General features: G+C 41.1%; 5 protein-coding genes and 2 long non-coding RNA genes across 14 annotated transcripts; 4 read left to right on the plus strand and 3 right to left on the minus strand.

The window, feature by feature from the left end:
* The first annotated feature begins 2,205 nt into the window (after positions 1–2,205).
* On the plus strand, positions 2,206–109,734 carry LOC139355011 (RNA polymerase I-specific transcription initiation factor RRN3-like). 7 transcript variants are annotated; one of them, XM_070999289.1, is made up of 6 exons: positions 2,206–2,655; positions 23,585–24,066; positions 25,119–25,610; positions 25,655–25,848; positions 109,202–109,430; positions 109,488–109,734. In XM_070999289.1, exons 1-6 carry the CDS (start codon positions 2,440–2,442, stop codon positions 109,717–109,719), a joined length of 1,845 nt encoding a protein of 614 aa, XP_070855390.1. In that variant the 5' UTR covers positions 2,206–2,439; the 3' UTR covers positions 109,720–109,734. The 7 variants fall into 7 exon arrangements, with proteins under 7 accessions (XP_070855390.1, XP_070855392.1, XP_070855388.1 ...); XM_070999287.1 differs by lacking the exons at positions 109,202–109,430; positions 109,488–109,734 and adding exons at positions 40,145–40,394; positions 40,452–40,829 and having other exon boundaries at positions 2,214–2,655; XM_070999288.1 differs by lacking the exons at positions 109,202–109,430; positions 109,488–109,734 and adding exons at positions 40,145–40,394; positions 40,452–40,829 and having other exon boundaries at positions 2,217–2,655; positions 25,673–25,848.
* Positions 6,010–8,035, minus strand: LOC139355015 (uncharacterized). Its single transcript, XR_011605792.1, has 2 exons — positions 7,898–8,035; positions 6,010–7,827 (listed from the first exon to the last, which is right to left on the minus strand). It is a non-coding gene; the product is annotated as an uncharacterized lncRNA (long non-coding RNA).
* Positions 8,344–18,060, minus strand: LOC139355012 (octapeptide-repeat protein T2-like). 2 transcript variants are annotated; one of them, XM_070999295.1, is made up of 2 exons: positions 13,043–13,822; positions 8,344–8,531 (listed from the first exon to the last, which is right to left on the minus strand). In XM_070999295.1, the coding sequence occupies exons 1-2, from the start codon at positions 13,769–13,771 to the stop codon at positions 8,439–8,441; spliced, it is 822 nt and encodes a 273-aa protein (XP_070855396.1). In that variant the 5' UTR covers positions 13,772–13,822; the 3' UTR covers positions 8,344–8,438. The 2 variants fall into 2 exon arrangements, with proteins under 2 accessions (XP_070855396.1, XP_070855395.1); XM_070999294.1 differs by adding an exon at positions 17,279–18,060 and having other exon boundaries at positions 8,346–15,842.
* On the plus strand, positions 47,606–48,307 carry LOC139355013 (RNA polymerase I-specific transcription initiation factor RRN3-like). Its single transcript, XM_070999296.1, has 2 exons — positions 47,606–47,872; positions 47,930–48,307. Exons 1-2 carry the CDS (start codon positions 47,664–47,666, stop codon positions 48,159–48,161), a joined length of 441 nt encoding a protein of 146 aa, XP_070855397.1. The 5' UTR covers positions 47,606–47,663; the 3' UTR covers positions 48,162–48,307.
* LOC139355010 (uncharacterized) lies at positions 52,639–59,458 on the plus strand. Its single transcript, XM_070999286.1, has 2 exons — positions 52,639–59,021; positions 59,076–59,458. The coding sequence occupies exon 1, from the start codon at positions 53,096–53,098 to the stop codon at positions 55,676–55,678; it is 2,583 nt and encodes an 860-aa protein (XP_070855387.1). The 5' UTR covers positions 52,639–53,095; the 3' UTR covers positions 55,679–59,021; positions 59,076–59,458.
* Positions 86,780–88,716, minus strand: LOC139355000 (uncharacterized). Its single transcript, XM_070999269.1, has 2 exons — positions 88,157–88,716; positions 86,780–88,058 (listed from the first exon to the last, which is right to left on the minus strand). Exons 1-2 carry the CDS (start codon positions 88,560–88,562, stop codon positions 87,316–87,318), a joined length of 1,149 nt encoding a protein of 382 aa, XP_070855370.1. The 5' UTR covers positions 88,563–88,716; the 3' UTR covers positions 86,780–87,315.
* Positions 102,794–103,482, plus strand: LOC139355001 (uncharacterized). Its single transcript, XR_011605785.1, has 2 exons — positions 102,794–103,043; positions 103,101–103,482. It is a non-coding gene; the product is annotated as an uncharacterized lncRNA (long non-coding RNA).
* Positions 109,735–144,179: the final 34,445 nt, after the last annotated feature.

Consider the following 144,179-nt stretch of genomic DNA (forward strand, 5'->3'; position numbering starts at 1 on the left):
CTGCGGTGGAGCGGGAAAGATGGCGAAGCAACCGTGGGATGAGAAGGAAGCTTTAAACTACTAATTTACATAAATGAAAACATTCGTTGAACATTCCATTTTTATTTAAATTTCTTTGCGTAACAGCAGACTCCATCTTTTTAAATTTCTCCAATTCATTTGTTTTCCGTTTGGCAACAAACCCAGCTGCTTGACAGTAGGACCATGCTACATGTATTGCGGGTGAACTTTAAAAACTTCGGTCACACTACCAAGAATACGATTTTTAGACTAGTGAAACTCTTAGCCGATCTGAGTACTAGGCTTTAGCGGCCAACCTTATTTCCTCCTCCCTATAGAGGCCGGTGCGTCCTCCATCACCGCTTTATCTGCCAAGTAGCTGGTGAAGGTGGAGTCGCGCGAAGACCCACTCGGCATGTTCCTTCCCACTGGGATTCTCTCCTCCAGCACTTCAACTAATCTGCGTATATGCCCTGTTGTGGTATTGCTTCCTGTCGGTGAAGTCCCACAATAATGGGCAACAGCTTGGATTATGTGTCTTTTGTCATCAGCACTGACCTCTTGCAGGTGTTGGGGTTTTCCTCCCATTTTTAGTTTTTAGTTTCCACATCGCCTTTGCACGAACACCGCCAAAGATGAACTTTCTTGTTCCTTGGGCCGCGGCTAACGGCGTTCATCGAAAATTCACTTGGTAAATCTGGTATTTTTCTGATATTTCCTTAGCTCATCTGAGTAACGTGCTGAAAATCAGACCCGACGAAAAGCGTTAGCCGCGTGTTAGCTTCTCGCTTACTCTTTTTATGCTTTTTGTTATTATGTGTTAAATACTTAGTTAATCTAGAAACTCGACTTTTTTAGAATAAAAGTAAGAATATAAATGATACTCTAATTATTTTTAAGAACTTTCATAATTTTAAGAAAGTGAATCCAAATATTGGGTTTGATATACAAAATAGAATTTTAAATTTATATATTTATATTTATATTTATATTATGTATATATTTATGTACCTTATTCAGATATTCAGGCGTTTTAACTAACATTTTTAATGGTAGTTTAGTAATATAAGCATAGTACTCAGATCGGCTAAGAGTTTCACTAGTCGAAAAATCGTATTCTTTGTAGTGTGACCGAAGTTTTCAAAGTTCACCCGCAATGCATGTGTTACGGTCTTACTGTCAAGCAGTTTGGTTTGATATTGAACTTTAAAAAGGAGGAGTCTGCTGGTACACAATTAAATGAAAATAAAAATAAATGGAACGTTCAACGAATGTTTTTATTTATCTAAATTAGTAGTTTAAAGCTTCCTTCTCGTCCCACGGATGCTGCGCCGTCTTTCCCGCTCCACCGCAGTTCAGCTCCGAGTCCCAATAGGCATATTGGACCTTGAGGAAGTGGGAGCCGGATTGGGAACGGGGTTGATCCGCTGATGCTGCAGGAAGTCGCCCAGCATCCTGGCAGTGGCTGGCTAAGGCTTCTCCAACTGTTCCTTAGCGGGCGCTACATTTTCCTCCTCCCTATGGAGGCCAGCGGGTCTTTCAGCTCCGCTCAAGCTGCCAAGTAGCTGGTGGTGGTGGTGTACGGAGTACTAATGGAGAGGTCGTCGGAATTCACTTTCTTTGCGAGGAGACGCCCGGCAGGATGTCCATGTAGAGAGCCAAGTCCCAACGGGCATATTCCTTCCCACTGGTATTCTCTAGTGGATCTCCTCCAGCACTTCAACAATTCTGCAGATTTGCCACTGTTGTTTTGCTTCCTGCCGGTGAAATCCCACAATAAAGGGCAACAGCTTGGATTAGGCGTTCTATTTCATCTGCACTGACCTCCTGCATCATATTTTGGGGTTTTCCTTTCATTTTAATATTTAGTTTCCACATCGCCTTTGCACGAACACCGCCAAAGATTAAATTTCTTATTCTTTGGGTCGCGGCTAACGGCGTTCATCGAAAATTCACTCGCGAAATATGGTATTTTGTCTGGTACTTCCTTAGCACATCTGAGTACCGCGCTCAAAAACAGACCCGACGAAAACCTTTAGCCGCCTGTTTGCCTCTCGCTCACTCCTATGGTTAGCTCGCGGTTTCCGTCGATCTGAGTACTAGGCTATATTCTGAAACATGAAATAGTATATTTTACAATATTTTTGACGGATAAATGGTATTTTTTGATTTGTTCGGCGCGGTCACGCTGATAGTATTTTTGATCGTAATCGGTGCGGTCACGCTGTTTACGTATTTTTATGTCAGTGGGTCGTAGTCACACAACAACGTGTTTTGTTGTAACTAATCTTTAATTTGAAGAGCATGTTCTCTTATTAAATTTAAAAGATCTATAAGTGGCTTATTAAACATTACTGTGTATCTGGGCTTCAAAAACATTTTTAAGTATCTTATCGTTGAGACATACACTTTGGGTACTTTCTATTCGTGCACGTCAACATGTCCTTACACACGAGCATGTCGGTTGTGACCTCCATTTTAAAGCCCTTTTCTAGTGCGGAAGGCTATCGAGCCACATCAGTGACCGCCAATAAAGTTCGATTTTCCAGTCCAAAAGAAAGGGGACTCGCAGAATCTGTACGCGTGGCCCTAGAAGAGGGGAATTTCCACCCGGTTAAGGAATTCACAAACTTTATCCGTCAAGCAGAAATTAATGTATGTGTGTTTATTAAGCGTAATTTGTATACTCTGGCAGAGAGGGTGCTATAATTTCAGTCAAAAGTTTGCAATGCATTGAAGATGTTTCTGACACTATATGGTATATATTGTATTCTTGATCAGCATCATTAGACGAGTGGATCTAGCCATGCCCGTCTGTCTGTATGAACGCAGAGATCTCGGAAACTATAAAAGCTAGAAAGTTGGGGTTAAGCAGCGTAGGTTGGTTTCAGCGGAGGGGGCGCTCACTCGTATGCATACGAACCTCATAACGCTAAAGACTGTTTAGCGCCCATGTTTGTATACCCTTGCAGAGGGTATAATGATTTCAGTCAGTAATATACATCGCAGTGAAGGAGACGGTTCCGACTCCATAAAGTATATATATTATATTCACTAGACGAGTCGATCTAGCCATGTCCGTCTGTCCGTTTCTACGCTAACTAGTCTCTCAGTTTAATAGCTATGCGGATTAAACCTTTCCAAAAGTCTTATTATTCTATTGTAGGTAGTATATAACGAGCCGGATTGGACAACTTAATCCTACAGCTCCCAAAGGAATCATAGAAAAAATATTTTTCTATATGTCAAAAAAAATTATAACACCGATGTTTTATAACATGTTAGGTTGTCAAAAAAGTCCTTCGGTATATGTATTGAATTTTCAATTGTTCATAAAATAGGTTACAATAATGCTATTCAAGTCAAATATGCGCCCTTTTGTTCGATGACGCCTTCCCAACGAAATGCCAACTTCATAATGCCCCTCTTATAGAAGCTCGCTTCCCTATTGGCCAATAAACTCGGAAAGCCAATATTCACAGTACTCTCTTGTGGGCAACTTCAGACTAACAAGCGCGTTCGCCATGGACAGAAACAGGCGGTAATCACTTGGAGTGAGATCCGAAACATACGGTGGATGCAAAAGAACCTCCCAACCGAGCTCCCGTCACTAAAGATGTGTGTGGCCTGCCGTTGTTCTAATGGAAGATAATTTGGCCTCTGTTGATCAAAGATGGCCTCTCCTGCATGCTGCCTTCAAGCGGCCCTGTTTAGGGCAGTACAGGTCCGAATTGAGCGTTTGGCCATAGGGGAACAGGTCATAGTGGATGATTCCCTGCCAATCCCACCAAACACACAGAAGAACTTTGAACTTGGCCACCGTCTGGGCCGCTTTTCGACCACGACCGTTTGCGTCTTACGTTGTCGTAAGTGACCCACTTTTCATCGCCAGTCACCATACGCTTCAAAAACGGGTCGATTTTGATGCGATTCAGAAGCGATTCGTATGCGCCGATACGGTCAAAGATGTTATTTTGCGTCAATTCGTGTGGCACCCATACATCGAGCTTCTTAGTGACTCCAAGCTTCTTCAAATGGTTTATATTTATTTATATTTATTCTTTATTGATAATGTTTCAAAGAAAACTTAATTAAGGTTTACAGAAGTGCTTATTAGGTTTTCTTACGAATTATTCTGGTCGACATGTGTAAGATCGTTGGCCTCTAGTTAGCCTGAATTTAATAACGATCGATGAACTATGCATTTCCTGTTTACTGTGTTATATTGCTTATTTGGATTTTATATTTTCTTAGAACTTATTTTGGTTGGCATGTGCCAGATCGTTATCCTGTGCATTTCCTGTTTGCTGTATTACTTTAATATATTGCATTTAGCATTTAATGAGTTAAGCAATTCTTGTACTTTATTATTAAGAGGTGGTAAAGAAGAAATTGGGTTTTGGACATATGTGGGAAGTGAAGTGGGGTTATACGTAACTCGCGCGCTGCAGCGTCCCGTGCGCGCTCGGGTCCTCGATTTTCCCCAATCGAACTCCAGGTAGCATGATCAGCAGTGTTTCGCGACTGCTCTCGTCGTCGCTCCTCGGAATCCGACCTGACCATTGCGCGCGACCTGACCATTTTCCCCGATCGTTCTGCAGGTAGCATGGTCAGCAGTATTTTGCACCTGCTGTCGTCGTCGCTCTACGGAATTCGACCTGGCGCTTGCGTGCGCTTCAGCGTCCCGTGTGCGCTCGAGTCCTCGATTTTCCTCGTTCGCTCTCCAGGTAGCGCGATTGTCAGTGTACCTCAATCGTTAGCTGGCTCGAATTCTTTCGCTTCTCGTTCTCTGAGAGCGAGCAGCGGAATTTCGCGAGCGAGCTTCTTCTGCTACCTCCAAATTACTTGTACGGGCCAAGGCAATGTGGTGCGCATTACGGGTCCTTATTTGTGACGCATTTTGAGCATATTGGGCTCGGCTTCGTCTAAGCGCAGCTTGGCGGCGGTGCTCTTGAGATAAAGATGATATGCGCGACATTCTCTTTATTTTGCTGTTAAAAAATAACTGTATAAAAGTTAAGGGGTTATAATTTGTCAGAGATTTTCAAAATCTCTTTGGTCGGGATTCTGGTAAATATTTATTGATGTTCCACCTGAATTTCACCAGAAGAGACTTATGTGATACGAATTTACGAATCCTGTTTTACTTTATAGAAATACTTACCAAAGGAAAAAAATATAATAATACTTTATTATTTTGTTACACACTTTTTTCACTTTTCACCTTATACCTTTTGGTGGATTTTTAATAACTTTTCACCTTTTACTTTTTTATGGGCTTATATTCACATTGTACTTTTTGGTGGATTTTCATTCACTTTTCACCTTATACTTTCGGTGTGTTTATATTAATTGAATATAAAAGATACACACAACAATGTATACGTTGTCACTCGGCAACTGGTTTTCACAGACTAATCCGGGGATTAGGATTACGAGTCAATATATAGGTTTGAATCATACCTGAATCATAACCTTCATATAACCCTTTCGATGGCGGACAATGCCTGATTTTAGGGACAATTCGTAGGTAAATTAGGTAAGCCAAGTTGATTACCTAATTTAAGGATTGCGTAATAACTGCATTATTACCTGTAATCTAGCTTCGTGGCAACATTGTTAAGGTTATTTCTGTAATCTAAAATAGGAAAAACGGGTATACCTAGGTATCCTACCTTATAATTTGGACACCTGTATCCATGTTATTCGTGTCCTAACACCACCCCATTCAGCAAAATATTATAGTCGTCAGTTTTTTGTGTAAAATTAATTTCGTAATTCTGAAAAGTTAAAATATTCTATACCCAGAGTAAAGGAAAATACGACCAAAATCAACAAAGCAACATATTTTTTTTAAATAATTATTTCATTATTTCGCTGACCGTTTCTTTGACAGCTATATGTTAGAGTCGTCCGATTTTTATTAAATTTAAATACGAAATTCTTAAAAATACAAAAAATGTTATTCCCAATAGCATAAGATAATAATATGCCAGGAAACACTGAAGCTATAATTTGTTTCATTTTATTTTTAAATTTTAAATTCGAAATTCAGAACTAATTAAAAAATGTTATTTCCAAGCGAAGGAGGTTATATGCTAAAAATAAAAAACACCTTAGATATAATAAAAACAATTTTTTCCGATTATTCCTATGGGAGCTATAAGATACAGTTGTCCGATCAGGCTGCTTCCGACTTATATACTTTCTGCATAAGTAAGAAGACTTTTGGAAAAGTTTCAGATGGACATGGCTAAAAAAATCAATTACAAAAAAATAATATACAAATTATAAATGCAAGGGTATAATAAATATTTCATTATTTCGCTGACCGTTTCTTTGACAGCTATATGTTAAAATCGTCCGATTTGTATTAAATATAATTCGAAATTCTTAAAAATACACAAAATGTTATTTCCAATAGTATAAGATAATATATCAAATAACACCGAAGCTATAATTTGTTTCATATTATTTTCCCACCAATTTTCTGATCGTTCCTATAGCAGCTATATGATGTAGTCGTCCGATTTTAATAAAACTTAATTCGAAATTCAAAACTAATTAAAAAATGTTATTTCCAAGCGAAGGAGGTTATATGCTAAAAATAAAAAACACCTTAGATATAATAAAAACAATTTTTTCCGATTATTCCTATGGGAGCTATAAGATACAGTTGTCCGATCAGGCTGCTTCCGACTTATATACTTTCTGCATAAGTAAGAAGACTTTTGGAAAAGTTTCAGATGGACATGGCTAAAAAAATCAATTACAAAAAAATAATATACAAATTATAAATGCAAGGGTATAATAAATATTTCATTATTTCGCTGACCGTTTCTTTGACAGCTATATGTTAGAGTCGTCCGATTTGTATTAAATATAATTCGAAATTCTTAAAAATACACAAAATGTTATTTCCAATAGTATAAGATAATATATCAAATAACACCGAAGCTATAATTTGTTTCATATTATTTTCCCACCAATTTTCTGATCGTTCCTATAGCAGCTATATGATGTAGTCGTCCGATTTTAATAAAACTTAATTCGAAATTCAAAACTAATTAAAAAAATGTCATTTCCAAGCTTAAGAGGTTTTATGCTAAAAAAAAACACCGAAGCTATAATTTGTTTCATATTATGCCCTATGGCAGCTATATGATATAGTCGTCCGATTTTGATAAAATTAAATTTAAAAAAATTCAGAGTTAATTAAAAATTTTATTTCCAATTTTACGATCGTTCCTTTGGCAGTTATATGATATAGTCGTCCGATTTTGATAAAATTAAATTCGAAATTCAGAATGAATTAAGATTTAAATCATCAAAGCCGAAGAACAATAAACCAAACAAAAAAACAAACTTAACCGCAATTGTATCCGCGGGACACTTGTTAATCCCACGGGGAATCCTCTCCAGTGACCGCGTCGAATAGGTCGCGTATTATCGTTAAGTCTGGGTTCCACTCAAGAGAGCTCTTTTAGGTAGGGACCGAAAGAAAGAAAACAGACGGATAGACGGATAGAATCGTCTACAGAAATCCCTGTGTGGGACTGTTGCACCCGGCGGGCGGGTTGATGGGTTTCCTTACAGAAAGCTAAAGAAGTTCTGTTAATAATCTAAGTGAATAAATTGTAATAGTATGAATATGGAGTAGAACTATCTTTCAGAGGGGAGGGAACATGTAGACAGTCCCAAGGTATCCTACGGTGACCGGTCGAAGGGGCAGTCGGAGACATCTACGGCTGCTACGGTTGGGTGGGAGCGCAGAGGCTTTGGGTTTGCCCCCAAAAGCCCACAATATATCCGATGGTGTCCTGTGACCTAGAAGGGAACAAGTGGGGGAGTTAGTTTTGTGATAATCACATGTTTTGTTAGTCTTATAGTTACTCACATTTCGTCGATTTTTTGGCCCAGCAGTAAGACAGCTGTTGCAGCGTGAAGTGTTGTAAAGTACAAACATATGTTTCTTTATTGTTGCGCGTGTGTGGGCAGGGTTAGAGTACCCACACCCCAAGTGCTCAAGAGCTAGCCGGCGCTGCCCACTCGCGGACACACGTAGTCCTATTTTGGGACGTAACACTTTTAAAACGAGAAAGGAAGTTAACTTCGGCAAGCCGAAGTTTGAATACCCTTGCAGTTATAGGAAAAAAATCAATGTTAGTAACACTATGTTACATCTTAAGGACTGTTGCTAGCTTCAGTGATATTAAAACAATTTCACGTACTCAGCCCCCACACCACGTCAAGGTCACAATCCACGAGGGGGAAAATATTATCATTTATATATATATATACAATTTTGAAAACTACGCTGATAGATAGAAATAAATAAAATAATAATACCATAAAAATACATATATACAATATGCTATATACAATTTATTATTTTTTCTAACCTATTACAATTTTTACAATTTATATATTTAATTATATTACCTACTACAAGCTATACTTAAAAAAAATTCCATTGTGGTGGCTATATGGTGTCTCATAAGTAATGGCAAGAGCTTGTGGAATTCGAGAATCTGAAAATATCCAATCAATTTGTGTTATTTGTTTTGTTGTGGGAGAATGATTGATTGAAAAGAGGTTATAGGCATTCAAGTGTTCCTCCAGAATATCAGTCCCTGTGGATCTGCAAATATTAAAATCTCCTAATATTACTACTTTAGTACTATCCATTCTACGCACTTTTTCCACATCAGCTTTAATTTCATTTCGAAATCTTGCAATAGGAAATCCGGGACTCCTATAAAGAATTATAAATGACGTGTCAAGATATTTAAATGCAATCGATTGATACGTTGCCCTTGTGTTTGTGGACTTCTTTGTCTCAAACAGAAAGAATGCATTTTGCGAAATGTTTTGTTTAGCATAAATAAATATTCCGTTCTTCCCAATACCATTCAAACGATTGCAATCTATTCTTCTTATAATGTCGAAATCCCTTAAAGTGTACTCCTCTTGTGGAAGAGTCCAGGTTTCAACAAAACATAAAAAGTTGGCAGAACAAATAATATTGTCGTTGGCAACATCTTCGCGATGAGCGCGAAGAGATTCCACGTTGTGGTAATATAAAGAGATATCCTCATTTTCATTGACCAAAAATTCATAATGCGTAGTCAAAGCCTTTTCCCCTCTTAAACGTTCAAGTTCTACTTGGACATTTGTAGCTCCAAATCTAGTTGGAGGGACAAAGTCTCCTAAAAGAAAAAGGCCCAATGCGCTAGTTGCTCTGCTGCAACCTACGTACAACGAAGCTCGCTTAATGCCTCTTTTAAGATGAACTGCGACTTTGCTGTAGGTTGCTCCTTGGCTCTTATGGATGGTAATAGCCTCAGCAGGAACAACTGGAAATTGTTTTCGATCAATAGAAGAATGTCCCGAATTTCCGCATTGGAATACTCGGGCTGTTTTATAAATTGGAGTCCAGTCTGGGTGATCATTTCCTCGAACTTTTGGCCTAGCTATAGTACCGACAGTGGCATCTGTAAACTTAATCCACAGTCCAGTAACTAATAATGAGCCGTTAACCATACAGTTGTCAATTCGCATTAATTGACCAGTTGCCCCATTTACAAGTCCATCATTTGTGTATAGTACCGACAGTGGCATCTGTAAACTTAATCCACAGTCCAGTAACTAATAATGAGCCGTTAACCATACAGTTGTCAATTCGCATTAATTGACCAGTTGCCCCATTTACAAGTCCATCATTTGTGTCAATATTGACGGTAACCATATATTTTGCAGTAGTCTTCAGGTGTAAAATATATGGTAGACCCTGAGTTTCAGAGATCTTCATGTTTTGGGCATGCCTAAGAGTTGATTCTCGACTTCTTTCAGACATATTAGTTGACTTAACCGTATCTACTGCAGTCTACACAAATTCTTCAGTTCTAATTTGGGCAAGTTTTAGGGAGTTGTAATGGTTTACGTCAGCATTAGAACAGAATAAGTGAATTGCATCGTCAGGAACATCGGTTACTGGAAGAACTCTTGTCCTGAAAAGCTCAATATCTGCATTTGTCATGTTGGCTTCAGACATATTATTCAAAGCCAAAGCAAAAGCGTGGTCGTCACGTTGCCGCATTATTTCCGTTAGCGCGAAAAACTTAAAGTTATTCCAAAGGTTAGCTCCTGCCAGAATATTATAGGGATTAGATGTATTTTCTGCGAATATCCAACGATCTCCAACTGGGCTAAGCTGCTTCAGATCTCCAAACACTATTATAGACTTGCCCCCAAAACTTACATATTGACTTCTAAAAATTTGACAAAGTCAAGTCAAAGTCAAAGCATTTTTGATCCGACCATCGAGATCTCATCTATAATAATTAATTGGATATCAATCAACTTACAATGCATTGTCCCCCAATCCCAAAAGCTGCTTTTCCAGTAGGAGCACAAAGTAAAACCTTTGCGGAATCTGTTGCCCCAGGAAGATTATTTGCTCGCCAAGTTATAGACTGAAATATTGTAGAAATCAATCTGCTTTTTCCCACTCCGGCCCCTCCACCAACATATTCATAAAATGTTTTTTTGTCTGCAACATTATACATTACGTGGGCGTAATACTGGCGTTGCTTAAAGTTGAGAGACCGGGTAAGCGAGCAAAAATTATCGTCAGATACTATCGGAGGAAGTCTTATAAGAGGAAGTTCGCCATTTGAATCATTTTCATCTTGGAGTACATTTACGTTTTGGCCGACGTCGGGGACTGCCAAAGCTCTGAACTCTTCATCAAGGTATTGAGAGGCTGGCCCTTCGGGAAGGGGGCCGTTTTCTTCTCTATCCACATTTTGCAGATCTTGAAGAACTCTTTCTAACTCCATGTCGTCAAACACATCATACTACTCTTTATTGCGTTTAATAATTTCAAAATTATTTCTAAATGTGCTTTCATTGTCGTTTGCAATGAGTTCCGTCTCTTCACTTCTCCATGGGAAAAAGAGCATAACGTGCTCTCTAAAATAATCTGATGGAGAAGAGCTTAAACTGAAGCGAACCCACCTAAGAATTAGGGCATGATTACGTCTTTTTAACCAACCAGTCCGTTATTTTCTTCATCTGCATCAAAGTCGATTGATTCGTCATATTCTTCGTTTGACTGTTCTGACCGTGCATTTAGCTTGGAGAATTTGAACTAAGCCGCAAATTCCGCAAGTCATAACGATTCTAGCTGTTCATGTCTTTGCACGTATCGATCAAGTAAATTTCGCTCAAAAATATCTGTTGAGTTTGCGGGAAGCTGTTCTAATTCTCTGTTAGATCGGACTATCCGGACCCTTTTATCTGGATGGCAAGTGTTAATAAAAACATTCCCTTCACTAGCCTCAGACAAGTACAAACCTAAAATGTTGTATGCAGCTTCTTGGGCAGATATTTCTGTAGCGTTAATAAACTTGCTCCCTAAATGCTGAAAGTTTCTTTTGACGGAAACACTTCCATGGCTTATTTCTGTCATTGCTTCTCGAAGCAGTTGCGACACGCCACGGTTGGATTTATTTATGTAGTTAATTATATAACTACAACAGGCGTAAGCAAAATTATTAAACATGGCCGATTCTTCTTCGGAAACTGACTTTAGGAGCTCTTTAACTTTTTTAAATATTTCTTTATATTCTTCAACGTTGGATTCGTTTTCTTCAAATGGATACAAAACCAGAGTTTCAGGCATTGGTGGGTATGACATATTAAAACGACAGAATTGTTGTCCTCGCAGTTCCCTTAAACATGAAGCGCTGTGCTTATGGTGCTGGTAGTAATGAAACGATCAATAAAGCGGGTGACCTCTTCGGCGTTATCGGGTCCTTCTAGCTTTGGGGCACCAGAAAACCAATACATGCCATGAGAGTGCGGCGATCCTCTGTGCTGGAATTCGATCATCCATTAATAATGGACGAGTCTTAACCCACCAAATATCTCGAAGCTTTTAAATAATTTCATTAATTGCAGGAACCTGTAGTCGAAGTACAGGGAGCACGTTACTGGGTCCGATCGAATTAATCTAGCTTTTTCTGCTGCCTCTTCCTCAGTAATGTCTCTGCTATCCAATAAAAGAGATAGAATAACTAAGAGTTCGTTCCATTTAGATTCAGCAGCAGAGAGAGCATTTCATAAAATTTGTACATACATACATACAAAGTCCTTTGGGCACTACTGCGCAACGACGGTCGTAAAAGCGAATTTGCGATCTTGCTTTTTTTGCATAGGTCGAATTCCCCTTAAATATTTCGCCGCAAGAAATAGTTGGGAAGGAAAGTTCTTCTGCGTCGTCGTCAAGGGTTAAATTTGTTGGAATGCGGCCTTCTCCGGGAGCCATAGCAATACGCTGAAGTCCAATATCATCGTTTTCTAATAGGGTTTCATGACCTCCGGGATTTAAATCACCTTCTTGCGCGTCATTTGATTGAGAATGAGAATGTTAACGAAGAAGCTCTTCTACGACTTCTCGGTCAGATTCATCTGCGATGAAAGGTATCTCTTCTTCGGCTCCCATTTGATTGAGCCAATCACCGTCAAAGGAAATGTTGTGCTTTCTGTAGAGCTCAGTGTTAACCAAGTATCGCACAGCTTGAATAACCCGACCGGGTCGAATAGTTTCCGTCATGAAATTATGGGAATATTCTAACCTTCTTTTTAAATGAACCTGGATTACATGGGTCGAATCAAAGGTGCGTGGGAGTACGCTTACAGTATCAGGTACTGAAATTGGAACATTGACTACAGCGCTTCTTATTCCGCATTGCCTTTCATATCCAAGGGATATAATGCGCATGAAGGGAATTCGAGGAGAAATAAGGCGCTCCTCAAGACATGTCAAGTTTTTAAGGCATTCAGGTATCTCTGGAAAGTCGAAGCCATTAGAGAGACAAAGGGATGGTATCCTACCTTTGGAAACGCCTTGACGACATGTACTGCAAAATTGATATTTGCCGGACGGACTCGGAAACTTTCTGCTTAAATAAAAGGCATTGTCTAGACTAAAATTGGGGTATTTAGAAGAAATAGTACGTATGTTCAAACCACTAACCTGAGATGGAAACCACGTTCCTCCGCAGCACGTACAAAACTTAGTTGGTCCGTCCTTAATGTTACGAAGATATTGTTCCCTTGCAGTAGCTCGACTCCTCCGTCGCTGGCGTTCCCGTTGATCCTCTCGTTCATCCTCTGAAAGTTGTGCTCTTGCAGCAATATTGCGCTGTGACTGTCTGGAAGATTCCGCCTGTCGATTTTGTGAACTCGACCTGTATGTGAGAAGTCGCTCGTCAGCCATTTCCTGAATTTGTTGCTCCCGAAATCTTTGCTGAAGTCTTGTGTTCCGATGATGCACTGTGTTGGTCCTTTTGCTCCTGTGTCCAGTGATATGGTTGTTCCTGGTGATCCTATGAGCTGCTGCGTCCCGTAAACGCTCGAGTCCTCTATTTTCCTCACTCGATCTCCAGGTAGCATGATCAGCAGTGTTTCGCGACTGCTCTCGTCGTCGCTCCTCGGAATCCGACCTGACCATTGCGCGCGCTACAGCGTCCCGTGCGCGCTCGGGTCCTCGATTTTCTTCAATCGATCTCCAGGTAGCATGATCAGCAGTGTTTTGCACCTGCTGTCGTCGTCGCTCTTCGGAATTCGACCTGGCGCTTGCGTGCGCTGCAGCGTCCCGTGTGCGCTCGCGTCCTCGATTTTCCTCGATCGATCTCCAGGTAGCATAGTCAGCAGTGTTTCGCGACTGCTCTCGCCGTCGCTCCTCGGAATCCGACCTGACCATTGCGCGCGCTACAGCGTCCCGTGCGCGCTCGGGTCCTCGATTTTCCCCAATCTATCTCCAGGTAGCATGATCAGCAGTGTTTCGCGACTGCTCTCGTCGTCGCTCCTCGGAATCCGACCTGACCATTGCGCGAATTTTGTTTAAGGAGTCGCGAAGTTTTAAAAAAAATAAATTATTTGTAAGTAAAACATGTCAAGCGGGTTTGGTGGGCAAAAATCAACTGAATATTCTTTATTGATAATGTTTTAAAGAAAACTTAATTTAGGTTTACAGAAGTGCTTATTAGGTTTTCTTACGAATTATTCTGGTCGACATGTGTAAGATCGTTGGCCTCTAGTTAGCCTGAATTTAATAACGATCGATGAACTATGCATTTCCTGTTTACTGTGTTATATTGCTTATTTGGATTTTATATTTTCTTAGAACTTATTTTGGTTGGCATGTGCCAGATCGTTAACCTGTGCATTTCCTTTTTGCTGTATTACTTTAATATATTGTTTATTTAGCATTTACTGAGTTAAGCAATTCTTGTACTTTATTATTAAGATTACCACCCAATTAGAAGAAATTGGGTTTTGGACATATGTGGGAAGTGAAGTGGGGTTATACGTAACTTCTCCCCCTTTTAGATAAGAATTCTCCTGAATTCTATTGTTATTGAGCTGAATTTTAATTTTCTTGTGTTTTAAAACAATGTAAGCAATTAATACAATTATTGACAAAAGTATGGTTGCATTAAAAAAATAATTTATGTCTTTATGTGTTTTTAATTTTCTTATGTTCGACCAGTTATTCTTATTATTTTCCAATATTTTCTCAAAAGTGATTTGTTTAGTAAAATTTTGAGTTTGATTTGATTTCTCATATAAAATTCTTTTCTTATCTAATTCGTATGAATTTGTAAAATAATTATTTTCTATACCTATTGTACAATTTGTAAAGTGTATTAGAATATTTTTTTTTCATTTTAATTTCATTGCTATTACAATTTTGATATAATGTTTCATTTTTAGCATTCTTAATTACTACGGTTTCTTCGTCTAGTTCTAATATTTGCATTTCATTTCTTTGTATCAGTTTGCAATTTTTCTTAAATACACAATGTTTACTTTTTCGCATTTCTTTTAATTTTTTATTTGTTTTATAGGTGTATGTTGAATTTTTATAGTTAAATATCAGTTCTGATTCCTGACCTTTTTAAAGTTTTCTTCATTAGGCATCGGTATTATCTGTTGTATTTTTACTGTTATAAAGTTTTTTGGTATTTCTATTGCGAATACTAAAAGATTATTTCTGAACATAGCCGTAGCTAACTTTATATGGTTTAGTTTGTTGAAATCGATATTGTATTTTTTTATTTCGTGATCTGTTAATATGCTGGGATGTAATATATTGTATCTAGCAGAAGCAACGTTATCCTGCAAATGTTCAATCTTATTTTTTATTAACTGAATTTTTATCTGTTGGTCGTAATATAAGTTCTCCTGGTATCTGTTATTTTCGAATTTGCTAATTGCATTCAATTGCATTCAATTGTCTCTCTATTGCCTCTCTATCTGATTTAACTATTTGTTCAATGTATTTTATTGTATCATTGAAATACGTATTTATGTAAATTTGCTTGTTTAATGCTTCATCTGTTTCCTGCATGTTTTCTTTAAATGTAGAGATATGATTCTCAACTTCTTTCCTGTCTTCATCGTCCATTGTTCCAAACAACCATTTTGCTGAACTACCTACTACATTAATTAATCCTCTTCTTTCGCGATTGTGGTTTCCATATAGGGTATACAATTTGTTTTTTGTTTCAGTTAGTTCCGATTGTAATATGTGTTTGTTGTCATTGTTTGTCATTTCTATGTTTTTTCCTATTTCGTTCAAAATATTGTCAACATCTTTTAAGTTTATTATATGTACTACTATATCTGTTGTGATAATTATATCTTGATTTTACATCTCTCGCATACCCGTCCTGATCAGGTATTTCTTGAATCGTTAGTGTTCCCGCTGTTGTTGTTATTGCCATTGTCATTAGTATTGTCGTCAGCAACATAGTCGTCGTTAGTATTTTCTGTAAATTTATAAGGGCGTTTAATATTTATTGGGTCAATATTACCGAGATTTGCTTTTTTGAATTTCTGAGCTTCTTTGTGTCTGACTGCCTTGTAGTTCTTTATAAAACCCTCTTCTCGTTTTTCTTCATAATGCTCCCTGTTGCCGTTGTGCTTTTCTAACATTTTTTGTTTAGCGCTATCTATATTTTCTTTTATTTTTGTCAATTCTATCTTATTGTTGTGGGCTTCGCTGGGGGTACATTTGATTGTGGAGTGATATCTTTCATTGTAATTTCTCACTGCTCTCTGCATAATTTGTTTTACTGACATATTCGACGCTTCCGTTTTATATGTTATTCTAAACTTTTCTGCTAGTGAATTGTGTAGTCTTTCTACATCTGAATTGCCAGTGTGACTATTCGGTTTTGTTAAGTGTAATTCTATCCCTTCTTGTCTTAGTAGTTCTTTAATCCTGAATGAATCAAATTCGTTATCAGCTATTATTTTACCTGGTTTGCCTATTTTCGTAAAATGTTCCTCCAATTGTTCTACTATAGTGATATGATTTCTATCATTTAATGGGTATACTGCTGCGAACTTTGAAAATTTATCTATGGTCGTTAAAAAATGTGTATTTTTTATTACATATGTATCCAAGTGTATTATCTGATTTTTATCTGATGGGGTTTCCGTTTTACTGAATTTATTTTTAATAGGATTTCTATCATATTTTATTTCTTTGCAAAAATCGCATTGATTTATAACCATTTGCACCAACTCTAACAATTTTGGAAAGTAAATCTTGTTTTTCAATTGGTTATATGTTTCCTGAATTCCTGAGTGCATACTTTCTCTTACATGATAAAACGAAATTTGTCTTACTGCTTCTGTTTCATGTTCAATATCTTGAGCTCTGAGTGTGCATTTTATGAATTCTAATTGTTTGTTGTCTGAAAACATTTCTATTAGTTTTCTTGTACTATGTTATACTCTTGATACGATAATTCTGAATAGATTCCGACTTTTCCTTTGTGTATATATTTCCTGAAAATATCTCCCATTGTTGGAAAGTCATGTTTTGCTATAAATATTATTGATTTTCCATGTCTTGTTTTATACTCGTCTGTTTTACTGTCTGTAATAATTATTTGTGTTTTATATTTGTTAACTATTTCCTCTTTTATATAAAAATGATTGTGTAAATTTTCTTCGGCTGAGTGTACTGTTGATGTTGAGAGATTATCTTCAATGTTTGCTATCATGTTTATGTCTGAAATATTATCTTTGTATTCATTGTCTCTTTCGTTTTCGGTTTTGTTCGTGAGGTCGCTGTCTTCCAGTCTGCTAAGAAAATCTGCCACTCTGTTCTATTTTCCTTTCAAGTAATCTATCTCAAATTGATATTCTCCTAATTTTAATAACCATCTCTGGTGTCTGGGTGAAATATCTTTACCTTTATGTTTTGAGTGTAAGAATTTTATTGGCTGGTGGTCAGTTAATATTTTGAATTTATTCCCGTAAAGGTATGGTCTGAAATAATTGACGCTCCATAGTATTGCTAGGAATTCTTTGTCTGTTGCTGAGTAATTTTTTTCATGATTGTTTAGCGTTCTTGATGCAAAGCAGATTGGATGACCGTCTTGAGATAGGACAGATCCAATTGCATAATTTGATGCATCTGTAGTTAATGTACATTTTTTTTCAAAATTGGGATATCTTAAAATTGGGTGAGAACTGATTAAATGTTTTAATTTTTCAAATGCTTCGACATAGGTGGGGTCTTTTAGATTTATTTTAACATTTTTTTCAAATACTTGGGGTTATTGGCTGTGCTACTTTAGCATAATCTTTTATAAATTTTCTGTAATAACCTGTTATACCTAAGAAGCTTTTTATTTGCTTCTCTGTTCGTGGTAACAGTAATTTTTCTATGATTGCGATCTTATTTGGATTTGGCTTAATGCCCTCTTTTGTAAGGATATGTCCTAGAAATTCAGTTTCCTTTTTCATGAAGTTGTCAATCTGTATTTATACCCGTTACTCGTAGAGTAAAAGGGTATACTAGATTCGTCGGAAAGTATGTAACAGGCAGAAGGAAGCGTTTCCGACCCCATAAAGTATATATATTCTTGATCAGGATCACTAGCCGATCTAGCCATGTCCGTCTGTCCGTCTGTCTGTCCGGATGAACGCTGAGATCTCGGAAACTATGAGAGCTAGGCTATTGAGATTTGGCGTACAGATTCCTGAGCTTCTTACGCAGCGCAAGTTTGTTTCGGTAGACTGCCACGCCCACTCTAACGCCCACAAACCGCCCAAAACTGTAACTCCTACAGTTTTGATGCTAGATAGAAAATTTTAACTGAAATGTATTGTTCTCATCAATACCTATCGATTGACCTAAAAAAAAGTTTGCCACGCCCACTTAAACGCCCACAAACCGCGAAAACCTGTGACGCCCACAATTTGCGTGCTAGATAACAAATTTTAACTGAAATGTGTTGGTGTCGTCAATACCTATCGATTGATTCAAAAACAAATTTGCCACGCCCACTTAAACGCCCACAAACCGCGAAAACCTGTGATGCCCACAATTTGCATGCTAGATAACAAATTTTAACTGAAATGTGTTGGTGTCGTCAATACCTATCGATTGATCCAAAAACAAATTTGCCACGCCCACTCTAACGCCCATAACGCTTAAATCTGTCTACCACCGGTAGGTGGCGCATTTTAATCTCGCTTTGCTGCTTGCATATCGCCATTTCCCTTTGAGTAACGGGTATCTGATAGTCGAGGTACTCGACTATAGCGTTCTTCCTTGTTTTAAATTTTTCTTTTCTAATATTTGGAATATTTCGTTAATAGCTTGAATATGTTCTTTTAATGAGGTGCTGAAAATAAGTATATCGTCTAGATACACGACGCATTTTTTATTAATGTGATCCCTAAGTATTTCATTCATAAGTCTTTGGAATGTGGCAGGGGCATTTTTCAACCCAAATGGCATTCTTATAAACTCATATAGTCCATGTGGCGTTACGAATGCCCTTTTTTTTCTGTCTGATTCTCGGACTAAGATCTGATGGTAGCCTTTGGCTAAATCTATTGTAGTGAAGTATTGAGCTCTTCCTAGTTTATCCAAAATAGAATTAATGTTCGGAATCGGAAATTTGTCGTCTATGGTTATTTCATTTAACTTCCTGTAGTCTATTACTATCCTAAACTTTTTATTTCCTGAGTTGTCGATCTTCTTCGGGATTACTAAAAGTGGGCTAGAGTATCTTGAATTACTCTTTCTAATTATACCCTGTTCTTCCATTTCTTTTATTTGTTTCCTAACTTCTTCCTCGTGTTGTGGTGGGTATCTATAAAGTTTTGAGTTTAACTGTTCCTCTGTATTGGTCCGTATTTCGTGTTCAATTTCTGTCGTACTAGTTAGTTGGTCTCCCTCCTTAAAAAAAAGTTTGCTAAATCGTTGTACAATGACTTTAATTTCTCTGACTTCTTCTTCATTTAAGTGGTCGAGTTTCAAATTCTCTAAGTTTTTACTGCTACTTTCTAATACGGAAACTTCTTCGTATTGATATGGATTGTTTATAATTACGTTTTCTTTTTGATTTAAAATTAAAACCTTCCTCTCAATATTTATAAATGCATTCAAAAAATTTAGGAGGTCTATCCCTATGATAAAATTGTATTTTCTTCCCTTAAGCGGGGCTAATTTCCATCGTACTCTTGCGTTATTTGGTAAGCTAAATTCTTTTGGGGCTGTGGTATGAATTTCGTACGCTATTACGTCTTTGCTGTTAATTGTAGTGTATGGTGTGGGCGTATTTAGTCTCATTTTTCTGTAACCGTTAATCTGGTCGCTAACTAAACTCAAGGTGGCTCCTGTGTCTATTAAGGCCACGTATTTTTGATTGTCTATGTTAAGTTCTATTAGTGGTAACCCATCCGAGGCGGCTTCGTAAAAAAAACCGTATTATTGAATTATGCCTGTGGATAGTTTTCCATTTGATTATTATCGTGTTTACTGTTCGAGTTATGGTCACTGTTGTAGTTGTCATTTTCGTATCTGCTTTGGTCGGTATTGTGTTTTGGTGTTGGTTGGCTTCTATGTTATCTACTTCCATAGGTACCACATTCGCTGGCCTATTTTGCCTAGACTAATGTGATCCTGCTTGTTGATTCCACTGATTATTTTGATATCGTCTACTTTGTCCGGAGTTATTGCCTCTAAAATTCTGAAGGGTATTGTTCTGTCTAACTTGTCCTGAATTGTTGCTCTGATAATTTCGATGTACATTTTGCATTGTATTGTTTTGCTGATTATATTGTTGATTGGTATTCTTATTTTGATGTGCATTTTGCATTGTATTGTTTTGCTGATTATATTGTTGATTGGTATTCTGGTTGTTGTTCCTGTAATGGTTTTGATTAGGTCTACCTTTCCTATACTGATACCTAATGCAACTATTCTCATATCTGCGTTGCATCATTATCTTTAATATAGTGCTTAAATCTCTGACTTCGTAGATCTTGTCTAGTAAAGTGCCTTGTGTCATTTCTTTGGCTGTGTTAACTAATAAACTTTCGACATTACTTAAATCTATAAAATTATCATTCATATGATACACAATTAATTCATCATTTTTATATTTTATATTTTGAATTTCTACTGCAAGCTCGCTCACCGAATTTACTCTCAGGTCACATATCCTCTTGTAAATTTGGTCTGTACCTTAACTTCAAGGTGGCTCTTATCAGGTCCCAGTTGTCCGGCTCCGGGATATTTATTACTGCATCCTTTGCTTGACCCTGAATTGTCCTGTAGAATATTGTCCTTGTGGCTTCTCTCTTGAGTTGTGGGTCCTCTACCGTCTGTAACAGGTACTCCACGCTACTGAAGAAGGAGTTGATGGAGATTTCCCCGGTTCCCGTAAAGGTTGCCAAACGATTGATGTTTTTGAACAACCGCTCTTGTTGGGCTGGGTTGTTTCCATTTCCTTGGAGCTGTACATACGCTTGTTGCAGTTGCTCCAGCTGTCTTTCCCTTATGACCAATTGTTCCAAAAGATCCGCTTGGGGCATCTGGCCGTTATCGTGAGCCATCCTGCTATTGTCGTATGAAGCGATCCTTCGCTGCCTTCTTATATCCAGGTTGAGTTGATTTCCTTCTTAACGCTGTCTAAGTCGATTTTAGTTCGATCTCTACAGGCATTAATCCACTGATTTTTAGTTGGATTTAATGCTGTTGCGCTGCTTGGTCTGGTTTTGCTTTGATCAATGCACTTTTCTATGCACTGCACCACGTTCACTTAGCGGACTGATTTTTAGTTCGCTTCTGTTCGCTGACTTTTTTTTTTTTTATTTATCACAAAAAATTTTTGTTATATTTTTTTTCTTTACGTTAAGTTCGATTTCTTTAATTAAAAAGGATCCTACCGGCTGCGCCAATTTTGTTTAAGGAGTTGCGAAGTTTTAAAAAAAATAAATTATTTGTAAGTAAAACACGTCAAGCGGGTTTGGTGGGCAAAAATCAACTGAATATTCTTTATTGATAATGTTTTAAAGAAAACTTGATTTAGGTTTACAGAAGTGCTTTTTAGGTTTTCTTACGAATTATTCTGGTCGACATGTGTAAGATCGTTGGCCTCTAGTTAGCCTGAATTTAATAACGATCGATGAACTATGCATTTCCTGTTTACTGTGTTATATTGCTTATTTGGATTTTATATTTTCTTAGAACTTATTTTGATTGGCATGTGCCAGATCGTTAACCTGTGCATTTCCTGTTTGCTGTATTACTTTAATATATTGTTTATTTAGCATTTAATGAGTTAAGCAATTCTTGTACTTTATTATTAAGAGGTGGTAAAGAAGAAATTGGGTTTTGGACATATGTGGGAAGTGAAGTGGGGTTATACGTAACTTGCGCAGCTCTTGGACGATGCTACGGCTGCTACTATGCCGGTCTCTCTCGACCAATTCAGCGATTTTATCGCAATATTCGACGACACCTCTACGACCACCTCTACAACAGAATGAAAACGAAAATGAACGGTGGAAATGGAAACTGTATCGGGTCCATAAGCTGCACAAATTTTATTTGCGGCTTGAGGTGCATTTTTGGCTTCATAGTAGTAATACTGTAAAATATGCCGTATTTTCTCTTTATTTTGATCCATGTTTGCGACGCTATAACTCACGATCGACTAAAAGAGCTTTCCAAAAAGGTATCGCATGACCCGATGCGACGAATAAAACTAGAACTACGCGTTTGCAGCGACAACTAGTGAAAATACCGCAAGACTTTTTTGACAACCTAATATTAAATTCTACTCTTGGGAATAACATTTTTTTAATATAGCAGAATAAAATTTTAAGAAAATCGAACTACTTTATCATTTAGTTGCCATAGGAACAATCGGGTAGTTCGGTATATGTCTATATACGGTAGTAAATTGTAGTACGATTTTATTTATTTACAAATTGGAAAGCTCTACATACAATGCTGAACGCGTTTTCTTGTTAATAATTTCATAAATTATTGCGATTTGTCAATACCTTTCCCCATCACTAGACAGGACGATATAGCAATTCCCGTGTGACTTTTATTACCGTTTGCGTGTTAATTTTAGAAAGTGGCGTTTTGAAACTTTCGCAATGATATAAAATATGTACACGCAGAACTAGTTTGAAATCCGCCCGACGTGTATATAGCTCCTATATAGCTGTATAGCTCCGGTTGGGACGGCTTAAACATGTAAAATTTCTGAGTTTTTTATCGGAATATTGGGCAGTGTAAGAGCTATTGACATGAAACTTTGGAAATCATATTTTTTATACATACCTTGCTTTACCAAGAAAGTGGACGGAATTGAGCAGCTTAAAAGCTAGCAATATGAAACTATGCAAATCGCATATATTTATATACAGTGGCATACGTTTAACATTGACGCAGGTATTCCTAAAATTCTTAAATGAATACTTTTTTACAAATATAAACTCCAATGTTTTTCTTGAAAAATTTTATTTTGTAGCTTAAAAATCCTAGACTAAAATATTAATTTTCCTTATTACCCAGAAAAAATTGCAGGGAGCCTATTGAATGGATTCCATGGTCAGCTTCCTGACATCAATTGGAAAAAAAATTATACAAAAATAGATATTTCCGGAAATGTACCCAAAAAGAGATTTATATTGATTGATTGAAGCAGCCCAAGAACGAATAGTGGAAACTATACCGTATACCCCAGGGGTTTCATACCTAGTACTCATAAAAGAACAAAATTTTTAATTTTAAATAAGCTGTGATGTAAAAAAAAAACTGTATTTTCTGTTTAGCGTTTAAAACAGTATTTAATATAAGTAATAGGTAAATGCTATTTTAGAAAATCTTTCATTTTATACTTTGGTCATTCAAATATTTCTTTTAAATCCACCGCTTTAAAGTTTAAAGTATGCACTGCATCATTTAAGCTACAGTCACTGTATACCCAGATCAGGACAAAAAGTTTCTTCGATCGGGCGACTATGTCCTATAGCTACAAAGTGAGCCACAGCCTAAAATAGCTACAAAATCTATTTTTTCAAGATATTTCCTATCAACTGTTTTATATTTTATAGTTATCTTATTTTAATCAAATTTTAATTCATACAATCTGCTAGCGTAAAAAAGCTTCGGCTTGCCGAAGTTAGCTTCCGTTCTCGGTTTTAATTTTATTTTAACTAATTAATACTTTTCTTTTTTAAGGATGACGAATTTTTGTTGATTGTAAAGGATGCTAAAAGAGTTGTACACAGCTTGACTCCCGATTTTGTTCATGTTATCGAGTGTTTGCTGTCCCTCAACTGGAAGAACAGAAGTTTCGAAATAATCGAAGCTTATACCGAATTTTATATAGATATAATGGTTACCCACAATATATATTTACCTATAGGAATATCTAAATTAATTGTACACTGGATTCCTGACGATTTGGATGAGTCCGACTGGGTCAATGGATGTCCTTCGGAACGTACGAGACTTGTATTGAAACCCATTCATGAAGTACTGAATCGCATTTTAACAGCAGTTCCAATGGCATTTGATTTAGTCATTGATGCCATATCCGCTAAGTTTCCGTATTTTAAAAAACCAGCCCATGTGACCTCTGGTTATCTATTTAACGTGCTCTGGATAATCGAGTACAAGCCGATATTTGAGGAACTAATTTTGCAGCTGGTTGTGCAAAAGTAAATACTTTACTTTAGTGATTATTCAACCAACTAAACTCGTAAGGGTGTATACAGTACTCAAGCAAAAATATGTAGCAGGTAGAAGGAAAGTGCCACAGAAATCGATCAGGGTTGAATTCGGGCGAAAAAAATTCTTACACACAAAACTATAAATTAGAACTGGAACCGAGCGCACCTGGTTTCTGCCACATGTACTTAAGTCCAAATGCTCGTCAACCGGAATATCCAAAATGTATCTTGGCAAGCAAGCAGGCCAATGTGAAGCCGTTACAGCCACTGGAAACACGACTATAGCTTATTAGAGTATATAATATATTGTAATTGTCGGAAAGTAGGTGTAGAGGTAGAAGGAACGGCGGTAGAATGTCTGCTTTTCCGTCCGTATGAACGCTGAGTAATATAAAAGCTTAAAATGAAGCTATGATTAAGCATGCAGACTGTAGGTGCTGTCAAGCAGCGCAAGTTTTTTTCTCTGGAGTGCCTCGTACACTGAAGCCCATAACGCTAATGTCTACCTAGCGCTCACATTTAAGATGTTGCTTTGGCCTTATTTGAAATTGTTTTTATTAATCAATTCCCATCCACATTCCAATAATCAAAACAATATTAATATTATTTAAAAAGTTTTGAATTACCAAGTAAGACTACCATCCGCTAGGTGCCGCTGCAAAATATATTCAATTTAATTTTATTTTAAAACTGGACAACAAACAAAACACTTGCTTGTTTAAAAGTTGGTTATTTGAAAAACGGGTGACTGATAGTCGAATCCTTCGATTATAGGGAACTATCTTATTTTCTTTAACCATAACGATTTATAGCAGAGTTCGCAAGCAGAATCATTTTTTTGAGCCCACTGCTGCTTTCGTGTTGGCAGACCAAGTGCATAGCGGCCTCTGCCTTTGCTTCGTATATCGAGGGTTTTCCGAGCCGTTTCTGGTGGCACGTTGTGATTTAGAGACAGGGATATAGAATGAGTTAAGAATTGCTCACCCCTTTTGAAGACAGCACTTCTGATATACTTGGCGTTTTCTTTTTATGTTACTTAGACTTTTAGTATTAGATGTTAACGCTCCACGCGATGAAATTGGCTCAGAAATAGATGATGAGGATGACAAAATGAAGGCAGATCCCTTGCTTCAAATAGACGATTTATCCGCCGACACCTTGGCTGGGACTGGAAGAACTCTTAAGCATCCTATCGGCAAAACCTTGGATATAGGCCTTCTCATGCTTTATAGGTTTTTTGAAGGCAAATGTCGCATTCACCAAAATAGTAACGACCAACAGCGCTGGACTGCAAATCGTTTATTTAAAATGTTACTTCATATATTCGACGAAGTTCTGTTACCCAGCCACAACACCCATCATGTGCAATTCGTCTTATTTTATGTAACTAGTATTCGGTTGGCGTATTCGGAGGCTTTTCTTGATTTGCTTTGGAAAAAGGTTCAAAATCCCAATATATCGGTCATTATTCGCCATGCTGCGGTAGGATACATGGCTAGCTTTTTATCTCGCGCCAGATTTTTGCCACTTAGGTAAGAGAATTTGTAAGATTTATCTAATCTATATAAGATTTCAGTTTGTTACTTATTTTTAGAATGGTTATATTCTATTTAAAAGAGTTGAGCAAGTGGGCTCATAACTACATAGACGACTCGGGTGAATATAACCAGACTTGCTCTTTGAAGGCTCACTTGGTTTTTTACTCTATCTGCCAAGCCGTGTTCTACTTGATTGCGTTTCGCGCCAGAGATTTGACTGCTAGTTCAAAAGGTATGCTATAAAATTATTTATCATAATACATAAAAGGCCTTGATGGTGCCGAATAAACCTGCGTGCAAGTAGACTGTGTAGACAGTACAGCCGTCCGATTTTGAAAAAAAATTAAACTTTTATATAAGAAATACAAAAATATTAAATTTTTCGGTCCGAAAGTCATAGCAGCTATGGCCGATTCCTCCCTGCACCTTAAGTTTTAAACTTTTGGCAACTGAACAATAAATAAATTAAATTTTTCGTTATTAAAACAAAAAAAGGTCAAATGTTCAAACTGCAGGGTACAGTTCCACATAGTCAAATGATTACTCCTGTATAAAAAAAAATTTTTGAACTTAAAAATTGTAGAGGTTTATAAAAAAGGAAAACTGAGATTTGTTTGTACTTTTACAGCGCTTTTGAAATCATGATGATGAATATATAAAAAAATACATATAAAAATTGGGTTCCATTGCGTTGATAATAACCTTTTTGAGCGGACTACAATCAAAATTTTTCAAACATGTACTCACTTTAGCACCATATTTTAAATCTTGATTTGTTTAATATGTCCAAGTACGATAATCGATCGGCTTAACATATTTTATGGTGGTCTTTCATTTGATCGGGTAGCACATCCCGAAGTCTGCTATCTCCCCCCAGATTAAAGTTGCGACTGTATTGGTGTTTATAGCAAGGTCATAGAAAAAGGCTCGGACCTATCATTTTCAATGTACATGGGCATTCAATTCTGTTGCCAGGTCTCAACAAGTAGTGGCTACAAGACCGCGGTCACGAGTAAATCCATAAGCAATGTTGACACTATCTCCAATAAAACCCAAGAATTTGGAGTCTTGTGACTCTGTCCTCTGTTAACTCCTAAAAGGAAGCAATAACTAAACAAAGTTTTACCTTTACATGCATGTTATCAAGAATGTTTTCAGCTGACGCAGACAAAAAAAAGGAATATAAAAGATACAACTTATTTATAATTAATTTGTACAACGATTATACTATACTATACTATAACACTGCGTATCGTTTTATTAGAAATTCGGTTACACAACATTTTGAAACCTACAGCGAAATATGTGTTTCGCCCGCCGTTGTTTTCACCTACTTCTTACTTTGACGTTTTAAAAAATGCTTAATAGTAAAAATAAGTCGACGTTGATATATTTTTTGAATACAGACATTACGTTGCGATCTGTGTTCAGAGAAGAAACACCCCGTGCGCATGTCCACGCTTCCTACAAATGACGGTAGACGATCGCCTAGCCTATTCATAGGAAACAGTTGAGCTTTAACTGCGTTGCAAGCAACCATCAATTCTGGGATTGCACAAGCGCTAAACTGTTTCACTTGCCAAGATCGGCATCTTACGTTGTTTCATTGGATCCTACTATTACGCCGATTTTATCCGACGCTCCAAGGCTGGGATCCACCTCAATTCCACACCCAATTTCGTCCTAATAAGGGCAAGTTTCCAGACCACATGATCCTTCCAAGTTATTCGCTCTGTACCACGTACAAAAATTCCGTTGCGATCTGTGTTCAGAGAAGAAACACCCCGTGCGCATGTCCACGCTTCCTACAAATGACGGTAGACGATCGCCTAGCCTATTCATAGGAAACAGTTGAGCTTTAACTGCGTTGCAAGCAACCATCAATTCCGGGATTGCACAAGCGCTAAACTGTTTCACTTGCCAAGATCGGCATCTTACGTTGTTTCATTGGATCCTACTATTACGCCGATTTTATCCGACGCTCCAAGGCTGGGATCCACCTCAATTCCACACCCAATTTCGTCCTAATAAGGGCAAGTTTCCAGACCACATGATCCTTCCAAGTTATTCGCTCTGTACCACGTACAAAAATTCCCTCCTACGAATAATCCATCCGAATATTCGGTCCCAAATCCCGCCTAGGATGGCAGACGTACTCGAGGTATTAAGTTTTACCAATGCCGAATCTGCCAAAAGATCCATCCTCTACAGAGGTTCCACCACTTTCTGCGGCTTAGCGCCCAAGAACGGCTTCAGGAAGTACATATCTATAAGTACAGCTCCAATTGCTTGGCTCACAATTATTCCAAAGATTCCTGCCGCAGTTAACACAATCTGAAAGTAGATAGATGTACCTTTCCTTGTTGGAATCGGCCTCCAATTAACGGAATTATTAACTAAAAAATTTACAATAATGTACATTTCCTAGCCTCTTTCTTAAATAGCTAGTTTTCTTTTAAGTTTTAATACCTTAAAAAAAAATTTAACAAATTTTTTAAAAAAAAAGTGTACTGCAATTTCTGCCGCCTAATATGTATCTTCCGCAAACAACAAAATTTATAAATCGAGTGCATGCACATTTTAGTGAAAAGATATATTTTTATGTAGATTAGTGTAATAAGGAAACTCAATAGAGTGCGGAAGTGGTGAAGATATGTTCACACCAAAAATTGACTGCTTACGAAGTTCCACTAGCGCTACCTAGGATTCACGTTATGTGGCGTGTTAGTGAAATCTCGAAAACAGCCGATAGGAATGAACGATAGGTGGCGCTTTTTTGTTAGTCGAGGCCGTCGACGGGTCCATGTGTATTAAAAAGGCATGTTAAGTAGTTGCAGTTGTTTATCTACTGCTGCTAAGTAAAATATATTGTCACAGAGGCTGCAATCGTTATTAAGTCTAGAATAGTTAATATTTCTAAAGTCTCAGGATATATGATTTTATGTAAGTGCAAGCAAGGCAGACAATTCTGGTAATAAAAAATCTCTTTGTTATTTAACGCTTGGACCGAAAGGTCAATGATGAAAACTGTATCTAAAAAGTGTAACTTTGCTTATTCACTCGAGTTGCAGTAAAAATGGGATAGGGAATGGGCCAATTCAGTGCTATAAACGAATAAAAACAAATGTATTATTTTAGCGTCCGTTGCGACCAAAAATTAACGCTGCTACTTATAAATAAAGACAGAACTATATGATAGCGTTCAGAAACAAAACGCTGAGGTTTTTTAAAGAAATTCTGCCGAAGATGATAAAACCATTCACAAGCTTCTTTCAGCACCAAAATATTTTAAAGTCGTATTAAAGTGTCTGATTTTAACGCAAAACACACTTCATTTGCCGATCACTTTATACCTATTTTAAAGTTAATTTTTAAAGCTTCAAACATTAGTTAAGTTATTTGAGTTATAAAGTTTAAAGTTAACGTTCAAAGGCTAAAGGAACCATGCCATCTTATCCAAACAAATCCCATTAAATGTCATATATAATTGTCTCCTTCTAAGCCTCTAATGAATGAGCCGAGCAATGACGTGGAATAATCTCCTTTTGCGGGCTCAAGTTCAAAGATGTATCTTAAAAAGATGAGGTCGTGTTTAGAAAAAGTTGGAATAGAAATCTAGTCATTGAGCCGCTTAACAAAACCAAAGTGAAAACAGGATCGTAAAACACCAACTTGACTGCCACAAAATGACAAAGGGACGAAAATGTTAATTTAGAAAAGTTTGGGAATAACAATTTAGGTTTCATGGGACAAGAAGACAATTGTTAAAGTAAACTGGGACAATCATCTTCACCGGCCACTATAAATTTATACAAGGAAGAACGCTATAGTCGAGTACCTCGACTATCAGGTAACCGTTACTCAGCTAAAGGGACCAAAGGGAAACGGAGATATGCAAGCAGCAAAGCGAGATCGAAATGCGCCACCTACCCGCGATCTCAATATATGGTTATGTGGGCGGTAGACCGATTTAGGCGTTATGGCCGTTAGAGTGGGCGTAGCAAACAAACAATCGATAGGTATTGACGAGACATTTCAATTAACATTTTTTTCTAGCATGAAAATTGTGGGCGCCACGGGCTTAGGCGGTTTGTGGACGTTAGAGTGAGCGTGGAAAACTTTTTTTTTGATCAATCGATAGATATTAACAAGACATACATTTCAGTTAACATTTTGTATCTAGCATAAAAATTGTGGGAACCATAGATTTTGTGGGCGTGGCATCTTCGCGTTGCAAACTTGTACTGCGTACAAGGATACGGAATCTAAATCTAAAATCCCAATTCCCTATCTTCTATAGTTTCTGAGATATTCGCGTTCATATTTACGATTTTTTGAAGCTTGTGAGCGTTAAAGTGGGCGTGGCAAATTGGGGTTAATCGATAGGTGTTGATAAGGACAATACATTTCAGTTAAAATTTTTATTCTAGCAACAAAACTTTAGGAGCCACATTTTTGGGCGGCTTGTGGGCGTTAGAGTGGGCATGGCACATTGCTGAAACAAACTTGCGCTGCGTAAGAGGCTCAGGAATCTGCATGCCAAATCTCAATAGCCTAGCTCTTATAGTTTCCGAGATCTCAGCGTTCATCCGGACGGACGGACAGACAGACAGACTGACATGGCTAGATCGACTCGGCTAGTGATCCTGATCAAAAATATATTACTTGCCGACGAATCTAGTATACCCTTTTACTCTACGAGTAACGGGTATAATTATAATCATTAGTTTTAATAGTTTAATAAAAACATTGATCATGTAATTTAAAAATAAGATTTTGTCTTTTAAAACTTCAAGGGAAAATAAATTTCTTTTTCATTAATCCCTAAAATTAATATTTTAAACAAACTAGTTCTTGAAATTATTAAATTAGCATTATATTCTTTAATTATTAATACTTCTATTATTTTTTTAAATATCCACCCATTAGCTTTAGGTTTAACTTTATTAATTCAAACAATTTTTGTTTGTTTAATTTCAGGTTTAATAACTACAAGTTTTTGATACTCATATATTTTATTTTTAATTTTTTTTAGGAGGTATACTTGTATTATTTATTTATGTAACATCATTAGCTTCAAATGAAATATTTAATTTATCTATTAAACTTACTTTATTTTCTGTGTTAATTTTATTTATTATATTAATTTTATCTTTTATTACTGACAAAACGACTATCCCATTATTTTTAATAAAAAACGAAATAGAATCTATTATTAAACTAAGTTCATATTTTACAGAAAATTCTTTATCATTAAATGAATTATATCATTTTCCTTCTAATTTTATTACAATTTTAGTAATAAATTACTTATTGATCACTTTTATTGTAATAGTAAAAATTACTAAATTATTTAAAGGACCTATTCGAATAATATCATAATTAATGAATAAGCCTTTACAAACTTTTCACCCTTTATTTAAAATTGCTAATAATGCTTTAGTAGACTTACCAGCTCCAATTAATATTTCAAGATGATGAAATTTTGGTTCTTTACTTGGATTGTGTTTAATTATTCAAATTTTAGATTTATTTTATTTTAGATTTTTATAGAGTTATTCACCTTTGTCGAGATGTTAATTATGGTTGATTATTACGAACTTTTCACGCTAACGGTGCATCATTTTTTATACCCGTTACTCGTAGAGTAAAAGGGTGTACTAGATTCGTCGGAAAGTATGTAACAGGCAGAAGGAAGCGTTTCCGACCCCATAAAGTATATATATTCTTGATCAGGATCACTAGCCGAGTCGATCTAGCTATGCCCGTCTGTCTGTCTGTCAGCTAATGGGACCAAAGGGAAATGGAGATATGCCAGCAGCAAAGCGAGATTAAAATGCGTCACATACTGGCGGTAGACAGACTTAAGCGTTATGGGCTTTAGAGTGGGCGTGGCAATTTTTTTTTTTGGATCAATCGATAGGTATTGACGAGACCAATACATTTCAGTTAAAATTTTTTATCTAGCATGAAAATTGTGGGCGTCACAGGCTTGGGCGGTTTGTGGGCGTTAAACTTTTTTTTGGGTCAATCGAACTGGCAAACTTTTTTTTGGGTCAATCGATAGGTACTGATGAGAACAATACATTTCAGTCAAAATTTTTATTCTAGCAACAAAACTGTAAGAGCCACAGTTTTGGGCGGTTTGTGGGCGTTAGAGTGGGCGTGGCACTTTGCTGAAACAAACTTGCGTTGCGTAAGAAGCTCAGAAATATGCACGAACTATAAAGGAATCACCAAATTGTCTGCAATTCATAAAACATTTGCACGCCATATTACCTCTTAGTTGCAACATTTGTGCTCCTCTTTAATATCGCCGTGTCAACATGGTTTTGTTAAGCGTAGATCGACCACCACTAACCTGCTCGAATTGACATCTTTTGTAACAGATGGATTTAACAAAAAATGGCAGACAGACGTTATATATAAAGATTTTAGTAAAGCCATTGACTCTGTAAACCACTCTCTTCTTTTATTCAAATTAGATCAGCTCGGGTCTACGAATAATCTGTTAACTTGGATTTCAAGTTGTTTGAATGGTAGATCTCAGAAAGTTTTATTCAAAAACGCTGTTTCCAAGATGATCAACGCGACATCTGGAGTGCCTCAGGGCAGTCATTTAGGTCCTTTGCTGTTTACTCTGTTTATAAATGATCTTCCCTCTATCGTAACTCACTCTCGTGTATTAATGTATGCTGATGATGTTAAGCTTTGTTTATCATATAATAATATTGGGTTATTCTCTTCAGAACATGTCCCTGGACCGAATATACCCAGTAAACGATTTAGGTGTTCTCCTAGATCCTAAACTTAAGTTTGACTCCCACATAACCTCTACTGTAAATAAAGCTATGAGTGTTCTTGGGTTTATAAAGCGTTAATCTAAAAAATTTGATGACCTATACACTACCAAATTATTATTTACCTCCCTTGTCCGTCCTAATTTCCTCTTCCGTTCGGAGTCCTCTGTATCAAGTGCACATTGACCGTATAGAGTCCGTACAGAAACAATTTCTTCTTTTTGCCTTACGTGGTTTGAACTGGGATCAAAACGTCAGGTTGCCTTCTTACTCGAGTAGATTGCTATTAATTAATTTGCCTATTCTAGTAAACCGTAGAACTATCCTTGGTACTATTTTTATGAACAATCTTGTCAGAGGCGATATTGATTCTGTAGGTTTGGTAAGCCACCTAACTTTCAATGTTCCTGTTAGACTAATGCGAAACTACTATCCTATCAACTTGCCACGATGTCCATGTAATTTTAGTCCTGTCTTTATTTGTTCTATGTACCTTCCTCGCGAACCGTATTCGCCCGAAATAAAAATGGGACCGCGCGTAACAAGCACGTGCTTGGTGTCGTTTGGGCCACTTGTTTGTACTGCTCTTAGTGCATTCAACGTTCAACAATATACAATATATAACCAGGGCCTAAAAGGATGTGTGACTGTATTCCAGAGATTTGCATAGATCCGTTTTCTTCAGAGTCGATTTATCACGCTTGAGAATTTTAGCGTGACCATAAAATTGGGATTTCCACTGCCCGGTATCCCTCAGTCGGATAGCTGTCGATTTGGCTCTTTCCATGCCTGCTAAGTTCAGACTTCGAAGGGCTCTACTAATACACAAAGCCGCCATTCGCTGTTCTTTGTTTAGGGGAGTCAATAGGCATTGTTTGTGTAGAGCGGTACACAACAGAGCCACTTCGTATAATGGGATTGGCTTGACTACCGCTGTGTATATCCAGTTGACTATTCTAGGGGACATGTCCCATCTTACCCCAATGGCTTTTTTACAGGAGTAAAGTGCAATTGTCGCTTTCTTGTTTCTCTCTTGGTTATTTAAGCCCCATTTGAGGCGCTTATCTAATACTAATCCCAATTATCTGGCGTGATCGCTAAAAGAGAGATTACAATTGTTTAGAATAAGTAGGTTGAGTTGTGGAATTTTGTACCTATTTGTAAAAAGATCAAGTTCCGCTTTTGAGGGACTTACCCCAAGTCGGTTCTCTATCGTTCATTCTGATAGTATTTTTAGTTTAGCGGTCATAAGATCGCAAAGTGTTTGTGGATATTTTCCATTAAAGATGATGGCGACGTCGTCTGCGTATGCCACTACCTTACAACCTCCTCCTTCCAGTACCCGCAGTAGTTTATTTACTGCGATATTCCACAGGAGGGGTGATAGTACACCTCCTTGCGGGGTGCCTCTGTTCACTAGTCTAGTCTGGGTTGAGGTCCCTAGTGTGGCTGTGACCATTCTGCTTATCAGCACCATTGGCGGCTCAATCCCTAGCTCTGTGAGAGATTCTGTTATAGTAATGGGAAGCACGTTATTGAAGGCTCCCTCTATGTCCAGGAAGGCGATCAGTGTGTATTCCTTGATGCTGAGTGACTTCTCGATGCTGCTTACCACCAAGTGTAGCGCCGATTCGGTTGACTTACCCTTGCGTGTTGTGCCTCTGATATTTGTGTCGGGTCGATAGTGGCCCTTATGTGTAGGCTTATCATTCTTTCAAGGCTCTTAAGCAGGAATGATGTTAGGCTTATTGGACTAAAATCCTTTGCTGTGGTGTGAGTGGCCTTCCCTGCCTTGGGAGTCCCTCCCTGCTATGCTTTTGGTAGTTCTCCTACCGCCAGGATGGAGCGGAAGATTTTTTTCAACCAGTGTATTGCTAATTGTCCTGCTTGTTGGATGTGTGCCGGTCTTATCCCGTCCGGTCCCGGCGGTTTGTATGGTTCAAAACTCTGAATGGACCATTACATGTTGTGGTCTGATAGGCGGACATCTAATTTGATTCCTTTTCTGGCGGGTGACCTGTTTGTTGGCTTCCTGAAAAGTGAGCGTCTAGGAGCAGGTCCAAGGACTCTACTGGAGTCTGACCATGATCCATTTGCCTTCTATAGACTGCCCAAAGGCGCGGCTGTCTTAGAGAGTATTTTCCTGAGCCTTGCGGCATCAGTCGGGGGGTTTTTTCCTTCCCCTTGGTTTCCCTGTGGGGCATGCAACTTTGAAGGCAGTGTTTCATGCTTCTGTGAATTTATTTACTGTTCTGTCCAGCTCCTGTGGTGCTTTCTGATAGTTCCATGGGGAGGATATTCGTCAGAACTTCTATATACGTGTGCCAGTCGTCGTCTAGGGTTAGCGAAGCTGACCGGCAAGGGCGAATCAAGGGACAATACGGTTTCTATGAATCTATGGTCCGAAATGGAGTGCTCGTCAGAGACTGCCCAGTTTTTGACTGCGTTTACAAGTGAATCTGATACCAACATTAAATCTATGATCGTTTGGCAGGTTTTGGTTAAAGGTACGGACATTGCTCCTGTTGCATTAAAATAGGATCGAATTTAGAATAAAATCAAATAAAGACTCACCTCTATCGTTATTTTTTGGGCAACCCCACTGGGTGTGTATTATTAATCCTTTCTTGAGCTTTTCGCATTCCTCTGCCAGTCCTCTGACCAGCGCATCTGGGGGGTTTTCCTTTTCAAGTAGGCCAATAGGACCCGTATAAAGCCACTTTGCAGCTTCAGGCTTACTGCGGTGTTGTCTCCGTTGCTGTAATTGCGAAACAGAAATATACTAAGATGCCTTCTGGCTAATATTCAGGTTCGAATTTTACCTTCTTTGTGGTCAAGCATAAGCTTGTATTCCTTTGTTACTAGTCCAGCAACCTTGCCTCCTACTACCCAAGATTCCTGTACCATGACCAGTTCGGCTCCACCTTTGGTCAGGGGAAGCAATAGTGCAGCAGACGCTACTTTACTGTGGTGTATGTTGATTTGCAGAAGTCTTATTGACATCTACAGCTGCAACCTCCACCGCAGTGACATCGGCCTCCTCTGTATCACTCAGGTCCACGTCCTCGATTGCCGGTCCAAGCGCTCGCATCTCTGCTCAGCGAGGAATCGGCCCACCAGGTGCCTCCAACTCCTCAGCAAGCACCTGTTCGGCTGGGCTGCCGGCATAGCTTACAGCGGCGTTGGAGTCGCCCTTGTATATATTGATGTGTATGGCACTAAAACCGAAGTTCAGCACTCCTCGAGCAGCCTCGATTGGAGCAACCGACTCCTTATTTACGACCAACACCGCCTGGTTAACATTCCCTTCATGCTCCTCCACTTTGACGACTTTCCAGTCCTTCATGGGAGGTGCGGGTTGCGTTCCTGCAGCATGTAGAGCGCCTTAATCGCCGCTGGGAGCCAAATCCAAGATCGGGGGCCTACAATGTTCGGCCCTTCGTAGACCTCGCCGAGCTTGCTCGTCGCCTGCTTTTATAGGTCAGCAGACCGCTGACTATCACAGGCCACCACTTTGACACTGCCCTGGTACCAGCCCGCTTCCATGCAGCAGGGCGATGAACCTGTCATTTCTCGGAAATGAGGGAAAGCTGGGACCCCACTGCCTTCCACTTATTTCTGGGTATCCTGCCCGTAGTTAGGAAGCACCTTCCTTGCCCATTCTACCTTTTTCAGCCATTCAGGCGAAGGGGTGGCAATGTTGCTCCTAGCATGAGAGCGCAGAGTCTGGGCGTCAGTCCGCCTTTCCGCGTATGTGTATTTATTTGCGCCAGCGGGTGGCCCGATCGCCTTGGCTATCCTTACCACTGTTTTAGGCGCAGAAGCGCCCGTCGCGGAGCCATTTGCGCCTTGCTCTCTGCCACCCGACATCCCTAGTTCGGGATGCGGCCCTTTCAGGACCGTGCTTGCGTAAATAAAAAAGTCTTCAAAAATGTGAACTTTTGCACTTTGTGGGCGTGACAAACTTTCGTTTCACATAAAATATGTGCTAGAGCCTTGCACGAGCCATTGTTTGAAACAAAAAGTAGAAGCGTTATTCTTAGAAAGGTGCTGAAATAATTCGTAGGAAGAAAAATGCATGAAATCAAACAAAATGTATTGGTGGTTCATAAAACCACCAATCCACCTCAAACTTATGAGTCCTGCTATCGATATATTTAAGTCTATCACGGGATCGATTCGCCCATCGCAAAAGAATAAGCATGTGTAAAATTGTCAGCACGACAACACAATTTTATAAATTGTTTCCATTTGACTCTATAATTGGTTCTTGGCTAAAAAAAAGTGAAAAGTCAGAGTTTATATGGAAATAAAGTCAATTCTCAATTCTATTTGGTTTTATTGTACATTTTTCCCATGGAGTGGCAACAAAATGCATTAAATAAGTTCTTATATTTTACTCCATTTGTCCTGTAGCTCTAATGAATGAGCAAAGGCATATTGGTCCAAGTATTAAATTATAATTATCAAAAAAATTTTTAAAGACCAAAAAATAAAATTGCGGACCCCTTTCCCGAAAAAAGCTGTCGAGCGTGTGAGAATGCCTTTTCCGTCGACGCACTGCTGGTTGAAAATTAAAAAATTTTTTTTTTTTTTATTATGATAAACAAAAAAGAAAATTGATTTGATATTTTGTGAAACTCAATTCGCTTTCCATTCATTTCTCCCACCATTGCAATGCATTGTATTCTTTTTTTTATCGAAATTGTGTATAGAAGTTCTTCCTCAATGACATGTTCGTACGCGTCTTGTAAAAAATGTGGAATAAATACGATTTTGGCGGTTTGTTGGCGTTGAGCGCGGCAACATTTTTCAGACAATACACTCAAAGAAAATCGCCCAAAAATACAATTTTAATTAAATGGCGTTTTTTCTTAATGCACAGGTTTGCAACCTAGAAAGTCGCAATACATTTGTTGGCACAGGCAGCTAGCCTTGAGTTTTAGAAATTACATTTCTAATAATTATAATTGCCAGTCTGAGTTTTTCTGGTTGTTCAGGGATTATGCGATAGTTCTTGTTGGAACTCTCATTTGTCAACTTATTTTTCCATCAGCGTTGTGAAACAAAGATTTTTCTCAGATGAAAGATGACCAAATTGGTTTTTAGCGATTTTTCAAAGATTGTTTTAAGCTTTTTTTTACAGCTTAAGATTTAGTGGGTACATTTTTTGACTGTAATTTTTTCAAATCTTTTTTAGATTTGCTCTTCCTTCAGTCCCTTCAACTATCTCGCCTCGCTATGTTAGCGCTAGGTGTTTTCGGCTTACCTTAATAGTCATTTTAAAGAAAAGTCTACTTTACATCTAAGGCCAACAGTGCAAAGAAATGGGTACTTTCAAATTTGAGATTACAATCGAAAAAATTAATTATACCCGTTACTCGTAGAGTAAAAGGGTATACTAGATTCGTCGGAAAGTATGTAACAGGCAGAAAGAAGCGTTTCCGACCCCATAAAGTATATATATTCTTGATCAGGATCACTAGCCGAGTCGATCTAGCCATGTCCGTCTGTCCGGATGAACGCTGAGATCTCGGAAACTATGGGAGCTAGGCTATTGAGATTTGGCGCGCAGATTCCTGAGCTTCCTACGCAGCGCAAGTTTGTTTCAGTAGACTGCCACGCCCACTCTAACGCCCACAAACCGCCCAAAACTGTGGCTCCTACAGTTTTGATGCTAGATAGAAAATTTTAACTGAAATGTAATGTTCTCATCAATACCTATCGATTGACCCAAAAAAAAGTTTGCCACGCCCACTTTAACGCCCACAAACCGCAAAACCCTGTGACGCCCACAATTTTCATGTTAGATAAAAAATTTTAACTGAAATGTATTGGTCTCGTCAATACCTATCGATTGATCCAAAAAAAAAATTTGCCACGCCCACTCTAACGCCCATAACGGTTAAATCTGTATACCGCCGGTAGGTGGCGCATTTTAATCTCGCTTTGCTGCTTGCATATCTCCATTTAGCTGAGTAACGGGTATCTGATAGTCGAGGTACTCGACTATAGCGTTCTCCCTTGTTTTTTAATAGTATCGGAAACCGGTTTTTATAATGAGAAATGAACTCGGTTTTTATCTCAACTTAAAAAATAGTTTTTTAAAAAACATTCGTGTTAGACCGCTCACTTTAACTCTCGATTAAAAGAACAACACGATTTCAATGTTTGTATAAACACTTAGTGCAGACCATCATCCTTTAAATTCATTGGCACTTCACTCCACTTTAAATGCTTTAAAATTCTCACTTTTTGAAATTTTAAAGTTTTAGCCTTACGTCGATTTTTGAGAGCCTGAGAATGAATCTTTTAACAGCTGATACAACAGCTGCTTCTCTTAAAATTTCTTAAGCATAACATTGAATATTGGTTAAAGTATTCCAAAAAACACACTTTTGTTTTAACAACTATTAAAAAATGGCCTGACCAGAAAATTTCCCGATAACGCAAAGGAACAACCTATATGGGAATGTAAACTTTGGCTTGCCGAAGCTAGCTTCCTTTCTTGTTTTGTTTAGTATTTTTAAATGGTCTTAGCTCATATAAAAACTACAGATAGATTAAAATACTGTTTTTTATTTTCGTTCCCGTTTTCAGTGCCCTTTTATTATGCCCGTTACTCGTAGAGTAAAAGGGTATACTAGATTCGTTGGAAAGTATGTAACAGGTAGAAGGAAGCGAATCCGACCCCATAAAGTATAGATTTTCTTGATCAACATCACTGGCCGAGTCGATCTAGCCATGTCCGTTTGTCCGTAAAATGTTGGGACTTGGCGTATAGGTTCTTTCTTCGCAGCGCAAGTTTGTTTCAGCGCGGAGCCACGCTCACTGAATAGCCCATAACGCTAAAACCCGAGAGATTTTGTTATTATTAATGTGAGGAGTTGAATAACTCCCCACAAATCTTAGCAACAGCAGCAACAGATGGCCGGAAGCATCGCCACGTCGAGACGTTCGGGATTGGGACACCAGGAATCTCCGAATTGAGACACAAGTGGCTGTGGAAGGCACCACACGGCTAAGTCAAGACCACACACGCTGGCGAATTGCACGGCGGGCCTGTCAGAGTCAAGCGAAAGACGCACTGCTGGTTGAAAATTAAAAAAAATGTTTTTTTATTATGATAAACAAAAAAGAAAATTGATTTGTTATTTTGTGAAACTCAATTCGCATTCCATTCATTTCTCCCACCATTGCAATGCATTGTATTCTTTTTTTTTTATCGAAATTGTGTATAGAAGAAGTTCTTTCTCAATGACATGTTCGTACGCGTCTTGTAAAAAATGTGGAATATAAACGATTTTGGCGGTTTGTTGGCGTTGAGCGCGGCAACATTTTTCAGACAATACACTCAAGAAAATCGCTCAAAAATACAATTTTAATTAAATGGCGTTTTTTCTTAATGCACAGGTTTGCAACCTAGAAAGTCGTTATACATTTGTTGGCACAGGCAGCTAGCCTTGAGTTTTAGAAATTACATTTCTAATAATTATAATTGCCAGTCTGAGTTTTTCTGGTTGTTCAGGGATTATGCGATAGTTCTTGTTGGAACTCTCATTTGTCAACTTATTTTTCCATCAGTGTTGTGAAACAAAGATTTTTCTCAGATGAAAGATGACCAAATTGGTTTTTAGTGATTTTTCAAAGATTGTTTTAAGCTTTTTTTTACAGCTTAAGATTTAGTGGGTAAATTTTTTGACTGTAATTTTTTCAAATCTTTTTTAGATTTGCTCTTCCTTCAGTCCCTTCAACTATCTCGCCTCGCTATGTGTCATTTAAATCCTCTGCGATATTGTCTAGCCCCAGTGGCTACAGCATTTGCTGGTGTTACGAGAACTTACCAGCTTGCCTACTGCCATACTGTTTTGGAGCGCAACGCTCGGCGAAAACTAGCCACAGTATACGGCCACGACAAATGTATGCCCGAGGAGACGCTGGAATCGTTTTTCCCATTTGATCCTTATTTGCTAAAGCTGTGAGTATCCATGAAATATTACCATGTCTAAATATAATGGATCTTTTGTATTTTAAGATCAAACAAGTATATTAAGAACAATTACATGGTTTACCAGTGCAATGATAAGGATGACTATATGGATGGCTCTACCAACGAGCCCCTTTCTAGAAAACGTGTTGACTCTGAAATAATAGAGGAAGACGATTTTATTATAGCCGACAAAAGGCAAAAGCACTTGGAACTTCCTAAATGCCAAGAGTCTGACGAACAATTTCATTTCGGATCTTTCCCCGGACTTAACTTATAAGTCATACTTATTAATGAACCGCCATTCATTATATACAAAATTTCGATTTACCATATACAATATAAATTAAATTTTTTATATCAAAAAAATGTAATTCTAATCTTGATTGTGAAAATATAAGAAACGTTTGCAAATTATTCGAAAAACTTAACTTAGTTTCTGTTTTGATAACAGTAGATTACAGCCCGAATGCCCCAAGAAGAATGATGGTAGTTCCTGGTTGAGTTGGACACCAAGATCGCAAAAAAGAAGACCTACAATTTTTAAATGGATTAATTTTTTTTAAAGACATTTTTTTTATCTTGAGATGCGCCTGACCAATTAAGATAATGTATGTTTAAGCTTACAACTATAATGTCACCCTTTAATTTTCCCGAGTAAATGAATAGCATACATTGAGTATATTGTGAGCTACAACTCGGCAAAGTCGTTGTGTTTAATCACGACGGATCTTACAATTTATCATAAAACATTCATAGAAGTGATCAGATCAACTTGGCTGCTTTCAGAGATAATTGCATACAACTTTGAAAGTACCGTTTTAATATGATATGAAAACAATATTACAAATTTGAAATAAATCAGAAGAATATATCTTAAAGTTGTTATAGAAACCAAAAATGCTTAGAGTTTACTTCACATTTCTATCATTTTTTTTAGCGATGTTTATACCCGTTACTCGTAGAGTAAAAGGGTATACTAGATTCGTCGGAAAGTATGTAACAGGCAGAAGGAAGCGTTTCCGACCCCATAAAGTATATATATTCTTGATCAGGATCACTAGCCGAGTCCATCTAGCCATGTCTGTCTGTCCGTCTGTCCGTCTGTCCGTCTGACCGTCTGTCCGTCTGTCTGTCCGGATGAACGCTGAGATCTCGGAAACTATGAGAGTTAGGCTATTGAGATTTGGCGTACAGATTCCTGAGCTTCTTACGCAGCGCAAGTTTGTTTCAGTAGACTGCCACGCCCACTCTAACGCCCACAAGCCGCCCAAAACCGAAACTCCTACAGTTTTGATGCTAGATAGAAAATTTTAACTGAAATGTATTGTTCTCATCAATACCTATCGATTGACCTAAAAAAAAGTTTGCCACGCCCACTTAAACGCCCACAAACCGCGAAAACCTGTGACGCCCACAATTTGGATACTAGATGAAAAATTTTAACTGAAATGTATTGGTGTCGTCACTACCTATCGATTGATCCAAAAATAAATTTGCCACGCCCACTCTAACGCTCATAACGCTTAATTCTGTCTACCGCCGGTAGGTGGCGCATTTTAATTTCGCTTTGCTGCTTGCATATCTCCATTTCCCTTTGAGTAACGGGTATCTGATAGTCGAGGTACTCGACTATAGCGTTCTTCCTTGTTTTCTTTTACAACAGCTAAAGTTCGGTTAAATTGGTCAATGTTAGCGGCTTACCTTAATAGTCATTTTAAATAAAAGTCTACTTTACATCTAAGGTCAACAGTGCAAAGAAATGGGTACTTTCAAATGTGAGATTACAATCGAAAAAATTAATTTTTTAATAGTATCGGAAACCGGTTTTTATAATGAGAAATGAACTCGCTTTCTATCTCAACTTAAAAAATAGTTTTTGTAGTTTGTAGTTTGTATATGGGAATGTAAACTTTGGCTTGCCGAAGTTAGCTTCCTTTCTTGTTTTTTTTAGTATTTTTAAATGGTCTTAGCTCATATAAAAACTACAGATAGATTAAAATACTGTTTTTTATTTTCGTTCCCGTTTTCAGTGCCCTTTTATTATGCCCGTTACTCGTAGAGTAAAAGGGTATACTAGATTCGTTGGAAAGTATGTAACAGGTAGAAGGAAGCGAATCCGACCCCATAAAGTATAGATTTTCTTGATCAACATCACTGGCCGAGTCGATCTAGCTATGTCCGTTTGTCCGTAAAATGTTGGGACTTGGCGTATAGGTTCTTTCTTCGCAGCGCAAGTTTGTTTCAGCGCGGAGCCACGCTCACTGAATAGCCCATAACGCTAAAACCCGAGAGATTTTGTTATTATTAATGTGAGGAGTTGAATAGCTCCCCACAAATCTTAGCAACAGCAGCAACAGATGGTCGGAAGCATCGCCACGTCGAGACGTTCGGGATTGGGACACCAGGAATCTCCGAATTGAGACACAAGTGGCTGAGGTCCGGAAGGCACCACACGGCTAAGTCAAGACCACACACGCTGACGAATTGCCCGGCGGGCCTGTCAGAGTCAAGCGAAAGAAAAAGAGTAAAAGGATATACTAGATTCGTCGGAAAGTATGTAACAGGCAGAAGGAAGCGTCCTCTGCTCAGCGAGGAATCGGCCCACCAGGTGCCTCCAACTCCTCAGCAAGCACCTGTTCGGCTGGGTTCCCAGCAAAGCTTACAGCGGCGTTGGAGTCGCCCTTGTATATATTGATGTGTATGGCACTAAAACCGAAGTTCAGCACTCTTCGAGCAGCCTCGATTGGAGCAACCGACTTCTTATTTACGACCAACACCGCCTGGTTAACATTCCCTTCATGCTCCTCCACTTTGACGACTTTCCAGTCCTTCATGGGAGGTGCGGGTTGCGTTCCTGCAGCATGTAGAGCGCCTTAATCGCCGCTGGGAGCCAAATCCAAGATCGGGGGCCTACAATGTTCGGCCCTTCGTAGACCTCGCCGAGCTTGCTCGTCGCCTGCTTTTATAAGTCAGCAGACCGCTGACTATCACAGGCCACCACTTTGACACTGCCCTGGTACCAGCCCGCTTCCATGCAGCAGGGCGATGAACCTGTCATTTCTCGGAAATGAGGGAAAGCTGGGACTCCACTGCCTTCCACTTATTTCTGGGTATCCTGCCCGTAGTTAGGAAGCACCTTCCTTGCCCATTCTACCTTTTTCAGCCATTCAGGCGAAGGGGTGGCAATGTTGCTCCTAGCATGAGAGCGCAGAGTCTGGGCGTCAGTCCGCCTTTCCGCGTATGTGTATTTATTTGCGCCAGCGGGTGGCCCGATCGCCTTGGCTATCCTTACCACTGTTTTAGGCGCAGAAGCGCCCGTCGCTGAGCCATTTGCGCCTTGCTCTCTGCCACCCGACATCCCTAGTTCGGGATGCGGCCCTTTCAGGACCGTGCTTGCGTAAATAAAAAAGTCTTCAAAAATGTGAACTTTTGCACTTTGTGGGCGTGACAAACTTTCGTTTCACATAAAATATGTGCTAGAGCCTTGCACGAGCCATTGTTTGAAACAAAAAGTAGAAGCGTTATTCTTAGAAAGGTGCTGAAATAATTCGTAGGAAGAAAAATGCATGAAATCAAACAAAATGTATTGGTGGTTCATAAAACCACCAATCCACCTCAAACTTATGAGTCCTGCTATCGATATATTTAAGTCTATCACGGGATCGATTCGCCCATCGCAAAAGAATAAGCATGTGTAAAATTGTCAGCACGACAACACAATTTTATAAATTGTTTCCATTTGACTCTATAATTGGTTCTTGGCTAAAAAAAAGTGAAAAGTCAGAGTTTATATGGAAATAAAGTCAATTCTCAATTCTATTTGGTTTTATTGTACATTTTTCCCATGGAGTGGCAACAAAATGCATTAAATAAGTTCTTATATTTTACTCCATTTGTCCTGTAGCTCTAATGAATGAGCAAAGGCATATTGGTCCAAGTATTAAATTATAATTATCAAAAAAATTTTTAAAGACCAAAAAATAAAATTGCGGACCCCTTTCCCGAAAAAAGCTGTCGAGCGTGTGAGAATGCCTTTTCCGTCGACGCACTGCTGGTTGAAAATTAAAAAATTTTTTTTTTTTTTATTATGATAAACAAAAAAGAAAATTGATTTGATATTTTGTGAAACTCAATTCGCTTTCCATTCATTTCTCCCACCATTGCAATGCATTGTATTCTTTTTTTTATCGAAATTGTGTATAGAAGTTCTTCCTCAATGACATGTTCGTACGCGTCTTGTAAAAAATGTGGAATAAATACGATTTTGGCGGTTTGTTGGCGTTGAGCGCGGCAACATTTTTCAGACAATACACTCAAAGAAAATCGCCCAAAAATACAATTTTAATTAAATGGCGTTTTTTCTTAATGCACAGGTTTGCAACCTAGAAAGTCGCAATACATTTGTTGGCACAGGCAGCTAGCCTTGAGTTTTAGAAATTACATTTCTAATAATTATAATTGCCAGTCTGAGTTTTTCTGGTTGTTCAGGGATTATGCGATAGTTCTTGTTGGAACTCTCATTTGTCAACTTATTTTTCCATCAGCGTTGTGAAACAAAGATTTTTCTCAGATGAAAGATGACCAAATTGGTTTTTAGCGATTTTTCAAAGATTGTTTTAAGCTTTTTTTTACAGCTTAAGATTTAGTGGGTACATTTTTTGACTGTAATTTTTTCAAATCTTTTTTAGATTTGCTCTTCCTTCAGTCCCTTCAACTATCTCGCCTCGCTATGTTAGCGCTAGGTGTTTTCGGCTTACCTTAATAGTCATTTTAAAGAAAAGTCTACTTTACATCTAAGGCCAACAGTGCAAAGAAATGGGTACTTTCAAATTTGAGATTACAATCGAAAAAATTAATTATACCCGTTACTCGTAGAGTAAAAGGGTATACTAGATTCGTCGGAAAGTATGTAACAGGCAGAAAGAAGCGTTTCCGACCCCATAAAGTATATATATTCTTGATCAGGATCACTAGCCGAGTCGATCTAGCCATGTCCGTCTGTCCGGATGAACGCTGAGATCTCGGAAACTATGGGAGCTAGGCTATTGAGATTTGGCGCGCAGATTCCTGAGCTTCCTACGCAGCGCAAGTTTGTTTCAGTAGACTGCCACGCCCACTCTAACGCCCACAAACCGCCCAAAACTGTGGCTCCTACAGTTTTGATGCTAGATAGAAAATTTTAACTGAAATGTAATGTTCTCATCAATACCTATCGATTGACCCAAAAAAAAGTTTGCCACGCCCACTTTAACGCCCACAAACCGCAAAACCCTGTGACGCCCACAATTTTCATGTTAGATAAAAAATTTTAACTGAAATGTATTGGTCTCGTCAATACCTATCGATTGATCCAAAAAAAAAATTTGCCACGCCCACTCTAACGCCCATAACGGTTAAATCTGTATACCGCCGGTAGGTGGCGCATTTTAATCTCGCTTTGCTGCTTGCATATCTCCATTTAGCTGAGTAACGGGTATCTGATAGTCGAGGTACTCGACTATAGCGTTCTCCCTTGTTTTTTAATAGTATCGGAAACCGGTTTTTATAATGAGAAATGAACTCGGTTTTTATCTCAACTTAAAAAATAGTTTTTTAAAAAACATTCGTGTTAGACCGCTCACTTTAACTCTCGATTAAAAGAACAACACGATTTCAATGTTTGTATAAACACTTAGTGCAGACCATCATCCTTTAAATTCATTGGCACTTCACTCCACTTTAAATGCTTTAAAATTCTCACTTTTTGAAATTTTAAAGTTTTAGCCTTACGTCGATTTTTGAGAGCCTGAGAATGAATCTTTTAACAGCTGATACAACAGCTGCTTCTCTTAAAATTTCTTAAGCATAACATTGAATATTGGTTAAAGTATTCCAAAAAACACACTTTTGTTTTAACAACTATTAAAAAATGGCCTGACCAGAAAATTTCCCGATAACGCAAAGGAACAACCTATATGGGAATGTAAACTTTGGCTTGCCGAAGCTAGCTTCCTTTCTTGTTTTGTTTAGTATTTTTAAATGGTCTTAGCTCATATAAAAACTACAGATAGATTAAAATACTGTTTTTTATTTTCGTTCCCGTTTTCAGTGCCCTTTTATTATGCCCGTTACTCGTAGAGTAAAAGGGTATACTAGATTCGTTGGAAAGTATGTAACAGGTAGAAGGAAGCGAATCCGACCCCATAAAGTATAGATTTTCTTGATCAACATCACTGGCCGAGTCGATCTAGCCATGTCCGTTTGTCCGTAAAATGTTGGGACTTGGCGTATAGGTTCTTTCTTCGCAGCGCAAGTTTGTTTCAGCGCGGAGCCACGCTCACTGAATAGCCCATAACGCTAAAACCCGAGAGATTTTGTTATTATTAATGTGAGGAGTTGAATAACTCCCCACAAATCTTAGCAACAGCAGCAACAGATGGCCGGAAGCATCGCCACGTCGAGACGTTCGGGATTGGGACACCAGGAATCTCCGAATTGAGACACAAGTGGCTGTGGAAGGCACCACACGGCTAAGTCAAGACCACACACGCTGGCGAATTGCACGGCGGGCCTGTCAGAGTCAAGCGAAAGACGCACTGCTGGTTGAAAATTAAAAAAAATGTTTTTTTATTATGATAAACAAAAAAGAAAATTGATTTGTTATTTTGTGAAACTCAATTCGCATTCCATTCATTTCTCCCACCATTGCAATGCATTGTATTCTTTTTTTTTTATCGAAATTGTGTATAGAAGAAGTTCTTTCTCAATGACATGTTCGTACGCGTCTTGTAAAAAATGTGGAATATAAACGATTTTGGCGGTTTGTTGGCGTTGAGCGCGGCAACATTTTTCAGACAATACACTCAAGAAAATCGCTCAAAAATACAATTTTAATTAAATGGCGTTTTTTCTTAATGCACAGGTTTGCAACCTAGAAAGTCGTTATACATTTGTTGGCACAGGCAGCTAGCCTTGAGTTTTAGAAATTACATTTCTAATAATTATAATTGCCAGTCTGAGTTTTTCTGGTTGTTCAGGGATTATGCGATAGTTCTTGTTGGAACTCTCATTTGTCAACTTATTTTTCCATCAGTGTTGTGAAACAAAGATTTTTCTCAGATGAAAGATGACCAAATTGGTTTTTAGTGATTTTTCAAAGATTGTTTTAAGCTTTTTTTTACAGCTTAAGATTTAGTGGGTAAATTTTTTGACTGTAATTTTTTCAAATCTTTTTTAGATTTGCTCTTCCTTCAGTCCCTTCAACTATCTCGCCTCGCTATGTGTCATTTAAATCCTCTGCGATATTGTCTAGCCCCAGTGGCTACAGCATTTGCTGGTGTTACGAGAACTTACCAGCTTGCCTACTGCCATACTGTTTTGGAGCGCAACGCTCGGCGAAAACTAGCCACAGTATACGGCCACGACAAATGTATGCCCGAGGAGACGCTGGAATCGTTTTTCCCATTTGATCCTTATTTGCTAAAGCTGTGAGTATCCATGAAATATTACCATGTCTAAATATAATGGATCTTTTGTATTTTAAGATCAAACAAGTATATTAAGAACAATTACATGGTTTACCAGTGCAATGATAAGGATGACTATATGGATGGCTCTACCAACGAGCCCCTTTCTAGAAAACGTGTTGACTCTGAAATAATAGAGGAAGACGATTTTATTATAGCCGACAAAAGGCAAAAGCACTTGGAACTTCCTAAATGCCAAGAGTCTGACGAACAATTTCATTTCGGATCTTTCCCCGGACTTAACTTATAAGTCATACTTATTAATGAACCGCCATTCATTATATACAAAATTTCGATTTACCATATACAATATAAATTAAATTTTTTATATCAAAAAAATGTAATTCTAATCTTGATTGTGAAAATATAAGAAACGTTTGCAAATTATTCGAAAAACTTAACTTAGTTTCTGTTTTGATAACAGTAGATTACAGCCCGAATGCCCCAAGAAGAATGATGGTAGTTCCTGGTTGAGTTGGACACCAAGATCGCAAAAAAGAAGACCTACAATTTTTAAATGGATTAATTTTTTTTAAAGACATTTTTTTTATCTTGAGATGCGCCTGACCAATTAAGATAATGTATGTTTAAGCTTACAACTATAATGTCACCCTTTAATTTTCCCGAGTAAATGAATAGCATACATTGAGTATATTGTGAGCTACAACTCGGCAAAGTCGTTGTGTTTAATCACGACGGATCTTACAATTTATCATAAAACATTCATAGAAGTGATCAGATCAACTTGGCTGCTTTCAGAGATAATTGCATACAACTTTGAAAGTACCGTTTTAATATGATATGAAAACAATATTACAAATTTGAAATAAATCAGAAGAATATATCTTAAAGTTGTTATAGAAACCAAAAATGCTTAGAGTTTACTTCACATTTCTATCATTTTTTTTAGCGATGTTTATACCCGTTACTCGTAGAGTAAAAGGGTATACTAGATTCGTCGGAAAGTATGTAACAGGCAGAAGGAAGCGTTTCCGACCCCATAAAGTATATATATTCTTGATCAGGATCACTAGCCGAGTCCATCTAGCCATGTCTGTCTGTCCGTCTGTCCGTCTGTCCGTCTGACCGTCTGTCCGTCTGTCTGTCCGGATGAACGCTGAGATCTCGGAAACTATGAGAGTTAGGCTATTGAGATTTGGCGTACAGATTCCTGAGCTTCTTACGCAGCGCAAGTTTGTTTCAGTAGACTGCCACGCCCACTCTAACGCCCACAAGCCGCCCAAAACCGAAACTCCTACAGTTTTGATGCTAGATAGAAAATTTTAACTGAAATGTATTGTTCTCATCAATACCTATCGATTGACCTAAAAAAAAGTTTGCCACGCCCACTTAAACGCCCACAAACCGCGAAAACCTGTGACGCCCACAATTTGGATGCTAGATGAAAAATTTTAACTGAAATGTATTGGTGTCGTCACTACCTATCGATTGATCCAAAAATAAATTTGCCACGCCCACTCTAACGCTCATAACGCTTAATTCTGTCTACCGCCGGTAGGTGGCGCATTTTAATTTCGCTTTGCTGCTTGCATATCTCCATTTCCCTTTGAGTAACGGGTATCTGATAGTCGAGGTACTCGACTATAGCGTTCTTCCTTGTTTTCTTTTACAACAGCTAAAGTTCGGTTAAATTGGTCAATGTTAGCGGCTTACCTTAATAGTCATTTTAAATAAAAGTCTACTTTACATCTAAGGTCAACAGTGCAAAGAAATGGGTACTTTCAAATGTGAGATTACAATCGAAAAAATTAATTTTTTAATAGTATCGGAAACCGGTTTTTATAATGAGAAATGAACTCGCTTTCTATCTCAACTTAAAAAATAGTTTTTGTAGTTTGTAGTTTGTATATGGGAATGTAAACTTTGGCTTGCCGAAGTTAGCTTCCTTTCTTGTTTTTTTTAGTATTTTTAAATGGTCTTAGCTCATATAAAAACTACAGATAGATTAAAATACTGTTTTTTATTTTCGTTCCCGTTTTCAGTGCCCTTTTATTATGCCCGTTACTCGTAGAGTAAAAGGGTATACTAGATTCGTTGGAAAGTATGTAACAGGTAGAAGGAAGCGAATCCGACCCCATAAAGTATAGATTTTCTTGATCAACATCACTGGCCGAGTCGATCTAGCTATGTCCGTTTGTCCGTAAAATGTTGGGACTTGGCGTATAGGTTCTTTCTTCGCAGCGCAAGTTTGTTTCAGCGCGGAGCCACGCTCACTGAATAGCCCATAACGCTAAAACCCGAGAGATTTTGTTATTATTAATGTGAGGAGTTGAATAGCTCCCCACAAATCTTAGCAACAGCAGCAACAGATGGTCGGAAGCATCGCCACGTCGAGACGTTCGGGATTGGGACACCAGGAATCTCCGAATTGAGACACAAGTGGCTGAGGTCCGGAAGGCACCACACGGCTAAGTCAAGACCACACACGCTGACGAATTGCCCGGCGGGCCTGTCAGAGTCAAGCGAAAGAAAAAGAGTAAAAGGATATACTAGATTCGTCGGAAAGTATGTAACAGGCAGAAGGAAGCGTCCTCTGCTCAGCGAGGAATCGGCCCACCAGGTGCCTCCAACTCCTCAGCAAGCACCTGTTCGGCTGGGTTCCCAGCAAAGCTTACAGCGGCGTTGGAGTCGCCCTTGTATATATTGATGTGTATGGCACTAAAACCGAAGTTCAGCACTCTTCGAGCAGCCTCGATTGGAGCAACCGACTTCTTATTTACGACCAACACCGCCTGGTTAACATTCCCTTCATGCTCCTCCACTTTGACGACTTTCCAGTCCTTCATGGGAGGTGCGGGTTGCGTTCCTGCAGCATGTAGAGCGCCTTAATCGCCGCTGGGAGCCAAATCCAAGATCGGGGGCCTACAATGTTCGGCCCTTCGTAGACCTCGCCGAGCTTGCTCGTCGCCTGCTTTTATAAGTCAGCAGACCGCTGACTATCACAGGCCACCACTTTGACACTGCCCTGGTACCAGCCCGCTTCCATGCAGCAGGGCGATGAACCTGTCATTTCTCGGAAATGAGGGAAAGCTGGGACTCCACTGCCTTCCACTTATTTCTGGGTATCCTGCCCGTAGTTAGGAAGCACCTTCCTTGCCCATTCTACCTTTTTCAGCCATTCAGGCGAAGGGGTGGCAATGTTGCTCCTAGCATGAGAGCGCAGAGTCTGGGCGTCAGTCCGCCTTTCCGCGTATGTGTATTTATTTGCGCCAGCGGGTGGCCCGATCGCCTTGGCTATCCTTACCACTGTTTTAGGCGCAGAAGCGCCCGTCGCTGAGCCATTTGCGCCTTGCTCTCTGCCACCCGACATCCCTAGTTCGGGATGCGGCCCTTTCAGGACCGTGCTTGCGTAAATAAAAAAGTCTTCAAAAATGTGAACTTTTGCACTTTGTGGGCGTGACAAACTTTCGTTTCACATAAAATATGTGCTAGAGCCTTGCACGAGCCATTGTTTGAAACAAAAAGTAGAAGCGTTATTCTTAGAAAGGTGCTGAAATAATTCGTAGGACGAAAAATGCATGAAATCAAACAAAATGTATTGGTGGTTCATAAAACCACCAATCCACCTCAAACTTATGAGTCCTGCTATCGATATATTTAAGTCTATCACGGGATCGATTCGCCCATCGCAAAAGAATAAGCATGTGTAAAATTGTCGGCACGACAACACAATTTTATAAATTGTTTCCATTTGACTCTATAATTGGTTCTTGGCTAAAAAAAAGTGAAAAGTCAGAGTTTATATGGAAATAAAGTCAATTCTCAATTCTATTTGGTGTTATTGTACATTTTTCCCCATGGAGTGGCAACAAAATGCATTAAATAAGTTTGTTCGTACCCAAAGGTACTCAACATGACCACACCCAACAAATCAAGCAGTAGCCAAGTTGGGAACAGTACCAGGCGCTCAGTACCACCCACTGCATATGAGAATGGCTGATCAGCATATTATATGTCTCACTAACTCACCGTCTCACCGACTCAACGGCACACTGACCGGCCAATGCAGTCAGCACATTTTGCAGTGTCTGCCGAGCTAACCACACAAACTGCTACCATAATCAAAACTCCCTGACCTACCTACCTACTTTAGAATATAGCGCACTTCACTAATCATTCCACTAAACTTCCGTGTTCCAAGTAGTATATAAGCAGGTATCAAATGAAGAATAAATCAGTTATCAACACACCTCTTAACTCCGAGGTTCTACTTCCTACATCTGGGAATAGGGCTCGTAATACACTATCTCAACTAGCAGCTAACCACGTTAGCTCACCCTCAGCGCAGCTCCAGCATCGCCTGTGGTCCGGCATCGCAGTAACCATCGTTACCATTGCCGCGACGCGATCGTCCTGCCATCAAAACGTCCCCGTGCCAGCGACAAGTGCTCATTACCCCCTTGTCCCACGGTGTGACCCGGAAGTGTCTACTTCGGTTAGGCACAAACATTGGTGACCCCGACGTGATCCTTTAACAACAAACGATCACACTCAAGCAACCCCCTTCCCACTAAAGGACTCACAGCTTTATCCAGCTTCACAGGATACGCTTCTTCTTCCAGCGTCACAGGAACTTCAGCTTAATCCAGCTTCACAGGATACGCTTCGTCTTCCAGCGTCACAGGAACTTCAGCTTAATCCAGCTTCACAGGATTCGCTTCTTCTTCCAGCGTCACAGGAACTTCAGCTTCATCCAGCTTCACAGGACTCGCTTCTTCTTCCAGCGTCACAGGAACTTCAGCTTAATCCAGCTTCACAGGATACGCTTCGTCTTCCAGCGTCACAGGAACTTCAGCTTAATCCAGCTTCACAGGATTCGCTTCATCTTCCAGCGTCACAGGAACTTCAGCTTCATCCAGATTCACAGGACTCGCTTCTTCTTCCAGCGTCACAGGAACTTCAGCTTCATCCAGCTTCACAGGATTCGCTTCTTCTTCCAGCGTCACAGGAACTTCAGCTTAATCCAGCTTCACAGGATACGCTTCTTCTTCCAGCGTCACAGGAACTTCAGCTTAGTCCAGCTTCACAGGATACGCTTCTTCTTCCAGCGTCACAGGAACTTCAGCTTCATCCAGCTTCACAGGATACGCTTCTTCTTCCAGCGTCACAGGAACTTCAGCTTCATCCAGCTTCACAAGATTCTTTGTTTCCAAGACACACAATATGTCTACTTCATTCATTGAGGAAACAAGTCACACAAGAATCGATTTACACAATCGATTACTAGACACCCGAAACGAGCTGCAAGGGAAAATCCAACAGCTCATTAAGAATTATGGCAAGGATTCTGCCGACCGACGCCACCGAGACGGCTATTATTCCGGTAAGCTAAATCAGTTAAACGATCTCTGGCAGCAGTTTTGCGACCTAGATGAAGAAGTCCAGCAAGCGGCATTACCCACTGGAAGTGAGTACTCTTCACGATTACTAGCACTTAAGGAGCTGGTCGAAAAATATCAGAATATCTTTCTGGACAACATGCCGACTGGAAGCGGGCTTCCGAAGGCCCCGAGACGAACGTCGGCCAACATCAAGATCACAACAAGAGATCAAGTCAAAGGAGATTCCGCAACTGACACGGTGATCCGACAGTTGCAGAGAAGATGCAACGAATTGGAGTCATCATTAACATTAGCATCGAACGCCCCAACCGTCACCCCAGCCCTACAAAGGCACCTGGATCTCCATTGGGCGTTGCTGAGGCAAGCCCACGACGAATTGGACAGCACACCTGGAGCCGCAGCCCTGGCAGAAGCAGAGCTAGCTCAGTTCCACACATTATACGAGGAATACGAAATGAACCTGCTTCGAGAAAACGACTCGCCAGTGAGCCTAAACTTGGCACTACCGCCAATTAGCATTCCGGAGTTCAACGGCGAGTATCTAGACTGGCCACGGTTCCATGATCTCTTTGTGGAATTAGTACATAATAAATCATATTCGGCCAGTCAAAAACTACATATTCTACAGAGTTCGCTTCGTGGTGAAGCGAGAAACGTCTTGACAGACACAGCCTTCTCACAGGGTGGCTATGACGACACCTGGTTGCGTTTAAAGGCCAGGTACCAGAACGGAAAAATACTAGTATTCACCGCCGTTGCAAAAATTATTGACCATACGCCTATAGACGGTTCCTCGCGCCAACTAAGGGCCTTACATGACACTATAAAAAACTCAATGAGTACTCTTCAAAACCTCGATATCAGCACAAAATCCTGGGATCCAATCCTGTGTTTTCTTATCAGAAGAAAACTAGACCAGCAGTCTCTAGCTGCTCTAGAAAATTCAGCAGATGCACCAACGGAAATTCCAACGTTATGGAGTGTACTGACGTTTATTGAGCGGCGCGCTTGCATGCTGGAGACGATAAGCGCTCAACCTACAGCAACACTACGACATCAGTCAGTTCACAACGAAGAGAGCTGTAAGATTTGTCACCTAGGACCACATAATCTTAGAGCATGTAGCCGTTTCCAGGAAATGGACCCCAAAACACGGCGCCAAGCCATTATTCAAATAGGAGCATGCACAAATTGTTTGTCTACAGCTCATATGGTTGAAAACTGTGGATCACCGACCCATTGTCGAGTCTGCCAGCAACGGCATCATTCACTGTTACACAAAGGACCAACTAGCAATCCAGTGGCCGGGGCAGTAACCATTGCAGGCTACGACGACGGAGGAGGATATACTCTGCTCGCGACCGCCAAGGTCTCATTACAAGGGCCAAACGGTCAATTACAAACATGTCGCGCTGTAATAGATGGTGGATCACAGGTGAATCTTATCTCAAGGAGAATGGCAGATCTGCTATCTCTTAAGGAAAGGTCATCGATTGAAATATCTGGAATCGGAGGAAAGATATCAACAGCAATTAGATCAACACTGAAGCTCTCATCATGTACATCAGGGTTTGAAAAACTATTAGAGGTATTTATTATGCCCACAGTCATTACAGACCAACCGTCAGTACCGATTACAACCGATCTTAATATTCCCGAGGGACTGCCATTAGCAGATCCTGACTTTCGGCAACCTGGACCCATTGACCTAACCTTAGGGGCTGAGGTGTATTCTCGAGTAATAACCGGTGAACTTCTTGAACTAGGACCTAATAAACCTTTGGCACAAGGCACTAGGCTTGGTTATGTAATCACAGGTTATCTCAATAAAGAAACCTCATCTGATACGGAAATCAACACTAATCTGGTAGAAGGCAGAGGTGATTTTGCAGGACCGAACGCTGCTTATGAGCCAACAAAAGATAAAAATCCGATGAATATAGAACCGACTTCTCATCAATCTAAAACCTACAAGAAGGCTGACTTTGGTTCAACATGTCCAAACCTAACCAAGAAATATCTTAGTTTTATTGCAGAATGTCCACATACCATAGACGTGCCAAATGATCAAGTTCTACGAGAGCACAATTTCAGTCCCCACGGTAATGTCAATTTTATCGCAAAGGGGAGTGTTAAGCAGCATCAAGAAGATGTGAAGGACCTGAATCACAAACCGCAGTTGAAGGAAAGATCCACCTTGGTCAATGATTTGTTAGGTTCTTCCGATACAATTCGGTCAAGGGCTGACCGACATCACGACCTAATTGAGGGTACCCCTCAATGGGGGGGAGAATGTTCGTACCCAAAGGTACTCAACATGACCACACCCAACAAATCAAGCAGTAGCCAAGTTGGGAACAGTACCAGGCGCTCAGTAGCACCCACTGCATATGAGAATGGCTGATCAGCATATTATATGTCTCACTAACTCACCGTCTCACCGACTCAACGGCACACTGACCGGCCAATGCAGTCAGCACATTTTGCAGTGTCTGCCGAGCTAACCACACAAACTGCTACCATAATCAAAACTCCCTGACCTACCTACCTACTTTAGAATATAGCGCACTTCACTAATCATTCCACTAAACTTCCGTGTTCCAAGTAGTATATAAGCAGGTATCAAATGAAGAATAAATCAGTTATCAACACACCTCTTAACTCCGCGGTTCTACTTCCTACATCTGGGAATAGGGCTCGTAATACACTATCTCAACTAGCAGCTAACCACGTTAGCTCAACCTCAGCGCAGCTCAGCATCGCCTGTGGTCCGGCATCACAGTAACCATCGTTACCATTGCCGCGACGCGATCGTCCTGCCATCAAAGCGTCCCCGTGCCAGCGACAAGTGCTCATTACCCCCTTGTCCCGCGGTGTGACCCGGAAGTGTCTACTTCGGTTAGGCACAAACAAAGTTCTTATATTTTACTCCATTTGTCCTGTAGCTCTAATGAATGAGCAAAGGCATATTGGTCCAAGTATTAAATTATAATTATCAAAAAAATTTTTAAAGACCAAAAAATAAAATTGCGGAACCTTTCCCGAAAAAAGCACTGCTGGTTGAAAATTAAAAAATTTTTTTTTTTTATTATGATAAACAAAAAAGAAAATTGATTTGATATTTTGTGAAACTCAATTCGCTTTCCATTCATTTCTCCCACCATTGCATTGTATTCTTTTTTTTTATCGAAATTGTGTATAGAAGTTCTTCCTCAATGACATGTTCGTACGCGTCTTGTAAAAAATGTGGAATAAATACGATTTTGGCGGTTTGTTGGCGTTGAGCGCGGCAACATTTTTCAGACAATACACTCAAAGAAAATCGCCCAAAAATACAATTTTAATTAAATGGCGTTTTTTCTTAATGCACAGGTTTGCAACCTAGAAAGTCGCAATACATTTGTTGGCACAGGCAGCTAGCCTTGAGTTTTAGAAATTACATTTCTAATAATTATAATTGCCAGTCTGAGTTTTTCTGGTTGTTCAGGGATTATGCGATAGTTCTTGTTGGAACTCTCATTTGTCAACTTATTTTTCCATCAGCGTTGTGAAACAAAGATTTTTCTCAGATGAAAGATGACCAAATTGGTTTTTAGTGATTTTTCAAAGATTGTTTTAAGCTTTTTTTTACAGCTTAAGATTTAGTGGGTAAATTTTTTGACTGTAATTTTTTCAAATCTTTTTTAGATTTGCTCTTCCTTCAGTCCCTTCAACTATCTCGCCTCGCTATGTTAGCGCTAGGTGTTTTCGGCTTACCCTAATAGTCATTTTAAATAAAAGTCTACTTTACATCTAAGGCCAACAGTGCAAAGAAATGGGTACTTTCAAATTTGATATTACAATCGAAAAAATTAATTTTTTAATAGTATCGGAAACCGGTTTTTATAATGAGAAATGAACTCGGTTTTTATCTCAACTTAAAAAATAGTTTTTTAAAAAACATTCGTGTTAGACCGCTCACTTTAACTCTCGATTAAAAGAACAACACGATTTCAATGTTTGTATAAACACTTAGTGCACACCATCATCCTTTAAATTCAATGGCACTTCACTCCACTTTAAATGCTTTAAAATTCTCACTTTTTGAAATTTTAAAGTTTTAGCCTTACGTCGATTTTTGAGAGCCTGAGAATGAATCTTTTAACAGCTGATACAACAGCTGCTTCTCTCAAAATTTCTTAAGCATAACATTGAATATTGGTTAAAGTATTCCAAAAAACACACTTTTGTTTTAACAACTATTAAAAAATGGCCTGACCAGAAAATTTCCCGATAACGCAAAGGAACAACCTATATGGGAATGTAAACTTTGGCTTGCCGAAGCTAGCTTCCTTTCTTGTTTTTTTTAGTATTTTTAAATGGTCTTAGCTCATATAAAAACTACAGATAGATTAAAATACTGTTTTTTATTTTCGTTCCCGTTTTCAGTGCCCTTTTATTATGCCCGTTACTCGTAGAGTAAAAGGGTATACTAGATTCGTTGGAAAGTATGTATCAGGTAGAAGGAAGCGAATCCGACCCCATAAAGTATAGATTTTCTTGATCAACATCACTGGCCGAGTCGATCTAGCCAAGTTTGTTTCAGCGCGGAGCCACGCTCACTGAATAGCCCATAACGCTAAAACCCGAGAGATTTTGTTATTATTAATGTGAGGAGTTGAATAACTCCCCACAAATCTTAGCAACAGCAGCAACAGATGGCCGGAAGCATCGCCACGTCGAGACGTTCGGGATTGGGACACCAGGAATCTCCGAACTGAGACACAAGTGGCTGTGGAAGGCACCACACGGCTAAGTCAAGACCACACACGCTGGCGAATTGCACGGCGGGCCTGTCAGAGTCAAGCGAAAGACGCACTGCTGGTTGAAAATTAAAAAAATTGTTTTTTTATTATGATAAACAAAAAAGAAAATTGATTTGTTATTTTGTGAAACTCAATTCGCATTCCATTCATTTCTCCCACCATTGCAATGCATTGTATTCTTTTTTTTTATCGAAATTGTGTATAGAAGAAGTTCTTTCTCAATGACATGTTCGTACGCGTCTTGTAAAAAATGTGCAATATAAACGATTTTGGCGGTTTGTTGGCGTTGAGCGCGGCAACATTTTTCAGACAATACACTCAAGAAAATCGCCCAAAAATACAATTTTAATTAAATGGCGTTTTTTCTTAATGCACAGGTTTGCAACCTAGAAAGTCGTTATACATTTGTTGCCACAGGCAGCTAGCCTTGAGTTTTAGAAATTACATTTCTAATAATTATAATTGCCAGTCTGAGTTTTTCTGGTTGTTCAGGGATTATGCGATAGTTCTTGTTGGAACTCTCATTTGTCAACTTATTTTTCCATCAGTGTTGTGAAACAAAGATTTTTCTCAGATGAAAGATGACCAAATTGGTTTTTAGTGGTTTTTCAAAGATTGTTTGAAGCTTTTTTTTACAGCTTAAGATTTAGTGGGTAAATTTTTTGACTGTAATTTTTTCAAATCTTTTTTAGATTTGCTCTTCCTTCAGTCCCTTCAACTATCTCGCCTCGCTATGTGTCATTTAAATCCTCTGCGATATTGTCTAGCCCCAGTGGCTACAGCATTTGCTGGTGTTACGAGAACTTACCAGCTTGCCTACTGCCATACTGTTTTGGAGCGCAACGCTCGGCGAAAACTAGCCACAGTATACGGCCACGACAAATGTATGCCCGAGGAGACGCTGGAATCGTTTTTCCCATTTGATCCTTATTTGCTAAAGCTGTGAGTATCCATGAAATATTACGTCTAAATATAATGGACCTTTTGTATTTTAAGATCAAACAAGTATATTAAGAACAATTACATGGTTTACCAGTGCAATGATAAGGATGACTATATGGATGGCTCTACCAACGAGCCCCTTTCTAGAAAACGTGTTGACTCTGAAATAATAGAGGAAGACGATTTTATTATAGCCGACAAAAGGCAAAAGCACTTGGAACTTCCTAAATGCCAAGAGTCTGACGAACAATTTCATTTCGGATCTTTCCCCGGACTTAACTTATAAGTCATACTTATTAATGAACCGCCATTCATTATATACAAAATTTCGATTTACCATATACAATATCAATTAAATTTTGTATATCAAAACAATGTAATTCTAATCTTGATTGTGAAAATATAAGAAACGTTTGCAAATTAATCGAAAAACTTAACTTAGTTTCTGTTTTGATAACAGTAGATTACAGCCCGAATGCCCCAAGAAGAATAATGGTAGTTCCTGGTTGAGTTGGACACCAAGATCGCAAAAAAAAGACCTACAATTTTTAAATAGATTAATTTTTTTTAAAGACTTTTTTATAATATCTTGAGATGCGCCTAACCAATTAAGATAATGTATGTTTAAGCTTACAACTATAATGTCACCCTTTAATTTTCCCGAGTAAATGAGTAGCATACATTGAGTATATTGTGAGCTACAACTCGGCAAAGTCGTTGTGTTTAATCACGACGCATATGATATAAAAAAATCCTGTGGATCTTACAATTTATCATAAAACTTTCATAGAAGTGATCAGATCAACTTGGCTGCTTTCAGAGATAATTGCATACAACTTTGAAAGTACCGATTTAATATGATATGAAAACAATATTACAAATTTGAAATAAATCAGAAGAATATATCTTAAAGTTGTTATAGAAACCAAAAATTTTTAGAGTTTACTTCACATTTCTATCATTTTTTAGCGATGTTTTTCTTTTACAACAGCTAAAGTTCGGTTAAATTGGTCAATGTTAGCGCTAGGTGTTTTCGGCTTACCTTAATATTCATTTTAAATAAAAGTCTACTTTACATCTTAGGCCAACAGTGCAAAGAAAGGGGTACTTTCAAATTTGAGATTACAATCGAAAAAATTAATTTTTTAATAGTATAGGAAACCGGTTTTTATAATGAGAAATGAACTCGCTTTTTGTCTCAACTTAAAAAATAGTTGTTTAAAAAACATTCGTGTTAGACCGCTCACTTTAACTCTCGATTAAAAGAACAACAAGATTTCAATGTTTGTATAAACACTTAGTGCACACCACCATCCTTTAAATTCATTAACACTTCACTCCACTTTAAATGCTTTAAAATTCTCACTTTTTGAAATTTTAAAGTTTTAGCCTTACGTCGATTTTTGAGAGCCTGAGAATGAATCTTTTAACAGCTGATACAACAGCTGCTTCTCTCAAAATTTCTTAAGCATAACATTGAATATTGGTTAAAGTATTCCAAAAAACACACTATTGTTTTAACAACTATTAAAAAATGGCCTGACCAGAAAATTTCCCGATAACGCAAAGGAACAACCTATATGGGAATGTAAACTTTGGCTTGCCGAAGCTAGCTTCCTTTCTTGTTTTTTTAGTATTTTTAAATGGTCTTAGCGCATATAAAAACTACAGATAGATTAAAATACTGTTTTTTATTTTCGTTCCCGTTTTCAGTGCCCTTTTATTATGCCCGTTACTCGTAGAGTAAAAGGGTATACTAGATTCGTTGGAAAGTATGTAACAGGTAGAAGGAAGCGAATCCGACCCCATAAAGTATAGATTTTCTTGATCAACATCACTGGCCGAGTCGATCTAGCCATGTCCGTTTGTCCGTTAAATGTTGGGACTTGGCGTATAGGTTCTTTCTTCGCAGCGCAAGTTTGTTTCAGCGCGGAGCCACGCTCACTGAATAGCCCATAACGCTAAAACCCGAGAGATTTTGTTATTATTAATGTGAGGAGTTGAATAACCAAGAGTTTGACAAACAATTTCATTTCGGATCTTTCCCCGGACTTAACTTATAAGTCATACTTATTAATGAACCGCCAATCATTATATACAAAATTTCGATTTACCATATACAATATAAATTAAATTTTGTATATCAAAACAATGTAATTCTAATCTTGATTGTGAAAATATAAGAAACGTTTGCAAATTAATCGAAAAACTTAACTTAGTTTCTGTTTTGATAGCAGTAGATTACAGCCCGAATGCCCCAAGAAGAATGATGGTAGTTCCTGGTTGAGTTGGACACCAAGATCGCAAAAAAGAAGACCTACAATTTTTAAATGGATTAATTTTTTTTAAAGACATTTTTTTATAATATCTTGAGATGCGCCTGACCAATTAAGCTTACAACTATAATGTCACCCTTTAATTTTCCCGAGTAAATGAGTAGCATACATTGAGTATATTGTGAGCTACAACTCGGCAAAGTCGTTGTGTTTAATCACAACGCATATGATATAAAAAAATCCTGCGGATCTTACAATTTATCATAAAACTTTCATAGAAGTGATCAGATCAACTTGGCTGCTTTCAGAGATAATTGCATATAACTTTGAAAGTACCGTTTTTATATGATATGAAAACAATATTACAAATTTGAAATAAATCAGAAGAATATATCTTAAAGTTGTTATAGAAACCAAAAATGTTTAGAGTTCACTTCACATTTCTATCATTTTTTAGCGATGTTTTTCTTTTACAACTGTAGCGTGTAACGGTTGCATGAAATCAGGAATCTGCAGTTGCGGGGCACGCTATTAGGGTCCGGCACTCGCTCGTCGGCTTTGGGGGTGGAGGTCTTGCGCCTACAGATTCGCGTACTGACTATACATTATTATCACTAAGATCAGAAATAAGCGTGCTAGCGACAAGAGAGAATAGTAAACTGAAACCGGAAGAGAACGATAAATAAATTCAGGAATAAGTATTATAGTGACAGAAAAGTTTTGGAGAAAGTTAGCTATGCAAATCCACGGATGGTATTGTGGTCGCGTATGGCCCTCCCAACCTATGATCACCACCTTAAAGCATGGCTTCGGTGACCCCTTTGATACCCTACGATCGAGAAATCATCAGCTTAGTTCAGTTCAATGTTATTTATAGATCCATGGTTTTATATCTGTTCGAAAAGGTAATTCATTTTCCGTAGATAGCAATACAAGTCATATTTAATATTTCTAAAAAGAACATAGGGTATTAAAAAAAAAAAAGTCATAGGAATATAATATTCATGATATTACAATGTATTTAACTAAATATAAATTTAAGCTTAATGAAATAGTTTTCGATAGAACTAGCTTGCCTGTAATATTTTTCTCTCTAGAAACTTCTTCGAGGGACTTTCTAAATTTATCAATTCATGTACTCAGGCAATTAGAGACTTTAAGATTTAATAACAGGCGATCGTAATTTATATTCAACTTCTTTTGAAAATCGCAAATTAATGCAATTAACTCAAGGTATTTTAATTAATTAATTGTTTTTAGATCGGGGTTTAAACACGTTTCGTTCAATTTACGGATCGGCGAGAAATGTGAATAAAAATATATATATATGTGATTAGTTAGTGTGACTCACGGCATTTCCTCCAACGTTGAAGATCGATCTCCAGACGGGATGGGTTGGCTGTAATCTAAAGGGTAGCGATTTTTCTCGCCATGTAGAATTTAAAGGGCAAATAAACATTTCTCTCATTTCTCTTAGACGCGCGAACGATTTAAACTAAACTTGTAACCCGTACCTAATTCATCGTACTTCCTTGAATACTTTACAATAACAAATTTCTCATTTAAATCTATAAAATAAATCTAGCTCTTCTTCAATTAAATTAATGCTTCTCGGCGTGCATTATCTCTTTTGAACCGATCGACTTGTTAATTTCATTTACTTTGTTAATATAACTATCGCTTTACATAGCGTTGCCACTTGAGGCTTTACGAAAAATTATTGCTTGCTTTATGGTTTACATATCTTTGATTTCATTGATTTTCTTTCACATTAATTCTTAAATTCGGTTTCTCAAAGCGTGTTGGTTATAAAACAGGGTTAGGACTGATCCATTACGAAAGGCAGTTTTTATCTTCATTAAGGTTAAACACGGTTGGCTAGTGCGCCATGCTAGGTTAAGGCCGTTCACACACGCGGCGCCTTTACAAAATAAACGGGTATAAGTCCCTAAAGCTGCGGCAGCGATAGTCCACTCGGGAACCCCCCAGACGGATACGCGCACCCCTTAAACTCGGCTGGTGTACGGATGCGCGGCATGATGGGCGTCGGGGCAGGTTATGTAATTGAATTAAATTGCCATCGGGTCCTCTTTATATAAACTGCTCTTCTTGGCCGGCACTACATGACCCGTAGATAGGTAGATAGTAGATAGGGGTACTTCAGGGCACTAATCTCTCCAAATCATTCCTCGCGGGCCAACCTGACGATTGGGCATTTAAATTAACTTCAGATAGGGCGAAATATGGGTCTCAAAAAAAAATCATCCCTGACGATTGTGCCCGCGATTTGATTTTGGCCTTCGTGAGGTAAATCTTCCGGCAAATTGGCCGAATCAGTAAGATGCGCCTTTGGCGGCCACTTGAGGCAGCACTGACTGGGGTTTCCACCCGGAAGTTTAGAAATACCTGTAGTGAAATTTTGTTGGAGGTTGAATACGCCCCAATTTCTAAACAAATGCACTTGCACTTACTATAAGCTTTATTCGCTGGCTAGCTTTTATAGCTGGCAGCCGCACTGAGTGCTAAACACCACTTAGAGTACTGGATGCCACTGAAAAATACTGGATGCCACTCAGAAAATATATATTTCGGGCTTTTAGCCTTTTAATTGATAAAATTAAATTTTGAGCTGTTCGCACGTCCGTTTCTCTTGCTGGTTAAAACGAGAAGAAGCTGACCGGAATCGGCTGGATACCAGCGAGGCTCTTGGCGGAAATATATATCATATGACGACCGACAGGTGTCAAAACTAGAACTTTCCAAGACAACCCTGGCTCAGCTGTTCAAAACTATCGAAGTATCGAATAGCCGTCACAAGTGGCCACACTAGGTCAAGCTTTGGTTTAAGCGGGTCCTATGTAGTAGGCTTTTAGGCTGAACCTAGGTTCGCCAGTCGCTACGGGCGCCGTTACAATAACGAGGAGGCATGGTCATCAGGGACTGATGACTAATCAGGATGACCGAATGTAACAGAGAGTAGGCAAGCAGTTCTAATAAAGGCACACTGGATAACAGCAGCAGAAGGCGAACAGCAGAGTAACAGCACCAGAAGTCGTACAGCAGAGTAACAGCAGAAGGAGCAGAAGAAGTACAAGTAGCAGCCGAGCAGAAGAGTAAGCAAGAGAGAATTGAAGCAGCCGAACGTGTGTGAAAAGTCAGCAGAAAGCAGCAGCATTTATCCAGCAGTTTAATAAAAGCCAATTGTTCTATTCATTACCTGTGCACCGCGAAATAATATTAATAAACAATATCCAATAATATCTTACATATATATACGAATTTATTCCTATACCTGAACATATTTTTACAAAATTGTATCATGAATTATTCTTTTTGCTTATATTACTATTACACTCTATATTACTATTATAAATCTGATTTACTATATTTTCTTTGATAATATTAAGATCTTTTGAGTTTTGTCATTAAAAATGGAAACCTAAAAGAAACGTGTTGCTGAACTGATCTGATGTTTCCACGGTCGTAGGGAAAAAGGGGTCACCAGAGCCATGCACTAGCGGAAGGTGACCTAGGTAGGGTGGGCGGCGGGCGCAATTACACCAGCGGCCACGCAAATAGTTACATCCCTTTTTCTTTGAACTTTGCTTTACATTCTATTTTTATACCCGTTATTCGTAGAGTAAGAGGGTATACTAGATTCGTCGGAAAGTATGTAACAGGCAGAAGGAAGCGTTTCCGACCCCACAAAGTATATATATTCTTGATCAGGATCACTAGCCGAGTCGATCTAGCTATGTCCGTCTGTCCGGATGAACGCTGAGATCTTGGAAACTATGGGAGCTCGGCTATTGAGATTTGGCGTGCAGATTCCTGAGCTTCTTACGACGCGCAAGTTTGTTTCAGCAGAGTGCCACGCCCACTCTAACGCCCACAAACCGCCCAAAACTGTGGCTCCTACAGTTTTGATGCTAGAATAAACATTTTAACTGAAATGTATTGTTCTCATCAATACCTATCGATTGACCCAAAAAGTTTGACACGCCCACTTTAACGCCCACAAACCGCGAAAACCTGTGACGCCCACAAGTTTTATGCTAGATAAATGACTAATGGATAAGGTGGTACCAGCCCGTCTCCGAAATGAGGTCTTTATTTATCTTGACGATTTATTAGCAGTTTCTTCCACATTTGAACGGCACCTCGAAGTACTTTGAGAATTGACCTAGCAAATAAAACGTGCAGGCTTGACTCTAAATATTGGTAAAAGTAATTTCTGTATGCTGCGCGTTCGATATTTAGGGCACATCATAGGCGACGGTGGAATCCGGACGGATCCCGGGTACCCAAAAGTCTACGAAGCTTGAGAAGTTTTATGGGCTTGTGTGGATGGTATCGAAAGTTTGGCCAAATCTTGCTTCACTCGCTACCCCTTTGACCGATTTAATGACCACGAAACGGAAGTTTAGTCTAACTGACGAAGCTATAAAAGGGATCGAGGAGCTGAAGCAACGTCTAAGCGAAGCGCAATACACTGCGATGCGAGTAAATCGGTGGTGGGCGCTGTGCTTGTACAAATATCCGAAGAAGGATATGAACGTCCGATTGCTTTCATCTCCAAGAAGCTAAACAAGGCCCAACGCAACTATACTGTGACCGGTGCACGATGGGCGTTGGCTTGGCAAGGGTATAATTTCAAGATTGAGCATCGCAAAGGATCACTTAACGTTGTTCCCGATTCGATGTCTCGCGTCTACGAAGACGTAATAGCCGCAGTAGATTTACGGAAAGCACTCCTGGTGGACATGGATTCTGAAGAGTTTAAGAAAGCAGAATACGTGGATCTAATCACGCTAATCAAGCTAACTTTCCTGACCTCAAAGCAGACAATGGCTATGTGTATCGGAAATCTGAGCACTCTACATGGGAACAAATCCACGATGAGTACGCGTGGAAACTCTGGATACCGAAGGAACTGGTGCCTGAAATCCTTAAGAGAGCACACGATGGTTCTATGTCTTGCCACGGTGGCATACATTGACATTGACCATTGAAAGAGTGAGGCGTTATTATTTTTGGCCTGGCCTGGTGCCAGATGTAAAGGCATACATTAACGATTACGAAGTGTGCAAAACGACAAAAGCGCCGAAATATGATATGATTACATCCGGTTCTACGTATTCACTTTTAAGGAGGGGGGTCTTTGTAGTGGCGACTGAATAGGCCGTTTTAGTTTATCCTAGAAGTATGCTCCTCTTCAGTATCTGTAAGTCGAGCTTTGGTGCAATGTTATCGGGGTAATACCAATGAGAATGGTATTTCATCGAAGGTCAGCCGGCGCAGGGAGCCTTTGGAAAGCTCGACTCAGCTGTGGAATATTTTCGCCGATGGCCCCAGTTACGCCACGCTATCTTAGATTCGGTCTTTTCAAATCAAGCCGTCATTGACTGCAGTTGCACTTACTTTCTCATTAAGTTAATTTGGTAACATACCACGTGTATCTCAAGCGGAAAATACAGAAAAGCTCCGGAGATAGGGCCATAAACCCGATCGTGAATAAATTGCTCGCTCTCCCCAATTAAAAATTTATAGTGGCCATAAAAATTTCGCAGAGCTGCAGAGGAGCAGCCGCATCGGAGAAGCATTCGCCAGAGGAGCACCCTGCCCGCAGTCGCATCGGAGAAGCATCCGCCAGAGGAGCACCCTGGCCGCAGAGCGCACCCCGGAGGAGTAGCCGCTTTGACCGCATCGGTGAAGCATTCGCCAGAGGTGCATCCAGCACCCAGTAGAAGTCCTGCCGAAGGAGCAGCCGCAGTGGAAAAGCATCCGCCAGAGGAACTCCCTGCCGAAGAGCGCACACCGGAGTAGCCCCGCCGTAGAAGAAGCCCTGCCGGAGGAGCAGCCACATCGGAGAAGCACACGCCGGAGAAGTGCCCAGGAGAGGATCGCCGAGGGGATGCAATGGTCGCTTAGCCGTCAGAGGAGCCGGTTAGATTTCCCGGTTTTCGTCGTCATTGCTGGAGCTGTGACCAGGCCACTTGGGCTTAACCCATTGGTGCCACGGACGTTCGACTAGCCCTAGATAACTAGGGAATCGTTGGAGCGACCGCCGACAGTTAACAAATTGTTCAGGATAGGAAAATTCGAAGTCCTACATTTTTTTTGTGAGAGAGAGAAATTCGCGATTTAGAATGCCGGGATAATAATCAGAAAAGTTTTCTACCAATCGTTTGTATTCGTCAAGAAAAGTGAAAGTATTTGAACCCATAGGTCGGTATGAATCGCCTAAGATCGAGCTTTCGCCGATGGAAATCTGAGTGAGTTGACTTTGTTTTAATTTACATTCGCATTCGAGTGGTATCCGAATCTATAATTGAAAATTTTGTTTAGTCTTTGGCGAGATTTAATAGACACCAATTACAAAAAAAACAAGGAAGAACGCTATAGTCGAGTACCTCGACTTTCAGATACCCGTTACTCAGCTAAGGGGACCAAAGGGAAATGGAGATATGCAAGCAGCAAAGCGAGATTAAAATGCGCCACCTACCGGCGGTAGACAGATTTAAGCGTTATGGGCGTTAGATTGGGCCGGCAAATTTTTTTTGACTCAATCGGTAGGTTTTGATAAGAACTATACATTTCAGTTAACATTTTTGTTCTAGCATCAAAACTGTAGAAGCCACAGTTTTTGGCGGTTTGTGGGCGTTAGAGTGGGCGTGGCACTCTGCTTCTTGCGCTGCGTAAGAAGCTCAGGAATCTGCTCGCCAAATCTCAATAGCCTAGCTTTTATAGTTTCCGAGACCTGAGCGTTCATCCGGACAGACGGACATGGCTAGATCGACTCGGCTAGTGATCCTGATCAAGTATATATATACTTAATGAGGTCGGAAACGCTTCCTTCTGCCTGTTACATACTTTCCGACGAATCTAGTATACCCTCTTACGGGAGAAGAGAAAAACAATAATAGTTATAACATATTTTACTAGAAATTTCAATATTAAATTCTATACCTTGAGAAGAAGTTAACTCGGGTCATTTAAACCAAACTAATTAAACCTCAATTCTTAAGCCCCTAGGAGAAAATTGTTGGAAGAAATAATACATAGGAAAAAACCGATAAATACGCTCACCAACATTATATATGTAACAGAGAGTAGGCAAGCAGTTCTAATAAAGGCGCACTGGATAACAGCAGCAGAAGGCGAACAGCAGAGTAACAGCACCAGAAGTCGTACAGGAGAGTAACAGTAGAAGGAGCAGAAGAAGTACAAGTAGCAGCCGAGCAGAAAAGTAAGCAAGAGAGAATTGATGCAGCCGAACGTGTGTGAAAAGTCAGCAGAAAGCAGCAGCATTTATCCAGCAGTTTAGTAAAAGCCAATTGTTCTATTCATTACCTGTGCACCGCGAAATAATATTAATAAACAATATCCAATAATGTCTTACATTTGGGGGCTCAACCAGTTGCGAACTGCCAGTGAAAAGTGAGAAAATGCTCAAGCCGTATGTCTCAGAAACAGTTAGCCGACAGATTGGTGCCGCATAACTCAAAAGCCGCCAGCAAAGGAAACGAGACAACAACCGGGAAAAAAGAAGATCAGAAAAAGAAAACCGTATTTTTAAGCAGGCTACCGGTAAAGGTATTGCGCAACAGAATTATTATGACAAATGAAAAGGAACCACCAGATGAAAAAATGGAAACATACGATGGCCCAAGTGGATCAGGGACAGGTGGAAACAATCGCCGAAACGACACAAACGTCTTAGAAGAAAACACACAGACGCTCCAAGATCTGGTTAAACTTCTAACGTTAAAAATTAGCGCCGATGAAATTGACAAAAAAAATGATGCGAAGCTGGTAGTGGAAAATTTTGCGAAAATAATTCCTGAGTTCAGTGGAGAAAATATGTCAGTGCAGCAGTGGTTTAATAACTTCGAATTAAACGCGGAAGCATATGGGCTTAACGACAAACAGAAAAACGTACAAGCTCATGCCAAAATGACATGTACAGCCGCTCTTTTCCTGGAGTCTACAGAAGTGTACGAGTACAGCCAGCTGCGTCACCAACTTAGAACGGAATTCGAGTGCGATCGTTTATGCAGTGCCCAAATTCACAATCAGCTGTCTGTGCGAGTGAAAGCAAGCAATGAAAGCTTTCACGAGTACATGCTGCAGATGAAACGCATCGCTGCTCGTGGGACATTGGACACGGAGTCGGTAATTCGGTATATTGTCGACGGATTGAGGCTTAAAACGGATTACAAGTACACCCTGTATGGATGCAGTTCTTACAAGCAGTTAAAAGAGAAATACGAAATCTACGAACGAACGCGTCAGATCGATGAGAATCTGATGGTAAAGAAGAGCCAATCACAGCCGCCCGCAAGGAAGCCCGAGCACGACAGCTATGTGAGGAAACAGCACTGCTACAATTGTGGATCCCAAGAACATCTACAGGGATTGCCGAGCTGCATTAAAGTGCTTCCGCTGCAATCAGAGTGGTCACATGTCGAAAGATTGCCCTGGTACGGCTGCCGTAAACGTAGCATACGAGGAAAAACGCCTTAACGCCTCTCAAAATCAACGATGTACAAGTCAAGGGGCTCATAGACACAGGTGCAGATGGTACCCTATTAAAAATGTCCGTGTTTGAGAAAATGGGTAGCGCCTTCTTGCAGCCAAGCTGTGCAACTTTAAGAGGACTTGGAAACACCATCACACGCTCCGCTGGTCAGTTTATGGCAGAAGTGGAGATCGACGGAATGTGTCTGGCACACAAGCTTCTTGTGGTAGCCAATCATGCTATCGGATGCGATTTGCTGGTGGGATATGACTTTATATCCAAATTCACAATGAGGTCGACGCCGGAAGGGTATCAGTTTTCTCCTCTGAATGAGGAGGAAACTGTGAACACGAATCAGTTAAGCATCTACAATGTGGTTGAAGCAAATACTGATATAGATGTCCCCTTACAGTACAGAGATACCGTCCAATCGATGATTGAAAAATTTTCCGAAAAAAAGCAGACTGCTGTGTGCCCGATCACGCTGACAATTTTACCGGATGAGAACATAACGCCGTTTCAACATGCTCCAAGCAGAGTGGCTATAAACGAAGCTGATGTAGCTAAGCAGCAGATTGATATATGGGTGAACGCTGGAATAATACGGCGCTCATCCTCAAATTTCGCCAGCCGCACAGTCATCGTCAAGAAAAAAGATGGGAGCAACAGGGTCTGCGTGGACTATCGCCAGTTGAACAAGATGTGCTTGAAAAACTGGAAAATGCAAAAATGTTCACCATAATGGACTTGAAAAATGGTTTCTTCCACGTTCCAGTCGAAGAAAGCAGCAAGAAATATACAGCGTTCATAACGAAGGAGGGCATCTTTGAATTCAATCGATCGCCTTAAGTCATGTCATAAGTCACTTCATAAGTCATGTATTTCAAAACCTCATAAATGAAAACATTCTGGATCTCTACATGGACGACATTGTTATACACGCCGAAACTGCCGACGAATGCCTGGGAAAGCTACAGAAGGTTTTAGATGCAGCAAAGTGGAAGAAATGCCGATTCCTGCAGTCCTTAATAACATTTTTGGGACATCAAGTTGGAGGAGGAGAAATTAAGCCTGGACCGGAGAAAACCAAAGCCATCAGAAAGTTTCCAATGCCGCAAAACATCAAGGCGGTGCAGTCGTTTTTGGGATTAACTGGGTTTTTCCGTAAGTTTATAAAAAACTATTCACTGATCGCAAAACCATTAACGAATTTGCTGCGAAACGACGTTAAATTTAAAATGGGTCTGGACGAGCAGCAGGCGGTCGCCATTTTAAAGGAAGCATTGGTGAGCGAGCCGGTGCTAAGACTCTACCGCAGAGATGCAAAAACCGAGATACACACCGACGCGTCAAAGGATGGGTTCGCAGCTACGCTATTACAGTGCCATGAAGGACAATTGCATCCGGTCTTATTCTGGAGCAAGAAAACCTCGGAGTCTGAAGCACGACAGCACAGCTATATACAAGAAGCCAAAGCTATTTTTCTCGCATGCAAAAAATTCCGTCAGTACATACTCGGTACCAACTTCAAGCTTGTAACTGATTGCGCCGCTTTTAAGCAAACGTTAAGCAAGAAGGACGTTCCGCGCGAGGTAGCCCAATGGGTACTGTACCTGCAGGACTACAGTTTTGAGGTCGAACACAGACCAGGAGAGCGGCTGAAGCACGTGGATTGCCTGAGTCGATACCCAATTGATGTCATGATAGTATCCTCGGAACTCACAGCAAGAATCAAGAAAGCCTAGCAGGAGGATACGATGATCAAAGCAGTCTCCGAAATCCTGAAAATTAAACCATATGACAACTTTAAATTAAAGGCTGGTCTGGTGTACAAGGTTGTGCAGGGAACGGATCTGTTAGCAATACCGAAATCGCTAGAGAGAGAGATAATAACAGAGGCACACAACGCAGGCCACTTTGCCGTACAAGAACAATGCATGCCATACAGCAGAGTTATTGGATCCCACATCTAGAAGGGAAGGTACTGAAGATCATAGGAAACTGTATGAAATGTATAATCTACAACAAAAAGCTCGGCAAAAAAGAAGGATTTTTGCATCAAATCGACAAAGGATCAGAGCCGCTTCATACTATACACGTAGACCATCTGGGACCAATGGATGCTACTTCAAAGCATTACAAGAACATCTACGCGATGGTTGACAGCTTTAGCAAGTTCGTATGGATGTATCCCACAAAAACAACAGGTGCAGACGAAGTCCTCAAGAAGTTACAGGAATGGTCGGACATCTTTGGTAATCCGGCTCGTATAGTAAGCGATCGCGGAGCAGCATTTACGTCGTCTAGCTTTGAGGAATTTGTGAAGGAAGAAAACATCAAACACGTTTGGGGCACCACAGGAGTTCCAAGAGGCAATGGACAAATAGAACGTGTAAACCGATCCATCCTGAGCATTATTTCAAAGTTGTCGTCAGAGGAACCTGGAAGGTGGTATAAGTTTGTACCTCGAGTTCAGATGGCTATCAATGGCACAGTTCATGAATCTACAAAGCGTTCTCCATTTGAGCTGCTGATCGGGATAAAAATGCGTTGTAGACCAGACAGCGATATACTTCAGCTAATAGAAAAGGAGATGGTTGATAACTTTGATGACGAAAGAGAGAAGATGCGACAAGAAGCAAAAGATAATATTCAGCAGGCCCAGAAAAAATATAAGGAACAATTTGATAAAAAACGAAAATGCGAGTACGGATAGAAAGTTGGAGATCTCGTCGCCATCCGTAGAACTCAATTCGTAGCTGGGAGAAAGATGGCTAGCGAATTCTAAGGTCCATACGAAATAACAGAAGTGAAACGAGGTGAACGCTATAATGTACGAAAAGTAGCAGACGCCGAGGGACCCACGAGCAATGACAACATGAAACTATGGAGCTTTGCTTCAAATAATGTAGCGTGTAACGGTTGCATGAAATCGGGAATCTGCAGTTGCGGGGCACGCTATTAGGGTCCGGCACTCGCTCGTCGGCTTTGGGGGTGGAGGTCTTGCGCCTACAGATTCGCGTACTGACTACACATTATTATCACTAAGATCAGAAATAAGCGTACTAGCGACAAGAGAGAATAGTAAACTGAAACCGGAAGAGAACGATAAATAAATTCAGGAATAAGTATTATAGTGACAGAAAAGTTTTGGAGAAAGTTAACTATGCGAATCCACGGATGGTATTGTGGTCGCGTATGGCCCTCCCAACCTATGATCACCACCTTAAAGCATGGCTTCGGTGACCCCTTCGATACCCTACGATCGAGAAATCATCGGCTTAGTTCAGTTCAATGTTATTTATAGATCCATGGTTTTATTTCTGTTCGAAAAGGTAATTAATTTTCCGTAGATAGAAATACAAGTCATATTTAATATTTATAAAAAGAACATAGGGTATTTGAAAAAATAAGGCATAGGAAGATTATATTTATGATATAACAATGTATTTTACTAAATATAAATTTTAGCTTAAAGAAATAGTTTTCCGATAGTTCTAGGTATTCTGTATTATTTTTTTTTTAGTAAAGAAATACTTCTTCAAGGGACTTTCTAAATTTATCAATTCATGTATTCAGGCAATTAGAGACTTTAAGATTTAATAATAGGCGATCGTAATTTATATTCAACTTCTTTTGAAAATCGCAAATTAATTCATAGAGAATGCAAATAACTCAAGGTATTTTAATTAATTAATTGTTTTTAGATCGGAGTTTATGTTCAAATTAGTTTCGTTCACTTTACGGATCGGCGAGAAATGTGAATAAAGTAGTATATATAAGTGATTAGTTAGAGTGACTCACGGCATTTCCTCCAACGTTGAAGATCGATCTCCGGACGGGATAAGTTGGCTGTAATCTAAAGGGTAGCGATGTTTCTCGCCATGTAGAATTTAAAGGGCAAATAAACATTTCTCTCATTTCTCTTAGACGCGCGAACGATTTAAACTAAACTTGTAACCCGTATCTAATTCATCGTGCTTCCTTGAAAGCTTTACAATAACAAATTTTCCATTTAAAACTAAATAAAAAAAATCTAGCTCTTCTTAAATTAAATTAATGCTTCTCGGCGTGCATTGTCTCTTTTAACCCGAGTGACTGGGTAATTTCTTTAAATTTGTTAAACATAGCTATCGCTTTACATGCCGTTGCCACTTGAGGCTTTACGAAAAATTATTGTTTGCTTTATGGTTTGCATATCTTTGATTTCATTGATTTTCTTTTCACATTAATTCTTAAATTCGGTTTCTCAAAGCGCGTTGGTTATATAATAGGGTTAGGACTGATCCAATACGAAAGAGAGTTTTATTTCCATTAAGGTTAAACACGGTTGGCTAGGGTGCCACGCTAGGTTAAGGCCGTTCACACACGCGGCGCTTTTGCAACATAAACGGGTATAAATCCCTAAATCTGCGGCAGCGATATTCCACTCGGGAACCACCAAGACGGATACGCGCACCCCTCAAAACTCGGCTGGTGTACGGATGCGCGGCATGATGGGCATCGGGACAGGTTATATAATTGAATTAAATTGCCATCGGGTCCTCCTTATATAAACTGCTCTGGCCGGCACTACATGACCCGTAGATAGGTAGACAATCTCTCCAAATCATTCCTCGCGGGCCAACCTGACGATTAGGCATTTAAATTAATTACAGATATGCCAAAATATGGGTCCCAAAAAAAACATACCTGACGATTGGGTCCCGAGATTTGATTTTGGCCTTCTTAAGGTGGTAAATCCTCCAGTAAATTGGCCGAATCAACAAAATGCGCCTTTGGCGGCAACTTGTGGCAGCACTGGCTGGGTTTTCCACCCGGAATTTTAAAAAATACCTGTAGTGTACATTTGTTGGAGGTTAAAACGCCCCAATTTCTAAACAAATGCACTTGCACTTACTTTAAGCTTTATTCGCTGGCTAGCTTTTATAGCTGGCAGCCACACTGAGTGCTAAACACCACTTTGAATACTGGATGCCACTCAAAAATATATATCTTTCGGACTTTTAGTCTATTAATTGAAAAATGAAACTTTGAGCTGTGGGCACGTCCGTGTCAAAACTAGAACTTTTCAAGACCACCCTGGCTCAGCTGTTCAAAACTATAGAAATATCGAATAGCCGACACAGGTGGCCACACTAGGTCAAGCTTTGGTTTAAGCGGACCCTGTATAGTAGGCTTTCAGGCTGAACCTAGGTTCGCCAGTTGCTACAGGCGCCGTTACAAAAACCCCCCCGCTAGAGTCAGGCTAGGGTATTTGGCTCTAGATACCCTAGACAGATTACCGCCTGGAGTCGCATAGCTGGCGAATATCTTTCGCGTGATAGTTACCCAAGAGTCGACCTTGCAAGTCCTCTAGTTCGTAAAAAGATCTTCCCAATTTTCTTCGAACTCGGGCTTTTACAAATGATGGACCAAACTTGGCGTTATAGCCGGTCTGAAAACAACTTTGCTTGAAATTGCGTCGAAATACCTCTTGCCCTTCAGCGTTGGAGACATCTCTCAAGCGCAAATTATAACGCTTTTCGTTCCGATCGTGAGCTTTCTGCATTTGCTTAGTCGCTTCCTCTCGGATTATTTCAAATGAATCTTGCCTATTAAACATCAAGGAGAGATCATCTAGCATGTTCAGTCTCCTTAGCAAGGAATAAGTAGAACCGGAAGTTACCATATGCTGGCCGAAAGCCATATAGTACGGCGTTGTACCGATACTGGCATGGATCGAGGATCTCAAGGCACAACATATCCTATTCAAATACTCATCCCAATCTTTCTGATCTGGACGAAGGTAAGCTCGAATCGCTGAAATAACAGAACGATTGACTCGCTCAGAGGCGTTAGCTTGAGGCGAATGAACAGCCGTCAGCACGTGTGAAATCTCATACGTCTTCATTAGTTTCTGAAACGCTTCAGAACGGAATTGTGATCCGTTGTCTGATACGACAGTTTCCGGGACACCGAAAGTCATGAAGAGCTCGCCTTCGAGGTACTTAATAACAACACTAGCATTAATCTTCTTTACAGGTTTTAGAAATACAAATTTAGAGAAATGATCTAGGACTATGAAAATCCCGATATTCCCGCTTCTCGAACGTGGGTAAGGTCCGAGAAAATCGATGAAAATTCGTTGAAAAAGTCGCACAGTTTCTGGCGCTTTTCCTAGCGGTGGTCTGAGAACATGATTCGGTGGTTTAGTCGACTTACATGTCTCACAGGCATTAACGTATGCTTTCACGTCAGGCACGAGGCGAGGCCAAAAATAATACCTCCTAACGCGCTCGACAGTCTTATGTATCCCGCCGTGGGAAGCCAATGGACTGTTATGTGCTTGGAAAAGAACTTCGGGGATCAGCTCTGATGGTAACCAAAGCTTCCATGCGTATTCATCGTGTACTTGTTCTCCAGTTAAATGTTCTGATTTTCTATACAAATACCCCTCCTCTGTTTTAAGATCAGGGAAATTATCTTTCTTCTCTTCAACCTTAGCTACTAGATCTTTGTAAGCAGGAGATTTAAAGTGGTTTGAATTCAAATCGACCAACAAACCTTCCCGCAAATCTATCGCCGCGACTTCGTCCTCGTTAACGCGGGTCAAGGAATCAGGTACCACGTTCATAGTACCCTTACGATGCTCAATTTTAAATCGATATCTTTGCAAGGCTATCGCCCATCGAGCTAAACGAGAACTGAGATCATGGTTAGACATAAGCCATTTAAGCGAGGCGTGGTCAGTTATAATCGTGAAATCATGTCCTTCCACGTAAGCTCTAAAGTTCTTCAAGGCTACTATTGCCGCCAGACACTCCTGCTCGGTCACGGTATAATTTCTTTGAGCTCGATTTAGTTTTTTCGAGACAAATGCTATAGGACGTTCGTCTCCTTCCTGAGATACCTGTACTAACACAGCACCGACACCAGACTTGCTAGCATCGCAATGGATAGCAAATGGTTTAGAAAAGTCCGGGCTACATAACACCGGAGCTTGGCTAAGACGAGTCTTCAAGATTTCAAAGGCTTTTAGTGCTTCTGGAGTTAGACTGAACTTTCGTTTGGTTGTCATTAAATCAGTTAAAGGAGAAGCGAGTGATGCAAAATTCGGAACGAATTTGCGGTACCAGCCACATAAGCCCATAAAACTCCTCAAACCTCGCAGAGTTTTCGGGACGGGAAACTCGGTGATTGCTTTCACCTTTTCAGGATCTGTACGAATTCCGCCATCACCAATGATATGGCCCAGGTAACGTACACGTCGCATGCAGAAATGACTTTTGCCAATATTGATTGTCAATCCTGTACGCTTGATGTGAACGGCGATCTCCCTAAGTACGTTAAGATGATTCTCAAAATTTGACGATACTACCAGGAGGTCATCCAAGTATATGAATACCTCGTTCCTGAGATGCGGTGGGACGACTTTGTCCATCAAGCGAGACATTGTGCTGGTGGCATTACAAAGCCCAAAAGGCATTACTTTAAATTGGTAGAGTGGCCTACTGGGGACTGTAAATGCAGTCTTGTCTCGGGATTGAACTTCCAACGGCACTTGTCAATATGCATCTTTCAAGTCAAGACTAGTAATATACTCGGCTCTTGGCAACCGACTTAATATGCCGCTGATTTGCGGAAGTGGATATGCGTCTTTCTCGGTGAAACTATTGACCTTTCGGCAATCTAAACAAATCCTCACTTTGCCAGGTTTAGTAACCATGACGATGGGAGAGGACCAAGCGCTTTCCGACTCTTCAATAACCCCTAATTGCAACATTCTGTCTCTTCTGCGTACATACTCTTCTCAACGGCAGGTGAGACAGGAAAATGACGCTGTTTAACTGGCTTAGCACTGCCCACATCAATTGTATGTGTAATCAAACTAGTCTGACCAAGACCTTCCTGAGCGAATGAAGGAAACGAATTGATAACATGAACTAATCTTAGCTTTTCTGCTTCGGACAAGTCGTGTTGATCTGCCTCGACGTCGCTGCTAACTTTGCTAGACTTTTTAGATTCTAGCGCCGGATATATGCAGATTTTTGGGAAGAAGATCATACAGCCTCCAAAAATCTATGCCCAAGTATAGATCTTGCTTTAGTGATGGTACAATATAAATGTTTAAAATCTTTTGAATGTTTCCATATTCTATGTTAACTTTCATCTTGCCTACTATTCGTTGTGGGCTTCCATCTGCCGTGGTAGCACTAACGTTTAACGACCTGTAAGCACTATTATTCTTCATGAGTTCGCTGGCTAAATCACCCCCAAAGCAACTTATAGATGCCCCGGAGTCAAGTAAACCGTACACGGTACGATCTAATAAACGAACCGGCGAAAACGGTCGAAGATCTCTTGTTTCTGTCGGAACAGAACAATTCTAATATTTTGCCAAAAGCATTTTATTCTTTTAGAACTCCGAGATTTAAATCTTTCCAAGAGAGGGTTAAGACAAAATTTTGGATTTGGAATGTCAGGTAAATTTTTAACTTTACAATGCAGTAAAGAGCTGGCATTGCTTTCCGGAACGTCAGGGATAATTTGTGGTGCAACGAACGGTACATCCACATTTAATCGGTCATCGTTGACTGGTTGCGAAAGGCACTCGAAGTTTTCGGTTTGTACGGCAACTTCGAAGTGCCGGACTTGGAGTTTTTTGCACACTTTGCACAATTTAATTTGTAAGTGTTATCTGCTCCACAGCCGTAACGAAAAAGTCTGTTATCGGCTAAAAAATCCTGGTAAATGTGGCCATCTTTGCGACAATTCCAGCATTTTAAGGTAAACGCGTCTACTTCTAACTCGTTTTCCGACTCCGAACCTTTCTGAGATTCAGATTCTAGAATCAGTTCTGATATTTCGCGTCTAAATGGGCTACTTTTACTATAACCGTGAGCGCGTTTGACGTCGTCGAGAAAAGCTTCGCGTCGACGACAGGTTTCTCTTAACTCTGAGACTGTTGAAATATCGACATTCAATAACTCATGTCGTATTTCAGGCCTCAGATTATTCTTAAGAACTCGGACAAGTTTTCTCGAGCTCCATGGTATCTCTAGTTGATCGACTAAAATGTTTACGCTATTGTAAAAGCTATCGAAGGTTTCACTAGGCTTCTGCTTCCTGTTGCGGATCAATTCCTCGATATCAATATCATCCCTTTTCTGACGAAATTGTAATCGTAAAGCAGAACATAACCTATCACAGCGGACTTCAGTCACCGATTTATGGTAACGCCAATAAAATTCGTTGGCCTTGCCCTATAAAGGACTGAAAAAGTTCCATCTAACGTTTGATGCGTCAGCGCCTCAACTCTATAAATGAAGTTATCTACTGAAACACCTGATCCCGAAAATTTAATTTTCCATCCGTTTAAAATATGAACGACCTTGTCGGGTCTAGTTAGGAGGTCGGAAAAGTCATTTCGGTGAGAACCAGGATAACCTATGTTAGGCAGGACCCGATGTCTGTTTTGAATTTGCTCGACAACAGCTGGCTCGTTATTTTCCTCGTCTACTGGAGGAGGAGTTGCTGATCTTTCCTCGCCACTTATAGCGGAATTTGGCGGAGTTCTGATCAGTCTCTGTACACTTTCTTCTACTGAATTCTGGATTAAATCGGTCATTTTCTCTGAAGGAAGAGAAAACAGCCTTCGCTCCATGGACACCATTGTGACCGTGTTTATTGCGGTTGCTTGATCAGTAACGCTATTGTTGTTGCTCTGAGCGCTTCCAGATGGACCCGGGGTATTATCGCTAATTCCTTGTTGGCGACCTTTAGATTGAAACCGAGTTTGTAAACACTTTTCGACCACTGGCCTGCAAGAAACTTTGCATACTGGACACAAGTCGCTTTTCTTGAAATGCGCATCAATGCACCTCTTATGAAACTCGTGACGGCATATGGTTTCGAAAAGTTCGGAAGATGATTTAATTTCGGACTTGCATATCGGACAGACAGGCTTGGTGGCTTCCTGAGAGCCTTTTCCTGGGGATCGAAATAATTAAATTTAAAAAAATCACAAAAACCAAAGAGAATTCAAGGTAGTAGATATAAAACTAATATCTTCTCGATATATAAACCAAAAAAATTAGTAAAAGTGAACTTTTGCTTGATGTTTCCCGTATCGTAGGATAACTAAATTATTATTTTTTTTAACTGCTAAACTTTCTCGGGAAAATAATAAGAGACAGATTAATCGGACTTCTCGTTTTCTCTATAAAACTAAATCCATGTAGGGAGACGGTTAGATTTTTTAAAGTGCATTGCGGACAGAGTATAGTTCGAGAACTAATACTGTTGTATTCCTGCTTCACTAATAAAAAAAAATGTAATCGCTCTTAGGCTAAACGAAATTAAAATTTCTGCAGGTCTTTCGTGGATAGTGTACCACTTGAAGTTGTACCTATTTTCCAAAACGCTTGAGCCTATAGAAACCTTTTAATTTGCAAAGTGTGGTTAAGGTAATGATGTAGCAAATCAGAAAGGGTCAGAAGATCTATCGTAGTTGGATACTTTCTGCATTTTCCTCGGACTGAGTTTTCTAAACACCACTAACTAAGTAAAGAAAAATCCTAACTCTGATTATTAATTTTGACCAGAAAGAAAACTAATGTTCTTTGTCTTTGTTTTCCAAAAGATTTAAAGATCAAAGAAAGGTATTTTGTAGAAGTGAATAAAATAAAAGTTGAAATTAAAGAAGTATAGAAAAGAATTCGAATTTAATTACCGGTGAGTCTTAATGAGTGATTACTCTACTCACTAAGGCCCCACACGTTGAGAGCCAGAGATTTAATAGTAGGCGATCGTTATTTATTCAACTTCTTTTGAAAATCGCAAATTAATTCATAGAGAATGCAAATAACTCAAGGTATTTTAATTAATTAATTGTTTTTAGATCGGGGTTTATGTTCAAATTAGTTTCGTTCACTTTACGGATCGGCGAGAAATGTGAATAAAGTAGTATATATAAGTGATTAGTTAGAGTGACTCACGGCATTTCCTCCAACGTTGAAGATCGATCTCCGGACGGGATGGGTTGGCTGTAATCTAAAGGGTAGCGATGTTTCTCGCCATGTAGAATTTCAAGGGCAAATAAACATTTCTCTCATTTCTCTTAGACGCGCGAACGATTTAAACTAAACTTGTAACCCGTATCTAATTCATCGTGCTTCCTTGAAAGCTTTACAATAACAAATTTTCCATTTAAAACTAAATAAAAAAAATCTAGCTCTTCTTAAATTAAATTAATGCTTCTCGGCGTGCATTGTCTCTTTTAACCCGAGTGACTGGGTAATTTCTTTAAATTTGTTAAACATAGCTATCGCTTTACATGCCGTTGCCACTTGAGGCTTTACGAAAAATTATTGTTTGCTTTATGGTTTGCATATCTTTGATTTCATTGATTTTCTTTTCACATTAATTCTTAAATTCGGTTTCTCAAAGCGCGTTGGTTATATAATAGGGTTAGGACTGATCCAATACGAAAGAGAGTTTTATTTCCATTAAGGTTAAACACGGTTGGCTAGGGTGCCACGCTAGGTTAAGGCCGTTCACACACGCGGCGCTTTTGCAACATAAACGGGTATAAATCCCTAAATCTGCGGCAGCGATATTCCACTCGGGAACCACCAAGACGGATACGCGCACCCCTCAAAACTCGGCTGGTGTACGGATGCGCGGCATGATGGGCATCGGGACAGGTTATATAATTGAATTAAATTGCCATCGGGTCCTCCTTATATAAACTGCTCTGGCCGGCACTACATGACCCGTAGATAGGTAGACAATCTCTCCAAATCATTCCTCGCGGGCCAACCTGACGATTAGGCATTTAAATTAATTACAGATATGCCAAAATATGGGTCCCAAAAAAAACATACCTGACGATTGGGTCCCGAGATTTGATTTTGGCCTTCTTAAGGTGGTAAATCCTCCAGTAAATTGGCCGAATCAACAAAATGCGCCTTTGGCGGCAACTTGTGGCAGCACTGGCTGGGTTTTCCACCCGGAATTTTAAAAAATACCTGTAGTGTACATTTGTTGGAGGTTAAAACGCCCCAATTTCTAAACAAATGCACTTGCACTTACTTTAAGCTTTATTCGCTGGCTAGCTTTTATAGCTGGCAGCCACACTGAGTGCTAAACACCACTTAGAATACTGGATGCCACTCAAAAATATATATCTTTCGGACTTTTAGTCTATTAATTGAAAAATGAAACTTTGAGCTGTGGGCACGTCCGTTTCTCTTGCTGGTTAAAATAAGAAGAACTTAACCGGAATCGGCTGGATACCAGCGAGGCTCTTGTCGGAAATATATATAATATGACGACCGACAGGTGTCAAAACTAGAACTTTTCAAGACCACCCTGGCTCAGCTGTTCAAAACTATAGAAATATCGAATAGCCGACACAGGTGGCCACACTAGGTCAAGCTTTGGTTTAAGCGGACCCTGTACAGTAGGCTTTCAGGCTGAACCTAGGTTCGCCAGTTGCTACAGGCGCCGTTACACAACAGCTAAAGTTCGGTTAAATTGGTCAATGTTAGCGCTAGGTGTTTTCTGCTTACCTTAATAGTCATTTTAAATAAAAGTCTACTTCACATCTTAGGCCAACAGTGCAAAGAAAGGGGTACTTTCAAATTTGAGATTACAATCGAAAAAATTAATTTTTTAATAGTATCGGAAACCGGTTTTTATAATGAGAAATGAACTCGCTTTTTATCTCAACTTAAAAAATAGTTTTTTAAAAAACATTTGTGCTAGACCGCTCACTTTAACTCTCGATTAAAAGAACAACACCATTTCAATGTTTGTATAAACACTTAGTGCACACCACCATCCTTTAAGTTCATTAGCACTTCACTCCACTTTAAATGCTTTAAAATTCTCACTTTTTGAAATTTTAAAGTTTTAGCCTTACGTCGATTTTTGAGAGCCTGAGAATGAATCTTTTAACAGCTGATACAACAGCTGCTTCTCTTAAAATTTCTTAAGCATAACATTGAATATTGGTTAAAGTATTCCAAAAAACACACTTTTGTTTTAACAACTATTAAAAAATGGCCTGACCAGAAAATTTCCCGATAACGCAAAGGAACAACCTATATGGGAATGTAAACTTTGGCTTGCCGAAGTTAGCTTCCTTTCTTGTTTTTTTTAGTATTTTTAAATGGTCTTAGCTCATATAAAAACTACAGATAGATTAAAATACTGTTTTTTATTTTCGTTCCCGTTTTCAGTGCCCTTTTATTATGCCCGTTACTCGTAGAGTAAAAGGGTATACTAGATTCGTTGGAAAGTATGTAACAGGTAGAAGGAAGCGAATCCGACCCCATAAAGTATAGATTTTCTTGATCAACATCACTGGCCGAGTCGATCTAGCCATGTCCGTTTGTCCGTAAAATGTTGGGACTTGGCGTATAGGTTCTTTCTTCGCAGCGCAAGTTTGTTTCAGCGCGGAGCCACGCTCACTGAATAGCCCATAACGCTAAAACCCGAGAGATTTTGTTATTATTAATGTGAGGAGTTGAATAACTCCCCACAAATCTTAGCAACAGCAGCAACAGATGGCCGGAAGCATCGCCACGTCGAGACGTTCGGGATTGGGACACCAGGAATCTCCGAATTGAGACACAAGTGGCTGAGGTCCGGAAGGCACCACACGGCTAAGTCAAGACCACACACGCTGGCGAATTGCCCGGCGGGTCTGTCAGAGTCAAGCGAAAGAAAAAGAGTAAAAGGATATACTAGATTCGTCGGAAAGTATGTAACAGGCAGAAGGAAGCGTTTCCGACCCCATAAAGTATATATATTCTTGATCAGGATCACTAGCCGAGTCGATCTAGCCATGCCCGGCTGTCCGTCTGTCTGTCTGTCAGCTAATGGGACCAAAGGGAAATGGAGATATGCCAGCAGCAAAGCGAGATTAAAATGCGTCACATATCGGCGGTAGACAGATTTAAGCGTTATGGGCGTTAGAGTGGGCGTGGGAAATTTTTTTTGGGGTCAATCGATAGGTATTGACGAGACTAATACATTTCAATTAACATTATTTTCTAGCATGTTGGCGCCACGGGCTTAGGCGGTTTGTGGACGTTAGAGTGAGCGTGGAAAACTTTTTTTTTTGATCATTCGCTAGGTATTAACAAGACTAATACATTTCACTTAAAATTTTGTATCTAGCATAAAAATTGTGGGCTACATAGACTTGGGCGGTTTGTGGGCGTTAAAGTGGGCGTGGCATCTTCGCGTTGCAAACTTGTACTGCGTACAAGGATACGGAATCTGAATCTAAAATCCCAATTCCTTATCTTCTATAGTTTCTGAGATATTCGCGTTCATATTTACGATTTTTTGAAGCTTGTGGGCGTTAAAGTGGGCGTGGCAAATTGGGGTTAATCGATAGGTATTGATGAGGACAATACATTTCAGTTAAAATTTTTATTCTAGCAACAAAACTGTAGGAGCCACATTTTTGGGCGGTTTGTGGGCGTTAGAGTGGGCATGGCACATTGCTGAAACAAACTTGCGCTGCGTAAGAAGCTCAGGAATCTGCATGCCAAATCTCAATAGCCTAGCTCTTATAGTTGGTGCAATTGGAGTCAAGTGGGAGCGACGTTATCGATAGTTTAGGTCGATAGGGCGATAGCTGCAGCAGCGGGATGAGTCTGGCGGGCGATCTGGCCATTTGAAGATTAATCCCGGTTCGCTCTGGGATTACTTCAAATGGCCCATGTATCCAATGACCCAATGTCGAGAGAGGCCATGTAATATGGCGGGGGGGCGATGATCAGCAGATATCGTGATAGTCGCGGCCATACTGTCCAGCAATCAAGGCAGATGCAGCTAGGAGTGCTAGTATAAATTTTCTTTGTGCCTTAAATTAAATAGTGAGTTATGTGGAAGTTCTACAGTAGTTCGGTATTTAATATTTATCATTTATAAAGGCCCGGGGTCCCAACACAAAGGGCCCCGGAAGAATTTATTTGGACTCTACTAACATCGCCATACCTACCAGCCCGACTTGGCTGCCCAGCAACCGGTGTCCGTTCGACCCGTGCCAGCGACCAGCCAGGAAAGCCTTCCACAATCGACGCCGACGACGTCAACATTTCCCGGTGAGTCCGTTCCGGCGTACCGCGTCCTCCTCCTCTCGGGAACTTCCAGCGGTCGCATTGCGGCGCTGAGAAGTATCTCCATTTTGTCTGGCAGCCGAATCTCGGACTGCCCGTGCACCACTCACCGGAGAGCGCCATTTTCCCGTGTGGAGATCCGTATCGCTGCTGGCCTCCGGCGGAAAGTCATCAGCCCGGGCTCCCATCGCCTCCAGGCCCGGCCCGACGGTGGCTCAAATTTACGAGAAATTATATACACGTGTACCTCGATTGTATATATTGATATCTACTTACCTGTTAGTGAGTTTATCCGGAGTTAGACCCGAGAGCCTTATTTGTCCTCGTTGTTTGCCTAAAATTAAAAAGGTCGCGAGCATTAGTTAAATGGTATAGTTTACAGTGCAGTTACGTACCTTTTTGGCCTGTCCCTTCTTTTCCCCTGGAGCTCCTCAGGATTAGGTGACCATACACACGCGCATCGCGCATGTTCCTTTGAGGGCCGCGTTTCCATGCGAGCTCTACCAATACATGGCTGGTAGAGCATAGTTTCCGCGGCGCCTGTCCCCTTTTCCAGCAAAACGAATCCTCTGCTTTGACCGCGTAAATATCCGAGACGGCGGCCAGGTTTCGGTCTTAAGGGCTGAGGAAGGATAAACCTGTCAAGAGAAGCATGTATATAAACGATTGTACTTACGATATTTATTAAACCTTTGTAATACCCACTGTGTGAGTAAGCTTTCCCAGTGGGGGGGATGCAACCGTAGCCGTAGTCGCGAGGAGGGGGCTCCTGCCGCTAATGGGTGGTGCCCTGCAGCATCTTGAGGGCATCCATGGTTGGGTGGGAGCGCTTGGCTAGGACATCGATAGCCACCAATGTAATCCATTTTTCCGTCAATATTTGTAGGTTTTTGCTTTGTTTACGTTTTTGTCCTTAGTGATGACCAATAGATTAGTAAAGTGAGACCGCGAAGTTATCGATACTTATGTTGCGAGCTGTGGCATTAGGGATACTCTGCCCTGAGGAACGACTGAGCTAGCGGCACTGCCACCGAAAAAAGCAGTTCGTAACATATTGGCGCCCAATTTAAACAAAATAAATTGTCGAGGCGACGACGTCTCGCCCATTTATGACCCTGACGCCCCCGCCATCACGACCTATGGCTTGCAACATAGATTGCAATTGCTAGGGCGTGGTGACGGGGAAGTCAGCTGTGTAGGGAAGTTGGAAGTAGAACGGGAGGCACGTCGACAGTGCCGACGATTTGCTCCTGGTCACAGGTTTACCAGTGAACCGGTGATGGCATCTTGGGGCAAACCAAGATTTGCATCACGCGATGCACTGAAGAGAATCTGTGATAATTTCTGTGATAGAGTAGTTTTAAAGCTTGTATTTTGTTATTTATTTATTTGAAATGTTTTTTTGTTAGGATGTTGGGTTCCTGGGTTTTTCTCCCCGTCCTCGATTTCTAATTTTATGTCGGCTGTAAACTTAATTGCGTAATCGTGACCCGTAGCAACCCTACGCGCTGCACGGTTGCCTCGACTTAAAATAGAAAAAAAGGGCGGGAAAGAAAAGCCAACAGGAGCCAAACCAGCCGATGTCCTTAACTGGCAGCTATCACCTCAAGTGATAGCTAGTCCAGTTGACGAACGGCTAGGCGGAGACGGGAAAATAGGATTTTTGAAGAAGCCCAAGACAGTTAGGTCGGAAGCCCACCGGCGAGGGTCAGTTCCATCTCCCCAAGTCAAGAGTAGTAGGAAGAAAAAAATATTTAAAAAATTTAGGAGATTTTGAAAGGTGTTGGAAAGTGAGGAAGATTTGTTTATTGTTATTTATTTTTGCTAATAGATATTTTCGTATTTATTTTGATATTTATTATATTATTTATTATTGTATTTATTTGTTGTCTTATTTATTTATTTATTTATCACATTTATTATCGTATTAGTAGCTATTAAGTATTTATTCAAAATTTCTTGGGAAGTATGTCCGAGGGTAAGGACGTCAGGGATAGGCACGGCCACCAGCTTAGGTCGATGGGTCCTCCTGGCGACGACAAGGACGATGTCTGGTCCACGGATGTAGAGGGTGCTGCTGGGTTGCCGCGGATATCGCTGGCTGGGGGCTTACCCAGAACGCCGGTAGGCGGTAGTGCGGGATCAACCGGATCTGAAGCACCATCGGTCGCCCAGGGTCCTGGATTTCAAGGCAATCGTCGAGACGCAGGATCGACTTCTGGTTCCGGAGCAGACGGCACCACAAAAGCTGAACACGGAACGGGATACGTCGGCGGAGTCGGCGATGAACGCAGCTCTGGCACAGGCTGCCCAAACCTATCGCGCATCACAGGAGTTAGGAGTGAGCCAGGCGTTGCGGGAAGAAATAAAGAACGGATTCATCGACATGATGAAGTTGTTGAACGACGTCCTGAGGCCAGCCGAGAGCAAACCGCAGCCGCTTCAGGAGGGCGCGAGTCGCCAAGTGTCGATGGTGCCCACCCCGTCGTATCCAGAAGGCGGCGCAAATGGCCCAGCGGGGATTCAGCAGCGGCAGGATACAGGAGGATGCTACCGAAGGCCGTCGGAATTGCCGCCCAGGCAGCGACCTCGACTGCCGGTAAATGACTCGCCAGGGATCGACAGCAGCCTGAGCCAGGAACCGGAGTATCATCCGGCAGGCAGGAGCGATCGCCACGCACGGCCATGGCGCATCGAGGACCGAAGGACGGCGGATTTTCGGGACGAGCCGCGGTTATACGCCAACGCGGGAGCCGGCACCGGAAACCGCTACATCCGAGTAGACTGCTGGAACCTCTCATTCGGCGGCGAGGACGATGGCCATTCCGTGGACGACTTCGTGTTCCGTCTGGAGTTCCTGCAGGGGCAGCATCAATATCCGTGGAGTGAAGTTCTGCGCAACTTCCACGTTCTCTTATCGGGCAGAGCGAAGTAGTGGTACTGGGTACATGTACGCCAGTCCAGAGTGGACACTTGGGACCAGCTGCGCAGGGCTCTGATGGATCGGTTCCGTGGCCACCAGACGGAACACGAAAGGATGCACGAGCTTCTTCAACGTGAGCAACAGCCGGGAGAGAGCGCGGATGACTACATCCATGCGATGCAGCAACTCGCCTCACGCCTAAAAAAACCAATGCCAGAGCGGCAGTTGGTGAAGGTGATCAAAAAGGGATTGAGGGACGGTATCGCTAGATATGTTTACGCGATGGACGTACTCACGGTAGACGAACTTCGGGAAGAGTGCGTCGAAGTGGAGAGGAGTTTCGGTCGTCGAGGGCGTGCTGCTTATCTCCAGCAGAACAAGGTACGGGTCAGCGAGGCCGACGAAGGACGAAGTCGACGAGCAGCGACACCTGGAGGTGGTCGAGCTACGCGGGCGAGTCCGAAATCCATTTAGGCCAGGTTGCTGGAATTGCGGGGCTGCGGAGCACGGATTCCAAGATTGCGAAGCCACGGAGTGGAGGAGATTTTGTTTCCGGTGCGGCAAGCTGGGCGTGATATCTCCAAAATGTCCCGATTGCGCGGAAAACGGTCGGCTGGGCAGCCCGAAAGCGGGAGGGACTCGCCCAGGTTGGAATCCCGCGAAGTAGTTCCGAAGAAAGAAGAAGAAGATAAGAAAGTACATAGTCCATCTAATAGTAATAAGTATTTATTAAGATACCTACCGGAGGATAAGAGGCTTCGCCGTTATATGGAGGCACGGAACCGGATCTTTGCGGAGCATCAGCTGAGCGGCATGCGTCTAGTCTCACGGAGAGTCCAGAAGGCAAGGGAGCGCTTCAGGATGAGGAGATCCAGACGACGAGAGGTGGTTGCGGCCGTTAAACGCATAGATGCCGCCGATCCTAGACCCTTCGCCGACGTGGAGACCTTGGGCAAGCAGCTCACCGGCTTGTTGGATACAGGCGCCAGCGTAAGTGTGCTGGGCAAAGGCTGTCGAGAGCTCGTGGAAGCGCTGGGAGTTACCGTCCAACCGTATTTTTCGGTAGTCCGTACGGCTTCTGGCGAAGATCGATCCATCATAGGACGCTTGGAGCTGCCTGTGAGGTACAAAGGCGTGAGTAAGCCGGTCACGTTCTACCTGTGCCCATACCTGGAACAAACGGCGTACTTCGGAGTCGACTTCTGGCGAGCCTTCGGACTAGCTCCAGCCGTCGTGGGGAAGCCGGCGACGAGAGGCGTCAAGGCAGCGGAGGAAATCCATGCCAGCCAGATGGAGCATTATGCCGACCAGGAAGATGAGGACGAGGTAAGGGAGGAACCCGAATCCTGGAGCCTTTCTGCGGAGGAAAAACTGGCGTTAGGCAAGGTCAAGGAGGAGTTCCTTACCTTTGAGAGGGACGGCCTCGGAGTCACCAGCATGGAGAGGCATTCCATCGAGCTGATGGAAGGAGCTCGGGTCTTTAAGGATCGTCCGTATCCGATGTCTCCGGCGAAGCAGAAGGTGGTCGAAGACGAAATCGACAAGATGTTGGAGCTGGGTGTCATCGAGGAGAGCAAAAGCCCGTGGAGCAGTCGCACAGCAGTGGCGTCGAAGCCAGGGAAAGACCGGTTCTGCCTGGATGCCCGGAAGTTGAACGCCTTGACTATCAAGGATGCATACCCTCTGCCCAGTATAGAAGGAATCCTCTCCAGAATAGATCAGACGCATTACATCTCCAGCGTTGACCTGAAGTTTGCGTTTTGGCAGATCGAACTGGATGAGAAAAGCAAGGAGTACACTGCGTTCACGGTTCCAGGCAGGCCGTTGTACCAGTTCCAAATGATGCCGTTCGGGCTGTGCAACGCGGCACAACGCTTGGTACGGCTCATGGATCGGGTGATACCAGCGGAGCTCAGATCCAACGTCTTCGTCTACTTGGACGACCTGCTAGTCCTGGCTCCAGATTTTCAGACGCACCTGAAATACTTGCGTCGGGTAGCCCACAGTCTCAAATCAGCCGGATTGACCATAGGGTTAAAGAAGTCGAAGTTTTGCTTCAAATCTTTGACTTACCTAGGGTTTATAGTCGGAGGTGGACTGCTGCGGATAGATCCTGGACGTGTTACGGCAATCCAGAAGATGCCTTACCCGAAATCCATGAAGGAAGTACGTGCCTTCCTCGGCACAGCGGGATGGTATCGACGGTTCGTCAAGAACTTCGCTACGCTAGCCGCACCACTCTCCGAGTCCTTGAAGAAGGCTGGAAACACAAAGTTTTCCTTAAGTCCCAGCGCTACCCAGGCAGTGGATGACCTGAAGTTGGCCTTGACGAGCGCGCCGGTCCTGGTTCATGCGGATTTCAAGAAGCATTTCTTCATCCAGTGCGACGCATCCCACGTTGGCGTCGGCGCGGTATTGTTTCAGCGGAACCAGGACGGAGACGAGCAGCCCATCGCGTTCTTCTCGGCCAAGATGAACAAACACCAGGTTAACTACTCGGTCATGGAAAAGGAATGTCTGACGGCCATCCTAGCTATTCGAAAGTTCAGACCGTATGTGGAAGGGATGCCCTTCACATGCATTACCGATCACGCCAGCCTTAAGTGGTTGATGACCATGAAGGATCTATCCGGACGACTCGCAAGGTGGTCTCTCCAGCTGCAGGGCTACGATTTCAGCATTGAACATCGTAAAGGCAGCGAGAACGTAGTCGCCGACACTCTGTCCCGCATCATAGAGGAAGTCCGGATAGATCCAACGGAGTTACTGGGATTCGAGACGACCGAATTTGCTGCGGAGGATTATACGGAGTTAGTGCAAGACGTGGAGTCCAACAGGGAGCACTTACCGGACCTCAATGTGGACGGCGGACTAATCTTCAAGCGCATGAAGAATCCGAAAATGGACGAGGAACTGGAGGGATCCGAATGGAAGCTGTGGATCCCGCAAAGCCTGACGCACAGCTTGGTAGAGCGTGCTCATTCGGACCCCAAGGCTGGGCATGGTGGGATGACGAAGACCTTGGAGATCCTGCGACGCCAGTTCTATTGGCCGGGGATGACCATCCAGGTACGGGAATACTTCCGGGGTTGCGAGGTGTGCAAGGAATCCAAAACGCCTAACTTCCGGGTGCAGGTCGGAATCGGAAGAAGGGTAGAGACGGAGAGGCCATTCCAGAAACTGTACATCGACTTCCTGGGCAAGTATCCGAGGTCCAAGAGTGGACACGCCTGGATATTTATCGTGGTGGACCACTTCTCGAAGTACACCTTCTTAAAGGCGATGAAGGAGGCGACGGCGTCGAACGTTGTAAATTTCCTGGTAAACGAGGTATTTTACAAGTTCGGGGTGCCTGAGACGATACATTCGGACAACGGCAAACAGTTCGTATACAAGGCGTTTGAGGAGATGATCGATGGCTTCGGTGTACAGCACATGAGGACTCCCGTATACTCACCACAGAGCAATGCCGCGGAGAGGGTAAACCGAAACGTCTTGGCCGCAATTCGCAGCTTCTTGGACGAAGATCACCGGGAATGGGATGCACATTTGCCGGAGATTGAGGTGGCCATCCGAAACACTGTCCACTCAGCCACAGGGGAAGCGCCGTTCTTCACTGTATTCGGCCATCACATGTTCCTCAACGGTTCCAGCTACAAACTAGCCAGGCGACTCAGGTCTCTGGTCGACCATGAAATGGCCGGAATGCAGACCAAGGACAAGCTTCGGGTTATCCACGCCAAGGTGCAGAAGCAACTGGAGGGTGCATACCAGACGAGCCGGCAGCGCTACGATAAGCGAGCCCGAACTCTGCTCGCCAAGCCAGGCCAAGAAGTCTTCCGCCGCAACTTCGTGCTGAGTGATTTCAGCAAACCTTTTAACTCCAAGTTTGCTCGCAAGTTCCTTAAAGCCAGGGTGGTCAAATCCGTCGGCAGCAATGCATACTTGCTGGAGGATCTCCAAGGCCGCAGTCTGGGAGTGTATCACGCCAAAGACATCCGGTTGTGACCTGAAAGGACAAAACAAAGTATACGAGCATCGCGATAACATCTGCAATACCCATCGTATCTCCAAAGCTACCAATTATTTCATCGTTCTGCTGAAACTCCGGGCAGTGCCCCTCGAAATCTTTGGTTGATGCTGCAATTGGAGTCGAGTGGGAGCGACGTTATCGATAGTTTAGGTCGATAGGGCGATAGCTGCAGCAGCGGGATGAGTCTGGCGGCGATCTGGCCATTTGAAGATTAATCCCGGTTCGCTCTGGGATTACTTCAAATGGCCCATGTATCCAATGACCCAATGTCGAGAGAGGCCATGTAATATGGCGGGGGGCGATGATCAGCAGATATCGTGATAGTCGCGGCCATACTGTCCAGCAATCAAGGCAGATGCAGCTAGGAGTGCTAGTATAAATTTTCTTTGTGCCTTAAATTAAATAGTGAGTTATGTGGAAGTTCTATAGTAGTTCGGTATTTAATATTTATCATTTATAAAGGCAACCGGGGTCCCAATACAAAGGGCCCCGGAAGAATTTATTTGGACTCTACTGACATCGCCATACTTCGCCATACCTACCAGCCCGACTTGGCTGCCCAGCAACCGGTGTCCGTTCGACCCGTGCCAGCGACCAGCCAGGAAAGCCTTCCACAATCGACGCCGACGACGTCAACATTTCCCGGTGAGTCCGTTCCGGCGTACCGCGTCCTCCTCCTCTCGGGAACTTCTAGCGGTCGCATTGCGGCGCTGAGAAGTATCTCCATTTTGTCTGGCAGCCCAATCTCGGACTGCCCGTGCACCACTCACCGGAGAGCGCCGTTTTCCCGTGTGGAGATCCGTATCGCTGCTGGCCTCCGGCGGAAAGTCATCAGCCCGGGCTACCATCGCCTCCAGGCCCGGCCCGACGGTGGCTGAAATTTACGAGAAATTATATACACGTGTACCTCGATTGTATATATTGATATCTACTTACCTGTTTGTGAGTTTATCCGGATTTAGACCCGAGAGCCTTATTTGTCCTCGTTGTTTGCCTAAAATTAAAAAGGTCGCGAGCATTAGTTAAATGGTATAGTTTACAGTGCAGTTACGTACCTTTTTGGCCTGTCCCTTCTTTTCCCCTGGAGCTCCTCAGGATTAGGTGACCATACACAAGCGCATCGCGCATGTTCCTTTGAGGGCCGCGTTTCCATGCGAGCTCTACCAATACATGGCTGGTGGCGCGGCGCCTGTACCCTTTTCCAGCAAAACGAATCCTCTGCTTTGAAATATCCGAGACAGCGGCCACGTTTCGGTCTTAAATCTGTCAAGAGAAGCATGTATATAAACGATTGTACTTACGATATTTATTAAACCTTTGTAATACCCACTATGTGTGAGTAAGCTTTCCCAGTGGGGGGGATGGAACCGTAGCCGTAGTCGCGAGGAGGGGGCTCCTGCCGACTGCGAATGGGTGGTGCCCTGCAGCATCTTGAGGGCATCCATGGTTGGCTGGGAGCGCTTGGCTAGGACATCGATAGCCACCAATGTAATCCATTTTTCCGTTTTGTCCTTAGTGATGACCAATAGATTAGTAAAGTGAGACCGCGAAGTTATCGATACTTATGTTGCGAGCTGTGGCATTAGGGGTACTCTGCCCTGAGGAACGACTGAGCTAGCGGCACTGCCACCGAAAAAAGCAGTTCGTAACATAGTTTCCGAGATCTCAGCGTTCATCCGGACGGACGGACAGACAGACAGACACATGGCTAGATCGACTCGGCTAGTGATCCTGATCAAAAATATATTACTTGCCGACGAATCTAGTATACCCTTTTATTCTACGAGTAACGGGTATAATTATAATCATTAGTGTTTGTGCCTAACCGAAGTAGACACTTCCGGGTCACACCGCGGGACAATTGGGTAATGAGCACTTGTCGCTGGCACGGGGACGCTTTGCTGGCAGGACGATCGCGTCGCGGCAATGGTAACGAAGGTTACTGCGATGCCGGCCCACAGGCGATGCGGAACTGCGCTGAGGTTGAGCTAACGTAAGTTAGCTGCTTGTGGAGATAGTGTATTACGAGCCCTATTCCCAGAGGTAGGAAGTAGAACCGCGGAGTTATGAGATGTGTTGATAACTGATTTATTCTTCATTTGGTACATGTTTATATACTATTGGGTGGGCAAGAAAGTCATGTCGTTTTTTTTAGTAATCGTTTTTAATCTAATTTATTTACGACTAATCGAGCACCAGGGTCACACTTTTTAGTATCGTTTTAAAGCTTATTGTCTTAGGTACTATCGACGAAAATTTGGTAATTATTCGATAACATTTGTGGAAGCTATAGCAAATTAAACATGGAGGACCAAAGTGAGCATTTTCGGCATATTTTGCTTTTTTACTTCCGAAAAGGAAAAAAAGCGGTCGAAGCTCGCGAAAAATTGTGCGAAGTGTATGGTAAAGATGCCATGAGTGATCGCCAATGTCAGCGCTGGTTTGCCAAATTCAGGCTTGGAGATTTTGGAGTTAAAGACGCCCCACGTTCTGGTCGACCATCGGCCGTTTTTGACGAACAAATTCAGGCTTTGCTGGATGAAAACCGGCGCTATTCAACGCGGGAGATGTCAGAGAAGCTCAGTGTGTCGCATACAACGGTTGAAAACCATTTGAAGAAACTTGGCTACGTAAGCAAGCTCGATGTTTGGGTTCCGCATAACTTAAAGGAAATTCACCTAACTAAGCGTATCAACATCTGCTATTCTCTGCTGGAACGGATTAAAAACGATCCTTTTTTGAAGCGGATCATTACTGGCGACGAAAAGTGGGTTGTTTACAATAATGTCCAACGAAAAAGATCATGGAGCAAGAAAGATGAGCCAGCCCAAGCCACATCAAAGGCCGATATCCATCAGAGGAAAGTTATGCTGTCTGTTTGGTGGAATTGGAAGGGTGTAGTGCACTTTGAGCTGCTGGGACGGAATGAAACCATCAATTCAGATGTGTACTGTCGCCAGCTATCCAATTTGGCGGAAAAAATTAAAGAAAAGGAGCCGGCACTAGCTAATCGCAAGGGTATAGTCTTTCACCATGACAACGCTAGGCCCCACACATCTTTGGTCACTCGGCAAAAATTAACGGAGCTGAATTGGGAAGTGCTACTACATCCACCTTATAGTCCGGACTTAGCACCTTCACATTACCATTTGTTTCGCTCTCTTCAAAACTCTTTGAATGGTAAAAACTTTGATTCAGATGAGGCTGTCGAAAACCACTTGTCTCGATTCTTTGCTGGAAAAGACCAAAAGTTCTTCGAGCGCGGAATTATGCAGCTGCCCGAGAGATGGTCATTAGTGGTCGAACAAAACGGCCAATACATAATTGATTAATTATAAGTCCTGATATAAATAAATCATCTTTGAAAATATTGAAAAAAAACGACATGACTTTCTTGCCAACCCAATACTTGGAAGACGAAAGTTTAGTGTAATGATTAGTGAAGTGCGCTATATTCTAAAGTAGGTAGGTAGGTCAGGGAGTTTTGATTATGGCAGCAGTTTGTGTAATTGGCTTGGCAGACACTGCAAAATGTGCTGACTGCATTGGCCGGTCAGTGTGCCGTTGAGTCGGTGAGACGGTGAGTTAGTGAGACATATAATATGCTGATCAGCAATTCTCATATGCAGTGGGTGCTACTGAGCGCCTGGTACTGTTCCCAACTTGGCTACTGCTTGATTTGTTGGGTGTGGTCATGTTGAGTACTTTTGGGTACAAACAATTAGTTTTAATAGTTTAATAGAAACATTGGTCATGTAAATTAAAAATAAGATTTTTTCTTTTAAAACTTCAAGAGAAAAGAAATTTCTTTTTCATTAATCCCTAAAATTAATATTTTAAACAAACTAGTTCTTGAAATTATTAAATTGGCATTATATTCTTTAATTATTACTACTTCTATTATTTTTTTTAATATCCACCCATTAGCTTTAGGTTTAACTTTATTAATTCAAACAATTTTTGTTTGTTTAATTTCAGGTTTAATAACTAAAAGTTTTTGATACTCATATATTTTATTTTTAATTTTTTTAGCTTCAAATGAAATATTTAATTTATCTATTAAACTTACTTTATTTTCTGTGTTAATTTTATTTATTATCTTAATTTTATCTTTTATTACTGACAAAACGACTATAAAGCCTTTACAAACTTCCCACCCTTTATTTAAAATTGCTAATAACGCTTTAGTAGACTTACCAGCTCCAATTAATATTTCAAGATGATGAAATTTTGGTTTTTTTCTTGGAGTATGTTTAATTATTCAAATGTTAACTGGTTTATTTTTAGATATACACTACACAGCCGATGTTAATTTAGCTTTTTATAGAGTTAATCACATTTGTCGAGATGTTAATTATGGTTGATTATTACGAACTTTACACGCTAACGGTGCATCATTTTTTATACCCGTTACTCGTAGATTAAAAGGGTATACTAGATTCGTGGGAAAGTATGTAACAGGCAGAAGGAAGCGTTTCCGGCCCCATAAGGTATATATATTCTTAATCAGGATCACTAGCCGAGTCGATCTAGCTATGCCCGTCTGTCCGTCTGTCTGTCAGCTAATGGGACCAAAGGGAAATGGAGATAAGCCAGCAGCAAAGCGAGATTAAAATGCGTCACATACCGGCGGTAGAATTTTTTTTGGATCAATCGATAGGTATTGACGAGACCAATACATTTCAGTTAAAATTTTTTATCTAGCATGAAAATTGTGGGCGTCACAGGCTTGGGCGGTTTGTGGGCGTTAAAGTTGCCGTGGCAAACTTTTTTTTGGGTCAATCGATAGGTACTGATGAGAACAATACATTTCAGTCAAAATTTTTATTCTAGCAACAAAACTGTAAGAGCCACAGTTTTGGGCGGTTTGTGGGCGTTAGAGTGGGCGTGGCACTTTGCTGAAACAAACTTGCGTTGCGTAAGAAGCTCAGAAATCTGCACGAACTATAAAGGAATCACCAAATTGTCTGCAATTCATAAAACATTTGCACGCCATATTACCTCTCAGTTGCAACATTTGTGCTCCTCTTTAATATCGCCGTGTCAACATGGTTTTGTTAAGCGTAGATCGACCACCACTAACCTGCTCGAATTGACATCTTTTGTAACAGATGGATTTAACAAAAAATGGCAGACAGACGTTATATATAAAGATTTTAGTAAAGCCATTGACTCTGTAAACCACTCTCTTTTTTTATTCAAATTAGATCAGCTCGGGTCTACGAATAATCTGTTAACTTGGATTTCAAGTTGTTTGAATGGTAGATCTCAGAAAGTTTTATTCAAAAACGCTGTTTCCAAGATGATCAACGCGACATCTGGAGTGCCTCAGGGCAGTCATTTAGGTCCTTTGCTGTTTACTCTGTTTATAAATGATCTTCCCTCTATCGTAACTCACTCTCGTGTATTAATGTATGCTGATGATGTTAAGCTTTGTTTATCATATAATAATATTGGGTTACTCTCTTCAGAACATGTCCCTGGACCGAATGTACCCAGTAAACGATTTAGGTGTTCTCCTAGATCCTAAACTTAAGTTTGACTCCCACATAACCTCTACTGTAAATAAAGCTATGAGTGTTCTTGGGTTTATAAGGCGTTGGTCTAAAGAATTTGATGACCTATACACTACCAAATTATTATTTACCTCCCTTGTCCGTCCTAATTTCCTCTTCCGTTTGGAGTCCTCAGTATCAAGTGCACATTGAGAGTCCGTACAGAAACAATTTCTTCTTTTTGCCTTACGTGGTTTAAATTGGGATCAAAACGTCAGGTTGCCTTCTTACTCGAGTAGATTGCTATTAATTAATTTGCCTATTCTAGTAAACCGTAGAACTATGCTTGGTACTATTTTTATGAACAATCTTGTCAGAGGCGATATTGATTCTGTAGATTTGGTAAGCCGCCTAACTTTCAATGTTCCTGTTAGACTAATGCGAAACTACTATCCTATCAACTTGCCAATTCTTTCTAATAATTATTACAAACTATATCATTTAATTTGTTCCTCAACTTTTATCCCTGTATTAAAAACTGCACTCTTAGCTTTGCTTTAGTCTTGTCGATCTATGTTTTGTCCTGTCTTTATTTGTTCTATGTACCTTCCTCGCGAACCGTATTCGCCCGAAATAAAAATGGGACCGCGCGTAACAAGCACGTGCTTGGTGTCGTTTGGGCCACTTGTTTGTACTGCTCTTAGTGCATCAACGTTCAACAATATACAATATATAACCAGGGCCTAAAAGGATGTGTGACTATATTCCAGAGATTTGCATAGATCCGTTTTCTTCAGAGTCGATTTATCACGCTTGAGAATTTTAGCGTGACCATAAAATTGGGATATCCACTGCCCGGTATCCCTCAGTCGAATAGCTGTCGATTTGGCTCTTTCCATGCCTGCTAAGTTCAGACTAGGGAGGTTAAAGATCGCATTCAGCGCTTCATTCGGGGTAGTTCGAAGGGCTCGACTAATACACAAAGCCGCCATTCGCTGTTCTTTGTTTAGGGGAGTCAATAGGCATTGTTTGTGTATAATGGGATTGGCTTGACTACCGCTGTGTATATCCAGTTGACTATTCTAGGGGACATGTCCCATCTTACCCCAATGGCTTTTTTACAGGAGTAAAGTGCAATTGTCGCTTTCTTGTTTCTCTCTTGGTTATTTAAGCCCCATTTGAGGCGCTTATCTAATACTAATCCCAATTATCTGGCGTGATCGCTAAAAGAGAGATTACAATTGTTTAGAATAAGTAGGTTGAGTTGTGGAATTTTGTACCTATTTGTAAAAAGAACAAGTTCCGTTTTTGAGGGACTTACCCCAAGTCCGTTCTCTATCGTTCATTCTGATAGTATTTTTAGTTTAGCGGTCATAAGATCGCAAAGTGTTTGTGGATATTTTCCATTAAAGATGATGGCGACGTCATCTGCGTATGCCACTACCTTACAACCTCCTCCTTCCAGAACCCGCAGTAGTTTATTTACTGCGATATTCCACAGGAGGGGTGATAGTACACCTCCTTGCGGGGTGCCTCTGTTCACTAGTCTAGTCTGGGTTGAGGTCCCTAGTGTGGCTGTGACCATTCTGCTTATCAGCAGTTTATGGGTCAACCCCACCATTGGCGGCTCAATCCCTAGCTCTGTGAGAGATTCTGTTATAGTAATGGGAAGCACGTTATTGAAGGCTCCCTCTATGTCCAGGAAGGCGATCAGTGTGTATTCCTTGATGCTGAGTGACTTCTCGATGCTGCTTACCACCAAGTGTAGCGCCGATTCGGTTGACTTACCCTTGCGTGTTGTGCCTCTGATATTTGTGTCGGGTCGATAGTGGCCCTTATGTGTAGGCTTATCATTCTTTCAAGGCTCTTAAGCAGGAATGATGTTAGGCTTATTGGACTAAAATCCTTTGCTGTGGTGTGAGTGGCCTTCCCTGCCTTGGGAATGAAAACCACCTTCGTTTCTTGCTATGCTTTTGGTAGTTCTCCTACCGCCAGGATGGAGCGGAAGATTTTTTTCAACCAGTGTATTGCTAATTGTCCTGCTTGTTGGATGTGTGCCGGTCTTATCCCGTCCGGTCCCGGCGGTTCAAAACTCGGACATCTAATTTGATTCCTTTTCTGGCGTGTGACCTGTTTGTTGGCTTCCTGAAAAGTGAGCGTCTAGGAGCAGGTCCAAGGACTCTACTGGAGTCTGACCATGATCCATTTGCCTTCTATAGACTGCCCAAATGCGCGGCTGTCTTAGAGAGTATTTTCCTGAGCCTTGCGGCATCAGTCGGGGGGTTTTTTCCTTCCCCTTGGTTTCCCTGTGGGGCATGCAACTTTGAAGGCAGTGTTTCATGCTTCTGTGAATTTATTTACTGTTCTGTCCAGCTCCTGTGGTGCTTTCTGATAGTTCCATGGGGAGGATATTCGTCAGAACTTCTTTATACGTGTGCCAGTCGTCGTCTAGCGTTAGCGAAGCTGACAGGCAAGGGCGAATCAAGGGACAATACGGTTTCTATGAATCTATGGTCCGAAATGGAGTGCTCGTCAGAGACTGCCCAGTTTTTGACTGCGTTTACAAGTGAATCTGATACCAACGTTAGATCTATGATCGTTTGGCAGGTTTTAGTTAAAGGTACGACATTGCTCCTGTTGCATTAAAATAGGATCGAATTTAGAATAAAATCAAATAAAGACTCACCTCTATCGTTATTTTTTGGGAAACCCCACTGGGTGTGATGGCCGTTGGCGTCATAGCCTATTATTAATCCTTTCTTGAGCTTTTCGCATTCCTCTGCCAGTCCTCTGACCAGCGCATCTGGGGGATTTTCCTTTTCAAATAGGCCAATAGGACCCGTATAAAGCCACTTTGCAGCTTCAGGCTTACTGCGGTGTTGTCTCCGCTGCTGTAATTGTGAAACAGAAATATACTAAGATGCCTTCTGGCTAATATTCAGGTTCGAATTTGACCTTCTTTGTGGTCAAGCATAAGCTTGTATTCCTTTGTTACTAGTCCAGCAACCTTGCCTCCTACTACCCAAGATTCCTGTACCATGACCAGTTCGGCTCCACCTTTGGTGAGGGAAAGCAATAGTGCAGCAGACGCTACTTTACTGTGGTGTAGGTTGATTTGCAGAAGTCTTATTGACATCTACAGCTGCAACCTCCACCGCAGTGACATCGGCCTCCTCTGTATCACTCAGGTCCACGTCCTCGATTGCCGGTCCAAGCGCTCGCATCTCTGCTCAGCGAGGAATCGGCCCACCAGGTGCCTCCAACTCCTCAGCAAGCACCTGTTCGGCTGGGCTGCCGGCAGAGCTTACAGCGGCGTTGGAGTCGCCCTTGTATATATTGATGTGTATGGCACTAAAACCGAAGTTCAGCACTCCTCGAGCAGCCTCGATTGGAGCAACCGACTCCTTATTTACGACCAACACCGCCTGGTTAACATTCCCTTCATGCTCCTCCACTTTGACGACTTTCCAGTCTTTCATGAGAGGTGCGGGTTGCGTTCCTGCAGCATGTAGAGCGCCTTAATCGCCACTGGGAGCCAAATCCAAGATCGGGGCCCTACAATGTTCGGCCCTTCGTAGACCTCGCCGAGCTTGCTCGTCGCCTGCTTTTATAGGTCAGCAGACCGCTGACTATCACAGTCCACCACTTTGACACTGCCCTGGTACCAGCCCGCTTCCATACAGCAGGGCGATGAACCTGTCATTTCTCGGAAATGAGGGAAAGCTGGGACTCCACTGCCTTCCACTTATTTCTGGGTATCCTGCCCGTAGTTAGGAAGCACCTTCCTTGCCCATTCTACCTTTTTCAGCCATTCAGGCGAAGGGGTGGCAATGTTGCTCCTAGCATGAGAGCGCAGAGTCTGGGCGTCAGTCCGCCTTTCCGCGTATGTGTATTTATTTGCGCGGGTGGCCAGCGGGTGGCCCGATCGCCTTGGCTATCCTTACCACTGTTTTAGGCGCAGAAGCGCCCGTCGCTGAGCCATTTGCGCCTTGCTCTCTGCCACCCGACATCCCTAGTTCGGGATGCGGCCCTTTCAGGACCGTGCTTGCGTAAATAAAAAATTCTTCAAAAATGTGAACTTTTGCACTTTGTGGGCGTGACAAACTTTCGTTTCACATAAAATATGTGCTAGAGCCTTGCACGAGCCATTGTTTGAAACAAAAAGTAGAAGCGTTATTCTTAGAAAGGTGCTGCAATAATTCGTAGGAAGAAAAATGCATGAAATCAAACAAAATGTATTGGTGGTTCATAAAACCACCAATCCACCTCAAACTTATGAGTCCTGCTATCGATATATTTAAGTCTATCACGGTATCGATTCGCCCATCGCAAAAGAATAAGCATGTGTAAAATTGTCGGCACGACAACACAATTTTATAAATTGTTTCCATTTGTTTCTATAATTGGTTCTTGGCTAAAAAAAAGTGTAAAGTCAGAGTTTATATGGAAATAAAGTTATCTCAATTCTATTTGGTGATGTTGTACATTTTTCCCCATGGAGTGGCAAAAAAATGCATTAAATAAGTTCTTATATTTTACTCCATTTGTCCTGTAGCTCTAATGAATGAGCAAAGTTGGTCCAAGTATTAAATTATAATTATCAAAAAAAATTTTAAATACCAAAATATACATTACATCAATATTTTAAGTATGTTGCTTGAAGGTAAAATTGCGGACCCCTTTCCCGAAAAAAGCTGTCGAGCGTGTGAGAACGCCTTTTCCGTCGACGCACTGCTGGCTGAAACTTAAAAAATTGTTTTTTTATTATGATAAACAAAAAAGAAATTTGATTTGTTATTTTGTGAAACTCAATTCGCATTCCATTCATTTCTCCCACCATTGCAATGCATGGTATTCTTTTTTTTATCGAAACTGTGTATAGAAGAAGTTCTTCCTCAATGACGTGTTCGTTCGCGTCTTGTAAAAAATGTGGAATATAAACGATTTTGGCGGTTTGTTGGCGTTGAGCGCTGCAACATTTTTCAGACAATACACTCAAAGAAAATCGCCCATAAATTTGCTTTGATTTCGATTTTTCCTGAATTAAAAAATACAATTTTAATTAAATTGCGTTTTTTTTTAATGCACAGGTTTGCAACCTAGAAAACCGCAATGCATTTGGTGGCACAGGCAGCTAGCCTTGAGTTTTAGAAATTACATTTCTAATAATTATAATTGCCAGTCTGAGTTTTTCTGGTTGTTCAGGGATTATGCGATAGTTCTTGTTGGAACTCTCATTTGTCAACTTATTTTTCCATCAGTGTTGTGAAACAAAGATTTTTCTCAGATGAAAGATGACCAAATTGGTTTTTAGTGATTTTTCAAAGATTGTTTTAAGCTTTTTTTTACAGCTTAAGATTTAGTGGGTAAATTTTTTGACTGTAATTTTTTCAAATCTTTTTTAGATTTGCTCTTCCTTCAGTCCCTTCAACTATCTCGCCTCGCTATGTGTCATTTAAATCCTCTGCGATATTGTCTAGCCCCAGTGGCTACAGCATTTGCTGGTGTTACGAGAACTTACCAGCTTGCCTACTGCCATACTGTTTTGGAGCGCAACGCTCGGCGAAAACTAGCCACAGTATACGGCCACGACAAATGTATGCCCGAGGAGACGCTGGAATCGTTTTTCCCATTTGATCCTTATTTGCTAAAGCTGTGAGTATCCATCAAATATTACCATGTCTAAATATAATCGACCTTTTGTATTTTAAGATCAAACAAGTATATTAAGAACAATTACATGGTTTACCAGTGCAATAATAAGGATGACTACATGGATGGCTCTACCAACGAGCCCCTTTCTAGAAAACGTGGTGACTCTGAAATAATAGAGGAAGACGATTTTATTGTAGCCGACAAAAGGCAAAAGCATTTGGAACTTTCTAAATGCCAAGAGTTTGACAAACAATTTCATTTCGGATCTTTCCCCGGACTTAACTTATAAGTCATACTTATTAATGAACCGCCATTCATTATATAAAAATTTCGATTTACCATATACAATATAAATTAAATTTTTTATATCAAAAAAATGTAATTCTAATCTTGATTGTGAAAATATAAGAAACGTTTGCAAATTAATCGAAAAACTTAACTTAGTTTCTGTTTTGATAACAGTAGATTACAGCCCGAATGCCGCAAGAAGAATGATGGTAGTTCCTGGTTGAGTTGGACACCAAGATCGCAAAAAAGAAGACCTACACTTTTTAAATGGATTAATTTTTTTTAAAGACATTTTTTTATAATATCTTGAGATGCGCCTGACCAATTAAGATAATGTATGTTTAAGCTTACAACTATAATGTCACCCTTTAATTTTCCCGAGTAAATGAGTAGCGTACATTGAGTATATTGTGAGCTACAACTCGGCAAAGTCGTTGTGTTTAATCACAACGCATATGATATAAAAAAATCCTGCGGATCTTACAATTTATCATAAAGCTTTCATAGAAGTGATCAGATCAACTTGGCTTTTTTCAGAGATAATTGCATACAACTTTAAAAGTACCGTTTTATTATGATATTAAAACAATATTACAAATTTGGAATAAATCAGAAGAATATATCTTAAAGTTGTCATAGAAACCAAAAATGTTTAGAGTTTACTTCACATTTCTATCATTTTTTTAGCGATGTTTTTCTTTTACAACAGCTAAAGTTCGGTTAAATTGGTCAATGTTAGCGCTAGGTGTTTTCGGCTTACCTTAACAGTCATTTTAAATTAAAGTCTACTTCACATCTTAGGCCAACAGTGCAAAGAAAGGGGTACTTTCAAATTTGAGATTACAATCGAAAAAATTAATTTTCTAATAGAATCGGAAACCGGTTTTTATAATGAGAAATTAACTCGCTTTTTATCTCAACTTAAAAAATGGTTTTTCAAAAAGCACTCGTGTTAGACCGCTCACTTTAACTCTCGATTACAAGAACAACAACACCACCATCCTTTAAATTCATTCGTACTTCACTCCACTTTAAATGCTTGAAAATTTTCACTTTTTGAAATTTAAAAGTTTTAGCCTTACGTCGATTTTTGAGAGCCTGAGAATGAATCTTCTCAAGCATAACATTGAATATTGGTTAAAGTATTCCAAAAAACACACTTTTGCTTTAACGACTATTGAAAAATGTCCTGACCAGAAAATTTCCCGATAACGCAAAGAAACAACCTATATGGGAATGTAAACTTTGGCTTGCCGAAGATAGCTTCCTTTCTTGTTATAGCCTTGCAGAGGGTATATTGATTTCAGTCAGAAGTTTGCAACGCAGTGAAGGAGACGTTTCCGACCCCATAAAGTATATATATTCTTGATCAGCATCACTAGACGAGTCGATCTAGCCATGTCCGTCTGTCCGTCTGTCCGTCCGTTTCTACGCAAACTAGTCTCTCAGTTTTAAAGCTATCGGGCTGAAACTTTCCCAAAAGTCTTATATCTTTTGCAGGTAGTATATAAGTCGGAACCAGCCGGATCGGACAACTATATCTTATAGCTCCCATAGGAATAATCGGACAACAAAATTAAAAAAATTATATCTTTGGTGTTTTTTTAGCATATAACCTCCTAAGCTTGGAAATAACATTTTTTAATTAGTTTTGAATTTTGAATTAAATTTTATCGAAATCGGACGACTATATCATATAGCTGCCATAGGAACGATCGGAAAATTGGTGGGAAAATAATATGAAACAAATTATAGCTTCGGTGTTTTTCAACATATAACCTCCACCGCTTGGAAATAACATTTTTTAATTAGTTCTGAGTTTCGAATTTATTATTATTTTCATATAGCTGCCATAGGAACGATCGGAAAATTGGTAGGAAAATAACATGAAACAAATTATAGCTTCGGTGTTTTTTAACATATTATGTTATACTATTGGGAATATCATTTTTTGTGTTTTTAAACTTAATAATTATAGCTGTAAGGGTAATAAGCTTCGGCTTGCCGAAGCTAACTTTTTTTCTTGTTTTTTTAGTATTTTTAAATGGTCTTAGCTCATATTAAAACTACAGATAGATTAAAATACTGTTTTTTATTTTCGTTCCCGTTTTCAGTGCCCATTTATTATGCCCGTTACTCGTAGAGTAAAAGGGTATTCTAGATTCGTTGTAAAGTATGTAACAGGTAACCAACCATAAAGTATAGATTTTCTTGATCAACATCACTGGCCGAGTCGATCTAGCCATGTCCGTTTGTCCGTGAAATGTTGGGATTTGGCGTGTAGGTTCTTTCTTCGCAGCGCAAGTTTGTTTCAGCGCGGAGCCACGCTCACTGAATAGCCCATAACGCTAAAACCCGTATAAATTAAATGAGATTTTGTTATTATTAATGTGAGGAGTTGAACAACTCCTCACAAATCTTTGCAACAGCAGCAACAGATGGCCTGGAGCATCGCCACGTCGAGACGTTCGGTATTGGGACACCAGGAATCTCCGAATTGAGACACAAGTGGCTGAGGTCCGGAAGGCACCATACGGCAAAGTCAAGGCCACACACGCTGGCGAATCGCCCGGCGGGTCTGTCAGAGTCAAGCGAAAGAGGCCGGCAAAGTCGTTGTGTTTAATCACAACGCAGATTATATAAAAAAATCCTGCGGATCTTATAATTTATCATAAAGCTTTCAGAGATAATTGCATACAACTTTGAAAGTACCGTTTTAATATGATATTAAAACAATATTACAAATTTGGAATAAATCAGAAGAATATATCTGAAAGTTGTCATAGAAACCAAAAATGTTTAGAGTTACTTCACATTTCTATCATTTTTTTTAGCGATATTTTTCTTTTACAACAGCTAAAGTTCGATTAAATTGGTCAATGTTAGCGCTAGGTGCTTTCGGCTTACCTTAACAGTCATTTTAAATAAAAGTCTACTTCACATCTTAGGCCACCAGTGCAAAGAAAGGGGTACTTTCAAATTTGAGTTTACAATCGAAATTATAATGAAAAATGATTTCGCTTTTTATCTCAACTTAAAAAATAGTTTTTTAAAAAACATTCGTGTTAGACCGCTCACTTTAACTCTCGATTACAAGAACAAAACGATTTCAATGTTTCTATAAACACTTAGTGCACACCACCATCCTTTAAATTTATTCTAACTTCACTCCACTAAAATGCTTTAAAATTCTCACTTTTTTAAATTTAAAAGTTTTAGCCTTACGTCGATTTTTGAGAGCTTGAGAATTAATCTTTTTACAGCTGATACAACAGCTGCTTCTCTAAAAATTTCTTAAGCATTACATTGAATATTGGTTAAAGTATTCCAAAAAACACACTTTTGTTTTAACGACTATTAAAAAATGTCTTGACCAGAAAATTTCCCGATAACGCAAAGGAACAACCTATATGGGATGTAAACTTTGGCTTGCCGAAGTTAGCTTCCTTTTTTGTTTTTTTTTAGCTCATATAAAAACTACAGATAGATTAAAATACTGTTTTTTTATTTTATATTTTTTAAAATTATTTATATTGTTAGTGCCCTTTTGTTATGCCCGTTACTCGTAGAGTAAGAGGGTATACTAGATTCGTTGTAAAGTATGTAACAGGTAGAAGGAAGCGATTTCGACCCCATAAAGTATAGATTTTCTTGAGCAACATCACTGGCCGAGTCGATCTAGCCATGTCCGTTTGTCCGTAAAATCTTGGGATTTGGCGTGTAGGTTCTTTCTTCGCAGCGCAAGTTGGTTTCAGCGCGGAGCCACGCTCACTGAATAAATTAAATGCGATTTTTTTATTATTAATGTGAGGAGTTGAATAACTCCCCACAAATCTTAGCAACAGCAGCAACAGATGGCCGGGAGCATCGCCACGTCGAGACGTTCGGGATTGGGACATCAGGAATTTCCGAATTGAGACACAAGTGGCTGAGGTCCGGAAGGCACCATACGGCTAAGTCAAGGCCACACACGTTGGCGAATCGCCCGGCGGGTCTGTCAGAGTCAAGCGAAAGAGGCCTGCGACGAGGAATCGTGAGCTCGGGGAGGAAAGTTGTCTAAGACCCATTGTACCTTGCCCAACCAAGCAGGACCTGGCAACAGCCCAAAGCCTCGAGTGCCAGAAACGCCAAGCTACTAGTCAGGAAGGGCGAGCAAACGACCCGTTGAGGCATTCAAGAGGCGTTATCCTGGAGAAGCCCAGCGGCAAGACAGGAAGCTGCGCAGAGGACATCGGCATCGACGCCAGCAGACATCACCGGCAGCCACGTTACCATCGCCGCGCGGAACTCATTGGGGAGCGCAGGAGCGTCGCGGACGTCAAGCATTAGGGTGAAGCCGGGTGTAACTTTCGCCTGCGCTAGGCGTAAAGCAAAGTGAACTGCTAGGCAGCTTCCTGGCGTTAACCTTGACTGTCTGCGCGATCTGAGCACGAACCTAGCGGGACCGTCCGGGACAGAGCAAGGGACAGGTATTGCCTCTAAAGGCGTTGGCCTGGAGAGCAAGGCTTGCTCACCCTAGTCTGAGAACGGTGACGCTTCCCTAAGCCCGCAAGGCGCGACAAGCGACCCCGAGGCAGCGCGTCGGCAAGCGAGCAGAGGCGGCCACTACGAGCATCCCGAGACACAGGAGCCAGCGGTCATCAAGTCAACGCGTCGACAGGCCAGGACGAGAAACATCAGCAGCCTGTGGAACCAGAGCAAGGAGATATCGAGACCAGCCCAGCCACACTCCGGTTGCATTAATAACACGAGAATGAAACCCACTGTTACCATTCGAACCCTGTGTTTTCTCACTGATGTACGGGAAAGTCACGTCATATAAACTTGGTGGGTCAAACGCACAATCTTTTGAGGTAGCCGCACGAAACTAGTTACGAGCATACCAACAAAAATCAGTTCGTTACATCTGACGCCCAACGTGATTGTCCCAACAGTAAGACCGACACAATAAAAATGGGAAACAAGTGGATTTACCGCCATAAGAAGGAGGACTTCGCCCATGTCGCACAGAGGCTTAATGTCGCCCTGGAGGGCATGCTAGACGACATGAGGAAGGCTCTGTCGGAATACTACTCAAAACGGAGAACGACCTACAACTCGTCGACATCTGGGCCGAGCTGGAAGCAACATACCACGACGGAGCCGGCCCAAGCATCACGTTATCGCCGATGGTCCGTGTAGATCTAGGCATCGCTTCCTTTTCCCTTCCTTGCCCATTCTATCTTTTTCAGCCATTCAGGCGAAGGGGTGGCAATGTTGCTCCTAGCATGAGAGCGCAGAGTCTGGGCGTCAGTCCGCCTTTCCGCGTATGTGTATTTATTTGCGCCAGCGGGTGGCCCGAGCGCCTTGGCTATCCTTACCACTGTTTTAGGCGCAGAAGCGCCCGTGGCGGAGGCATTTGCGCCTGCCTTTCTGCCACCCGACATCTCCAGTTCGGGATGCGGGCCTTTCAGGACCGTGCTTGTGCGGATGTTGGAACCAGTGTTCAGCATTTCCGTAGGTTTTTTGTTTTTTTTTTACGTTAGTTTTGTTGTCCATAATTGGTCCCACGAGTTGTGGAGAAGGAGAAAGAACCGCGCAGAGATCCGCAATGCCCGGGTAAGGCTATAGTTAGAACCGGTTTGAAGTGAGATGTTGATTTGGGAGGGGAGGTGGGTAGGTGATGTGTTGGGCATGGGTTTGTGTAAATCAATTGTTTTTCCATCAGTGTTGTGAAGCAAAGATTTTTCTCAGATAAGACATGACCAAATTGGTTTTTAGTGATTTTTCAAAGATTGCTTGAAAGCTTTTTTTTTACAGCTTTAGATTTAGTGGGTAAAATTTTTGATTGTAATTTTTTAAAATCTTTTTTAAATGTGCTCTTCCTTCAGTCCCTTCAACTATCTCGCCTCGCTATGTGTCATTTAAATCCTGTGCGATATTGTCTAGCCACAGGGGCTACAGCATTTGGTGTTACGAGAACTTAACAGCTTGCCTACTGCCATACTGTTTTGAAGCGCAACGCTCGGCGAAAACTAGCCACATATACGGCCATGACAAATGTATGCCCGAGGAGACGCTGGAATCGTTTTTCCCATTTGATCCTTATTTGCTAAGGCTGTGAGTATCCATCAAATATTACCATGTCTAAATATAATCGACCTTTTGTATTTTAAGATCAAACAAGTATATTAAGAACAATTACATGGTTTACCAGTGCAATGATAAGGATGACTATATGGATGGCTCTACCAACGAGCCCCTTTATAGAAAACGTGGTGACTCTGAAATAATAGAGGAAGACGATTTTATTGTAGCCAACAAAAGGCAAAAGCATTTGGAACTTTCTAAATGCCAAGAGTTTGACAAGCAATTTCATTTCGGATCTTTCCCCGGATTTAACTTATAAGTCATACCTATTAATGAACCGCAATTCATTATATAAAAAATGTCGATTTACCATATACAATATAAATGACAATTTTTATATCAAAACAATGTAATTCTGTTGGAGCTTGCATGTTCAAACATACAAAAGTCACATGGATAATTGTGCAATTCATGTTTGCATGAATGTATGTGTACGAGAGGTAGACGCACATTCCGATGTCTTGGTTACCTAGGCAACCGCCTAAGGAAACGGGACTATCGTGCTTCTTTTTCCTATCTTCTCGTTGTTCTTTTTCTCTCTTGATATTCTCGTTCACTTCGATTCTGGCGTTGAGAGCGTGCGGTTCACACAATCTAAGCTTGCATTATTATTTGTTCATTGGGAGGTTGTCTGTTTAATACTATTGTATTACATCTATTCATTAACAAAACCATAGGTTATGGGCCTGACACAATTGCAGTGAATAAATAATAGTGCTTTAATTGTTACAATTTGAAAGTGCATAAAAGTGAACTAATTATATGTGTGTGTGTGCATTCGAATATGCGCATCTACATATGTATGTACATATATGTACATGCGTGCGGAGTGGTCCATGAAGAACAAAAAGGAATTCCTGAACAATAAAGAGGATTAAATTAGCTTTGTGTATAACGCTGCGACAAATTCGTGGCAAAACATTTTTCTATTTCCAGGGAGAAGCGCATACATATCACTAATTCGCCGTGATCTTTCTAGAACACACTTACGAATTCGCCGAGAAATCTTTCCTGAACGCACACATACAAACGCTTCGACAAATTTGCCGCAAATCTCCACGTTGCGAAGGGACAGTGTTGCCAGACAGTGCTGCTGCTGAAAGACATTGTTGCTGGACAGTGTTGAGCGACGTTAATGCTGTTGAAAGTTGCTGGCCGCTGTTGCTAAACATTGCTGTGAAGGGTTGCTGTTGGTGTTGCTGAGGAGGTAGTTGTTGGGGTGCTGTTTTTGCTGTTTTTTGATAGAGAACCATACAATGGATAAAGGGAAAAGAAATATCAAACCGTTTGACGGTGAAAAATATTCAATATGGAAGTTCAGAGTGAGAGCGCTGTTAGAAGAGCACGATCTTTTGAGGGTCATAGATGAAACTCATGCAGAAGTGACTGATGAGATAAAAAAGGCAGAACGAAATGCAAAAAGTTTAATAATTGAATATTTAAGTGATGCTTTCTTATCTTACGCTAACAGTGAAAGCACTGCTAAGCAGATTTTTGCAAACTTAGATGCAATTTATGAGAGAAGAAGCTTGGCATCGCAACTATCTCTGCGAAAGAAACTTTTAGCCATGAAATTAAAAGGTGACACTTCACTCCTTAATCATTTTAATTTCTTCGATGATCTCATTACTGAACTTATCGCGTCAGGAGCAAAGTTAGATGATATGGATAAAATTTCCCATTTACTCCTAACTCTTCCACCCAGTTATGATGGAGTTATAACCGCAATAGAGACTCTATCTGAAAGTAACTTAACATTAGCTTTTGTAAAAACACGACTTCTTGACCAAGAGATTAAGCTTAGGAATATAAGCAAGGATACGAGTGTTAAAGTTTTGCAAGCAGTAAGTAAAAAGGAGTTAAAAGATATGAAATTTAAAAATAATCCAATGCAGAAGTTCAAGAAGATTCAGTTTAAGCCAAGTTTCAAACCGAAACCAAAATGTTTTCATTGCGGTAAGCCAGGTCATTTAAAGAAAGATTGTTTCCTTTTGAAAAGGCAGCCGAATCAGAACTTTAGTGAAAATAAAAGAAAAGATGGGCAGGCTCAGATGGCAACAGCAGCAACAGCCCAAGCAGAGCGTAGTTTTGCCTTCATGTTGAGAAATGCAACTTCCAATTCAAAGTCAAGCGAGGCTGAGTTTATCCTAGACTCAGAAGCATCGGACCACCTTATAAATGACACAGCATTGTTCTCCGAATATGAGTGTTTGCAATCAAATGTGGCCATCGAGATTGCCAAACGCGGAGAGTTTATATACGCTACAGCCAAAGGAGTGGTCAATCTTAACAGCTGCGGAAACAAAATCACCTTGCAAAACGTTTTGTATTGTAAGGATATTCCACACAACCTACTATCGGTAAAGAAGATGCAGGATGCAGGCATGACCATCGAATTTAACCCTGAAGGTGTAAAAGTATCTAAAAATGGTAAATTGGCCTTTAATGGAATATGTGAGTACAATGTACCTATTATAAAATTTCAATTGAACAGTAAAATATTTACGACTAAAATTTCTAATAGTGCTGAGTATCGATTATGGCATGAAAGATTAGGCCACATAAGTGTAGGAAAATTTTTAAAATAAAACGAAATAGTCTTTTTGAAGATACTAATATATTAAACAATATTGATTTAAACCATGAATTATGCGAGGTTTGTATAAATGGCAAGCAAGCTAGATTAAAGTTTCAAAAATTTAAAAATAAAGAAAATATTACACGACCATTGTTTGTTGTCCATTCCGATGTCTGTGGTCCAATAACACCCTCTACCATTGATGATAAGAACTACTATGTAGTCTTTATTGATCAGTATACACATTACTGTGTGACCTATTTAATAACCTATAAGTCGGATGTGTTTTTTGTTTTCAAAGACTTCGTAGCGAAGAGCGAGGCTCACTTCAATTTAAAAATTGTGAATTTGTATATCGATAATGGAAGGGAATATCTTTCTAACGAAATGCGTGATTTCTGTGTCGAAAAAGGCATCAGCTATCATTTAACGGTTCCTCATACTCCACAATTGAATGGTGTATCAGAACGGATGATTCGAACAATCACCGAAAAGGCTCGATCTATGATCAGTTGTGCTAAGCTCAGTAAGCATTTTTGGGGTGAGGCTGTTTTAACAGCAACCTATTTAATTAACAGATCCCCAAGTAGAGCATTGCAAAAGATTAATAAAACACCATTTGAGATGTGGCATAACAAAAAGCCAACATTGAAATATCTTAAAATATTTGGTTCGAAGGTATATGCTTTGAATAAAATACGAAAAAGAAAGTTTGACGAAAAGTCAATTAAAGCTATACTTGTTGGATATGAACCAAATGGTTATAAGTTGTGGTCTGAGGAATCGAGGAAATTTATGACAGCAAGAGATGTTGTGGTGGATGAAATAAACATGTTAAAATCAAGAGTTTTACATGGGGAAGATTCTGAGGTTCAAAGTAATACTGTTGAACAAAATAATGAATCTTTAAGTAAAGGAAATGAAGAGTTGGTTTTTCCTTTGATAGAAAATAATGAATCTGTTGATTCTGAGATAAGTGAACAACTCAATGAAAATTCCACATGTCTAGAGAATGCCGATCCAGTTGTTAAAGCTGGTGATAAATTAAAAGAAAATAAAAGTGAAGAAGAAATCAGACGCAGTGAAAGAATTAAAAGTAGACCCAAATTATCATATCGATTTTTAGAAAGATGTCTCATGAATACTCAAATATGCTTAAATGATATTCTTAATACCTTTGATGAAATTAAGTTTCGTGAGGACAGATCTTTCTGGGAGAAAGCTATACAAGATGAACTTAATTCTCATTTTCAAAATAATACTTGGTCCCTAGTGCATAAGCCAGAAAATAAAAACATAGTTGATTGCAGATGGGTATTTAGTATAAAACAAGATGAATTTGGGAACTTAGTAAAGTACAAAGCAAGACTTGTAGCGCGGGGCTTCACTCAAGAATATATGACTGATTACGATGAGACATTTGCACCAGTTGCACGAATTTCCAGTTTTAGATTTTTGTTGGCACTTTCAAATCAATACGATTTAATGGTTCATCATATGGACGTAAAAACTGCCTTTTTAAACGGAACTCTAAAGGATGAAATCTACATGAGCGTTCCAAAAGGCCTGAATCACTCTTATGAAAATAAAGTATGTAAACTTAATTTAGCTATATATGGTCTTAAGCAAGCTGCTAGATGTTGGTTCGAAGTTTTTGAAAGTGTGTTGAAGGATGTTGGACTTAAAAACTTAGGAGTTGATCGGTGTATTTATATTTTGGATAAGGGAGATATTTCGAGAAATATATATGTCTTGTTATGTGTGGACGATGTAGTAATTGCTACAAACAAATCTGATACAATGTCCAATTTTAAATCTTACCTTCATGACAAGTTTTAAATGACCGATTTACGTGAAATTAGACACTTTATTGGCATAAAAATTGATAGAACTAATGGAGAGATTTGTCTTAGTCAGTCAGCATATATTAAAAATGTATTGAAAAAATTTAATATGGAAGAGTGTAATTCAGTTAGTACTCCCCTCCCAAGTAAGTTAGACTATACAGCTCTGCAATCAGAAGAATTATGTGATGCACCGTGTAGAAATTTAATTGGTTGTGTGATGTACATAATGTTATGTACACGGCCCGACTTAAGTACTTCAATAAGTACTCTAAGCAGATATACAAACAACAACAATAAGGAACAATGGCAATGCCTTAAGAGAGTTCTTAGATATCTGAAGGGAACTGTTAATATCAAGCTTAGATTCAAGATGGTAGCTAATTTTAATAATATTCTTACAGGCTATGTAGATTCCGATTCGGCTGGAAATGAAACTGACAGAAGAAGTACCACGGGGTACCTTTTTAAAATGTTTGAAAATTGTTTGGTTTCATGGAGTACCATGAAGCAAAAGTCGGTTGCTGCTTCATCTACTGAAGCAGAATACGTGGCCTTGTTTGAAGGTGTAAGAGAAGCTCTTTGGTTAAAATCGCTAATAAATGAGATTAATCTAGAATTAAGTGGTCCTATTGATATTTATGAAGACAACCAAGGTTGTATAAGTATTGCAAATAGTCCTACTTGCCATAAGAGAACAAAGCACATAGATATTAAATATCACTTTACAAGAGAGCAAATCGAAAAGAAACTAATTTGTGTAAAGTATATTCCCACAGATCTGCAACTAGCCGACATATTGACGAAGCCATTACCATCTGCCCGGTTTATTTCTCTGAGAAGCCAGCTGGGTCTTTTTGAATAATCCAACTACGATCCTGGTGAACTGTTGCTGAAAATCCATCGAAGCAAAACATGAAATGGATCCCATGAAGTCATTTATGATTATTTTTTTTTACTTACTAAGACCTAAGTAATTGAATTGAATTCATATTCTTGTTTATTTTTTCAAATGGATCTCATATTTACTGTTTATTTAATTTCATTTGTCAAAGCTTTAATTATGTTAATTTGTGTATGGATCTAGTTGGGTTTAAGTGGGTTTCCCCAACTCTTGCAGCAAATGCTGGATCTAAAGTATCCCCAGAATTGAAAAAGAAACGAAATGACATGAAGAAACAAATTAAAACTAAAGCACAAACTCACGTCAGGAATTGAAGTGATAATCAATCTAACTTTTGAGGCGGCGTGTTGGAGTTTGCATGTTCAAACATACAAAAGTCACATGGATAATTATGCAATTCATGTTTGCATGAATGTATGTGTACGAGAGGTAGACGCACATTCCGATGTCTTGGTTACCTAGGCAACCGCCTAAGGAAACGGGACTATCGTGCTTCTTTTTCCTATCTTCCCGTTGTTCTTTTTCTCTCTTGATATTCTCGTTCACTTCGATTCTGGCGTTGAGAGCGTGCGGTTCACACAATCTAAGCTTGCATTATTATTTGTTCATTGGGAGGTTGTCTGTTTAATACTATTGTATTACATCTATTCATTAACAAAACCATAAATTCTAATCTTGATTGTGACAATAAAAGAAACGTTTGCAAATTATTCGAAAAACTTGACTTAGTTTCTGTTTTGATAACACTAGATTACAGCCAGAATGCCCCAAGAAGAATGATGGTAGTTCCTGGATGAGTTGGACACCAAGATCGCAAAAAAGAAGACCTACAATTTTTAAATGGATTAATTTTTTTTAAAGACATTTTTTTATAATATCTTGAGATGCGCCTGACCAATTAAGATAATGTATGTTTAAGCTTACAACTATAATGTCACCCTTTAATTTTCCCGAGCAAATGAGTAGCATACATTGAGTATATTGTGAGCTACAACTCGGCAAAGTCGTTGTGTTTAATCACAACGCAGAGATATAAAAAACATGAGGATCTTACAATTTATCATAAAGCTTCCATAGAAATGATCAGATCAACTTGGCTGCTTTCAGAGATAATTGCATCCAACTTTGAAAGTACCGTTTTAATATGATATTAAAACAATATTACAAATTTGGAATAAATCAGAAGAATATATCTTAAAATTGTTTATCTTAAAATGTTTTTCTTTTACAACAGCTAAAGTTCGGTTGAATTGGTCGATGGTAGCGCTAGGTGTTTTCGGCTTACTTTAATAGTCATTTTTAATAAAAGTCTGCTTTACATCTTAGGCCAACAGTGCAAAGAAAAAAGTACTTTCAAATTTGAGATTACAATCGAAAATGTTAATTTTCTAATAGAATCGGAAACCGGTTTTTATAATAAGAAATGAACTCGTTTTTTATCTAAACTTAAGAAATAGTTTTTTAAAAAACATTCGTGTTAGACCGCTCACTTTAACTCTCAATTACAAGAACAACACCATTTCAATGTTTGTATAAAAACTTTAAATTCATTCTAACTTCACTCCACTTTAAATGCTTTAAAATTCTCACTTTCAGCCTGAGAATGAATCTTTTAACAGATGATACAACAGCTGTTTCTGTCGAGGTTTCTTAAGCATAACTTTGAATATTGGTTAAAGTATTCCAAAAAACACACTTTTGTTTTAACGACTATTAAAAAATGGCCTGACCAGAAAATTTCCCGATAGTGCAAAGGAATAACCTATATGGGAATGTAAACTTTGTCTTTCCGAAGTTAGCTTCCTTTTTTTTTGTTTAGTATTTCTAAATGGTCTTAGCTCATATAAAAACTACAGATAGATTAAAATACTGTTTTTTATTTTCGTTCCCGTTTTTAGTGCCCTTTTATTATGCCCGTTACTCGTAGAGTAAAAGGGTATTCTAGATTCGTTGTAAAGTATGTAACAGGTAACCATAAAGTATAGATTTTCTTGATCAACATCACTGGCCGAGTCGATCTAGCCGTGTTGAACAACTCCTCACAAATCTTAGCAACAGCAGCAACAGATGGCCGGGAGCATCGCCACGTCGAGACGTTCGGGATTGGGACACCAGGAATCTCAGAATTGAGACACAAGTGGCTGAGGTCCGGAAGGCACCATACGGCTAAGTCAAGGCCACACACGCTGGCGAATCGCCCGGCGGGTCTGTCAGAGTCAAGCGAATGAGGCCTGCGACGAGGAATCGTGAGCTCGGGGAGGAAAGTTGTCTAAGACCCAGCGTACCTTGCCCAACCAAGCAGGACCTGGCGTGAAGGACGAGCGGTGGATCGATTTGTGGTTTCAAGAGGTGTTGGCCTGGAGATCCCTGCGATTACTGGCGAAATTCCCGAACAGCAACAGCCCAAAACCGCGAGTGCCAGAAACGCCAAGCTACTAGTCAAGAAGAGCGAGCGAACGACCCGTTGAGGCATTCAAGAGGCGTTATCCTGGAGAAGCCCAGCGGCAAGACGGGAAGCTGCGCAGAGGACATCGGCAGCGACGCCAGCAGACATCACCGGCAGCCACGTTACCATCGCCGCGCGGAGCTCACTGGGGAGCGCAGGAGCGTCGCGGACGTCAAGCATTAGGATGAAGCCGGGTGTAACGTTCGCCTGCGCTAGGCGTAAAGCAAAGTGAACTGCTAGGCAGCTTCCTGGCGTTAGCCTTGACTGTCAGCGCGATCTGAGCACGAACCTAGCGGGACCGTCCGGGACAGAGCAAGGGACAGGTATTGCCTCGAAAGGCGTTGGCCTGGAGAGCAAGGCTGGTTCACCCTAGTCTGAGAACGGTGACGCTTCCGTAAGCCCGCAAGGCGCGACAAGCGACCCCGAGGCAGCGCGTTGGCAAGCGAGCAGAGGCGGCCACTACGAGCATCCTGAGACACAGGAGCAAGCGGTCATTAAGTCAACGCGTCGACAGGCCAGGACGAGAAACATCAGCAGCCTGTGAAACCAGAGCAAGGAGATATCGAGACCAGCCCAGCCACACTCCGGTTGCATTAATAACACGAGAATGAAACCCACTGTTACCATTCGAACCCTGTGTTTTCTCACTGATGTACGGGAAAGTCACGTTATATAAACTTGGTGGGTCAAACGCACAATCTTTTGAGGTAGCCGCACGAAACTAGTTACGAGCATACCAACAAAAATCAGTTCGTTACATCTGACGCCCAACGTGATTGTCCCAACAGTAAGACCGACACAATAAAAATGGGAAACAAGTGGATTTACCGCCATAAGAAGGAGGACTTCGCCCATGTCGCACAGAGGCTTAATGTCGCCCTGGAGGGCATGCTAGACGACATGAGGAAGGCTCTGTCGGAATACTACTCAAAACGGAGAACGACCTACAACTCGTCGACATCTGGGCCGAGCTGGAAGCAACATACCACGACGGAGCCGGCCCAAGCATCACGTTATCGCCGATGGTCCGTGTAGATCTAGGCATCGCTTCCTTTTCCCTTCCTTGCCCATTCTATCTTTTTCAGCCATTCAGGCGAAGGGGTGGCAATGTTGCTCCTAGCATGAGAGCGCAGAGTCTGGGCGTCAGTCCGCCTTTCCGCGTATGTGTATTTATTTGCGCCAGCGGGTGGCCCGAGCGCCTTGGCTATCCTTACCACTGTTTTAGGCGCAGAAGCGCGCGTGGCGGAGGCATTTGCGCCTGCCTTTCTGCCACCCGACATCTCCAGTTCGGGATGCGGGCCTTTCAGGACCGTGCTTGTGCGGATGTTGGAACCAGTGTTCAGCATTTCCGTAGGTTTTTTGAGAGTTCCCGTCCCTGTATTTTGCTTTACGTTAATTTTGTTGTCCATAATTGGTCCCACGAGTTGTGGAGAAGGAGAAAGGACCGCGCAGAGATCCGCAATGCCCGGGTAAGGCTATAGTTAGAACCGGTTCGAAGTGAGATGTTGATTTGGGAGGGGAGGTGGGTAGGTGATGTGTTGGGCATGGGTTTGTGTAAATCAATTGTTTTTCCATCAGTGTTGTGAAGCAAAGATTTTTCTCAGATAAAACATGACCAAATTGGTTTTTAGTGATTTTTCAAAGATTGCTTGAAAGCTTTTTTTTACAGCTTAAGATTTAGTGGGTAAATTTTTTGATTGTAATTTTTTAAAATCTTTTTTAAATTTGCTCTTCCTTCAGTCCTTTCAACTATCTCGCCTCGCTATGTGTCATTTAAATCCTGTGCGATATTGTCTAACCCCAGGGGCTACAGCATTTGGTGTTACGAGAACTTAACAGCTTGCCTACTGCCATACTGTTTTGAAGCGCAACGCTCGGCGAAAACTAGCCACATATACGGCCATGACAAATGTATGCCCGAGGAGACGCTGGAATCGTTTTTCCCATTTGATCCTTATTTGCTAAGGCTGTGAGTATCCATCAAATATTACCATGTCTAAATATAATCGACCTTTTGTATTTTAAGATCAAACAAGTATATTAAGAACAATTACATGGTTTACCAGTGCAATGATAAGGATGACTATATGGATGGCTCTACCAACGAGCCCCTTTATAGAAAACAAGGTGACTCTGAAATAATAGAGGAAGACGATTTTATTGTAGCCAACAAAAGGCAAAAGCATTTGGAACTTTCTAAATGCCAAGAGTTTGACAAGCAATTTCATTTCGGATCTTTCCCCGGACTTAACTTATAAGTCATACTTATTAATGAACCGCAATTCATTATATAAAAAATGTCGATTTACCATATACAATATAAATGACAATTTTTATATCAAAACAATGTAATTCTAATCTTGATTGTGACAATAAAAGAAACGTTTGCAAATTAATCGAAAAACTTGACTTAGTTTCTGTTTTGATTACACTAGATTACAGCCAGAATGCCCCAAGAAGAATGATGGTAGTTCCTGGATGAGTTGGACACCAGGATCGCAAAAAAGAAGACCTACAATTTTTAAATGGATTAATTTTTTTTAAAGACATTTTTTTTATCTTGAGATGCGCCAGACCAATTAAGATAATGTATGTTTAAGCTTACAACTATAATGTCACCCTTTAATTTTCCCGAGCAAATGAGTAGCATACATTGAGTATATTGTGAGCTACAACTCGGCAAAGTCGTTGTGTTTAATCACAACGCAGAGATATAAAAAACATGAGGATCTTACAATTTATCATAAAGCTTCCATAGAAATGATCAGATCAACTTGGCTGCTTTCAGAGATAATTGCATCCAACTTTGAAAGTACCGTTTTAATATGATATTAAAACAATATTACAAATTTGGAATAAATCAGAAGAATATATCTTAAAATTGTTTATCTTAAAATGTTTTTCTTTTACAACAGCTAAAGTTCGGTTGAATTGGTCGATGGTAGCGCTAGGTGTTTTCGGCTTACTTTAATAGTCATTTTTAATAAAAGTCTGCTTCACATCTTAGGCCAACAGTGCAAAGAAAAAAGTACTTTCAAATTTGAGATTACAATCGAATAAGTTAATTTTCTAATAGAATCGGAAACCGGTTTTTATAATAAGAAATGAACTCGTTTTTTATCTAAACTTAAGAAATAGTTTTTTAAAAAACATTCGTGTTAGACCGCTCACTTTAATTCTCAATTACAAGAACAACACCATTTCAATGTTTGTATAAAAACTTTAAATTCATTCTAACTTCACTCCACTTTAAATGCTTTAAAATTCTCACTTTCAGCCTGAGAATGAATCTTTTAACAGATGATACAACAGCTGTTTCTGTCGAGATTTCTTAAGCATAACATTGAATATTGGTTAAAGTATTCCAAAAAACACACTTTTGTTTTAACGACTATTAAAAAATGGCCTGACCAGAAAATTTCCCGATAGTGCAAAGGAATAACCTATATGGGAATGTAAACTTTGTCTTTCCGAAGTTAGCTTCCTTTTTTTTTGTTTAGTATTTCTAAATGGTCTTAGCTCATATAAAAACTACAGATAGATTAAAATACTGTTTTTTATTTTCGTTCCCGTTTTTAGTGCCCTTTTTTTATGCCAGTTAATCGTAGAGTAAAAGGATATTCTAGATTCATTGTAAAGTATGTAACAGGTAACTATAAAGTATAGATTTTCTTGATCAACATCACTGGCCGAGTCGACCTAGCCATGTTGAACAACTCCTTACAAATCTTAGCAACAGCAGCAACAGATGGCCGGGAGCATCGCCACGTCGAGACGTTCGGGATTGGGACACCAGGAATCTCAGAATTGAGACACAAGTGGCTGAGGTCCGGAAGGCACCATACGGCTAAGTCAAGGCCACACACGCTGGCGAATCGCCCGGCGGGTCTGTCAGAGTCAAGCGAATGAGGCCTGCGACGAGGAATCGTGAGCTCGGGGAGGAAAGTTGTCTAAGACCCAGCGTACCTTGCCCAACCAAGCAGGACCTGGCGTGAAGGACGAGCGGTGGATCGATTTGTGGTTTCAAGAGGTGTTGGCCTGGAGATCCCTGCGATTACTGCCGAAGTTCCCGAACAGCAACAGCCCAAAACCTCGAGTGCCAGAAACGCCAAGCTACTAGTCAGGAAGGGCGAGCGAACGACCTGTTGAGGCATTCAAGAGGCGTTATCCTGGATAAGCCCAGCGGCAAGACAGGAAACAGCGCAGAGGACATCGGCAGCGACGCCAGCAGACATCACCGGCAGCCACGTTACCATCGCCGCGCGGAGCTCATTGGGGAGCGCAGGAGCGTCGCGGACGTCAAACATTAGGGTGAAGCCGGGTGTAACGTTCGCCTGCGCTAGGCGTAAAGCAAAGTGAACTGCTAGGCAGCTTCCTGGCGTTAGCCTTGACTGTTAGCGCGATCTGAGCACGAACCTAGCGGGACCGTCCGGGACAGAGCAAGGGACAGGTATTGCCTCTAAAGGCGTTGGCCTGGAGAGCAAGGCTTGTTCACCCTAGTCTGAGAACGGTGACGCTTCCGTAAGCCCGCAAGGCGCGACAAGCGACCCCGAGGCAGCGCGTCGGCAAGCGAGCAGAGGCGGCCACTACGAGCATCCCGAGACACAGGAGCAAGCGGTCATCAAGTCAACGTGTCGACAGGCCAGGACGAGAAACATCAGCAGCCTGTGAAACCAGAGCAGGGAGATATCGAGACTAGCCCAGCCACACTCCGGTTGTATTAATAACACGAGAATAAAACCCACTGTTACCATTCGAACCCTGTGTTTTCTCACTGATGTACGGGAAAGTCACGTCATATAAACTTGGTGGGTCAAACGCACAATCTTTTGAGGTAGCCGCACGAAACTAGTTACGAGCATACCAACAAAAATCAGTTCGTTACATCTGACGCCCAACGTGATTGTCCCAACAGTAAGACCAACACAATAAAAATGGGAAAAAAGTGGATTTACCGCCATAAGAAGGTGGACTTCGCCCATGTCGCACAGAGGCTTAATGTCGCCCTGGAGGGCAGGCTAGACGACATGAGGAAGGCTCTGTCGGAATACTACTCAGAAACGGAGAACGACCCACAACTCGTCGACATCTGGGCCGAGCTGGCAGCAACATACCACGACAGAGCCGGTCCAAGCATCACGTTAACGCCGAGCGCCTTGGCTATCCTTACCACTGTTTAAATCGCAGAAGCTCCCGTGGCGGAGGCATTTGCGCGTGGCTTTTTGCCACCCGACATCAATAGTTCGGGATGCGGCCCTTTCAGGACCGTGCTTGTGCGGATGTTGGAAGGTAGGTTTTTTTGAGAGTTCCCGTCTCTGTATTTTGCTTTACGTTGGTTTTGTTGTCCACAATTGGTCGCACGAGTTGCGGAGAAGGAGAAAGGTCCCCGATGCCCGGGTAAGGCGATAGTTAGAACAGGGGTCGCCATATCCCTGAGCACACCGTTTTTGATCCGGGCCCCTAGCCAAGCTGACTCTTTGCACGGTCCGTATTACATCGTAGTCCGGTTCGAAGTGAGATGTTGTTTTGGGAGGGGAGGTGGGTAGGTGATGTGTTGGGCATGGGTTTGTGTAAATCAATTATTTAGATGCGGCTGAACAATTCGCATCGTCGGAATTGCTTCGCTGGCTGTCCGTGCTTGACTTCTCCCACCATGGAACCATTGGCACAGGCAGCTACTCTTGAATTTTAGAAATTACATTTCTAATAATAATAATTGACAGTCTGAGTTATTGTGGTTGTTTAGGGATTATTTTTCCATCAGTGTTGTGAAACAAAGATTTTTCTCAGATGAAAGATGACCAAATTGGTTTTTAGTGATTTTTTAAAGATTGTTTTAAGCTTTTTTTTACAGCTTAAGATTTAGTAGGTACATTTTTTGATTGCAATATTTTAAAATTTGTTTTAGATTTGCTCTTCCTTCAGTCTCTTCAACTATCTCGCCTTGCTATGTGTCATTTAAATCCTCTGCGATATTGTGTAGACCCAGTGGCTACAGCATATGCTGGTGTTACGAGAACTTAACAGCTTGCCTACTGCCATACTGTTTTGGAGCGCAACGCTCGGCGAAAACTAGCCACAGTATACAGCCACGACAAATGTATGCCCGAGGAGACGCTGGAATCGTTATTCCCATTTGATCCTAATGCTGTGAGTATCCATCAAATATTACCATGTCTAAAAATAATCGACCTTTTGTATTGTAAGATCAAACAAGTATATTAAGAACAATTACATGGTTTACCAGTGAAATGATAAGGATGACTATATGGATGGCTCTACCAACGAGCCCCTTTCTAGAAAACGTGGTGACTCTGAAATAATAGAGGAAGACTATTTTACTGTAGCCGACAAAAGGCAAGAGCATTTGGAACTTTCTAAATGCCAAGAGTTTGACAAGCAATTTCATTTCGGATCTTTCCCTGGACTTAACTTATAAGTCATACTTATTAATGAACCGCCATTCATTATATAAAAAATGTCGATTTACCATATACAATATAAATGACAATTTTTATATCAAAACAATGTAATTCTAATCTTGATTGTGACAATAAAAGAAACGTTTGCAAATTAATCGAAAAACTTGACTTAGTTTCTGTTTTGATAACACTAGATTACAGCCAGAATGCCCCAAGAAGAATGCTGGTAGTCCCTGGTTGAGTTGGACACCAAGATCGCAAAAAAGAAGACCTACAATTTTTAAATGGATTAATTTTTTTTTAGAACATTTTTTTTGTTATCCCTGTGTTTTTATAATATCATTGAGTATATTGTGAGCTACAATTCGGCAAAGTCGTTGTGTTTAATCACAACGCATATGATATAAAACAAGGAAGAACGCTATAGTCGAGTACCTCGACTATCAGATACCCGTTACTCAGCTAAATAGAGATCTGCAAGTAGCAAAGCGAGATGAAAATGCGCCACCTACCGGCGGTATACAGATTTAAGCGTTATGGGCGTTAGAGTGGGCGTGGAAAAATTTTTTTTAGACCAATCGATAGGTTTTGTCGAGACCAATACATTTCAGCTACATTTTTTTATCTAGCTAAAAAAATGTGGGCGTCACAGGTTTTCGCGGTTTGTGGGCGTTAGAGTGGGCGTGGCATATTCGCGTAACAAACTTGCGCTGCGTATAAGGCTACGGAATCTAAATCTGAAATCCCAATTCTCTATCTTTGATAGTTTCCGAGATATCCACGTTCATATGTACGATTTTTTGAAGTTTGTGGGCGGCTTATGGGCGTTGGTGGGCGTGGCACTCTACTGAAACAAACTTGCGCTGCGTAAGAAGCTCAGGAATCTGCACGCCAAATCTCAATAGCCTAGCTCCCATAGTTTCCGAGATCTCAGCGTTCATCCGGACAGACAGACGGACAGACGGACAAACGGACATGGCTAGATCGACTCGGCTAGTGATCCTGATCAAGAATATATATACTTTATGGGGTCGGAAACGCTTCCTTCTGCCTGTTACATACTTTCCGACGAATCTAGTAAACCCTTTTACTCTACGAGTAACGGGTATAAAAATCATGCGAATCTTACAATTTATCATAAAGCTTTCGTAGAAATGATCAGATCAACAATATTACAAATTTGGAATAAATCAGAAGAATATATCTTAAAGTTGTCATAGAAAACAAAAATGTTTAGAGTTTACTTCACATTTTCATCATTTTTTAGCGATGTTTTTCTTTTACAACAGCTAAAGTTCGGTTAAATTGGTCGATGTTAGCGCTAGGTGTTTTCGGCTTACCTTAATAGTCGTTTTAAATAAAAGTCTACTTCACATCTTAGGCCCACAGTGCAAAGAAAAGGGTACTTTCAAATTTGAGATTACAATCGAAATTATAATGAACAAGGAAGAACGCTATAGTCGAGTACCTCGACTATCAGATACCCGTTACTCAAATGGAAATGGAGATATGCAAGCAGCAAAGCGAAATTAAAATGCGCCACCTACCGGCGGTAGACAGATTTAAGCGTTATGGGCGTTAGAGTGGGCGTGGCAAATTTATTTTTAGATTACTCGATAGGTATTGACGACACCAATACATTTCAGTTAAAATTTTTTATCTAGCGTGCAAATTGTGGGCGTCACAGGTTTTCGCGGTTTGTGGGCGTTTAAGTGGGCGTGGCAAACTTTTTTTTAGGCCAATCGATAGGTATTGATGGGAACAATACATTTCAGTTAATATTTTTTGTCTAGCATCAAAACTGTAGGAGTTACAGTTTTGGGTGGTTTGTGGGCGTTAGGGTGGGCGTGGCACTCTACTGAAACAAACTTGCGCTGCGTAAGAAGCTCAGGAATCTGCACGCCAAATCTCAATAGCCTAGCTCCCATAGTTTCCGAGATCTCAGCGTTCATCCGGACAGACAGACGGACAGACGGACAAACGGACATGGCTAGATCGACTCGGCTAGTGATCCTGATCAAGAATATATATACTTTATGGGGTCGGAAACGCTTCCTTCTGCCTGTTACATACTTTCCGACGAATATAGTAAACCCTTTTACTCTACGAGTAACGGGTATAAAAATCATGCGGATCTTACAATTTATCATAAAGCTTTCGTAGAAATGATCAGATCAACAATATTACAAATTTGGAATAAATCAGAAGAATATATCTTAAAGTTGTCATAGAAAACAAAAATGTTTAGAGTTTACTTCACATTTTCATCATTTTTTAGCGATGTTTTTCTTTTACAACAGCTAAAGTTCGGTTAAATTGGTCGATGTTAGCGCTAGGTGTTTTCGGCTTACCTTAATAGTCGTTTTAAATAAAAGTCTACTTCACATCTGAGGCCCACAGTGCAAAGAAAAGGGTACTTTCAAATTTGAGATTACAATCGAAATTATAATGAACAAGGAAGAACGCTATAGTCGAGTACCTCGACTATCAGATACCCGTTACTCAAAGGGAAATGGAGATATGCAAGCAGCAAAGCGAAATTAAAATGCGGCACCTACCGGCGGTAGACAGATTTAAGCGTTATGGGCGTCAGAGTGGGCGTGGCAAATTTATTTTTAGATTAATCGATAGGTATTGACGACACCAATACATTTCAGTTAAAATTTTTTATCTAGCATGCAAATTGTGGGCGTCACAGGTTTTCGCGGTGTGTGGGCGTTTAAGTGGGCGTGGCAAACTTTAGGCCAATCGATAGGTATTGATGAGAACAATACATTTCAGTTAATATTTTTTGTCTAGCATCAAAACTGTAGGAGTTACAGTTTTGGGTGGTTTGTGGGCGTTAGAGTGGGCGTGGCAGTCTACTGAAACAAACTTGCGCTGCGTAAGAAGCTCAGGAATCTGTACGCCAAATTTTAATAGCCTAGCTCTCATAGTTTCCGAGATCTCAGCGTTCATCCGGACAGACAGACGGACAGACGGACAGACGGTCAGACGGACAGACGGACAGACGGACAGACGGACATGGCTAGATCGACTCGGCTAGTGATCCTGATCAAGAATATATATACTTTATGGGGTCGGAAACGCTTCCTTCTGCCTGTTACATACTTTCCGACGAATCTAGTATACCCTTTTACTCTACGAGTAACGGGTATAAAAATGAACTTTATCTCAACTTAAAAAATAGTTTTTTAAAAAACATTCGTGTTAGACCGCTCACTTTAACTCTCGATTACAAGAACAACACGATTTCAATGTTTGTATAACGCTTAGTGCACACTACCATCCTTTAAATTCATTCTACCTTCACTCCACTTTAAATGATTTAAAATTCTCACTATTTGAAATTTAAGAGTTTTAGCCTTACGTCGATTTTTGAGAGCCTGAGAATGAATCTTTTAACAGCTGATACAACAGCTGTTTCTGTCGAGATTTCTTAAGCGTAACATTGAATATTGGTTAAATGGTCTTAGCTCATATAAAAACTACAGATAGATTAAAATAATGTTTTTTTTATTTTCGTTCCCGATTTCAGTGCCCTTTTATTATGCCCGTTACTCGTAGAGTAAATGGGTATACTAGATTTGTCGGAAAGTATGTAACAGGTAGAAGGAAGCGATTCCGACCCCATAAAGTATAGATTTTCTTGGCCAACATCACTGGCCGAGTCGATCTAGCCATGTCCGTTTGTCCGTAAAGTGTTGGGACTTGGCGTGTAGATTCTTTCTTCGCAGCGCAAGTTTGTTTTAGCGCGGAGCCACGCTCAATGAATAGCCCATACCGCTAAAACCCGTCTAAATTAAATGAGATTTTGTTATTATTAATGTGAGGAGTTGAATAACTTTCCACAAATCTTAGTAACAGCAGCAACAGATGGCCGGCCGCTTACCAAAACGCGGCGAATTCGCGTAGTAACGGTGCGGCGAGGAGCTGTTGGAGAAGAAAAGAGTTTGGAGACGAAGGATGGAGTATGAGAGAGTTTGGAACCGGAGTGGAGAGATTCAGCGGGCCGTGCGTTAAAGGAAAATAACGGTTCCCGGAGTTCCTATATAAGGCCGCAGAGCGCTGACAGCTGGATCAGTCGATCACGAGGAGTCAAACCGTCAAGATCAGTCAAGATACCAAAGTGTCAACGAGTAATCTACGAGGGAGCCACCACAAGGCGAGTCGTCGGAAGCATCGCCACGACGTTCGGGATTGGGACATCAGGAACCTCCGCATTGAGACACAAGTGGCTGAGGTCCGGAAGGCGCCACAGGGCTAAGTCAAGGCGTTCAGTTTCCAACTTTGTCACGACCACACACCCTGGAGAATCGCCGGCGGGTCTGTCAGAGTCAAGCGAATGAGTCCTGCGACGAGGAATCGTGAGTTCGGGGAGGAAAGTTGTCTAAGACCCAGCGTACTTTGCCCAACCAAGCAGGACCTGGCAACAGCCCAAAATCTCGAGTGCCAGAAACGCCAAGCTACTAGTCAGGAAGGGCGAGCGAACGACCTGTTGAGGCATTCAAGAGGCGTTATCCTGGATAAGCCCAGCGGCAAGACAGGAAACAGCGCAGAGGACATCGGCAGCGACGCCAGCAGACATCACCGGCAGCCACGTTACCATCGCCGCGCGGAGCTCATTGGGGAGCGCAGGAGCGTCGCGGACGTCAAACATTAGGGTGAAGCCGGGTGTAACGTTCGCCTGCGCTAGGCGTAAAGCAAAGTGAACTGCTAGGCAGCTTCCTGGCGTTAGCCTTGACTGTTAGCGCGATCTGAGCACGAACCTAGCGGGACCGTCCGGGACAGAGCAAGGGACAGGTATTGCCTCTAAAGGCGTTGGCCTGGAGAGCAAGGCTTGTTCACCCTAGTCTGAGAACGGTGACGCTTCCGTAAGCCCGCAAGGCGCGACAAGCGACCCCGAGGCAGCGCGTCGGCAAGCGAGCAGAGGCGGCCACTACGAGCATCCCGAGACACAGGAGCAAGCGGTCATCAAGTCAACGTGTCGACAGGCCAGGACGAGAAACATCAGCAGCCTGTGAAACCAGAGCAGGGAGATATCGAGACTAGCCCAGCCACTCCGGTTGTATTAATAACACGAGAATAAAACCCACTGTTACCATTCGAACCCTGTGTTTTCTCACTGATGTACGGTAAAGTCACGTCATATAAACTTGGTGGGTCAAACGCACAATTTTTTAAGGTAGCCGCACGAAACTAGTTACGAGCATACCAACAAAAATCAGTTCGTTACATCTGACTCCCAACGTGATTGTCCCAACAGTAAGACCAACACAATAAAAATGGGAAAAAAGTGGATTTACCGCCATAAGAAGAAGGACTTCGCCCATGTCGCACAGAGGCTTAATGTCGCCCTGGAGGGCAGGCTAGACGACATGAGGAAGGCTCTGTCGGAATACTACTCAGAAACGGAGAACGACCCACAACTCGTCGACATCTGGGCCGAGCTGGCAGCAACATACGACGACAGAGCCGGCCCAAGCATCACGTTAACGCCGAGCGCCTTGGCTATCCTTACCACTGTTTTAGGCGCAGAAGCGCCCGTGGCGGAGGCCTTTGCGCCTGGCTTTTTGCCACCCGACATCCCTAGTTCGGGATGCGGCCCTTTCAGGACCGTGCTTGTGCGGATGTTGGAAGGTAGGTTTTTTGAGAGTTCCCGTCTCTGTATTTTGCTTTACGTTGGTTTTGTTGTCCATAATTGGTCGCACGAGTTGCGGAGAAGGAGAAAGGTCCGCGATGTCCGGGTAAGGCGATAGTTAGAACAGGGGTCGCCATATCCCTGAGCACACCGTTCCGGACTGGGCTAGTTTTTGATCCGGGCCCAAGCCAAGCTGACTCTTGGCACGGTCCGTATTACATCGTAGTCCGGTTCGAAGTGAGATGTTATTTTGGGAGGGGAGGTGGGTAGGTGATGTGTTGGGCATGGGTTTGTGTAAATCAACTATTTAGATGCGGCTGAACAATTCGCATCGTCGGTATTGCTTCGTTGCAGGATACTCGGTGGCTGTTCGGGACTGTTTATTTACTGGGGTCTCCGTCTATTATTCCGTGCTTGACTTCTCCCACCATGGAACCATTGGCACAGGCAGCTAGTCTTGAATTTTAGAAATTAAATTTCTAATAAAAATTGACAGTGTGAGTTTTTCTGGTTGTTCAGGGATTATGCGATAGTTCTTGTTGGAACTCTCATTTGTCAACTTATTTTTCCATCAGTGTTGTGAAACAAAGATTTTTCTCAGATGAAAGATGACCAAATTGGTTTTTACTGATTTTTCAAAGATTGTTTTAAGCTTTTTTTACAGCTTAAGATTAAGTGGGTAAATATTTTGATTGTAATTTTTTAAAATCTATTTTAGATTTTCTCTTCCTTCAGTCCCTACTACTATCTCGCCTCGCTATGTGTCGTTTAAATCCTTTGCTATATTGTCTAGCCCCAGTGGCTACAGCATTTGCTGGTGTTACGAGAACTTACCAGCTTGCCTACTGCCATACTGTTTTGGAGCGCAACGCTCGGCGAAAACTAGCCACAGTATACGGCCACGACAAATGAGACGCTGGAATCGTTTTTTCCATTTGATCCTTATTTGCTAAAGCTGTAAGTATCCATCAAATATTACCATGTCTAAATATAATCCATCTTTTGTATTGTAAGATCAAACAAGTATATTAAGAACAATTACATGGTTTACCAGTGCAATGATAGGTATGCCTATATGGATGGCTCTACCAACGAGCCCCTTTCTAGAAAACGTGGTGACTCTGAAATAATAGAGGAACACGATTTTATTGTAGCCGACAAAAGGCAAAAGCATTTGGAACTTTCTAAATGCCAAGAGTTTGACAAACAATTTCATTTCGGATCTTTCCCCGGACTTAACTAATAAGTCAAACTTATTAATGAACCGCCATTTTTTTAATGAACCGCCATTCATTATATAAAAATTTCGATTTACCATATACAATATAAATGAAATTTTTTATATCAAAACAATGTAATTATAATTTTGATTTTTAAAAAAGAAGAAACGTTTGCAAATTAATCGAAAAACTTAACTTAGTTTTTGTTTTGATAACACTAGATTACAGCCAGAATGCCCCAAGAAGAATGATGGTAGTTCCTGGTTGAGTTGGACACCAAGATCGCAAAAAAGAAGACCTACAATTCTTAAATGGATTAACTTTTTTTAAAAAGATTTTTTTTGTTATCCCCGTGTTTTTATAATATCTTGAGATGCGCCTGACCAATTAAGGTAATGTATGTTTTTTTTTTTTTTTTAGCGATGTTTTTCTTTTACAACAGCTATAGTTCGGTTAAGTTGGTCAATGTTAGCGCTAGGTGTTTTCGGCTTACCTTAATAGTCATTTTAAATAAAAGTCTACTTTACATCTTAGGCCAACAGTGCAAAGGAAGGGGTACTTTCAAATTTGAGATTACAATCGAAAAAATTAATTTTCTAATAGAATAGGAAACCGGTTTTTATAATGAGAAATGAAGTCGCTTTATATCTCAACTTAAAAAAAAACATTCGTGTTAGACCGCTCACTTTAACTCTCGATTACAAGAACAACACGATTTCAATGTTTGTATAAACACTTAGTGCACACCACCATCCTTTAAATTCATTCTACCTTCACTCCACTTAAAATGCTTTAAATTTCTCACTTTATGAAATTTAAAAGTTTTAGCCTTACGTCGATTTTTGAGAGCCTGAGAATGAATATTTTAACAGCTGATACAACAGCTGTATCTGTCGAAATTTCTTAAGCATAACATTGAATATTGGTTAAAGTATTCCAAAAAACACACTTTGGTTTTAACGACTATTAAAAAATGGCCTGACCAGAAAATTTCCCGATAGTGCAAAGGAACAACCTATATGGGAATGTAAACTTTGGCTTGCCGAAGTAAGCTTCCTTTCTTGTTTTTATACCCTTGCAGAGGGTATATTGATTTCAGTCAGAAGTTTGCAACGCAGTGAAGGAGACGTTTCCGACCCCATAAAGTATATATATTCTTGATCAGCATGACTACACGAGTCGATCTAGCCATGTCCGTCTGTCCGTCTGTCCGTCCGTTTCTACGCAAACTAGTCTCTCAGTTTTAAAGCTATCGGGCTGCAACTTTCCCAAACGACTTATATCTTTTGCAGGTAGTATATAAGTCGGAAAAAGCCGGATAGGACAACTATATCTTATAGCTCCCATAGGAATAATCGAACTAAAAAATTAAAGAAAATTATATATTTGGTGTTTTTTAGCATATAACCTTCTAAGCTTGGAAATAAAATTTTTTAATTAGTTTTGAATTTTGAATTAAATTTGATCGAAATCGGACGACTATATCATATAGCTGCCATAGGAACGATCGGAAATAGGTGGAAAAATAATATGAAACAAATTATAGCTTCGGTGTTTTTCAACATATAACCTCCAACGCTTGGAAATAACATTTTTTAATTAATTCTGAATATTATATTATCTTATATTATCTTATACTATTGGGAATATCATTTTTTTGTGTTTTCGCTCGAGGCAGCGCGTCGGCAAGCGAGCAGAGGCGGCCACGACGAGCATCCCGAGACACAGGAGCAAGCGGTCATTAAGTCAACGCGTCGACAGGCCAGGACGAGAAACATCAGCAGCCTGTGGAACCAGAGCAAGGAGATATCGAGACCAGCCCAGCCACAATCCGGCTGTATTAATAACACGAGAATAAAACCCACTGTTACCATTCGAACCCTGTGTTTTCTCACTGATCTACGGGAAAGTCACGTCATACAAGTTTGGTGAGACGAACGCACAATCTTCTGACCTAGCCGCACGAATCTCGTGGCGAGCAGACCAACAAAAATCAGTTCGTTACATCTGGCGCCCAACGTGATTGTCCCAACAGTAAGACCAACACAATAAAAATGGGAAAGAAGTGGATTTACCGCCATAAGAAGGAGGGCTTCGCCCATGTCGCACAGAGGCTTAATGTCGCCCTGGAGGGCAGGCTAGACGACATGAGGAAGGCTCTGTCGGAATACTACTCAGCAACGGAGAGCGACCCACAACTCGTCGACATCTGGGCCGAGCTGGAAGCAACATACCACGACAGAGCCGGCCCAAGCATCACTTTAACGCCGATGGTCCGTGTAGATCTAGGGATCGCTTCCTTTTCGCCTGAGCCCCTTCTTGGGTGGCCTTATCCTGCCCGTAGTTAGGAAGCACCTTCCTTGCCCATTCTATCTTTTTCAGCCGTTCAGGCGAAGGGGTGGCAATGTTGCTCCTAGCATGAGAGCGCAGAGTCTGGTCGCCAGTCCGCCTTTCCGCGTATGTGTATTTATTTGCGCCAGCGGGTGGCCCGAGCGTCTTGGCTATCCTCACCACTGTTTTAGGCGCAGAAGGGCCCGTGGCGGAGACATTTGCGCCTGGCTTTCTGCCACCCGACATTCCTAGTTTGGGACGCGGCCCTTTCAGGACCGTGCTTGTGCGGATGTTGGAACCAGTGTTCAGCATTTCCGTAGGTTTTTTGATAGTTCCCGTCTCCGAATTTTGCTTTACGTTAGTTTTGTTGTCCATAATTGGTCCCACGAGTTGCGGAGGAGGAGAAAGGGCCGCGCAGAGATCCGCGATGCCGTGGTAAGGCGATAGTTAGAACAGGGGGTCGCCATATCCCTGAGCACATCGTTCCGGACTGGGCTAATTTTTGATCCGGGCCCCCAGCCAACTACATCGTAGTCAGGTTCGAAGTGAGATGTTGTTTTGGGAGGGGAGGTGGGTAGGTGTTGTGTTGGGCATGGGTTTATGTAAATCAATTATTTAGATGCGGCTGAACAATTCGCGTCGTCGGTATTGCTTCGTTGCAGGATACTCGCTGGCTGTCCGGGACTGTTTATTTACTGGGGTCTCCGTCCACTATTTCGTGCTTGACTTCTCCCACCATGGAACCATTGGTACAGACAGCTAGTCTTGAATTTTAGAAAAAAACATTTCTAATAATAATAACTGACAGTCTGAGTTATTCTGGTTGTTCAGGGATTATGCGATAGTTCTTGTTGAAACTCTCATTTGTCAACTTATTTTTCCATCAGTGTTGTGAAACAAAGATTTTTCTCAGATGAAAGATGACCAAATTTGTTTTTTTTGATTTTTCAAAGGTTGTTGTTGAACTAATAAGCCTTTTTATTAGTTATTGCTAAATTAAAAAATACGAATTTCAGGTTGATATATGCTTGTTAACAATTTATTAGCGAGAGAGAGTACAGCACGCGAGACGAGAGTGCATTTAATATCGTGATCAGAATTCGTACTGATTTTACAAAGGGACAGCCAGCCGAATTCTGGGCCCAAGAATGCAAGTACACAAAAAACGAGAGAGCTAGAGCTAGAGCTAGAGAGAGCTACCTTTCGCGATGCAATTAATATAAGAGATCGAATTAAGTTAATTAGCTGCTGCGGCTGCGTGACCCGACATACTCCCGGCGTTGGAAGTCTGGGTTTCAACATCATCCTTAAGGGGAAGCAGAAACAGCTTGTTTACTGCTCGCTTTGTCACTCCTGATGCTGTCTTCAGAACGGCAACTCGAGCAACCCCATCTCCACCGAACAGAAGCTCTATCACTCTGGCGGGGGGCCACTTCATGGGAGGCAAGTTTTCGTCCTTGACCAGAACCAAGTCATCGACAACCAGGCCATGTTTTGGGGTGCGCCACTTGGAGCGCTGCTGCAGTAATGTTGAGTATTCTTCCTTCTATCGGGACCAAAAGATCTGCTGCAAGTAAGCCACGCGTTGCCATCCATCCAAGCGATTGTAGTTTAGACTGGTCACATCCGGCTCGACGAAAGAGTGGGTTAATTTATCCAGATCAGCTGGGTTTTCTGAAATCGAGACTAATGGTCGAGAATGAACAACCGCCGAAATGTGACACACAAGGGTCCGCAACTCGTCAAAGGCTAAAACAGCAGTGCCAACAGCGCGGTAGAAATGATGCTTAGCGATCTTCACAGCCGCTTCCCAAAGACCGTCAAAGTGTGGCGACCTAGGAGGAATGAAACACCAATCAATAGCCGCCGCTAGGCAAAAGTCCAACGTATCTCTCTGGTGATCACTGCTGAGGAATAGGCGCCTTAGTTCGAGCAGCTCATTGCGAGCGCCAACAAAGTTGGTTGCATTATCAGACCAAATCTGCCGCGGCCTTCTTCTAGTGCATATAAATCGTTTGAGGCCATGTAGAAATGATACCGTAGAGAGATCCTTGATTAACTCCAAATGAATAGCCTTCGTGGCGAAGCAAATGAAGACGCAAACGTAGCGTTTTACTGGAGGCTTGCTTCGCGCCTCTGACTTGTAGAAAAATAGCCCCCAAAAGTCATTGCCAGTGACTTCGAACGCAAGAGATCCATCAAGTCGCTCCTTTGGAAGATCCGCCATGATATGCTCTACTACTCGAAAGCATCTAATACATTTGTTTACCGCCTTCATAACCGTCTTCCGCCCCCAATAGGCCAATATTGGGATCGAATTATGCCGATAGTGACCGAATGACTCCGTGGTAAGATAATTGGATGACGCCCATTAAAATCCAGAGAAGAATTCCTTAGCCGGCCATCCACTCTAAGAAGCCCAAATTGGTCAAAGAAGAGATGCGAGCGAGCTGGAGGAGTGCACCATTCCCTTTGACTGCAATGATTTGATGTCGTCCCATAAATGTGAGCGCTGGATAAGACGAAGCAACATTAGAGTACCGCCTTGAAGGTCAGACACCGTGAGCGTAGGGCGATGGATGCGACTACTAAACTTATGGACGTATCCGAAAATTCTTTGAAGGGCAGCAAAGGATTTGGCAAATTTTGTACTGGCCTCTATGTCTTCGTATGGAGATTTTGTTAGTAGAATCCTCCGGCTTTTCAGCAGTGATTGGGGTCGGCCAGTCAGCTTTGGGGCCACAGAAGAATTTTGGTCCATGAGCCAAGAGAGGAGACTCGTTGAGCTCAGCAAGAAAAGCACCGCGGGAGACAATGTCAGCTGGATTTAAAGAAGTTGGAACATATCGCCACTCCACTGACTCAGTTAGCTTTTGAATGGCAGCTACACGGTTCGCTACAAAAATATTGAATCTGGACGGCTCGTCTCGGATCCATGAAAGCGCTACCGTAGAGTCGCTCCAGCAGTAAAACTTTCCCTCAAATGCACTCGTCCCAGCCACTTCTGCCATGAGCCTAGACAGGAGTTCCGCCCCACACAGTTCCAGCTTGGGCACAGTGAGTGTTTTCAAGGGGGCTACCCTTGACTTTGAGCAAAGTAATTGAGATTGGCCGATGCAAACGATGTAGACACAGGCACCATATGCTTCTATGCTGGCATCACAAAATCCATTAATTTCACTCTCAGAGTTTGGAGAACGAACCAGCCGAGGAAATGACGCATGCCTAATCTGCCCAAAACTCGTACATATAGCACTCCATTCCGTATTCTGTGACTCAGGAAGGCTTTCATCCCAGGATAACTTCTCTTCTTTTGTGATCACAGGTCCAAACCCGAGAGGATCGTAAAATAGCGCTATTGCAGACAGGACAGATCGCCTGCAGAGCTTGATGTTGACTGTAAGACCGAAAAGGAAAACAATAATTGGTCAGAAACTGGATCCCAAGCGAGACCTAAACAGGACTCCTTATCCTTGTCTGCAACTCCATCCAAAACAGCCGACACATTTAAGCACCACTTTCTAAGCTCAAATTTTCCCTTGGCTAGAAGTTTTGATGCCTGATCCACAATGATGACTGCATCTTCCTTGGACTTGGCTCCAGATATCAAATCATCCACATAAAAATCACGACGAATGACCTCAGCCCCAAGCGGAAACGCTGTACGAAACCGAAGAAGAATCTGGAACAGCTTAGGCTGAATAACAGACCTGCTATAAGAACATCGTTGAGAGAATAGCCTGAGGAACTGGCCGCCAATCCATCAAAAACTACGCGAAGCTTTGTAGTGGAGCTAACTTCCTTTATGACGCAATGATGAGGCAAGAAGTATCGGCACAACCCGATGTCAGCGGCAGAAACTGATGACATATGTCCTAGATCGAGGTATTCCTTCCTCGGCGCAGCTTTCCACTTCCCAAAATCGTCGAAGAAGATCATCTAACCGATCGAAACTATTCTCTCTATAAGCGAGAAGTACACCTTGAGACGACATTAAAGTCGAGTCATTGGAAAGGCCATAACCTCCAGAAACAAGCAAGCCCAGACGCGTCTTTTGAATTAGGGGTGATCCAGGAGGGAACTTGATTTGGCCAACGCACAACATCTCGAAAAAGAGGCTGGCTCCGATTAAAAGATCCACCCGCTGGGGAGCATAATCTCCTATTCCAGTTACAGATGCTGAAGATTTAATTTTCTTTACTTGAAGCTGATTTGCGAATCGGGACGTTATTAGATGCAGTTGGGAGCGTGAATCGAGTAGAGCTCGACAGGGAACGAAAACCCCGGAACGGTTTTTTGCTAAAACGCTAGCCGTTGCTAAGAGCACAATATCATTACTTAACTCCTGTGCAATAAGAGCAATCGAAGTGGAAGGCAGTGCAGAGGGTGAGGCAGAGGGAAGTGCTTCTTGAAGCTGTGCCCCTTCTTGTGAATGAAAGGAAGGTGAGTTTCCCAGGTGAAGCAGGGTGTGGTGCTTAGATCCGCATGCACGACAACTACTGGAGTTGCATTGCCGAACTTGATGACCGACCTTTATACAAATTATTCAAAGACCGAGCCGATTCGCTTCTTGAAGCCTATTCGCAGGAGACAGGATTTTAGAATTCTGACAATAAGAAATGGAATGCCCCGTATCATTACAGAATATACAAATCCAAGGGTTAGCATTCGAGGAAACAAATGCTGATCTACGCGCATTGGGTATTCTGTTACTTCCCACCTGATTGCCCGGCGCATAGTTTGCCATGGCGAAATCCATAGTCTCCAACGTCCTGCATCGCTGCTCCAGAAATGATGCCATTGACTCCCACGTAGGATATAAATTGACGAACGCAGGGTCCTCTAAACGCTCTTCCCACTTTGCCTGACTTGCCGGATCCAACTTTTGGAACAGGACTTGGACGATAATGCATCCTGCGATTTGTTCCGTCGTGCCCAGTCCTTTGAGAGCACGAATATGAGCGTTGAATTTATCGGACAGCTCCCGAAGTGTCGAGACGGAATCACTCTGCACCACCCTTAGGCCTAGGATCTCAATAATGTGTGCCTGAAAAACCAAACGTCTATTATCAAATCTATTTTTCAGCAAATCTAAAGCGAATAGTTTCCAACGCTGCATCCCTAAGGCACGATCGTAGAAGCTGCAGCTTTTCTACGTTGCTGAGGTCCGGATGACTATCTATGATCGTGGTAAACATAGAATAAAAGTCTGACCAATTTGCTTGACCTCCAGCGAATTTTGGAAGCTCCAGTGGGGGCAGCAATGCTGCCCTATGTCGAAGCTGACGCTGCTGGGGGCCGAAAACTCCCGGAGTGATGCCGTCAGCAAAAGTTGAGTGCGAAAGAAGCTGTGAGGCGCGCTTTGAAATTTCGGATTCAGCCGATGACTTCAGAATTACGAGAATGTCATCAAATTTCTCACTTAAATCACTTTCAATTTCCTCGAAATCGAATTCTTCGAGCTCACCGAGCACCTTTTTAAATGACTCTTGAAGCTCTTCAATAAACTCCAACCTCACTTGAAGACCGGATTCGTCGCATGAAGTTAACGCCGCACTTGATAAGGAATCCACTAAGCGCTCCACTATATTAAATAAAGCCGTTGCCTTGCGCTTTAAAAATATTGCCCTGTTTGCATCAGCGGTAACATCTCCAAAAGTTACCGTAGGCATGGCTACAACAACAACAGCAGACGAAATGCCCGAAATTCGGCTCCAGCGGGAAGATGAGCGCAAAGCAAACGAGGGAATAACAGCCCGTTACTTGGCTATGTACGCTTCTATGTAAAGCTGATTTTGCGCCTTATATGTAAATTTCCGCAATCACCAACTGCTATTTATTTATAGAGCTCACTGCATTTAAGGCCTTATGATTGTTGCTCCGCCAATGCACCGCAGCCGCAAGAACGAAAAAGTCAATAAATATACTTATATGATTTGCACTCAGTATTATTTATGCACAAATCACGTCGGGATCACCAATTTCGAACTAATAAGCTATTTTATTAGTTATTGCTTAATTAAAAAATATGAATTTCAGGTTGATTTTTGCTTGTTAACAATTTATTAGCGAGAGAGAGTACAGCAGGCAAGACGAGAGTGCATTTAATGTCGAGATCAGAATTCGTACTACATTTACAAAGGGACAGCCAGCCGAATGCTGGGCCCAAGAATGCAAGTACATAAAAAACAAGAGAGCTAGATAGAGAGAGTTACCTTTCGCGATGCAATTAATATAAGAGATCGAATTAAGTTAATAAGCTGCTGCGGCTGCGTGAACCGACAATTGTTTTAAGCTTTAAGATTTAGTGGGTAAATTTTTTGATTGTAATTTTAAAAATTCTTTTTTAGATTTGCTTCCTTCAGTCCCTTCAACTATCTCGCCTCGCTATGTGTCATTTAAATCCTCTGCGATATTGTCTAGTCCCAGTAGCTACAACATTTGCTGGTGTTACGAGAACTTACCAGCTTGCCTACTGCCATACTGTTTTAGAGCGCAACGCTCTGCGAAAACTAGCCACAGTATACGGCCACGACAAATGTATGCCCGAGGAGACGCTGGAATCGTTTTTCCCATTTGATCCTTATTTGCTAAAGCTGTGAGTATCCATCAAATATTAACATGTCTTAATATAATCGACCGTTTGTATGCAACGACAAATGTATGACCGAGGAGACGCTGGAATCGTTTTTCCCATTTGATCCTTATTTGCAAAAGCTGTGAGTATCCATCAAATATTACCATGTCTTAATATAATCGACCATTTGTATTTTAAGATCAAGCAAGTATATTAAGAACAATTACATGGTTTACCAGTGCAATGATAAGGACTATATGGATGGCTCTACCAACGAGCCCATTTCTAGAAAACTCTGACTCTGAAATAATAGAGGAAGACTATTTTATTGTAGCCGACAAAAGGCAAGAGCATTTGGAACTTTCTAAATGCCTAGAGTTTGACAAACAATTTAATTTCGGATCTTTCGCCGGACTTAACTTTGTTTGTTTCAGCAGAGTGCCACGCCCACTCTAACGCCCACAAACCGGCCAAAACTGTGGCTCCTACAGTTTTGATGCTAGAATAAAAATTTTAATTGAAAAGTATTGTTATCATCAATAGCTATCGATTGACCTAAAATAAGATTGCCACGCCCACTTTAACGCCCACAAACCGCCCAAACCTGTGACGCCCACAATTTTTATGCTAGATAAAAAATTTTAACTGAAATGTATTGGTCTCGTCAATACCTATCGATTGCCACGCCCACTCTAACACCCATAAAGCTTAAATCTGTCTACAGCCGATAGGTGGCGCATTTTAATCTCGCTTTGCTGCTTGCATATCTGCATTTAGCTGAGGAACGGGTATCTGATAGTCGAGGTACTCGACTATGTCGTTGTTCCTTGTTTTTTTTAGTATTTTTAAATGGTCTTAGCTCATATAAAAACTACAGATAGATTAAAATATTGTTTTTTTTTCGTTCCCGTTTTTGTTGCCCTTTTATTATGCCCGTTACTCGTAGAGTAAAAGGGTATACTAGATTCGTTGGAAAGTATGTAAGAGGTAGAAGGAAGCGATTCCGACCCCATAAAGTATATATATTCTTGATCAGGATCACTAGCCGAGTCGATCTAGCCATGTCCGTCTGTCCGTCTGTCCGTGTGTCCTGATGAACGCGGAGATCTCGGAAACTATAAGTGAGGTCTCCAAACTCTCTCTCTCCACCCTGGGTCTCCAAACTCTCTCGATCTCCATCCTTGGTCTCCAAACTCTCTCGCTCTCCATCCTTGGTCTCCAAACTCTCTCGTTCTCCATCCAAGTCTCCAAACTCTCCTCGCCGCGCCGTTACTACGCGAATTCGCCGCGTATCTGGTAAGCGGCCGGCCATCTGCTGCTGCTTCTATTTGTGGGGAGTTATTCAACTCCTCACAATAGAGGAATACGATTTTATTGTAGCCGACAAAATGCAAAAGCATTTGGAACTTTCTAAATGCCAAGAGTTTGACAAACAATTTATTTTCGGGTCTTTCCCCGGACTTAACTTATAAGTCATACTTATTAATGTACCGCCATTCATTATTTTAAATATTTCGATTTACCATATACAATATAAATGATATTATACCCGATACTCGTAGATTAAAAGGGTATACCAGATTCGTTGGAAAGTATGTAACAGGTAGAAGGAAGCGATTCCGACCCCATAAAGTATAGATTTTCTTGATCAACATCACTGGCCGAGTCGATCTAGCCATGTCCGTTTGTCCGTAAAATGTTGGGATTTGGCGTGTAGGTTCTTTCTTCGCAGCGCAAGTTTGTTTCAGCGCGGAGCCACGCTCACTGAAAAGACCATAACGCTAAAACCCGTCTAAATTAAATAAGATTTTGTTATTATTATTGTGGGGAGTTATTCAATCTTAGAAACAGCAGCAACAGATGGCCGGCGGCTTACCAAATACGCGGCGAACTCGCGTAGTAACGTCGTGGCGAGGAACTGCTGGAGAAGAAAAGAATTTGGAGGCGAAGGATGGAGTATGAGAGAGCCTGGACCCGGAGAGGAGAGATTCAGCGGGCCGTGCGTAAAAGGGAAATAACGGTTCCCGGAGGCCCTATATAAGGCCACAGAGCGCTGGCAGCTGGATTAGTCGATCACGAGGAGTCAAACCGTCAAGATCAGTCAAGGTACCAAGGTGAACAGTCAGTCAACCGAGTAATCTACGAGGGAGCCACCACAAGGCGAGTCGTCGGAAGCATCGCCACGTCGAGACGTTCGGGATTGGGACATCAGCAATCTCCAAATTGCGACACAAGTGGCTGAGGCGTTTAAAGCGTTCGGTTTTCAACTTTGTCACGACCACACACCCTGGCGAATCCCTGCAATTACCGGCGAAGTTCCCGAACAGCAACAGCCCAAAACCTCGAGTGCCAAAAACGCCAAGCTCTTAGTCAGGAAAGGCGAGCGAACGACCCGTTGAGGCATTCAAGAGGCGTTGTTCTGGAGAAGCCCAGCGGCAAGACATGAAACAGCGCAGAGGACAACGGCAGCGACGCCAGCAGACATCACCGGCAGCCACGTTACCATCGCCGCGATGAGCTCATTGGGGAGCGCAGGAGCGTCGCGGACGTAAGCATTAGGGTTAAGCCTGCGCTAGGCGTAAAGCAAAGTGAACTGCTAGGCAGCTTCCTGGCGTTAACCTTGACTGTCAACACGATCTGAGCACGAAACTAGTGGGACCGTCCGGGACAGAGCAAGGGACAGGTATTGCCTCGAAAGGCGTTGGACTGGAGAGCAAGGCTTGTTCACCCTAGTCTGAGATTGGTGACGCTTCCGTAAGCCCGCAAGGCGCGACAAGCGACCCCGAGGCAGCGCGTCGGCAAGCGAGCAGAGGCGGCCACTACGAGCATCCCGAGACACAGGAGCCAGCGGTCATCAAGTCAACGCGTCGAAGGCCAGGACGAGAAGCATCAGCAGCCTGTGGAACCAGAGCAAGGAAATATCGAGACCAGCCCATCAACACTCCGGCTGTATTAATAACACGAGAATAAAACCCACTGTTACCATTCGAACCCTGTGTTTTCTCACTGATCTACGGGAAAGTCACGTCATAAAATTGGTGGGACGAACGCACAATCTTCTGAGCTAGCCGCACGAGTCTCGAAGCGAGCAGACCAACAAAAATCAGTTCGTTACATCTGGCGCCCAACGTGATTGTCCCAACAGTAAGACCAACACAATAAAAATGGGAAAGAAGTGGATTTACCGCCATAAGAAGGAGGACTTCGCCCATGTCGCACAGAGGCCTAATGTCGCCCTGGAGGGCAGGCTAAGCGACATGAGGAAGGCTCTGTCGGAATATTACTCAGAAACGGAGAACGACCCAGCGCCAGCGGGTGGACCGAGCGCCTTGGATATCCTTACCACTGTTTTAGGCGCAGAAGCGCCCGTGGCGGAGGCATTTGCGCCTGGCTTTCTGCCACCCGACATCCCTAGTTCGGGATGCGGCCCTTTCAGGACCGTGCTTGTGCGGATGTTGGAACCAGGTTCAGCATTTCCGTAGGTTTTTTGATAGTTCCCGTCTCCGTATTTTGCTTTAAGTTAGTTTTGTTGTCCATAATTGGTCCCAGTTGCGGAGAAGGAGAAAGGGCCGCGCAAAGATCCGCGATGCCCGGGCAAGACGATAGTTAGAACAGGGGGTCGCCATATTCCTGAGCACACCGTTCGGACTGGGCTAGTTTTTGATCCGGGCCCCCAGCCAAGCTGACTCTTGGCACGGTCCGTATTACATCGTAGTCCGGTTCGAAGTCAGATGTTGTTTTGGGAGGGAAGGTGGGTAGGTGATGTGTTGGGCATGGGTTTATGTAAATCAACTATTTAGATGCGGCTGAACAATTCCCATCGTCGGTATTGCTTCGTTGCAGGATACACGCTGGCTGTCCGGGACTGTTTATTTACTGGTGTCTCCGTCTATTATTCCGTGCTTGACTTCTCCCACCATGGAACCATTGGCACAGGCAGCTAGTCTTCAATTTTAGAAATTACATTTCTAATAATAATTGACAGTCTGAGTTATTTTGGTTGTTCAGGGATTATGCGATAGTTCTTGTTGGAACTCTCATTTGTCAACTTATTTTTCCATCAGTGTTGTGAAGCAAAGATTTTTCTCAGATAAAACATGACCAAATTGGTTTTTAGTGATTTTTCAAAGATTGTGTTAAGCTTTTTTTACAGCTTAAGATTAAGTGGGTACATTTTATGATTGTAATATTTTAAAATCTTTTTTAGATTTGCTCTTCCGTCAGTCCCTTCAACTATCTCGCCTCTCTATGTGTCATTTAAATGCTCTGCGATATTGTCTAGCCACAGTGGCTACAGCATTTGCTGGTGTAACGAGAACTTACCAGCTTGCCTACTGCCATACTGTTTTGGAGCGCAACGCTCGGCGAAAACTAGCCACAGTACACGGCCACGACAAATGTATGCCCGAGGAGACGCTGGAATCGTTTTTCCCATTTGATCCTTATTTGCTAAAGCTGTGAGTATCCATCAAATATTACCATGTATAAATATAAATATAATCGTCCTTTTGTATTTTAAGATTAAACAAGTATATTAAGAACAATTACACGGTTTACCAGTGCAATGATAAGGATGACTATATGTATGGCTCTACCAACGAGCCCAATTCTAGAAAACGAGGTGACTCTGAAATATTAGAGGAAGACGATTTTATTGTAGCGGACAAAAGGCAAAAGCATTTGGAACTTTCTAATTGCCAAGAGTTTGACAAACAATTTCATTTCGGATCTTTCCCGGACTTAACTTATAAGTCAT

This window comes from Drosophila suzukii, unplaced genomic scaffold (genome assembly GCF_043229965.1).
Source record: "Drosophila suzukii unplaced genomic scaffold, CBGP_Dsuzu_IsoJpt1.0 scf_6, whole genome shotgun sequence".
Taxonomy (NCBI): Eukaryota; Metazoa; Arthropoda; class Insecta; order Diptera; family Drosophilidae; genus Drosophila; species Drosophila suzukii.

What these genes read in the sequence shown, in the direction of transcription:
- LOC139355013 (XM_070999296.1), top strand. Translation starts at nt 47,664, where the DNA reads ATGTGTCATTTAAATCCTCTGCGATATTGTCTAGCCCCAGTGGCTACA. An exon ending in GATCCTTATTTGCTAAAGCT is followed by an intron (nt 47,873 to 47,929) that starts GTGAGTATCCAT and finishes TTGTATTTTAAG; the next exon opens with ATCAAACAAGTATATTAAGA.
- LOC139355000 (XM_070999269.1), bottom strand. Translation starts at nt 88,562, where the DNA reads ATGTACTTTCTTATCTTCTTCTTCTTTCTTCGGAACTACTTCGCGGGA. An exon ending in CTTCCCGAAGTTCGTCTACC is followed by an intron (nt 88,059 to 88,156) that starts GTGAGTACGTCC and finishes TGGTTTTTTTAG; the next exon opens with GCGTGAGGCGAGTTGCTGCA.
- LOC139355012 (XM_070999294.1), bottom strand. Translation starts at nt 13,771, where the DNA reads ATGGTCAGGTCGGATTCCGAGGAGCGACGGCGAGAGCAGTCGCGAAAC.
- LOC139355010 (XM_070999286.1), top strand. Translation starts at nt 53,096, where the DNA reads ATGTCTACTTCATTCATTGAGGAAACAAGTCACACAAGAATCGATTTA.
- LOC139355011 (XM_070999287.1), top strand. Translation starts at nt 2,440, where the DNA reads ATGTCCTTACACACGAGCATGTCGGTTGTGACCTCCATTTTAAAGCCC. An exon ending in TTTGACTGCTAGTTCAAAAG is followed by an intron (nt 25,849 to 40,144) that starts GTATGCTATAAA and finishes AATCTTTTTTAG; the next exon opens with ATTTGCTCTTCCTTCAGTCC. An exon ending in GATCCTTATTTGCTAAAGCT is followed by an intron (nt 40,395 to 40,451) that starts GTGAGTATCCAT and finishes TTGTATTTTAAG; the next exon opens with ATCAAACAAGTATATTAAGA.